The sequence below is a fragment of the Triplophysa rosa genome, linkage group LG21 (assembly GCF_024868665.1).
Source record: "Triplophysa rosa linkage group LG21, Trosa_1v2, whole genome shotgun sequence".
NCBI lineage: Eukaryota > Metazoa > Chordata > Actinopteri > Cypriniformes > Nemacheilidae > Triplophysa > Triplophysa rosa.
This window is the reverse complement of record NC_079910.1, coordinates 14,607,859-14,718,521: the sequence shown is the minus strand read 5'-3', so window position 1 is coordinate 14,718,521 and position 110,663 is coordinate 14,607,859. Positions and strand designations below refer to the sequence as shown.

At 39.0% G+C, this 110,663-nt stretch overlaps 9 protein-coding genes across 10 annotated transcripts in view; 3 read left to right on the top strand and 6 right to left on the bottom strand.

Annotated features, from left to right (window-relative positions):
• Positions 1-2,331: 2,331 nt before the first annotated feature.
• Positions 2,332-6,565, bottom strand: LOC130571881 (aquaporin-4). Its single transcript, XM_057363177.1, has 6 exons — positions 6,454-6,565; positions 5,629-5,823; positions 5,202-5,363; positions 4,465-4,629; positions 4,034-4,114; positions 2,332-3,877 (listed from the first exon to the last, which is right to left on the bottom strand). Exons 1-6 carry the CDS (start codon positions 6,466-6,468, stop codon positions 3,662-3,664), a joined length of 834 nt encoding a protein of 277 aa, XP_057219160.1. The 5' UTR covers positions 6,469-6,565; the 3' UTR covers positions 2,332-3,661.
• A 3,564-nt stretch (positions 6,566-10,129) lies between these two features.
• Positions 10,130-40,889, bottom strand: baz2a (bromodomain adjacent to zinc finger domain, 2A). Of its 2 annotated transcripts, XM_057363124.1 has the most exons (30): positions 40,698-40,889; positions 38,400-38,529; positions 37,470-38,255; positions 32,633-34,135; positions 32,104-32,337; positions 31,621-32,016; positions 30,834-30,894; positions 30,445-30,553; positions 30,165-30,272; positions 27,599-27,818; positions 27,438-27,505; positions 27,268-27,333; positions 26,046-26,399; positions 25,121-25,375; positions 24,769-24,983; positions 24,608-24,682; positions 24,359-24,530; positions 22,655-22,717; positions 22,418-22,562; positions 21,648-22,291; positions 19,204-19,405; positions 18,933-19,088; positions 18,690-18,850; positions 17,285-17,350; positions 15,466-15,752; positions 15,214-15,349; positions 12,717-12,863; positions 12,382-12,599; positions 12,144-12,287; positions 10,130-11,981 (listed from the first exon to the last, which is right to left on the bottom strand). In XM_057363124.1, exons 2-30 carry the CDS (start codon positions 38,527-38,529, stop codon positions 11,822-11,824), a joined length of 7,281 nt encoding a protein of 2,426 aa, XP_057219107.1. In that variant the 5' UTR covers positions 40,698-40,889; the 3' UTR covers positions 10,130-11,821. The 2 variants fall into 2 exon arrangements, with proteins under 2 accessions (XP_057219107.1, XP_057219108.1); XM_057363125.1 differs by lacking the exon at positions 17,285-17,350.
• A 3,021-nt stretch (positions 40,890-43,910) lies between these two features.
• On the bottom strand, positions 43,911-47,940 carry ptges3b (prostaglandin E synthase 3b (cytosolic)). The gene is made up of 8 exons (XM_057363195.1): positions 47,770-47,940; positions 46,619-46,732; positions 46,466-46,535; positions 46,269-46,367; positions 45,174-45,263; positions 44,917-44,973; positions 44,774-44,798; positions 43,911-44,354 (listed from the first exon to the last, which is right to left on the bottom strand). Coding segments are annotated over exons 1-8 (477 nt in total). The 5' UTR covers positions 47,772-47,940; the 3' UTR covers positions 43,911-44,334.
• Positions 47,941-48,561: 621 nt separating this feature from the next.
• Positions 48,562-60,740, top strand: p4htma (prolyl 4-hydroxylase, transmembrane a). Its single transcript, XM_057363151.1, has 9 exons — positions 48,562-49,405; positions 49,649-49,730; positions 57,296-57,474; positions 57,855-57,945; positions 58,440-58,605; positions 59,044-59,229; positions 59,319-59,409; positions 59,575-59,680; positions 59,772-60,740. The coding sequence occupies exons 1-9, from the start codon at positions 49,043-49,045 to the stop codon at positions 59,966-59,968; spliced, it is 1,461 nt and encodes a 486-aa protein (XP_057219134.1). The 5' UTR covers positions 48,562-49,042; the 3' UTR covers positions 59,969-60,740.
• On the bottom strand, positions 50,634-55,898 carry LOC130571879 (secreted frizzled-related protein 5). The gene is made up of 4 exons (XM_057363174.1): positions 54,589-55,898; positions 53,597-53,775; positions 53,410-53,499; positions 50,634-53,297 (listed from the first exon to the last, which is right to left on the bottom strand). Exons 1-4 carry the CDS (start codon positions 54,885-54,887, stop codon positions 52,978-52,980), a joined length of 888 nt encoding a protein of 295 aa, XP_057219157.1. The 5' UTR covers positions 54,888-55,898; the 3' UTR covers positions 50,634-52,977.
• Positions 60,741-61,768: 1,028 nt separating the features above from the next.
• On the top strand, positions 61,769-76,473 carry si:ch211-117c9.5 (sodium- and chloride-dependent creatine transporter 1). The gene is made up of 14 exons (XM_057363143.1): positions 61,769-62,192; positions 62,939-63,208; positions 66,769-66,900; positions 67,097-67,376; positions 67,457-67,589; positions 69,932-70,066; positions 70,145-70,248; positions 70,856-70,980; positions 71,194-71,306; positions 73,166-73,306; positions 73,421-73,523; positions 73,921-74,021; positions 75,499-75,669; positions 75,794-76,473. Exons 1-14 carry the CDS (start codon positions 62,168-62,170, stop codon positions 75,920-75,922), a joined length of 1,962 nt encoding a protein of 653 aa, XP_057219126.1. The 5' UTR covers positions 61,769-62,167; the 3' UTR covers positions 75,923-76,473.
• A 2,962-nt stretch (positions 76,474-79,435) lies between these two features.
• si:ch211-117c9.2 (solute carrier family 26 member 6) lies at positions 79,436-88,113 on the bottom strand. Its single transcript, XM_057363140.1, has 19 exons — positions 87,974-88,113; positions 87,373-87,512; positions 87,046-87,156; positions 86,787-86,959; positions 85,834-85,998; positions 85,480-85,632; positions 85,317-85,399; positions 84,584-84,731; positions 84,321-84,434; positions 84,157-84,234; positions 83,947-84,042; positions 83,760-83,866; positions 83,428-83,497; positions 82,363-82,455; positions 82,141-82,230; positions 80,163-80,408; positions 79,904-79,958; positions 79,636-79,778; positions 79,436-79,539 (listed from the first exon to the last, which is right to left on the bottom strand). Exons 1-19 carry the CDS (start codon positions 88,111-88,113, stop codon positions 79,513-79,515), a joined length of 2,232 nt encoding a protein of 743 aa, XP_057219123.1. The 3' UTR covers positions 79,436-79,512.
• Positions 88,114-99,070: 10,957 nt separating this feature from the next.
• On the top strand, positions 99,071-107,499 carry nucks1b (nuclear casein kinase and cyclin-dependent kinase substrate 1b). Its single transcript, XM_057363175.1, has 8 exons — positions 99,071-99,447; positions 100,676-100,725; positions 101,012-101,054; positions 101,297-101,325; positions 101,415-101,546; positions 101,813-101,983; positions 105,756-105,899; positions 106,011-107,499. Exons 1-8 carry the CDS (start codon positions 99,431-99,433, stop codon positions 106,304-106,306), a joined length of 882 nt encoding a protein of 293 aa, XP_057219158.1. The 5' UTR covers positions 99,071-99,430; the 3' UTR covers positions 106,307-107,499.
• Positions 107,500-108,769: 1,270 nt separating this feature from the next.
• Positions 108,770-110,663, bottom strand: part of mfsd4ab (major facilitator superfamily domain containing 4Ab) — a 5,579-nt gene continuing 3,685 nt past the window's right edge. The window contains exons 7-10 of the mRNA XM_057319795.1: positions 110,522-110,663; positions 109,280-109,350; positions 109,095-109,212; positions 108,770-108,882 (exon numbers count right to left, since the gene is read on the bottom strand). The exon at positions 110,522-110,663 is cut by the window's right edge and continues 6 nt beyond it. Coding sequence (XP_057175778.1) covers positions 108,770-108,882; positions 109,095-109,212; positions 109,280-109,350; positions 110,522-110,663 — 444 coding nt within the window. The remainder of the gene's footprint in view (positions 108,883-109,094; positions 109,213-109,279; positions 109,351-110,521) is intronic.

Below are 110,663 nucleotides of genomic sequence, written 5' to 3'. Positions count from 1 at the left end.
ATTTCTAAATGGATCTTGAATAAAATAGTGCTTGAGTATATGTTGAAGTTGCAGATTAAGGATTTGTATCAAAATTAAACTGCAGTTCAGCGTTTAGACATGTAGAGTGGATGTATTTCACTAAATTAGACAGAGTAGTGGATGCTGACATGAGCACACACACTAACACACACGCACACACACATCTTCAGAATAACATCACACACCATATGCATCCATCCCTGTGGCTCAAGGTGTTCAGATACATAAATAAAAATCCCTAACCACAGAAAATACATCACAGTAAAAACATATTTGTGACCCTGGACAACAAAACCAGTCTTATGGGTCAATTTTTCGAAATTGAGATTTTTACATAATCTGAAAGCTGAATAAATAAACTTTCTATTGATATATGAGTTGTTAAAATAGGACAATATCTGGCTGAGATAAAAACTCAGGAATCTGAGAGGGCAAAAAAAATCAAAATATTGAGAAAATTGCCTTAGAAGTTGTTAATCAGGGGCACTGTGGCAGACCCTCCACTCACAAAAATAAAGTTTTTATATATTTAAGGTAGGAAATTTACAAAATATCTTAATGGAACATGATCTTTACTTAATATCCTAATGATTTTCGGCATAAAAGAAAAATCGATAATTTTGACCCACACAATGTATTTTTGTCTTTTACTAAAGATGTTCCCGTGCTACTTAAGACTGGTTTTGTGATCCAGGGTCACATTTTATCTGACTTCAACCTGTTGCGTGGCCTGTGGGGTTTGCTTTTAGTTTATTTTTATGTTTACATTTAAAGATGTGTTTCTGGCAAAAGCTTAAGATCTGGACAATTTGTGTGTTATGACATTTTCAATCAAAACTTGAAATGTTCATTTTCAGAGGATGTATTTATGATATCGAATCATCTGTTTATATTTTCCTAAACCCCTGTTGATAGAGTCCAGACATCAGAAAAATATCAGTACAATTTTTCTGTTTTAAAAGTGAGTAACATTCATGCGTTGTAGGATTTCTGTGAATTAAAATGGACAAACCAGAAAAGCAATAATACCCTACAAATAGAGCAGAAATGGCTCTTCATAGAACATAAAATAATTATTTTTCATCTGCCCATTTATGAGGAATATGAATCACCTACATGACTATAGAAAACTATGCTTTGTGACTTCACATGGGTATTTAAACCATGACCAAATATTGACATACAGTACGTGCTATCAATATGGTGAATGGATATCAGTATTTGCATGGAATTACCCACCAGAATGCAATTATGACAGTTTTTTCAGGTTATCACATACTGTAGTTTGTAAAAACAGGCAAAAGCCATTTTTACAGTAATGCACTAGGGATGAAAAAGAAAAAGAAATGTGAAGCTATTTTTTTAAGTACTGACATTAATTCTTCCATATTTATTAATCAAATAATGTTTTTTAGCTTTTAGTGAGTAGACACTATTTACAATAACATTTGCATGAGCCTTTTCTTTACTGTAAAAAGCTTCATTCACTTGCTGAATGATTTTGTGGATTGAATGAATCTTAACTTTGTAACTATTGACAATTATAAATAGTTTCATTATTTCTTGTAATGTAAAGTGAGTGAGTATGTTTCTGGGTGCCTCTGGTCTGTTCAGGACAGAAGTGATTAGACAGAGGTTTGTATTGTGCGAGTGTGGAGGGGCCGGGGCCGATAAAGCCCTCAACAATCCCTCTGTTAGTGTAGCTGATGGTGAATAAGGACGGCTGATGTCATCAGTTTTACTCCCTCACTAGAATACACACACCATTTACACCAAACAAAACAAAATGCTGGCTGGCACTGTTTGAATATTCTTCATTGTTGAAGTTCATATGTGTGAGCGTGTGTAATATTGGAGCTATGGAGTATGTGGATAACAGGGTTTACTACTAATGTTGAAGTATTAAATAATGGAAAATTATAAATAAAAAACAGACACCTTGTTCCTTTCTGAAACTGGTACAATGCTTTTTGTATGTCTGACAAATTTAATAAAAATATATAAAATACAAAATCTTCTCTTTACATCCTCAACAATTTGTCAATGTTCAAGCAGATAGTGTAAAATATAATATTATGTGATAGCGCTCAACGTGCTTCCTGTATGAACAGTAGACAAACACTTATATTTAATATACTATTTTATTATTTGCTTAAAATATTAATTGCAAGTATTTTGCACAGTCTAGTATGAGTGTAGAGTGTAGTATGAGCAAAGCTGTGTGCGACCTGCATGAAAATCCCAAACGTGCAATAATATTACATTAGTTAACTTGCGAGTAAAGACTTTTGTTATTTACTCAAAAAGAATTGAAATAAGGTATAGTGATACTATTATACCAGCTTTGCAGATATACATAACACTTCAAAAGCATTAAACACTTTAAACTAAAGTTGATATATTGGTATGAAATCCATCCAAAAATCAGATTCTTTGCTTTAGATAGAATCGCTTAAATATTATTGGACCAAAATAACAAGCTTAAGCCACATAGGCAAAGATTTGGCACTTTTAAAACTACCCCTATGAAAGCTGAAGTTTATCAGCAAATGCAGCATTATATTCATAGATAGCTCAAGACAATACTAAGTGAAAGTGTACATCTTCTGATCCACCAAAAAAACGGTGTATTAAATAAACCCTGAAAACAGCTTTTAAAGAATATTTACACAAATATGACAGTAATAGAGATGTTATATTCTGGGAGCTGGAGAGTCATAACAGAACAGAACTTGATTTAAAATCATGAGACATTTTCATTTTCTTCACAATATAGTCTATTTCAAAACACATTCAAACAACAACTATTTAAACTACAGAAAGAAAGTCTGTGCAGTGAATGAATCTGTGAATAGGTTAATTTACAAGAACTATCCAAATAAACAAATTCACTGAAATGACTTAACGCTATACAGTATATGAGGGAGATGACTTTCTGAGAAATTGATTTTGGACGTTTTCAAAGTTCTGTGGATTTTGTCACACTATATCACCTGTTGATGTGCCAAAAATATATAATATTATGAAAACAGCCACTGTCACGCAACTAAAATATGATAGAAGGGTCGCTTTTAAGTTAATCAACTAATCTTAAGTTAGTCATGCTAAAACCCAGCTCACAGTCAAAAGTAAACAGTGTAAATTACACTGTAAAAAACATGAATATTTCGCAAAATATCTTTTTTCCCTGTAAAGTGACATCTGTTTCCTCTGTTTTACTTGTAAATTTGCGGTGTTTTTCTGTAATTTAACGGTTTATGACTACATTTCAAAAATAGACTAAAAAATCCCCTTAAAAAACCAGATATTTTCTGGCAGCTGGGGCGCCAGAAATATACCGTAAAATAACAGTTTTTTCTCGTAATTACGTTTTCCCTGCTTTTCATTTGCAGTCTTTTTCTGTTATTTGACGTATTTCAAAAATACGTGAAACATCTGTAAATAAAACAGTAAAAATCTGTAAAACTACGTTTTTTTACAGTGAACTCTTCCAGCATAAATTATAGACAGTGTGAAGGATGGAACTAAGTAACCCAGGATTACAAGTTTGGTCCAATGTGGTTCTATGCACTAATCTTACACAAGTTGGTGGTCAACAAACATTTACATTTGTGTGTGCTGGTCTCAGTTTAAGTTTAGTTTAGCTGTGCTCAAGTTTGTTGTTTTGTTTGTTTCTCATGGCACTTTGTGTGACAGTGGACAGGGAAGATCGTGATACGCTTGCTGTCTCCACAATGTCAATGTCTTTACATGTGAGACAAGCCACCAACTTCTGTCTGGATGCACTGGGGGCAAATATGAACTCGTGAGACAGTCCAGCCAGAACTGCACCTAATATTGGTCCAATCCAGTAAACCTAAAGAATGAAATGGCATCAGTGTTTCAGGTACAGCTTCGGTATAACATAAAAGCTTACTTTTAAAATTAAATCCCTCTTATTATTGGTGTTCTAGTTATGGAATATGGGCATCTGGACATGTAAAATACAAATTGTCCCACAAAACACACTTACCCAGTGGTGTTCCCAGTATCCCAGTATTATAGCTGGACCGAGAGACCGAGCCGGGTTCAAGCTAGCACCAGAGAATCTACCCTAAACACACAGGCCCAATACTTAGTGTGAACATATATAAAACACTTGTAATGAAATACTTATGTAATTAACAATATATCATTAAAACATATTATTAGTGTAGTAACAGTGCACACACGAAACATGGACAAGTAACAGGTTTTTTGTTTTTATTCATTTTTCATTGTTGTTTTTAAAACATAAGGGTGAATAAATGACAGAATTTTCATTTTAGGGTGAACTATCCCTTTAAGTTGGTGGTTTCTATCCAGAATAAGCTACAAAGTTGGCTAAACTTATTTGCCATGTTTCACCAAACAATCTAAACACAGACACATTAAACATAAGGACACACATTTGTACAAACTTACAGCAATGAAGATGGCAGTGGTTACAGCGAACCCAATGCCCAAGTTTCCCGGTTCACTGCCTTCTCTCCTGCGTTGATCTTCCACTGAGAATACTGTAAAACCCAAGAGAAATGTGGCCAGCATCTCCATCCCAAGAGCTTGTCCTGCATTCATGTCTACTGGGACCTACAGACATGAGTCAATGGAATTTCATCAGGATTGATGTCATACAATGATGAAACATCTATTTAAACCACCAAAACTGTATAATTTTCAGGTAGGTCAAAATAGCAGCATTTTACACCAAGTATAAAAGTGAATGAAATTCATATAACTGCTGTCCACTGTAAAAAAAAACATAATTGAACAGATTTCTTTTAATTTTCCACATAAAGTGTAAAAAATAACGGAATTGTTTTTTACAGATTTTTTATATTTTTTAATTACTGTCAATTACAGAAAAGACTTTACAAGAAAAACGGGGAAACCGTGTATTTTACAGGAACATTTTCTATTTTATGTCAGAAAACTTTATTTCCCAGAATGCTCTATTGGACTATTTCTATTGGACTATTTCTCTTCAAAAGAGAGTGAAGAAACATGACACAAACTTTTAGATTGGAGAACTTCAGAACACATAAGAATTTTATGTTTTCTTGGTCAGTTTTGTTGTATCAAAGAAATTCTTTTGTTTTGTGACTTTGTTGAGTTGTTTTGTGACTTTGTTTAGTTGTTTTGTGGAATTGTTAATGGCAGACCTTGTTAATGTAGTTTTGTGCTGTGGACTTCAGGGGCAGGCAGACATAAAGCAGACCAGTTGCCAGTATTCCACCCAAACACTGAGCAACCATATAAACCAGAGCCCTGAACACATCCACCTTCCGTGTCGCCATAAGGGCCACAGTCACAGCAGGATTCACCTAAAACAAGAGCATAGCGTGACTTAAACTGACCAAATACACTGCGAAAAATAAAAAATAATTCTTACGTGGTATTATGCAAATATCCAGAAAGTATTTTAAAGATAAATTTACTTGAGAACAAAAATGACTTAAGTATTGTTTTTCTTTTAAATATCAAAATTAAGTGTTTCATAGGTATCAGACCTTAGTATTGTTAACCCCACTTACACAAAACTACAGGAACAAAGAATTTCATCTTCAAATAGATCACAGTTCTTTATACCTGTGCCCCACTGATTTCACCAAAGCAATATCCCAGAACCACAGTTGCCATACCAGCAGCCAGTGCTGGGTAAATGGGCCCTGGGGAGACCCCGTCCTGCCCCGGGACTAAAGAACCCAACACAGCCGACACAAAGACCAGAGAACCCAGGATCTCTGCCAGAATCCCCTGCCAAAACTGACGGCTCCTCAGCTCCTATGTTAACAGAGGAGTTAAACGGACAATAATAAAAACAACAATAAATCATTTAGAATCATTTAAGATACTATTAATAGTCATCACTCGATTTATATTATATAGTATGACACACTGCCACCACTACAATAAGTAACCAGCAAAAATAATGCATTTACCTGCATTACAGCAATGTCTTTTTAATACAAATTATTCCAAAATTATCACCCATTCACTCTTTTTAAGGTCAAAATGTTTCAACTCTCTAAAACGTCTCTAAACTCTAAATTCAAACTGACAATATTTTATACAACATATAAATATGGTCAGAGATAAAAATAACAGAAATACTTCAGTTTATTTGGCATTAAAAAATTTCAAATCAAGCTCAAAAAGCATTTGTAACCATTTGTCAAACTATACATCTCCAAAACATTACGTCTTTTCTAAAATCGGATGATTTACTGATGATCAGAAAACAAACATCATTGATTATACGTTGAATCAACGTTGAAAATAACCAATTTAACATGGATTCAACATTAAAACAATTCTATTTGCTAAATGTCCCCACATACAACATGCCAACCATAATGAAATGAATATCAACATATCCTCACTAATTAATAATTGGGTAATATTCATTCTTACCTCTTTTATTGCCATTCCAGGTGGTATGATGTTTATCAATCCGTCAATCAATGTGTACGTCTAACTTGATGTTAGTGTGTCAGCGTGTGTTTGTGTGTGTTTAAGGGACTTGGGTTGGGATGGAAGAGTGTCTTCTGTCAGAAAGAGGATAATTAATTACAGTGGAGGACACTGCAGGAGGCCGGACACAAAGGGATCACCCCCCCTCCCATCCTCAGTAAATGCTTATTAGAGAGATCACACGCTGATAAACCTCCACAGCAGGTCGTTGTGAGGTACCCATGCAGCGTGTATCATAAACATCAAGTTCATCTGAACACGTGAAGCGTCTAATAGCAACCCATGGCTTACAAGCAACAGGTCCATCAACTGCAACAAGGGTTTAGGAGATTTTGGAAATGCTGGCAGATCATATTGGGGGATTTATGATTAAGGTTTTTTCGATTTCTGTTGTTACAAGTGTTTCCGTGACAACGTCTTTAATCAAAAGACCATAGACGGAAAACACAGCACACGTGCATGAATTATAGCACCGTTTCTCTCCTTTCATCATCCTGCCTGTGAAGTACTGTAATCATTTCCATGGTGACAGCCCTTTTGGCCTGATTCAGTTGCCATGACAGCTGCTAGACACTCTTTTAAGTGGCCTGTTTTAGATGAGCTAAACATACAATAGGGGCCTTCTCTTGGCCTTTATACCAAACATGAATTCTAGTACTCCAGCAAATCTTTAATTACATCTAATAAATGGGAGGTGTGCATATATAGACTGATTTTGCAAAAGCTAGCATCTTATGATAGAAAAAACAAGAACAATTATAATCAGTATTCACAATAGTGTTTATGTTATAGTGTTATGAATAGAAATACTGTATGCCCAGGCGTGGCCAAAAATGGTTTTGTCGTGTCGCGCTGCATCCAGTGTGGACAAAATCTCAATATTTATAGGTTCTAATGGGTTCTATTGTCTTTTGTTGTGTCGCACCACGCCGGGTGTAGACAGGGTGTCAGAGAGCCGATTCTTTCTATAGCAAACTACGCAAATTGCGTAGGGCCCCTGCACTATCAGGGGGCCTCCTTGAGTACCGAATCAAAAACACTATAATGTAAACAAGACGCGGACTCAACTTTCTTCCTTCGGAGTGTTCTGTTAGAAACTTTATAGGAATCAGTTGGAAATTTCCTTTTTAATACTTAATTTATTTAATTACTGTGACATACTCGGACATCATGCAGTGCGCGCAGGTGATGACATGCGCATAATGTGATGATGCGTCTTATGGCTTCAAAACGAAGCTATCCGCATGTTGCAGAAAAAACGGCAACAACGTGAAGCAAAAGAACAAGAACTAGAAGGCATGTGTTTTTGTACTATTTTAAAGTCTTATATAGTTTTGTCAACTTATGCAAGTACATATTTACAAAACAGTTGTTTGACTGTGGACGTTCAATAGTCGTGAATTTAAGGACAGTCTCCAAAGTTACGTACACATTAATATTCTAACTTCAATAGCATACAGGGAATGACAAAACCAGCTGTACAATGTTCATGTGAGTCTCAGCTATAATGCACACCACATTATTTCGTTTGCCCATGATAATATGTAATTTTTGCGTCATCGCATTTAGAGAATAATTGATATATTTTGTTTTCGAATGCTTAGCTTTCTTGAGTAAGCTATATTTATCATGTTTTATTTTTGTTAATCACTCAGCTTTCTTGAGCAAACTATATTTATCATGTTTTATTTTTGTTAATCACTCATTTGATTACTAAAAAGTTAGATGGTTCCAGAGCCATGTGTTACTTTAGGTAAAGGATTATTTACATGTGAATCAAAATGTGAATTTAATTTATACTTAATTGTTAGTTAAAGGTTGTTTGTCTTCCAGTTTTAATTTGTTCAAGTGTGTTAATTGATTTATCGTTTTATATCTTATAGTTTACAGTTATGCTCATCTAATTTGAACTATTACGACGGGCCCCTCACAAAGGTTTGCATAGGGCCCCCAGATGTCTAGGATCGGCACTGTGTCAGACAGTACTATAGAATCCTAGAAAACATGATACATTTTTATAAAATAATGATAGAATAAAAATATAGTGTTATTACCATTGAGAACATTAAAAATATCCTGAAAGGGAAACTTTAAAATAAAAAATAGCTTACTTTCGGGGACAGACATCTACACACACAACATGAAATTTACGTATGATTCTTGGTGTCATTACCAATTTATTCACTAATGATTAAAATTCATATATAATCATTAAACATTTGCATAGTTGTACTGGAGTATAAACTGAAGCTCAGCTTTAAGAAAAATGAAAGGTGGTTTGGCAAGCAATGACGCACAACACACGTGCTAAGCTTACTCAGTCGAGGCCCAGAAGAATGACGTTGTTTAGCAATAGCTGTGATGAAATCTGCTTTGTTTACAGCAGATTGGCAGTTCCATAAACCAATGGGAAATGTAATTGAGGTAGTTGTGGATGCTGAAAGAGTGCGCAGATTATTAGCATTAGTATTGCGTGGCCTTCTACGTGACACCAGTGAATTACGAGTTGCAGTGACAGTAGGGATTTTAAAACACATAGTCAAAAGCGGGGAATAAGAAATATACAAGACAAATAACAAGAAGAGAATAAATAGAAGGGCAAAAAGTTAATACTGAAGTGCGATACTCAAGTGCCTTGTCGGTGTCCTTGCTCGGTGGAGTCGCGCAGGAGAGTATTAACAAATATTAATATATGGTAAAATCGTAGTCAATGCATTCTTTATTTTCAACAAGCCGTTTGCTTTTCATTTTTGTATATTCCAATTAATTTCATTTTTCTTAATTTCTATATTTTTTCTTTGTATTACGAGGTGAAATATGACCACAACATGTCCTCAATAGGTTTCTTCAGATTCAACCATGATCAGTGGTTTGGATTATGGATTATATGTATTTGGCCGAGTCTGTCTGTCAACAGGTCAGATTAAAAAGTTATTTTCTATGACGTTGCCTCTATAAGGTCATGGGAGCACATGTGCGCCCCTCCTGTAATCCACCCTGTGCTGGTGGTTTGTTGAGATGTGATCCTCTCTTTTGTGGATCTAAACCCAGTGTAGGCCAGTGAGGGGAGGCAGACTTGACAGTGTAGAGACCTGACCCAGAATGCTGACACCAACATTACACACAGAGTCACATACACGCAGTGTCCAGAACCATGGAAAGTGCATCATACACTGTATCAAACTGCCAGCTAGGTTACTTAGCTGACTATTGCATTGGTAAATTGAAATGTGCATGTGCACAAACATGAAAAAATTAAAAAGGAACCACAGCATCCATCCTGTCTAGAGTAAAGAGCGGGTACAGCTGGAGCAGACAGCAGAATCTCACCGTGTCATGTGCTGCAGACACGCTCTAGCCACCCGCTGTTTGTGTGCCGTCATACTGTACAACCCCCAAACACCTGCCTGACTCACACTTTGAATGAATAACAACACAACATTCAATGTTCTTTTAGCACAAACCATGAAAACGATAGCATTAACCAAGTGTATAAATGTGAAATGTCATTGATAGTCAAAAACACAGCACATTCATGGTGCAGAAACGGCACCATAGTCACGCATAACAATACAGTTGAAAACATGTCATTAAAAGGACACAAGAAAAGTTTTGTATACTAGATGTGGTTTTATTTCCGCTTACAGTACATTCTACAGATGCACGTGTTTTACATTACTTTGAAACAACATGGCCGTTTAACGCCTCTTAAAAACGATATATTGGTCCTAAAAATATAGAAAGGAACAAATTTAAAGTCACAAAAACTGTACATTATTAAAAATTCACTAAACGCCACATTTGGTTGAATTTTTCTAGAACAGCTTACCGTTTTGTCGTCTTTAAAAACAAAACAAGTCCCTTTTGTCTGTTGAGGAACACAAAGTGAATGAACTTGAGAGTTTGTGTATGAAGACAATGATAAATGAATGTGAATAGTGCGTTCTACGGCGGTCAGTGCTATAATATCCTGCTTCCATGACTAACGTTGTCTATGAAGTTGTAAGGGGAAAATGAAAACGTTAAAAGCTGCTACTTAAAACTTTTTTTTTCAATCGTGTTTGGTTTACATTTTTTAAAACCACTTACTGGCCAACTCAACTTTATTGTAATGAGAATGACACGCCTCTTCTATCGAAAAAACAGTTAATATCGCAAGACAAAAATAAATGTCCTTTTTAAAGGAGTTGGTCCAGGTTTTATACATACCACACAGACACACACCAGCACCAACACATAAAACAGTCTACACATCTTAAAACGGAAATGATTTCAGTAAGCCATGTCAAAGAATCCTCATTTTGTGAAAGCAGAGAGCAAATTATATCCAGTCACACTAAATAGAAAGTGAAGTATACCTTACATCTACACTGATGTACCAAATGTACAAACAAATCATTTCACCAAAATCAATGCCATCTAGATTGTCCCCCCCCCAAAGGACAATAGTCACACACTGAAAAGTGATATCCAGCTAGCGGAGCTTAAAAACTGGTGGCCAAATGTTCTTGCATTGTAGCGGTTATAAGATTTTGCGGTGGTCATTACATAAGATTCTACTATGGCAAAACATTGATTTATTTCTGGGTTTGGGAGGCTTAACAGGACAAGAAAGCAAAAATAAACCAGTAAATGACTGCAGATACGACCAATATTCAACAAGCAAAAAAGTAAATGGAGTTACTTGTAGTACGTCTTACTGGCCATTTCATGAGTCACCTATACATCTTTCTATCACGTGGTCTGTACAGTTGACTACAGGCTATTGCTATTAAATAATCCCAACTAGTTTTTTTCTGTCATTAAGTGTATATATAGTATATAATAAAAAATATACTGAGGAAATTGCTTCTAGTCTTAAAAGCACGTTACGTTACAATTCAATCAAGGGGACACAGGTGGTCCACAACCTATACAACACGGAGAAGGCGGCTTTGAATAAAGAGTAAATGTGTCAAAAATATCCTGATAGAGGTGTGCCAATCCCTTCGATTGCACGTGTGACATCAAGTGTAAAACAATCAAAGTTCTGAACACGTACTTTAGCCCCAAAGGAGCGACAGATGAAATTTTGGATGTGAAGTTTATACTTCATAATACCAGGTGGTAGATTTTTTTAACCTTAGGGTCCGTGTGGGGGGACAAAAACAGATACTTGTAAAACAAACAGAACCAAACTATACACATATCTACACACGTATGCATACAGAGGACCGGAGAGCTCTCCAGAAAGAGTTTTTAGTAGTAATGAGCATCAAAGGGGCATGGCATCTCAATGCTTTCTCCCGTGCAGCAGATGGCAGAATCTTTATTTGTCTTTGTTCTCGTAAAACTCCGCCCAGCGGCTCTCGAAGAAGCATCGCATGGAGTGGCCGGCCTTGCCGACCTCTGATGTGTCCTCGTTGAAAAGCTCGCAGTTGCTGAATACAAGCTGAGCATCAGCGGCAAACTCCTCACAGCTGCAATACCTGCGGCGCAAAATTAAACAAAAATGTCCATGCCAATGTTTACAGTTGATATCAAATCCATTATTGTGACTAGCTTGGGTAAAAGAGATTAGCTGTAGTTTCTGTACTGCTTAGCAATAAAAGTAGCAAATGAATAGTTATATTAGCCTCAAGCTCTCTTACCCTCCCTGTAGAAGTCTTTCCCTCATAGTGAGGAAATCCATGGGGCTTTTGATGATGCGTCGGTAGCCAGGCACCAGACGGGGGTTGACAGGCTCCAGGAAAGGCCAGGAATCCGAGTGAGCTTCCATTTCCATCAGAATGATCCTAGTGCACATCAAACACAATATTCAGGTTTTCAGACGGATGTTATAATGTGAAACCAAGTGTGAAAGACGTGATAGCTGGAGTTCAGACTCACTCGCAGTAAGTGAGGTCAGGCTGGTTTCTTGTGGTCATCCGTCTGCGTTTGGAAGGGGAGATGCTTGTCCCACTTGAGGAAGCAGCATTGTCCTTTTGCCGTGTGGTCATGCCCCGTTTGTAGCCGTCATCCTCGTCTGAACTGTCCTCCGCAAGACGTCGTTTCCGCATCTTTGACCTCTGACGCGCTGAACGTGATCGTGGCTCATCTCCGGTTTGCTGGAAAATAATGTTACGATTTTATCACATTCACACCACAAACTTATGAAATGGGCAGCAAAACACAAACCTGATTTAGTTTCACATTAAACCTTAAAAAAATAGTCATGGCATTACCTTGGCAACGCAGGTGGGACAGAACCAATCGCCTTCTGGCACCTGCATGACCTTTGGTCTTAAGCAGAACATGTGACAGCCACGATCACAGCCATCACACAAGAGTAGGTATTCGTCATCATCACCTTTACGACACACCTGACACGTCTGTGCACATACAGAGCACAAATTCATTGCATTTCCTGTCCTCTTTTGATTGGCATGATATATCGGCTCTGATCATTGGCTGTTTTTAAACTATCAGCGATAGCCAATAATGTGAAAAATTGCTTTTATCAACCGATACCGATTATTGGCCGATATATCGGTGCGTCTCTAATAATAACAATAATTGCATAAAATAATACTTCAAAACGCAAATATGCCATTAAATGATAAACACTTGGGCCCAGTTTCACAGACAAGGCTTAGCTTAAGCCAGGACTATGCCTTAGGGCTGCTCGATTATGACAAAAAACATAATCACGATTATTTTGGCCAATATTGAGATCCCGATTATTTAACACGATTACTCATTAACTTTTAAAACAACATAGAAAATAAATAACTTTGCTTTTAAACTGTGAATTCAATTGAAAAATAAATGTAAAGAAATAGCACAGCTGAACCACTGTAAAAGAAGGGGGTGCGCTGTGGATTTATACCACGAGAAAAGAGAGGATCCTTGCAAAATGGAATGTGGCACAATAATCGTTTTACCTCGATTATTTTGTTTTTGTAATTGTTGAAGCCAAAATTGACGATTACAATTAATTTTCGATTAATTGCACAGCCCTACTATGCCTTAGTTAAATTAGGATATTTAAGTCGCTTTTATTAAAATGCCTTTCATAAAACCATAACTGGTGTGCATCTTGAGACAAAACAATGGCACTGACATATTTTAAGATATGACAGGGCAATTTATTTTCAGTAAAGACAGCTCCGGGTAAAGAGAATTGTTTCTAAACACATTATAGTTGTTAGAAATGTATTGCTGAAACACATTACAAAGACTCTAAAGTATGTAGTACTGAATTGTGGAGTTAAACCGTTGAACAGTTTCTCTTTAGATTCTCTTTTCAGGATTTTTTGGGCGGGGCTAAACAGGGGACCGATGAAACAATGGAGCATCCGAGCATGCATGGCCCCTCCCCTATCACTAGAGCGCCTAGCATCAGGTGTCTGCTCAATCATGAGCTCAGGGTTGTAAGCTTTTCGCACACGCTTTCAGGCTCTCACTCTGCCCAACTAAACCAATCGCATGCCAAATAACAGATAATCCACCCGGCTGGTTCGCTATCAGCAATCTCAGCATCTACCTTATCAGCTCAAGAGAGAACCACTACAAATAGACAAAGCTGTCTGTGCGAAATATAGTCAGAGCGCGGAGCGAGTTTTTATCCAAAGGCTGGAGCGATCGCTCTGTCTAGGCACCTATCTTTAGCGAAGTGGCGTGGAGAGCCACTTCTGGGACGTCTGGTGTACACACAAGCATAGACTAGAATGACCGCGATAAGTTCCGGTAGCCACGTCGGAGCCGTAACGTGCCGCAGATGCATGCGGTGTAAACGAGGGGTTAGTGCTTCGGTTGAAAATGGCAGGTGTTAGGCATGCAGAGGAATTTTTAATTTGAGCGAGCGTGGAGCGGGATGAAATTGTAGGTGAGCGGGGAGCGGAATTGAGCGGAGCGGTCTGGTGCGACTGAGTGGTAGAAGTGAACACCCACGTGACCGGGGAGCGGAAATTCTCACCGCTCAGCTCCGCTCACATGCTCTGCGAGGAACATAATTGGTCAAGAAGACTCTAGCTCGAAGGAATAAAATGGCAGCGAAACACCCGTTGTAGCATAGTTTTGTATAAATGTACGTTTAATTTTCACTTTCAATAACTTTTGATTACATTTCTAGCGAGAAATTAGTATTGTAGTTGTTAAATATGTGATTGGTTATAGCAAAAACGCTCTCTGTTTATAATTCAAATAGACTTCTGTTACGCTGCCTATGAAGCCTGTCTCTCTAAGCTGCCTCCGTGCACAAATGCTGTATTTGAATATTGCCGGCTGCTATTTGTAACCACAACGCGCTCTGGGTTTGGGCTAATACCGGGCCCAGAGCCTTCTCCCCGGACAGCACGCCAAAATATGCATACCTTTTTAACCAGCTCGTGAATGATCTATTGATGAATATCGCGCGTGTTTGAATTCAAATCCTCCCATAAAACGTATTCACATAATTCACATATAGCCTACTGGGGACTCAAGTTGAGCGATTCGAGTGGGCGTGGCTTCAGCGCCAACAGCGGACACGCCCCCAGCGTTTGAGAGTCCTGCTTATTTTTCCAAGATTTTGATAACTTATTTATTTACTTGAATGTTTTTCTCCATTCAAATTTGGATGGGTGGTTAACTACACACTTTTCTGTTGTGTGACAAACTCAGAACACATTCAAACTTCAATGTCACTTTACTTGGACTTTAACATATGCCCAATGGGCATATTTGAATGTGTGTGCTCACCACTTTGATGACAGATCTCTCCCAGGCTACGGCTTTCTCTAGCTGCATCAGACAGAGAGAGAGCTGAGACGCGCTGCGGCACCGATCCAGAGCCTGTCGCCACGTCCTCATCCTTGGCGTGATCTCACTCTCCAAACTAGAAACACAAAGATGTCTAAACTGTTGCAATGGTCCAAGCCTGGTCCATGATAAACTGAAACTTAGACTCACTGGGACTACATTTGGAAGAATCACTTCCTAATAAAGACCCACCTAACAGCATCTAAGGGTACTTCCTCGCCTCCCGGTGGAGGGGTCAGGGGAGCAAGACGGATCACCTCTGCCAGATTCCACAGCGGCTCCTTTAAATACCGCCGCTCAATGTTGCGCTCCAGGTTAGTCAATCGGAAAACAGCCTGGTCCAGGGGGTTGTTGGGAACTCGCAGAAGATCAGACCAATCCTTTTTAGTCCTGACCATCCAGTCGTCCCTGGGGTCCACCTCGTGTTCGTAATACTGCAGGTCCTCCCGCGTGGAGTCCGGTTCAGGAGGGGTGAAGATCTGAAAGGACAAGAGGCATCAGTCAAGCAGGATACAGAGAAAAACTCATAGGAGAAAAATCAATGGAGGGCGAACGGCAAATGATAAACAAGCAAGCATAAAAGAATGTGAAAAAATTGCTGACAAAAAGTGATGAATAATTATTTATACTACACCTGCTTTGCATAATGGTATTACAATAGCGCTGCGTTAAATTCATAGTCTTTTGTCTGTTGTGATAGAAATATGAAATATTTCTACATATATAAATAAACAATTTTTACGTAACCTGACTTCATGTTTCGAGAAGGAGCATATCGTCGGTGTCATACCTCCTATGTCCAAATTTGGTCAATTTCATATTTTTTCACAAATCGATGCTATTGGTCAGTCCCCACGTGGGTCTGTTATTTTTACAAATTATTAACCAATCTAAAGTGTTGAAAATAGCTTGAGAGCAAATCTCTTAACTCCATTGGACACTTCAACTGTCTGTGAAGTCTCGTAACTCCAACTCTTCTTCACTCCGCGGGAGCTTCTCGGCATTACATCTCCTGATTCAAAGTTTTTTAGACAATATGAGTGAAAATAGTTAGGTTAGATACATTTGAGTAGGTCTGTTTTGTTAAAAATCGATAGCTGTAATGCTTCGGTGCAGAAGGAAGTCCGTGAGCCACGAAGGTAAGTTTGCGAGCAGATTCGGCTAATTTCCACCTATTAGACAGCCTAGTCAGCTCATCGTTTTTTGTATTACATCACTTATAGTTCTTAAACCTTTAAAATAGAGTTTACGAAGATGTATGCAAACACAGTCGTTAGCTTTGGTTAACAATTGAAGCCTTTTCTCTTGTCAAGAGGCTCAACGCGACCGCCGACTTCATTTGCGTGCAGATTAATTTCCGCCTATATTAGACAGCCTGTTTAACGTTTTATTTTGGTATTGCATCACTCATAGCTCTAACGTTTAAAATAGAGTTTAGGAAGATGTATGTAACCACAATCATTAGCTTTCATTAGCTCTTAAAGCCTCGTCTCTTGTCAAAAGGCTCAACGCGACCGCAGACTTTGATGAACACTGCTGGCAGCAGCGAAGTCTGTGTCCGTACCATTCTTATCAATGACAGCGTAATCTCGTATCTCGTATCTCCCAAGTTATAAACCTTGTATCTCCGATTAAACATGGTTTTGGGGAAATGTTGTGTTAATGTTGGCCCACAACAGTATATGATAACAATATAAGGTATAATACCAACTTTAACGATACAATGTTTAATAACTCAAAAAATATGCAGTTTTTTTAACTTCCTGAAAAAAAATGGTTTTGGAGATACGAGGATTCCGCCCGACAGCAACGATATGTACATTTTGAAAGTAATATGGGAACGTAATGGAAATGTAAGTTTGATGTCATTTGACTTAAATACGCAAAGTAACCTGCAATTTTCTGTTTCAAACAAAAGTGATTTTAGTCATTAATTATTGTTTTTACGTCACTTGTAATTCTTGTAGTTTATATTTAGTATTATTAATGTGCACTAGAGTGTGTGAGCTACCTGAAACTGAGAACTTGAAGATTCCTGTCCAGTCTCTGTTTCACTCTCCATGTTGGGAGTGCCCATCTAGAAATAATGTGGACATGGTGATATGGAGAGCAGTGCTGGGGAAGCTACTTTCAATCTTGCCAAATTCTTATTTGAACAAGGTCAATGAGTTAAGCTACCCTTAAGAAAAAGAGTTTCTTATATTACAAATGTATAATAGCACTACTGAATGTAATTGGTGACTAATTTTTGTAAATGTGTATTATTCATTACTTTCCAAAACTAGTTAGTATGGTATTTAATTATTTGAAGTAAAAGCAGAATTTAACAACAAAAAATATGCTAAGACCATTAAAAAAATAAATATAAAATGAATTGACTGACACTGATGAATGCAATATTCATGTTGTTACCCTTGGGAAAATTAACCATAGTTTTATTATATAAAATAACCTGTTTGATGATTTATTACTATTTGTATGACCACAGTAAAAGAACAAATATCACTGTTGAACTTTGGTTACTATAGCGAGACCATAGTAAATTTGAGGTTTTCCCAAAAATAAAAACCAAAACTATGGTTACTATAATTTATCCATGGTTAATTTTCGTAAAGTTACTACAAACAAATGCATGTAAAAGAAACAAATTCAAAAAAGCCATGCTGGAACACTTAAACTGATAGTTCACCCAAAAATGAAAATTCTGTTCATCCTCTTTTTATTCCGAACAAACAGGAAGAAAGACGACTGCAGAAGAAAGACTTTCTTCAGCAGAACACAAAAGATGATATTTTGAAGAATGTTGGTAACCAAACAAAACGGTGGTACCCATTGACTATCAATGGTTATCAACATTCCTCAAAATATCTTCTTTTGTGTTCTGCAGAAGAAAGACAATCATACATGTTTGGAATGACAAGAGTATGAGTAAATGATGACAGAACTGTCATTTTTGGGTGAAATATCCCTTAAGTATTCATACGATGAAAAGATGAATAGCTTCTTAAATCTCTACACAAACACTATGATTGAAACAAATCAAACTTCTCAATACAAGTTTTATCAGAGCACTTTTCTAAAATTTGTGAGACTAGTCAACACAGACAAAAACAGTGGCATAGCTTTTTCACACCACTGGCAAAAAAAATAACTAATTTTGAAAAATCTACACTACTAAAGATGAAGTCTGTATCATTACTGAGTGTAGTTAGACTATTAGTGAGTGTGTTTGTACTATATGGATCTCTGTAGCTGTCAAACTAAAACAGCAATAGCACCACCTTGTGGTTATCAATGTTTACATCATTCTTATGTTACTACACTGTCCTCATGTTGTAGCAGTTGTCTAAGTTTTAATGTTAGGTTAAAACTTTAACCTAAACGTTTTCCTCAGATCTGTCTCATGCATTTCTTACCTTGAGCTGTAGATCCGCACCTACTACCCTCAGCTCCAAGTCTTCCACCCACTGCAGAACACTGATGTCTATCTGCAGGGCTCTATCCTGCTCATTCCACTTCTGTTTAGACGCCTCCAACAGTGCGTCAACCTCCACCACCGTCATCTCGAAGATGGGATCTAAGAAGCAAAACATGAGGAATGCAATAAATCTGCACTAAAGACACACACACTGACTACTGTCACTGTCGCTGTCCCTCACCAGTCACGGATCGCGTGCAGACCTCAGCAAGATACTCCATGTGTTTGGTGAGGTGTTTGTGAAGAACCTTCTCACGAATACCTCGTGGGTGGAGGGCGCTGAGGATGGCTGTAAGCTCTTCTGGTTCTCTGATCCACCACCAGCCCTTCACCATCTCTGCAGAACACAAAGGCGTTTAGCTTATATCAAAATACAACGAAACAATAAAAGAAAAATACAATTTTGAAAAAACGTTTTTGTAGAGATTGTGTGACTCTACTATGGCACTCACCTAATGGAATAGGCTTCACCACCAGCTGAGTGAAATACTTCTGCTCAACGTCCTGGAAGAGATTGGATGGTGGTCTGCCCCGCCTCTTTGCGATGCTGGACCGAGAGTGTACCCGTGACGGGCCGCTGCCCCTTCTGCGCCTCCTCCCGGCCCTGGGAGCTGGAGTGGAGCAAACCTGAGGAGGAGGAACTGCCGTCTGCAACTGTGACGGAGAGAAGCCATCCGAATAAGAATATTGTATCGAAAATGGTTTGACATTTCTTATACATTTATATAATCCACATGCATTCTAATGTTACTATCCAAGATTTCTTCCTGTCTATCACCATTTTGATCAAGTTTAAATCATAAATGCAATTAAAATATGTGTCAATGCACACTTAAATGCACATTATTCATTTCATTTGAACATAAATGAGTTCTGCATTTATTTGTTAAAAATTAGAACAGTAGTCAATAACAAAAGATATGTCAGAATAAAAGCTGACATTAAATCAATTGACAACAATGACTACAATATTTGTGTTGATACCCCTATGAAAAATTAAAGCTACAGTTTGTAAAATCTGCCGCTAGAGGGCGCAAAATCAAAACAACAACAATGGCGTAGCTTGATGACGCTGTGAAGGAGCGTGGAATGATGGGATCTGTTGTCTTCAACTCCACCGCTGATGGCCATCAATCAGACGGGAACGAGAAATCATGTTAGCGGATGAGGTAAAGTTTTATAATTGTTGCGAATAATTGTGGTCCATAAATAAGTGACTGTTCGAAACAAGCTAGTGGCTTGCTAGAGGCTAGACGCTACTTCCGCATTTGTCCACGACACTGTTGTCATGCGGTTTCTACGTCAGTAAAGGCGGTAAACAAAGGGGAACGCAGTTATGACGCCATTGACAGGCGACTGCACAGCCCCGTGTCACTGTTTAGAATGGCGAAGTAGTTGGAAACATTTGAGATATTGTAAGTACTCAGCTGAACAAAATATATGTGACCCTGGACAACAAAACCAGTCTTATGGGTCAGTTTTTCGAAATTGAGATTTTTACATAATCTGAAAGCTGAATAAATAAACTTTCTATAGATATATGAGTTGTTAGAATAGGATATAATATCTGGCTGAGATACAACCGTTTAAAACTCAGGAATCTGAGAGTGCAAATAAATCAAAATATTGAGAAAATTGCCTTTGAAGTTGTTAATCAGGGGCACTGTGGCAGACCATCCACTCACAAGAATAAAGTTTTTATATATTTAAGGCAGGAAATTTACAAAATATCTTCATGGAACATGATCTTTACTTAATACCCTAATGATTTTTGGCATAAAAGAAAAATCGATAATTTTGACCCACACAATGTATTTTTGTCTTTTACTAAAAATGTTCCCGTGCTACTTAAGACTGGTTTTGTGATCCAGGGTCACATATAACACTGGCCTAGTGGTTTTTGGATATTTTACTGCAAAATTGTTACAAACTGCACCTTTACCTATAGCTTTATTATAATATTATTTTGCCAGATTGATTGCCATTGGGATCCCTTGAAATGAAAGGATCAAGATCCTTCTTGATTGAAATTCAAGATCCCTTGAATATTTTTTAAAGCAGTAAAAAGTACAAAATAAATAAAGCAGTCACACCAACAGGATTAAACAGCCACAGAAAAACATAGAGAGATCATTTTAAAATCACCTTTTTATTTATAGGTATGTCTATAGGTAAATTTATAATTTTTGTTTCATTCTGTGAACTACTAATAATATTTCTCTCAAATTTCAAGTAAAAAGATTGTTTCTATTTGCATTATTTCTATTGTGTCTATTTGCATTTATTTGCAGAAAATGAAAACTGGAGAAACAGGTCAAAATAACAGAAAAGATGCGCTCTATTTTTTTACAGTAATATTTGTATACTAAGAAAAGGTCAAAAATCGTTTTTTTATGCGATAACCTGGATTTTATTCATAGTTTTCACTCTGTCAGTCTTTCACATTGCTGTTGGATGACTGTCACTACTGAGGTTTGATTTAGTTAAATACATCTAGAAATGATTAAACAAAAATGTTTGAATGTTCTCTTAATTTTTCCACGATGGCTTTACATCTTGCAGTTTTTGGTATTGTGATATATCGTGTCAATATATTATACCAGCAGTTCGCCATAGTCTAATTTGTACTGACATGGTTTCAAAACGAACCGAAAATCTTTTATATTTCTCATATACGACGTTGTTCAGGCAAATTGTCTTCTATTGACAGTCAACACACGCAGGGACACGCAAAAACACTGTTGTTAAAACTTTGTCACTATATTTAATGACTTTTCCAACCCCCTTAGAGACTTTTGTTAAGAATAAACGTATAGTGACAAATCTAGCCACTTTCTGAATCACCCTTAGCTTTCATTCAGTGGGAAAATGTGTCATTCGGATTCAAGGTACTGACCTGTGTTGACAGAGGCTGAGGTGGAGGTTCAGCAGAATCGAGGGGGGCTGGAGTGTCTTCAGCAGGGGCTGATGGAGTCGTCAAGTTGTTTTCACACGGTTGGGAGAGAGAAGTCTCATCACATGGCTCCTTAGGCAACAGATTGAACCACTGGCCTGCTTTCTCTGCCTGCTCTCTAATACTGTCCTCCGGCTGGCTGTTGTCGTCACCTTGCCCAGCTCCAGATGCTGTGACTGGTGCACTATTGGCCGCTGGGTCCTGTGGTTGGTCGACAAAGGCCTGGAAGGCGGGCTGTGCGAGATCCTGAATGGAGGAGTTAAGGCCCAAGTCTTCACCTCCGGATCTGCTGCTACGGCGACGACGACGGTTTTTAGCTGTTCGGAGGTGGAGCTCAACTTCGGGTTTGATCTTCCGTGGACGGCCACGTCCTCGTGGGCTGCTCATGAGGGATGCTTGACCAGGCAGAAGATCCACGTCTGATGGGGAAAGCTGGGATGCTGGAGGAGAACACGGAAGTGATGTCTGAGGTGTACTGAGAACAGGACAAAGAGGAGGCTCAACTTTAACCTCCGCTTTTACTGGAGACCCGACTTCTTTCTTCACCGGAGAGATGGGTTCATCGCTGACCAAAACATCACCCGAGGCTGCATACAAATAAATAATTGTATGTTAATGTAGAAAGTCAAAGAAAAAAACTTCAAGTAAAAGATCACAGAAAGCAAAGAATGATGGAAGTAAAAAAGGTGGAATAAATAATACAGGATACACACCCAAAATATCCTCAGCTCCTTCCACGATCAAACATCCCATATAAGGCAGCAGCAAATACCTGCGGCGGTACCGATCCTGCCCGAGAGACACTGCCCGCATGGAATGAGATGACTGGAATAGCTTCTTGCGGAAAAACTCCTGACGCTGAGAAAAATTAAATATTGTCATGTGTAATTACAGTTTAAGCAGCACATGCCACAGATTCGGTTTCAAATGAAGATTTGGGAGAAACATACCTTGGTCAGTTTATCAATCTGACGCTCAAGTTCTGCAACACTGCAATTATTAGGACTCTCAATCTATGAGGGAAACAGAGATGTTGTGCTTAAGTGAAAGTGAAGTGAAAGTGACCTATTTGTCAGGTATGGTGACCCATACCTGAAATGTGACCTCTGCATTTAACCCATGCAGAGAGTAGTGAACACACGCACAGCAAGTCGTAAACACACATACACCCGGAGCAGTGGGCAGATATCACTGCAGTGCCCGGTAAGTATAGGGTAAGGTGCCTTGCTCAAGGGCACATCAGTCGTTACCCGCCGGCCTGAGAATCGAACCGGCAACCTTCTGGTCACGAGTCCAACTCTCTAACCATTAGGCCATGACTGCCCCAAGATCAAAGAATCATTTAGTTGAACCATTCAGTTAAATCATACAGCCGTCTCGAACTTTTGAAACATTTAGTAGACCCAACATAAATCAGTTAAATCCATTGAATGATTCAACTTGAGTGAGCTACATGATTTAATTAACCCAAGTTGAATCAACTGAACCATTTATGTTCACTCAAGTTGAATCAGTTGAACCACTTAGTTTACTCAAGTTGAATCGGTTAATTTTTTTGTCGATTTAAGTGAAATCGACTGAACCATTTGGTTGACTTCAGTTGAATCATTCAGTCGACTCGAGTCAACTAAATGGTTCAAATGGTTTTTAGCTGAAGTTTAATCAATTTAATCATTCATTTACCTCAAGTTGAATCATACAGCCAACTCTAAACTTTTGAATCATTTGGTCAACGATAAATCATTTAAGTGACTCAAGTTGAATCAATCAATGGTTTCAACTGACTTATTTTAAGTTGGTTCAGTCGATTCATCTTGTGTTGATTAAATCATTAAGTTGACTCTATTTGAATCATTTATTGGATTTAACTGATTTATTTGATCAACCCAAGTTAAATCGACTAAACCATTAAAGTTACTCAAGTTGAATCAGTTGCATTATTCACTAGATTCAAGTTGAATCTGTTGAATTACTGAGTCGACTCAAGTCAACTAAATGGTTCAATTGGTTCAACTTAAGTCAACTAAATGGTTTGGTCGTTTTAGCTTAAGTTGAATCAATTCTCCCTGCGTTCCAACTGGGATATATCGCCCTCCGAAGGGCCCTTCGGAGTGACAACAATCATCGCCGCCATACTGAAGGGTCGTTCCAAACCGAAGTGCTCATAACTGGCCACTTCAAAGGGCACTTCAGAATGAAGGATTTCGAAGGGTACAACTGATGGTCACTTCGGGCTCCCATGATTCTTTGCACAGATTCTTTGCGTGGTCACGTCTCCTTATGGGCACGGGATGATGATGCAGAAGGGCACTTCATGAAAGAGTTGTTTGTTCCCCTACACCCTTTAACCCTTCAAAGCTCTCACTCCGGAGGGTAAACCATTCGAAGGGCTTAGGGCATAGGGATGAGCCCTTCGAAGTGGAACACAGGGTCAATCACTCAGTCACCTCTAATGGAATCAGTTCAACAATTTAGTTGACTTAAGTTGAATCATTCAGTCGATTCAAGTTGAATCGGTTGAATTACTCAGTCGACACAAGTTGAAACGATTGAAGTTTACTCTACTTGAATCAGTTGAATCTTTTAGTTGTCTCATTGGGAAAATGCTGAATTGTTCACAGGATTATTAGAAAGCTGCGTTTAAGCGACTGTACCTCACTGCTTTTGGGTTCCTCCTTGGGTTTGCGTCGGCTACCTCTCTCCAACACGCTGCTCTCCTCGATGTTCTCCTCCTCAGCCATGCCCACACGGGCACTGCGGCGTCGGTCTTCGAAGCACAGCTCCTCCTCTGGGCGGCCTGTCTTACGCACTAGTGCCGCCTTCAGCCTACGTGAACACACAAACAAATATAAAATTTTGCCAACCAATGAAAAGTCCTCCGGTATGTGTTGAGGCAAACTTACTTGCGCAGTTTGCCTTCAATAATCCACTTGTTTTTTCTGTAGGTTGCCATATTCTCCAACGTGTTGTCAATTTCCCTGCAAAAACATAGGAAAAAATGACTTTCATAGGTAAAAACTTTAATTAGGTTCTTATGGATCATCATATTTCTGTTCTTGCTGACCTGGTGATGCAGTTGCTGCCGTTGAGTTCCTCCACCAGGAAGGCCAGTATGGAGGCTTTGACATCAGCTTTAAGGGTCTGGAAGCTCTTTGTTCGCAGACTGTTACACACCTCCAACTCAAAGCCGTGAGCTTCAAGAAAGACCCGCAGAACCTCAGACACGGTGCTGTGACTCAGCTCCAAATCCACCAGTTTTTCTCCGAGGATCTTCACAGACTGAGAGAGAGTGAGAGAGAAATAAAACAAAGAGAATTCATTAATCACTGAATATATGTGAATGCTATGCTGTTTTAACATTGCTTTAATCCTGTTTTAATAAATATACTGATATTGAACTCAAATAAAAGAAAAACCTGGTAATTTGAGGGTAGTCCAGGATCGTGCAGTGCCGCCTCCATCAGTTTAATAAGCAGATCCAGGAGTTGGCCCTGGCTTTTCTCTAGGCCGAGAAGACCCTCCTGCAGGGTGCTCAGACTGGGAATATCCTTGGGCACCTGTAATCCCAGGAATTTTCCATAACCGTGGAGGAACTCAACTACCCTCAAACAGTTGGAGAAAGCCGAACCGGAAAGCACCAGTCCTGGTATGCGTGACAATGCTGGGAGAGGCTACAGAGGGACACAAGTGAGAACACAAAGAATGTGAAATAAATAACACTCCAGCGATGACCTTAACACTTAATTGTTTTCAGTGCTGTCAAATCGATTAATCACAATTTCGATTCCAAAATAAAAGTTTGATTTATGTAATATACGTGATTGTGGCATTTAAATTCCTAAATAATACATTTATATGTAAATTTAAAAAAAAAAAAGAGTAATATATATTGTGTGTATATTTATACAATACATACAGTATGAATAAACATACCACACTCACAAATATTATTTTAACAAAAACATTTACTTTGGAATAGATTATTCACGATTAATTGATTTGACAGCACTAATTATTTTACAATTGCTAACATATGACCTCAACTGTCAAAGAGTTTAAACCAACAAATCGTGTTGGAGAGAGAGAGAGAGAGAGAGAGAGAGAGAGAGAATACAACAGATAAAAAACAATACAACGAACACATGAGACGACAAACAAAAGAAATAAAGTGCTAAAAATAAACAAACAAACAAAACAAAAAATAACAAACCATCAAACACAAAAATAGAAATAAAAAGAGAACAAATGAACAAACAAACAAACACTGCAAAAAAAGAAAAGAAAGAAAAAAGAACAAAAGAATAAACAAACAAACTAAAGAAAGGAAGAAAGAAGTCTCACCGTGTGGTCAGGCAGACACATGTCCTCTGCAGGCTTCTTCATCTCTTCTAAGATCATCTGCTGTCTCTTCCTCTCCTCCGCGCGTCTCTGAGCTTGTGCTCTTCTCTCTGCCTGTCTCTTAGCTGCGAGCGCTGCCTGCGCTTCAGCCTCTGCCTGTGCCTGAGCTTTGGCTAGAGCTTTGGCTTTGCAGCGGGCGCTTGCCACACTCTTTATAGGACTGGCCTTCTGCAGATCCACGGCTTCTGCCTCTAGTACTGGAATCTTCCTCCTGCGGCCAGGCTTCCTGGGCGTCACTTGAGGGCTCTCTTTATCAAAAGTCTGCCCTTCATCGTTCTGCTCGTTGGCTTTCTCCAGCTGATAACATGAAAACACAGACAAACATCAGAAAACTGAGTTTAGGCAACAACACTACAAACAACGGTTATTGTGCAAAGTATAATGGATATGTGACTTAATATGACTTATCAAAAGTGGTATGAGAATATCCGAGTTGCCAGCCCTTTAAAGCCAGCAAATTTCCAATATTCTTCTAGACATTTGTGATTATTGTACAAGGTTTTCCAATCATATTTGAAACAATGAAAGTCAAGGGAGACTTTTAGAATGTTGTCCACTAACCTGCTGCCTAATATGTGACCCTGGACCACAAAACCAGTCATAAGTAGCACGGGTATACTTGTAGCAATGGCCAACAATACATTTGGGTCAAAATGATCAATTTTGGATATTAAGTAAAGAGTAAAATGTACATTTCCTACCATAAATATATCAAAACTTTATGCAGCAAAATCGCTGAAACACGCCTACAAACTTTACTTGCTGCTGCCCCGCTCTTTGGGAATTACAATTCTTCTTAGCATGGATGGACAACTTTAAAGGCGATTTTCTCAATGTTTTGATTTTTTGCATCCTCAGATTTCAGATTTTCAAATAGTTGTATCTCTGCCAAATATTGTCTCATCCAAACAAACCATACATCAATGAAAAGCTTTCAAATGATCATTTCGAAAAATTGACCCTTATGACTAGTTTTGTGGTCCGAGGTCCCATATCTAAATTTTTGTTAATAAAAAGTTTTTAAAATTTGTATTGTTGTATAAATTATTCTTTGAAGATTTTGTTAAAGTTTAAGACTATTTCAGTCCTGGAAATACATTTTCAGGTTCCTTCTAACCACAGCAACCCTATGTGTCAACACAGAGTTCTTAAATAGGTCTCTTACTTTGGCTTTTCTTTTCTCCTGTCTGAGCTTCCTGTTCTTTGCATCCTCCTTTCTTTTCATTCTTGCCTGCATGAGAAAAACAAAATCTCAGTTTAATAAATGTAGATTTTTGAGATCAAAACAGATGAAATAATAAGGACCGTTGTTTAGTCACTAAAACGATTGTGCACCTTTCTCTTCATCTTCTTCTTGATCTTAACCAGCTTCTCTTTTTCTTCCCCTGTAAGATCCTCTGCAACTGAAGATTACATTTATGTAAAGACAACGACATGACGTGTTCATACTTCAGATTAACAACTCCATAATGTGGATCAAACCCATTCACACTCACCCTTTGCCTCAAGCTTCTTCAACAGCCTGGCATCCACTTTGCTCAGCAGATCCTCCATCTTGGCCTTGGGAGGTCTACCTGGGCGTCTTCCTTGGCCTCTGGCTTTACGAACCCGGGAACGAGGCTCTTTGTCTGGATTTGGAGGACGACCGCGTCTACCTGTTATTGCCATGATCATGGAGGGCACTTCCTCATTGGCAAGGAGGAACCATTTCATACCCTGTAAACAATAACGTAATAAGAAAAAAAGTGATGTAGCTTCACAAACTAGCGTGTATGAGACAACGATTAAAATTGAGCATATTTAGCTAAATTTAAATCAAAACAAACCCATAAGAGAGCTAAATTCAAATATGGTGACGATATGTCAATAACTTGAAACCTCCTTGGTACTCGCATGTTTCATGACTAGCTAGGGATGTAACGATTCGCTGTGAGCCGGTTGAAAATCTGGACTTAATATTAAAATCGATTATAATATGTGACGATTCAAGTCGGTTGAGATATTAAAGATGAGATAACACGCAGTTACTGCAAATCTCATATTAATCTTAAGTACCTATACAGTAGTAGGCATGTGCCGGTATCAAATTTCCATGCTGCAATTAATTGATTAAGGTTTCGTCGCGGTAAGCGGCATTAACGCAGTATTCAATTCTATGAGAAATGCAGGTTGAAAATATAAACGAACTTCAGTGTTTTCCTTTTAATAACAACTTTATTTTAAATAATAAAGAGAACCTCAAACATTTAAATATAAATAAAACAACACACAGTAATGATGTATAAAGTGAGTTTGCAAACTGCAAAAGAACAACTTTTGTTAACTGCTTTTAAATATACTTATGTCTGTACAACGCTAGTACTACAATTCATGTTATTATTATTATTATTATTGTTTGAATAACAAGCCAAGCCAGTGTGTTAACTATTATAGCAAGCTAAACATTTATAAACAGCAAATTCACTCGCACTTTGTGACAGTGTATGACTTTATTGCGTTCCATCAACGTATAATTAAAATAATTATTCTGCCACACTGTCAAATTTCATTACTCTACTTACTTTTAACCCAAAATATTTCCAAACCTCAGACTTCACCCTTTTAGAAGGGGGATAAATCGTCGGCAGCGTTCCTCCTTCCGCCATGCTTCCTCTCCGTGTGGTACTGTTTACATCAGAGTGCGCACGCGTCTTTTGCTCAGCAGCGCACACACACACACACACACACACACGTAGGCATCTCCACATGGCGAACGGGATTGTTTAGATCAGAGTGCGCATTCCTACGCAGCATAAACGCAGTGTACTTTTATCCGGTTGATGAAAAATAAACAAATATGCGTTCTAAAAATCAAAATGCTGATCTATATATTTTCGCGGTATTTGAAAGTGCCCGCGATAACAACATCGCGCGAATCCATTACCGCGGTTAATCGCATTACCGAATATCGGCACATGTCTATACAGTAGTATTGCATACTTTGTTTCTTCGAAGAGTATTTCGTTTGATCAAATTTATAAAAGAGATATACAGCTGTACGATTATTTCCAGAAAAAGACGAGCTGCTGGAGCGTGCAGGGGGGACGGAACTACAGCACGAGCACACAATACATCATCGCATTATCCTTCGTGTTGTTTACATTATGCACGTTTGCTCTTTCGCTCGGTGGATGACGTGCGTGCTTTTCCAGGAGAATGGCCAATAAAAGGAATAGTTACCCCATCTTTAAATGAATCGCTATACATGTTTTGAACAGCAGGTGCCGCTGTGTTTACTGCAAACTTGGAAAACGTTAATATGCTGCTATTTCTAAAAAAATCCAATTTAGGAAAAGCACAGATAACGTCTTAGTATGTTTATATTAAAGAGAATATTTGCATTGTTCATTTTTTATTTGATTTGGAATTTGTTTTAAAATTTCAATTTAGTTTTGTTACTTGACAAAATATATATTTATTTTACAAAGAAATGTGCAGCATTTGAAAAATTATAATAGGGCACTTGTTCATATGTAATTTGAAAGAATGAATGAGGCATTTATATAGCGCTTTATTGTGTATTGCTCTACACCCAAAGCGCTTTACAATCATATGTGTCATAATTTGTCTCAATCGTATCGTGAGATCAGTATCGTGAATCGTTACATCCCTATGACTAGCTATTATGTTGTTGCGCGTGATTAAAAAAAGTATTAAAACATTTTTGAAGGTATCGACATGTAGCCATATTTGAATTCAATGTTGATGAGTTAATATCAATAAATAATCCCCCAAATATATCTTTTTCTCTCACAAATGTATTGTTTCGCTTAAGACATTTATTAACCCATTCAAATCATTTCATTGACTTAAATCATGAATGTATGTGCTTTTTGAGCTTCAATATTGTGAGTACCACATAAAGATAACATGGTTGGATTTTACTATAAAATTATTATTTTGAGTTGAGCGCAGAAAAAGGAAGCACACAATGACACAAATTTCCATCTTTGGATGAACTACTCTTTAAAGATCTTAAAAACCCCTCATGTCTGTAGCACATGTAGATCTCTGAATACAAACCTCAGGCGTTTCCCGCTCTTCATAAAAATCTCCCACTGGCATGCGCGGACTAAAGCTGAAATGCTCTCTTGAAACCCCTTGGAGATTATCCTGATGCTTCTTCAGATACTGGAGAATGTGTTCCAAAACACAGTCAAAATGAAAACAGAGCAACAGTCCAACTATTGATAAAATAGTTTGATAAAATATTGATAAAAACATCTGGCTTTAATGGTTAACTCTTTCCAAAGTAAAACCAAGTTAGTGATTTAAAAATGTGAGGAAATATAACATGTCGTACCTTGATGATCTCTGGAAATTGCTTCATCCTTCGACCACAGGGGCTGTAATACCACGTCTCCCCTTTCAGGCGGTCCTCAACTCTCCGGACCCGAATCTCTCGCCGCCAGCTAGAAAATGCATAACACTAAAATTATGAAACAATCAATAAAACGATCAATGTAACTGGGTCAAGTTTGTCTAGCTATGTAGCATGTCTAAACATTGGCAAAAACTGGTAGTACAACGAAATCTCTTCTGAGCGTGAGCTCTACTTGCTACAGTCTATCACTCTTTCAATTTTCTTTTCTGTTTTCAAGTTATTTTGGAGCATTTTTTGGCTTTATTTTTAAAAGTAGTAGAAACAGGACCAGGAGTCAAACTCCGACACCTGGTCAAACTACTACTCACCCATGCTGCAGAGGAAACTGGACTTGCTCCTCAGTTGCAACCCTACGCCTCGGGGTGTCACCTAAAACAAGAAAAAATTTAAATGCATTTTATGAAAGGTACAGTTTGTAAAATCCGCCGCTAGAGGGCGCACATTCAAAACAGATACGTTCAAAACAACGTGTAGCATGGAATAATGGGAACTGTCATCTTCAACTCCACCACTACTAAAACAATCAGATTTGAAATCACATTTATTGATTGATGTAAAGTGATAAAATTGTATAAATGTTGCGTTTGACGACATGATTTTATTTCATTACAATGAATTGTACGCAATTCATAAAATTAATTTATTACTATTTAGTCAGATGATCCAAAAACGATTACTGCTTGTTCGGTAAATCTATACATGACAATATATACGTGACACTTTGTCAATGAGACTGTGTTGTCAAACTGTCAAAAGGTCTGGAGAAAGCGCAACGGCTTACACGAATCACGTGAGGCACCTCAGCCAATCACATAACAGCCTCTAGTCTCCTTTCCTGCATTCCACCGGCTTTCCATCTAGTGACTTTGGTAACGCGGATAGGACGCCATTGACAGGCGACTGTCAGACATGGCCCCGTGTCACTGGTTAAAATGGCGATTTATAAATAGTTGGAAACATTTGAGATATTGTAAGTGCTCAACTGAACAAAATATATAACACTGGCCTAGTGGTTATTGGATATTTTACTGCAAAAATGTAAAACTGTAACCAAGTATAAGAAGAACACATTTTGAGAAAGTTACATGTAGATACCTGCTGTGGAGCTGTTTGCATCATCATTACCATCGTCATCTTGAGTCTTTGCTTTCGCAACCTCGTTTTTGACTGGTTTGGAAGATTTTGCCTCTTTGTCGCCTTCTTTCACCTTTCGCTTTCTGATCTTCTTGGGTTTAACAAGGGGACTCCCGTCATTGGGCATGCTCAGATTATGGACAAAGTTCATTGGATCATTTGGAAGGTAAGGCAGAGCATTTGAAGGACTTGACATATCAACAGGTACAATCTCCAGTTCCTTAGCCTCTTTGGAAAGCTTTCTCTTCTTTGTTGCAGTTGGTGGCTTCTCCTCATTTTTCTTTCTCCGTCTGACCTTTTCTTCTTTTGGAGCATCAGGGGTCAACTTCCGCTTTTTGGTCCTGGAATCAGGAGAGCCTGTTGAAAAAGAATCAAGAGTCAATTGAGACACTGTTGAACCTTTGGAAACAAACAGCCAACAAGAAGAGTAAACAGTGCTTTTACCTTCACCAACAGCAGCAGCAGCGGAGGTCCGGGGGTTTTTAGGCTTTCGGGGCTTTTTTATTGGAATGGTGATCAGGGCTTCAGATGGGGGTGAATGTGTGGTCGCCCCTTCAACAGAACCACTGACAACTGCTTGAAGTGCCATCACTGTCATTGCAGAGAGTGCTGATCTTCTCTCACCTACAGATATGTCAGGAGCATCAGGTCCATTTCGTTTGCCAGGAATCTTTTCATCTATGGGGACGAAAACACAATGTAGTTCCACTATGGAGATTGAAAACTGGGGTAGTTCACCCCAAAATGAAAATTCTCTCATCATTTAGTCTTGTTATTTAAAACCTGTGTCTTTCTTCTGCAGAACACAAAAGAAGATATTTTGAAGAAAGTTGGGAACCAAACAACACTGAACCGCATTGGCTACCATGTATGGATAAAACCACTGACACATTTCTGAAAATGTATTCTTTTGGTTCCACAGAACAAATGAGTCATGGTTCGATATGGTTCAACTACACATTAAGAATCTCACCTTTGATACTCTGGGCAGAGACATTTACAGATGCAGAGAGCAGGGAAGAGTTATTTTGGGAGCTTTCGTTGAAAGAGTCGTCCAACAGAGACGTGGTGTTTCTGAGGGAGGTTTCCTCGCTGGAACAAGTCGAGGTCATGGAGCTGTTCAAGTTTTCTTCCACATAAGAAGTTTCATCAGTCATGGATCCTTCGGTAAACGTTGATGGATCTTCAGGCTGGGCAAGGCTAAAAGAATCATCGAAAGTGTCCATCATAGAACTGACCCCCTCAGCTCTTGAGCTTTCCAGGTAGCTTGACTCGGCCAAGGACGGGTAGTCTACTGACGTGTCAGTGCCAAAAGTATCATCGAAAGTGTCACTCTCTCCTTTCACTGGTGTGGTCTGACCCTTTATGTTATGACGGTCCTTTTTGACAAGTGGACTAGAGTCTTTTTTTGGAACGATATATGCCGGTTCAAGATTCCTACCGTGAGCCTCGTTGTTGGGTTCCTGTTTGCTTACTACTCCAGGTATGCTCTGGGAGTCACAGACCTCATGCTTACTAAGAGTTTCCAGACTGGTCTGGTGATCTGCTTCCACTCGTACTTTGTGAGAAGAAACGTCTGCATTTGCTGAGGCGTCCACGTAATGAGCTGTAGACCCGGTGAGGGAATCAGACACCTTTGGAGCAGGAGAAACACTGGGAGGTGCTGTAGGTGCCCGAGGAAAGGAGCTAACAGTGGGAGGAGGTGCAGTCACAGCCGAAGCAGATGACAGAAGCACAGAGTGTGCAGAGAGATTGATGTTATTGGCATCAGATGCTGGAGTCGAGGAAGCAGCAGGATGTTTAGGACTTTGACCTGTAAGAGGTGATGCTTCTTGGGGTCGTTTGAGAGGTACCAGTCTGGGCGGAGTGGTGACAACAGATAAATATCGAGGTGATGGAGAGACTGGACTTTTTGACCTCTGGGCCTCTTCCAGAGGTAAAGGAACTGTTTGAAGAGGCACATGCACCGTCGTGGGGTGCGTTAATGTCACAGAATGACTTTGAGAAACGGCAGTTGGAGCTCTTGACGTCTTGGGAGAACACGATAAGGGAATTGTGTCACCAGCTGGTGATGGCGCAGAGAATCCAACAGGTCTTTCGCCTTGGACCATCCGAGGCTGCGATGAGACGGGAGAGGGTGGAGAAGGTGTGGACAAAGCAGAAAATTCTGAATGTAAAGGAGATTGTGATTGCTGGCCTTGAACGGGGACTGACAGGGTTGATGTTTTCCGAGGCAGACTAGCCAGTGGCAGATGACGTCCAGAGACACGAGGGGGACTGAGTTCCTGCAGGGCAGCTCCCATTTCCTGACGTTGTTTTGCAGGTTGCTCCAGGTCCTGGCTGTAGTCAGCAGAAGAAACCGAGCTGGGGGACTTGACGGAAAAACCCTCTGTTTCGAGCAACCGTTTGGATATAGAGGCTCTATCAACGCCATTGAAGCCTTTATCAACTTCTTTCAAGGACTCGCTCATGCGCGCTAGAAACCAAGAACAAAACATACAATAGTTATTAGTTTGAGACAAGAACATTACAAAATAATGTGTAAAACAAACATTAGCCTCAAACACACAGCAAATATGAGTTGTTTGACCAATCTGACTTAAAGATGTTTGTGGTATAAATTAGGGCTGAAACGATTCCTCAAGCTACTCGAGTAATTCGAATACAAAAAAATCATCTTTCAATCATCAATCAGCTTTGTTTAATCCATCTAACTATAGTACACACGGAGCACTGCGTTTCCCCACAGACAGTTATTACTAACCCACAGCCAGCTAAACTCTATTCATATTACAGGGCTCTCAAGTCTTCACCGTGAGACACACGCATTTTATTCTGTTCACACGCTCACACGTATTTCTCATTCTGATAAATAAGTGATAGCTTATTGAAATGGTGAACTGCTATTTTACTTAGTTTTAGTCTATTTTGCGAGTAAAACTTGTTTTCCGGCTGCATTGCGTCCATCAAACTAGATGCGGACTAGTGGATGCCGAATCCTGTTATTTACACATGCCATCTGGCTGTTCTGCGTGTCTGAGTGAATGAACTGCACTGTTTAACATGCTACACGTGTGATGCTCATGAATTTGTCTGCGTCTGCGCTGAATGAGGACATGAACTTCACCTCCAGAGTTGCGCTGAGAGTTTATTTCACAAACATTTTATTGTTTGAGTGAAGAAACAGACATACTAAAAAATAAGCGTCTTCAGACAACCTGCCAAAATAAAAGTCCGGTTAACTCAGTATTTTATGTGGACAAATATATTACTATTTAATAGTTAAAAAAAAAAAGAAACTAAAACTAATTAATATAAACTAAATGCATCATGCATAAGCTGAAGTTAGTTGTTTACCTTTGAAATTATTCTTTCTATTTTTATTCATGTTTCTTATTTATACATCTGTATTATATTGCATTTTGAATGTAATATGGCAATGTAATGTATTAAATGGGTTAACTTTTCACAGATATTAATGTATGCAATTTCAGCAATAAAAATTGTATTTATTCTAAAAAGGAAAAAAAATAGTTGTTCATTTTAAGAGACCTGTCTTATTTTCTCTTGTATATTTAGTATTGCTCTTTAATAAAGAAAAAGTACTTATCCGAATACCCGATTAATTGATGGAAAATCAGTAGAATACTCGATTACTAAAATAATCGATAGCTGCAGCCCTAGTGTAAATAACAAAAGGAATGAAAATATAAACCTTTGGTTTAAAACACATCAATACATCAATAGTTACATTTTAAAACATTTTTGGTTATTCCACATTCAGCATGTTTATAAAATCCATGGCCAAGCACACTAATTTTTGCCCGAATAATGTTAATAAGTAAAACATATTTTCACATATAATATATAAAAAAATGTTCATGCTTTTTTCCATGTTTTACTCTGTGACTATGTGGGCGGAACAAAGAACTGGGGCAAGACATCGCCTCTTATAGGGAGAGTACAACCACAAAAAAATTAAAATTGTGTCATGAATTACTCACCCTCAAGTTGTTCTAAATCTGTGTACATTTCTCTGTTCTGATGAACACAGAGAAATATATTTGTACGAATGCTTGTAACCAAACAGTTCTTGGACCCCATTGACTACCATAGTATGAAAAATTACAATGGTAGTCAAAAGTGCCCAGAACTGTTTGCTTTCCTACGTTCTTCAAAATGTCTTTTGTGTTCAACAGAACAACAAAAATTATACAGTAATTTTTCCTACAATTTAATCAAACAACAATTACCTTTGAGAAAACAAGTATGACTGAAAAGCAGTCTTACCAATGGTACTTTAAAGTATCATGCATAACAGCACTCAGGAAGTGAATAGACTAATTGTTCTGCCATTATATTACTGAGAAAATACATAATAGTTGCATTCTTACGCCACAGGATTTGTGAACCAGTGTAACATTTTTCAAACCGTGCAGACACATGTAGCAAAGATTTTTACTTTTTTTAAACACCATGCCAGCTTCTTAGGCTATGTTTATGACAAATGCCAGATTTATTAATCTAAAAATAGTATTACATATGATTATGTTATTGATTTTTTTTCTAACCTTAAAATCTTAAAATGCATCCACCAAATCAAGTGTTAAAGCATCACAGACTAGCAAATTAAGTTTAATAGACAGTGAATGCTGACGCAATAAGTTTTAGAGAATTATCTACTGACAGTAAAAATCAGTCCTGAATGGACAATTTTAGAATTTCACTACTGGGTTATCGCGGCTAAAAGAATTCACCATAAGGATATTACAGTGAAATCTATTAAAATGCTTTTTAAAAGCATCTAAGGAATGCTATCGGTTAAATCTATCTATATTTTGTATTTTCTCTTTTTTGGTCAATAAACCACAATCAAAATACCAGTAAAAGAAAGCAGAGAGAGAGAGAGAGAGAAAGAGAGTTTGTTGTGACTCTTCAAGCTAAATGTTAAATAGGGGCTAAATTATTTTGAAATCACATGTGTAACACTAGCTATGTTTCCATCTAAAGTTGTGAATTTAAATTATCCGCAAAACTGGAATATTGCATAAAACATTTGTGGTTAAGGCAACAAGTTGGTAGTAATTTCCTGATAATTTGACACCAAATAACACTGAGAAAGTTGGAAGTTGCAGGTAGGGTTGTTTTCCTATATAATAAACTACATTAGCCTCAGAGTGCAGAGGCAAACTGCAATACGCAGTCTTGTCATTTTACCTGCGCAGGAGGATACCAGTAGTTTGGGAACGCAGACAATTTTGGGAGGTAGTTATACAGAACCACTTCGATGACAAACTTTGGCTGAGGTCATTGGTCATTTTTGAATGACTAAGTCAACTTTTCAGGTGCTATGTTATGACATCGGAGGCAAAGTCATGTGACTTTTTTAATGTGCACAGACGATTTTATACAGTAAATGTATTTAATGGTGGTTTATGCGCATTTCTTCCTATTAAATAAACAATTCATCTTACTTAGTTGAGCGCATTCGGGTTTTTTTGCGCATTTTCAGAATTGATGCTCATCTTTGTGTTTCCATCCATCATATTTTTTATGCGATATTCCAAAATGCACATTAAAATTGGTGAATGGAAACATAGCTATTGATAAAATATCAATAATCAATCATTTTAAATACCACGTTAATAACAATACTGGTATATTGCAACTCTCCTAGTGTAAATGACATGATCCCTGCAATTCCCTTTAATTTTCTATTACGTAACAGTGACTGTACAAGGACTATAACATTTTTTATTTTAAATAGAGAATTGCGAGTTTGCAACATTTGCAACATGGTGGTAGCTCACCTTGCATCTCTCTGCTCTTGGGTGATCCGCTCTCAGGCATCGAGGAAGGGGACCTCATTGGGACTTGCGTGTGATGGGGACTACTGCTGCCTCCACTGCTCACGTGATGTTGCTGGGGGCTGCCGCGTGGAGGTGTAAAACTCTGTGCGCTGGGTGGTATCATCTGGGTCTGGGGTTGAGACTGAGTCTGGGACTGCTGTGATGGATGCTGGTAATAGGGCATTCCATTAGGCATCAAGCCATAATGTTGCTGCTGCGGCGGTGACTGCTGCTGGTGTTGTGATGGATGATGGTGTGAGCGGTGTTGGAGATGATGCGCTGCTGCAGGCTGGTGCGGCATGCCTGGAGGCTGCTGGTGATGCTGGGAGGACGCAATACCAGAAAGCCCCTGGTTTGGATATGCTCCATACATGCTGTGAGAGTCGTAACCCATGGGCACTGAAGACCCCCCCTGCCCAGGATTACCCCTCGCCCAGTACTGTGACCCGGGGGGCTGCCGTGAAGGTCCGATACTGCCATTGACCTGGTACGGCCCATGGCTCTGGAAGTGGTGTTGAGGCTGTTGTGGTTGTATCACCCCCTGGGAGCCTGGTTTCTGGGGCATGCTGTGGGAAGGGCCCATAGCTGGGTTGTACTGAGACTGACCCCACAAGTAGTCATATCCCATGCCACCCGGGAGGTGATGGTTGCTCAAATGAGGGTACGAGGAAGAGGGAAGGTGGGCGCCAGATTGGCCACTCCCACCTGCAGTAGTGATGCCATTCACATTCATATCGCCATTCAGGTCTGAACAGAATCATTATAAGTGGAAAAGAGAACATTACATTTATGGATTTATAGGCATCACATAGTGCATGTAAAGAAACTGATCTGAGAAAAACAGGATAGTCTCTGGATTTAATTTATGCTTCATAGACGATAAATGCTTACTTTTCCCTTGCTGGGGGAAGCTCATGGAGGACCCGTTAGTATAGAGAGAATCTCCTGAGGAATGCTTCAGTCCTGAGTTAGCGGACACAGATGAGTGAGGCCCATAGTTAAAATGGTTATTTGCATCCATCTGTTGGAAACAAGAAAAAGAGTCAAAGAATTGCGTCAAGGGAGACGTGTGTAACTTCTACAATTGAAATATGCCGTTGAACAAAACACTGGCAAAGTTGGTTTAAGCTTCTCTACTAGGTCTGCAAAGCAACATTTTGCTCAATTTACGACATCATTTGGGGTACAACTGTCCTGTTTGTGCAAATAATGGAAGATGTGGGAGCATTTGGGGAAGTTTAAAACAACTCCGTGGTATTGTTTATTATTTTATTGCCTTTGTCTTAACAACATGAGAATATAAAAATGTGACAGGAAAAGCTGGGGTGATGAGAGCGGCAGGAATGTGATCAGGTCATGATGCAGACGGGACTCGAACCTGCGGTCCAAAATGCGTATGTTGTGTACACTTAGCCTACGTTACCCCACAGCACCACGGCTCTGACTGCCAACGCAGTTCATTGCATTTTTAATGGCCTTCTCGAATCTTATACGATTCAAAATTATACAACTGTAAATGTGGGATATAGAAACCCTAAGTATACATAAAACTATACTTAGTGTTGTTAACACACCAGTGTGGCAAAGTGCCTAAAAAACGGTGGCTGTTTCAAACCCTGTCATGTCATCTACATATACATGCCATCTACATTTTACCGTTATAGAGGCGATTCTAACGTTTCTGTCGTATTTTTCGCTACTGGTACGCACCGAACGCACGCAATTGATGCATAAAAAATGCTGACCAGGTAACGATAGGCTCACGCTGCTAACTAGGTTTTGAAGCAGCCACCGAACACCGCTGTGGCCGACATCACAAATATTGCTCTTCACATCTCTCCATAAAATGTCGCAGATAAAGCCGATGAGATGCCCGAGCAATCGCGTTAAATAACACATCACACAGAGATACAATGCTGATCACCTGTCCCAGGCAGCTATTAAAACGTTTAACGTGGAAATAAAGTCAGTCTGAACATTTATATTAAAAGTTGACTAAAATAAACCGATGTAACGTAGATTTAAAAATTAGCTTCGCATCCGCAATAATAATTTTATGCGTGCCCATCATTAGCCTCGAAGCTACGAGTAAACACTTCTTACAGTTGTTGAATTTCATTCAGAAATACCGATGTAATATACACACATCACTTCAAAGTCACACAGAATGCTAAAAGTAACATTTAAGTGACGAAAAGATAAAATATGTGGTTCAGGAACGTATAGAGTGATGAGGGAATCTGTTAGCACGAAGGCTATCCCACTGCACATGACCATGCGCTACTTCTGGATCTCACGCCGCACACAAATATAAACGTACAATTTATTAAACTTCCCAAACACTGAAATAACACGACTGAGTCAGTCTGCTAAAGTCATCTCTGTCTATGCTTCTACCTTCTCTTTGATATAATTTCAGCCTCACATCCCCATATATTAATGTAATAAGCAAAACATACGACTCAGATGCGGCCAAACAACCGACACAAAAACGAAAACAAAAAGGACCCAGCTTGAAGACAACACGCGAATTATGTAAAAATATGATGAAAACCAAATATAAAAGGTGAACAATTTGTTGGTGTTAATGAAAAAAATTATACAGCTACACACACTTATAAAATGATATTTTAATATGAAGTTCGATTAAAGTGGTTGGTTTAACGTTAGATCAGAAGGGACGATGCCGTGAAAAACTGAGGCCTGCGATTCCGCAACGCAACGATTAATCGCAACATTTTATGAAATTTAAAATTATATTCGGTGATAAACATTTATGTAAATTCATATTTGTATTGTTGTGTTGTATTTGAGTAAACACAAATTATTCCTCAATGAGCATGATGTAATGAAAACAGCGGGTCCTATTTACATAGCCATGAATTTCTGTGTTATTTAATTAATTAAAGACGTTAAAGCGTATGTATAAACAGGCTGATTTTATGAACATAAGAACTCGAGGGTTTGTGCTCTAACGTTATACGACATAAGTTCATCGTGTCTCCACAAAGCACATCTGCGTCCTGTAATGTCTTGGGATGTGGATCATCTCTTTTCTGAAGGTCGTTCTTTTGCAAATTAATTCGGGTTTTTTTCGATAAAGGCAATAGTAATGAGAACGAGGCAGCATCACCCACACAAACACTCTCAAAAGTTTCCCCCGTATAAATGATAATAAAACTGCCCAACCTTGATATCTGCCGATCACACAAGAGACAGCGCCTCTGGCCCCCCGGCAGACGACCAATATGGATGAAGAAGGTATATGCGATGTAAATAATAAACGGGTAAATCGCTAACCTTTGGGTTTCACAATTGCAAACATGGCTGGTAATGTTTGAGCTCAGCCATGATCACAGAGGGAAAAAGAGAGAAAGCCGAAAAGAGGAAGTGAGTGACGGCCAAGCGGTCGTTGGCTCCTTGGTCTTAGCGCCGACCCAGTTTACGTCTGCTACAATGAGATACATACTGTAGTCATTCTTGTACAGTGCTTTTTTCACAACACATACTGCTTAATAGCTTTAAAACCCCCACTGTCAGATTCAGACTGAGGTGGTGAATCACACATGAAAAAGACTTTCTTTCTTCAAATTAAGACATTTTAAAATAAAAAAATATTGGCCACTTAAAGTCCCAACTTATTGAAGCTTCAAAAAGCACATACATTTATCATAAAAACCATCTTTAAAGTAACCCAAAGTAGGTTCACAAATGTCTGGCAAAACAATGTGTGAGAGAAAACATTGCATTTTTAAGTTGTGTTTATTAAAATTCAAATAAAATTCTGAACAAAGTTGTGCCTACAAAAGTAAATATGTGTCATGGCAAAACTCAGAGTCCAATATTATAATTATGTTTTAAGATGATGCTAGAATGATTATACATGAGTAAGTTCTAGCATGAAGCTGGCATGCATGTGCAACACGATCTCACCATCCAACTTGGCAATACCACAACCACTCCTTCCAAAACAGCCAGGAACCTCAGAGTCATATTTGATGAACAGCTGTCCTTCATTGCAAAGACAACGCGGTCATGCCGATATGCCTTATTCAACATTAGAAAGGTTAGACCCATCTCACTAAGCATGTGGCACTACTCCTTGTCCAACCCCTAGTAATCTCAAAGTTGGACTACTGTGATGATCTCCTTGCTGGTCTTCCTGCAAAGGCTATCAAACCACTCCAGCTGGTTCAGAACGCAGCAGCACGCCTCGTCTTCCAACTGCCCAAAAGGGCTCATGTGACACCCCTTTCCATCTCTCTCCACTGGCTACCGGTTGAAGCCCGTATCAGATTCAAGTCACTAATGCTTGCCTACAGGACTATCACTAGATCTGCACCGGCATACTTTCACAGCCTCCTACACTACTATTATTATTACTATTAGTATTGACTTCTCACAAGGGCAGTAAATCGCTTTCCCGCTCATTCTCCTTCACAACTCCTTCCTGGAGGAACATTCTTCCTAACTCAGTCCGGTCAACCACATCTCTCACAACATTCAAAAAACTACTTAAAACCCATCTCTTCTGTGAATACTTGACAGACAAATGAAAAAAAACCTCTCTCTTTCTCTTAACAGGTATTGGTCTGACTTTTGTTGAAACTATAGTAACTTTGTATTAGCACCTATTGTATTATTGCTCCTGAATGACATATCGCTTATTGCTCCCTGAACTCTCTGTAAGTGGCTTAATAAAAGCATCTGCTAAATGACTAAATGTAAATGATTGATAAGTTCAAATCTTATTGGTTGTAGTTGTTATTTAATGTTTTGTATTAAAGTCGGCATGATACGTAAGTAGGTTGTCTTTTTTTCCGTATCGTGACCTAAAGAGCAAGGCCAGTCAACTGGTGGCCCGCGGGCCAAATGCGGCCCGTCAATCATCTTTACCTGGCCCGCCTTAACATTTCAAATAAGACTTTAAGAACGGTGTGCTTTAAATGCACGTCCTCCTGAGATATGGGATTACTTTTGTGTCTTTTTTATTAAATAAAAAATTCTGTGTTTGAGAGTAAAACTAATTATTTTGTAATTAAAAAATAAAAGATTGCAAAACTTTATGGAGATGCAGATTTCATTTTCCAACAGGACTTGGCACCTGCACACATTGCCAAAGCTACCAGTACCTGGTTTAAGGACCATGGTACCCCTGTTCTTAATTGGCCAGCAAACTCGCCTGACCTTAACCCCATAGAAAATCTATGGGGTATTGTGAAGAGGAAGATGCGATATGCCAGACCCAACAATGCAGAAGAGCTGAAGGCCACTATCAGAGCAACCTGGGCTCTCATAACACCTGAGCAGTGCCACAGACTGATCCACTCCATGCCACGCCGCATTGCTGCAGTAATTCAGGCAAAAGGAGCCCCAACTAAGTATTGAGTGCTGTACATGCTCATACTTTTCATGTTCATACTTATCAGTTGGCCAAGATTTCTAAAAATCTTTTCTTTGTATTGGTCTTAAGTAATATTCTAATTTTCTGAGATACTGAATTTGGGATTTTCATTAGTTGTCAGTTATAATCATCAAATTAAAAGAAAGAAACATTTGAAATGTATCAGTCTGTGTGTAATGAATGAATATAATATACAAGTTTCACTTTTTGAATGGAATTAGTGAAATAAATCAACCTTTTGATGATATTCTAATTATATGACCAGCACCTATATAATAGCTATATATAAAGCATCCATACATTAGAAAATTATAAAGGGTGACAATTTAAGCTGTTTGTGTAGCTCTCTTGTATTAAACAAAAAATAAATTGTTTTTGTTACATATACTATTTTAAGCAAAAAGATTTGTCAAACTATTTTTACCACCTGACTGCTTAACAGAGAAGATGAAAAGGCAAGCATTAAGCAGTTTATTAGAAATGTGTAGACAAAACCAAAAGCCTTAAAAACATTAATAGGATTCAACCAGCAAGGTGCACATACAGTATACAAATAGCCCTGTCTAATATAGTTGCCCTACTATTTTTTTTTAAATAGTGCAAGATTTTTGGACTGGATCACAAGCATACAAAACCCATCTCAGTCTTTTACACAGATACAATAAAATATTCTTATGATGCAAATTAAATTGTAAAAAGATGAGAGGGCTTTGTAAAACCGGATGGTTACTGAAGTGAGCCAACGCAGTTGACTATATAGACCACCACATGTGATACTATCTAGGCCCATCTATATTCAACTAGTTTAGTCGGATTAAGGTGATGCCAAAGAGATGAGCCATGTAGACCTACACAGGCCAAAGAAATTGATAATAACTGGTATTCACATTTTCTGAAATCATCAAATTTTTCCATGTTTTAATCACAAGATCATAAACTACACTCATTTTACAAGACAAAACTTTCATTACCATTCCAAGATCGGAAAGAGAAAAATAATGGTTTTACTTTTTATTTTAATTACAATGCCTTACAATAAAAAAGGAACTTTTCATCACATCTATTGCTTATCAGTTGAAAAATACAAATACAGTGCAGATTTTCAGAACAGTTTAGGTATACTTGACGTTTGTAGTACAACAGATTAAAATTAAACAAACAAACAAAAAAGCCAGGACTGTTCATCAGGAGAGGGACAAAGAAGCTCTGTACAGCAATATGCATATTAACTCCCAGCGGAAGGATGTCAACCTTCTGGAGTGCAGCCACTGAGTGGACAGAGGTGATGTTTATGAATCCACTGGTCTCGTACGTAGACTACTGCTTTGCTCTTTTTAAGATCATGTACCATTTATGTGACAGCTTCCTCTTTTCATTTTATTTCCCTCCCCTTGTCTGTCTATCCACAAGGTACCAGTCCCTTTATTCTAAATCAGGCATTTCTGAAAGAGAAACAAACAAATAAACATGCATTACTGGAATGTTCATAAATGGAATAAAAATAACGTATACAGCTAAAGTCCAAATGTTTCACGAAATAAGTTCAGTTCTTTTTTCTTACATATAAAATTTATGAAATATCGTTCAATGTTAACAGCTACATTAGTTCTGTTTCACGACTTGACAGCTATTTTAAGATCTTGCACAGTTCCAGCTACCGTGTTACAATGTTTAATCAACAATCTAAAAATATACAGTTTTCAGTTCATGTCACTAAAACTAAGAAAAACACTTTATACATTAAAATTTTGTAGAGAGAAATCTATTAAACGCGTGTGGCATATGTGTAACTTCTGACAAACGTTGGGTAAATTACTTCCAATGTCTCCCTACGGCTTAATATGAAAAGAGAAAAACTTACTCTCATCATCACTATCTACCGATTCCTAAAATGAAAGGAAAAATGAATTGTCATTGCCATAAGACCTAAACAGTGTTAAGTTTGAGAAGGATGACATTATGTAGCCCAAGTTAATAAATAAATTTAGAAGCTATAAATCTTACATCATCTGCTCCATCTAGGTCAGGTAAGTCATCCTCTCCTCCCATGTTGTTCATCATCTAAAAGCAACAAAGCAAATCATATTGATTAAAGACATACTCTATTCACACACTTCCATAAATACTATAAAAGGGAGTTATTTTTTAAATCACACACAAACACCGGAGATTACAAAATACACACAAATGCCATTAATTTTCACTTTTTTGCTGTGTTTTTCCAAGTCATTGGTAAGTTATACATTAAAAAATGAACTTACATCTGAAAAGCGATCATTGTTGGACAAATCTTCATCAGATTCATCCTCCCAGTCTTTCCAGTTGTTGAAGTCAACACTAAGCCAGTTAAGCTGCATATAAAACCACATGAGACAAATGGAACATCACCACTGTTTAACACTAGTACCAAATTTATGGTATAATTTTTAAAATCTAGCACTTTGAAACTCATTTTCAGACCCCAAAACGCTTTGTTGTGTAAACGTTGAAAACGGCCCTAAATCCTTTGCAGGGTTTTTCCTGCATAGAGAAATTGGAGGCGGCCGCCTCCGTCAAATGTCGTGCAGCCTCAGGCTCTCGCCAAAATTATATTGTGAGTCTTCACAAGAAATGCTGCATGCATTTAACAGACTGTCATTTGTAACTGCAGTTGCGACATTACGCCACAGTGGAGGCGCTGTTTCGTTATCAGCACACTGAGGCGCTAAAAAGAGTTGCAGAACAAGAGCCAGCCTGTGTTTCACGGCTGTTTGTTTTGCATCCAAGTACGTTTAATTTCTTGAAATTTATTAAATTAACATGACGTACATCATTGTAATGTCTTTAGCTGTGCAGTTGGATCGTTGAATCAGCGTATACTGTACACAGCGAGTTCGTCAGTATGAACGCACATTGCGTTCAGAACGACTCGCACACGAATGACTCATTTAAACCGATTCATTTAAACTATTGAACTTTTCAGTCACTAGCAAATATAAGAGATCCTTGAATCATTTAAAGTGAACCACAGAGAATGCAAAATGTGAATGAGCTTTGCTCATTTAGAAAGACTGGTTAATTCAGTTGGCTATTGTGGGCTGAAAAGTTAGTTGAAATGATAAAAAAGCTTTATTTGATTAAAAAAACATTTCTGTTTGGTTGAATAAAAGTCATGTTTTATATAACTTAATAATTGTCATTTTTATCTAATTTTATTAGAACGTTTAATATGTCAAACTCAAAGTCACTTTGGTTAAGCCACTTAAAGATATGGCAGGCCTACGTGTGTGTGTACAAGATCAGGATGGCACCACCTAAGCCTCATTTTGAGCCAGAAAAAACCCTGCTTTGTATAAACTCATCCTGATCTTACTTACTTTTGCTTTCTCTTTTGTTAACCTGGGCCATGATTTCCCTGACTCTGCTTTCCGTAAAAAACACAAGACTGACCGGTCGGTCCGCCTGTGTTTGGACCCCTGAGGACAGGAAATAAAATTTAAGACAAAAGATTGACATTGTGCATCCCACTAAGGCTCATTTGAAACCAAATATCGTAGCTGTGTGCTAAACTTACCTCTTGATCAATAGCATCAAAGAGGTCAATTTCATTTGAGTGCTTAGTATTATCAGTTCCACTGAGACAACTGAAAAGAGAGAAGACATATTCAGCTCAACCACAAAACATTTAAACAAGATTTACATGCAGTTAAATTGTTGTACAACATACCTGAAACCAAATTTTGATTTTTCAAAGTTTACTTTAACATCCTTGCTGTCCTCCACCAGGAACTCGATGAAGACACAGTCCCGTCTGTCGTACCACTTAGCGGTTGCCGGCTGCCTGATGAGTTAAATATTTGACTTTTATTTGTGTTTAAATGTAAAAACAGAATTCCCCCAACATACAAATATCAGGGGAGGTAAAGGAAAATGTCTCCACATCAGACAAGGTAGATCCACAAAGAGCAGGTGGCATAGACATCTGTGACACACCACCTTTTAACGGCCCTTGTCTAAATCAAAGTGTATATTCCCCCTGTACTAAAAATCTATAAAAAAAAAAATATCGTTACCTAAACTTGTTTAATGAGGAAGGATTAAGTTAGTAAACACTTTACTGTGGAATTTCGTAATTACAGATGATTACTGTTGTGAAAGCATATGGGCACAAGCAGTTCTAATACGCTACTATGATCACGTGATGTTTTAATATAATCCCAGTCAGAAAAACGTGTGGCCATTGAAAGTAAATCAAACCTCGCTCTAAAAAAACCCAGAACGGTCAGATTCGTGGTAAGAGTTTTACACAAAACGCATTTTGTATTGTAGTGTGGCTACTGGATAAGTGTCATTGTACATCGATTCATTCATTCTTTGCTGTATGTTTGGCCCTGCTGCACGTGCAGCGCGCGCCCAAGTTCACAACAAATTCAAAACCATACACGAGCTGTTAGTCTCAATCACATTTAACTTTTACGTTAATAATATTAACTGTTATTAACAACTTTTCCCCCGACGTGTCTGTGATTATTAACGGACGTAAAGCGGCAAATGGGCGAAATATGCTAATACCGGTGAACAGGCTAGCTACGAGGCACTTTACAATACAATTTGACACATTTCAGCAAATATGACATATTTCTGAACTCAGATCATTGACATTTAGCGTTTACTAACCATGCAGAGGATTTAAATTAGTTAGTTTTTCTATTAGTTTTACGATTATCAAGAGTGAATGAGACGTGCAAAAATAGCTTGTGTCGGCTAGCAAAAAGCTTCCCGGTCAACTCTCCCTCTATTTAATAGTCATTTCGCTACCAAGTTGTATTTCTCTGCATTCAAATAATCATGATTTCAGCAAACTCCCCCCAAACTTACATGACTTTCGTTGACGTGGACGTGGACGCGAGCGAAGATATTTCTGGTATATTCTCCCGGGTTCTGCTTGCTTTGCTCTGTGTCACCCGGAGTACGCGTGGGCGGGACTTCAGGCCACGCCTCCAGCGCGCGTTGAACCTTTCTAGAGCTTCCGCTCGTCCCAGTAGGTCTCGCGGCAGATAAAATAAAACAACAGTACCCCTTCATTATGTTGAAATATGTTATTTTTATAATACAGCACCAAGAATGTGTTATTGAGTTGTTATTTCCTCGTTAAAAATACACTTTCATACTCTCATTAATGTTTAAATGTTTTTGCACTTCTTACCCTTGGTATTTTTTATAGTAACATTGTAGTAACCATTTTTGGCAGATTTATTATCAATTGTATTACCAAGGTTTATACTATAAACACCACTACAAACACAAATAAAACTATTGGATACCATATTCATTTCGGTTTAACAATACATGAATATAAGTAAATAAATAAATAAATAGACTTAATTGTTTTGAATTTTCGTAAGGATATGTCATTTCAAGCATTCTTTTAAGTCACAAATTTGTTACATTTTCTCATTGGTAAAATGCGTACTAACCTTAAAAAATTGATAAGAAATTATAATTAAGTAATTATTTTCACACAACAAACTTTGACCTTTTTAATGATAATTTCCCTTTTATCTAGATTGTCGAAGTTTGTAAACACATTTTTATAAAAAGTCACATTTCGAAGCGAAGTGCAAAAATCAACCAAAATATCGTGCTTTTACTTTGAAAGAATCAGCTGAACAAGCTCGTCGAGATCGCCGTCGACTGCTTCGTGTTGCTAGTAGGGCGAATGACAGATTATTATAAACGTTGTTGTTTTTCTCCTTTGCTTATCGACATGTCACTTTCATAAAAGGAATCGTACTTTACAGTTTTTCGTAGATCACGACGTCTCTTAGATTTATGTTTGGTTTGGTCGTTGTTGTGAGTCAGTTGACATTGCCCTAACGTTACATATTTTTCGCCGGATCAGCCTGAATCAACACACGATAGACCTGCATTTTGTATAAGTGATCACTATTTGCATCCGAATCGCCATGTGCGCTTATTTTCTTGTATAATAGTTATTATCATCGTGAGTGTTGTTCTCTATGATGCCCGTGAGCAGCTGTCAGCACAGGTAACCTCTGCTGCTGCTGGCTGTAGACCTGGAACTGATCTCTGATCTTATGAAATGAGAGAGTAAATAAATAGGAGAGTCGCGAGTTAGCAGTTGTCTGCGATGGATAAGTATAAGGAAAATTTGTATGAGATCGGGGGTCAGACATCAGATTATTTCCCCCCTCCTCCACCTCCTCGTCTAGTTGCTCGGGAGCGAATAAACATACAGAAGAGCAGCGTCTGCTCCAGGGCTTACTTCTTGGTGGTGATGGCATTCTTCCACATCTATATAATAAATATCATAGCTTTGCTTTTGTATGTGCACTACAATACCGGATCTGGGGAGACCTCTGGTGTAGAGCAAGATGTACCCATTGTGAAGAGCACTAGTGTCCCCAGATCCGTAGCTCCTGATCACCAAAGCACATCACCAAACACGAGCCCTGAAAACTCTTTCTTTCTGCCCCGTTTGGAGGGGATTAGGGTATGATCACTGTCACTTTCATCATGTGTGTTCATATGTTTACTCTCCTCATTACTTTTAAATGTCTTTCCAGAAATTGTAATTCTTTCACCATGTATTTATCCTCATTACTATTTGATACTTCTGTGTGCTGTTTAGAAATAAAGATTACTAATGCATGTTAATAAGAACAAAAAAGCCACCTGTTTTGTAGAATGATTGATGTAAAAGTCTCATCAATTGCATTCTATATTGTTTTCTCAGGTTGGTCATGTGCAGAGAGTTTCTCTTGTTCCTGACCGAACCCATAACATGCGTACCCTCAGTTTGAAGCCACTGCTGTTTGGTGAGTTTCTCATTGCCCTTTTGGAAGATTGTTTTATTCATAACACAAAGCTGGTGTAAAAGAACACCTATACAAGTATTTTGGGGGATGTAAAGTTGGTGTGTCGCTCATTACTGTTAGGTAGTGACTGTTCGTTTGCAGCACGAAATGGACACATGGACTCCATCTTCAAAAACATTCGTAATGGTTTATTATCTTATGATGCAAAAATATATAGAACATAGGGGTGTGAGATATTGACAAAAATATTTCTAGATATTTTCTGGGATTTTACGAAAACGATAAGCAGGCGATATTTTGCATCCTATAGTCTTATGTTGTACTAGCTTCATCTTACATGATACCAGGACATTCATTGTTGATATTATTAATAGAGAATGAGAACGATTTTCTCATCAAATCCTGTCATCATTCATTCATTCTCATGTCAACCTTTGACTATTACTTGTGCAGAATTTAAAAGAAAGATTTGTTAAAGAACAATGTTAACACTAGGGCTGTTAGACTCTGAATTTTTTGGAGTTGATTCCAATTCCTGGTTTGAGAATCGAAAGAATCGATTCCAAGAATGCTGCTGTTTTCGATTCCTGCTCAATTCCCTGTTTTACTACAGATTTTTATTTGCTATTAAAAATGTACACATTTTTAATGCAATACAATTTTCTGAGCTGTCATTTTTTACATTTATTAATTGTTTATTGTTTCTATAACAAAAACCTTAACCAAATATGTCGATCTTGTCCTACAATTCCAATGTATCATTAATAATTTCATTTATAATCTTTCTCAGTTTTTTATTTACTAGCTTTTTCTTTCAAAATAAAGCACAGGTCAAATTACTATGAACTATTTTTAAAGTTATTTAGCAGTGAACACAAAAATACTTGGGGAATATAAATAGACAGATCGATAATCAGTAAATTGGTTCACACTTCAGTATAGGGGTCAATTCTCGTTATTAACAAATCATTAACTACAACTTTTTCCCCAATAAACTCTTAATTTGATGCTTATTAATAGTTAGTAAGGTAGTTGTTAGGTTTAGGTATTGGGTAGGATTAGGGATGTAGAGTATGGTCATGCAGAATATGTGCTTTATAAGTGCTAATAAACAGCCAATATGCCAATAATAGGCATTCTCATAACAACTAGTTAATAGTGAGAATTGCCCCCTATACTGAAGTGTTACTGTAAATTGTATTAAAAATATGTAAGAATACTGTGCATTCTGTAAGTGTAAATGACAGACATATCTCCACAGATCAGGTACTAAGTAGCTCTATTTCTCTTTACTTACTAATAGACACACACACGTTTTTTGATATTGCTCTTTCTAATCTTCTCATTTAATGTTAAATGTTAAATTTAATGACAGGTGTTGAAAAAGTTCTGTCCAGCTTTAACAGCTTAGACGTCCAAGTAAATATGTTGTGAGACTGTGCTTTATATACATGTAATTCTCTTCACGCACATACTGAACTCATCGGTAGAGAAGACGGTCTGTTTACAGTCCGTCTGAAAAGACAAATGTACTTATGATTTGGTAAATGTCTGGATACATGTAATTATTTCATAATTACATAGTTCAACCATTTTTGGATGAACTATCCCTTTACATGGAATCATTCAAGTAGAAACACAACACATCACTGGTGTACGGTGAACTGTGCAGCATACAAGCAAGAAGCACCCTGGAATAGAAAAGTAGCCTACCAAAAGCAAACTTGTGTGGGATGCTTATGTTTTAGATTAAGTTGTATTGCTCTTTTCTTTATAACTGTTTTTAAACAAAGTCGAACTGTCGCAATTTTCGTCATCAGAAGGGTCCCAAATTTTGAGACCGCGTGGAAGAAACACATACAACAGCGCATACGCGAGAAAATGTTAAGAGCCCACTAGGTGGCAATACACACACGGAAAGTTTGCGGTGTGCAGTTGTCAAAGAAGACCGACACAAAAGCAACACGCCGAAGCGGAGGAGCCAAAACACTACAACAAAGAGTTTGAGTACAATGGAGAACAAATTCAACGAGCGTTTGTGTGAGGAGATTCAAAAATATCTGCATTTATATAATTCAAGTTTAAGAGAGTATAGAGATGTGTTCAGGGCAGCTAATTGTTATCTCTGGCTGTGTCTCATTTCGTAAGGCTGCGTCCTCCAGAGGTCTCATTCGAAGGCTGCTACGTCATCGAGACTGTCTCATTTCATAAAATCAGGTAGGACTCTCCCGAGGCACCCTTCGAATGCGACCTTCTTCGACAGGAATTCGGAGGATACATGAGCTGTATCCTTCGTTGCTAGAGATAACCCACAATTCTTTGCGTCGGCCAACGTCTGTTATTTGAATAAACGGCAACAGCTGCACATTCAATCAAATATGTGGTGTTTAAATGTGAACAGTTTACAGTTTGTGTCACGTTTTTTTTATTTTAGCAGGCAGTAAATAGGTTTACAAGTGTTTCGTTTTTTTTTAAGTTTTGAAACAGTAAGGCAAAGATTGTATATTTGTTTAGGGTAGAAAGTAACCTACTTTTTACCTTTTAAATCATGTAGAAATCATTTTAATGAATTTGACAGGTGTGCGAGTGCAACGTGTTGTCATTGCAACGTGGTACTTCCTGTTTCCTTTTCTGCCAGTATGTCCTACTAAGGACGTCTCGTTTAATTCTAAGTTGAGAATCCTCCGTATACCGCTTCCTTTAGAGGATGATACCTCTGGAGGACACAAGGACGCAGCCTTACGAAACGAGACGCAGCTTCTGTCGTCTGCAATGGTGGAGCCACACTTCATCTATCATTAATTTGCAGTGGGCCTGTGAATAACGCAGCTCAGTGCTGCCCTCTGACGATCTGGTGGAGTATACATACACATTTGTACTGCGCATGTGTCGAACTCGTCCGTATCCGAGCATATCCGAGATCGATTATGCGCAGGAAGCTGTGCGGGCGCATTTGTACACGAGACGGACACGGACGCAGAAAGTCAAGTATACCCGCGCCTTTAATTACTAACCGCGATGTGAATGTGCACGCGCAGTGCTTGACTAAAGTATTTGTGAAGACTAAGTGATGTTTTAGTGGAGCTTAAAAAATGCGTGATATACTCAATAATATGATTTTGCACATCGTTAAAACAAGATTCGCGATATTATCGCACACGATATATCTCGGACACCCCTAATAGAACAGGTATTTTCTATTATTTACAAAGCTCAGCACACATTTTGACCTCCACAAAATTCGCACTTATCCTCTACACCGGTGGCTTTTCCATTTGCGGGCGGCCTGGTTGATGTAACGCTGGCGTTTCCCCCAGCTAAAGGCTTTGGTGACCACCAGTCTCCTGCCAATCACATTGCCCGTCAACAGGAAGGTTCCCCCATGAGGATGGTGGCGGGTCAGGTTGCCCACACAGGTGGCGTCTCTCTCCAGCCATAGAGTCAGACGACTCCTCATTTCCCCACCCAGCAGTGGACCATGCTTCAGAACTTCAACCCGAGAACCCAGTGAGAACATGGTCAGGACAGAGCTGCTGGAGTTCAGTTTAGATAAACGCACCTTGACCACTATAAGAGAAATGAGAAGACCATGGTTAGTAAAAAAAAGAAAACATTTAGTTTGCATCGCTGATGAAACAAACACCAGACGTTTTGATCTATGGAAACTGAACGTTCTTACCAAAGTTGCTTTTGCAGAAAAGATCCAGCATGTCTTTGGATGATGTAGCTTCCTCTAACTCACAGTCTGTGCAGCTAGCACGTGGCACCACTAAAAGAGATGAAAACATCAGAAAAAAAAACGTCCAGATTATGTGTGATCTAAAATAGCTCACATGTGAATGGTGTAAATAGAAACCGTTGTTTACCTCTTCCTTCATTGTTGGTGCCATTTTGCATACTCGCAACTGAAGAAATGCACATCAGATGATCTTTGGGAAACTGGTCACATTGGAGGATTCTAGGCCAGGGGTAACCATAGCAACTCATGATGGGGGCACAGCTGTCCCGTACTGACTCACACAAACTTCTACATGGTGAAATGATCCTGGGGGGACAAAGAGAGTTTTTGCGTTTATGTTTGCGTTATTACCAGATGCTTTCATCCAACATACAGTGCATTCAAGATGTAGGTGTTGCAATTCCAAAACAGGCACCAATGAAAATAAGAGACCACTCCACGTTTGCCTTTAATCAGCATTTCTACACATATTATGGCCATTTCATTCTAGTATCTGTTGAATTCCAAACCTCAGGAAGGACATGAACTCACCCAACTGCAATGTGACAGAATGCCAAGATGCATGACAACTAAAAATAAAATCAGGTTATTCCATCAAATATTACTTTTTCTGAATATAACTTTTCATGAATACATTTAAAATCATGGATATTTTGTTGTTTTAAAATGAATATGAACTTGTTTTCTTTGCCGCGTTCACGTTGCCTCTTTTTTGTTATTTTGACAATTTCGTGAAAATAAATGCAAACAAAAAACAAGATGTCAGTAGTTCACAGAATGAAACAAAAATAATAATTTCACCTCAAAACATACCTATAAATGGTAAATGTTGGAGTGTCTCTTAATTTTCCAGAGCTGTATGTAAAACACTAAACTCACCAAAGCAAAGAACATTGAAATCAAGTGTTAGTTTTGTTAAGAAAGTCACAGAAACAGCTTATTGTTGTCTTTGGAGCTAACTTTACAGCACAATCCTGTAAATCAAGAAAGCCACAAATTCAGTGTGTCCAAACTGACTGAAAGTGTGCATACTCAAGCCTCAGTATCATCACTTAGCATCACTGGTCATTGTACCTGCAAACCAAAGAGACTGTGTGTCCACTGTCAAAGCCGTCTTACCTCTCAAGGCACACGGGAGCGAAGAGCGAGCAGAGGAAGATGCGGGCGTGCGGGTGGCACTCTCGGGCGAGGAGCGGCAGCCAGCTGGTGCTCTGCTGGACAGTTTCTGCTGGCGATTCGTGTCCCAGCAAGTTGGGCATCCTCATGGTGTTGTAGCCCAGACCCTGGCACAGAGCCATGTTGGTAGGGATAGGCACACAACGAGAAGAGCCCGTGAGGGGATCCCAGTGTCCATTGGGCAGGGCACCGATGCCCGGGCCAAGCATGAGCAGCAGTAGAGCGGGCACAGGAAGGGTCATAGTCCAAAATGATTGCTGAGGATGGATGAGCTGAAGAGTCGGTGTAAGGTACAGTGTAGTGCAGTAGGTCAGTAATGGGTGTCTTTATACTCCATTGTCTGTGCCCCAACTGGGAAAGGGCGGGTCTTCGCAGGACGTGAGATTGGATTGGTTAGGGAGAGTTTGCGTATGCGTGACCGGTTCTTTCTTTTTTCTGTAGATGCTAAATGGTGATAGATAGATAGATAGATAGATAGATAGATAGATAGATAGATAGATAGATAGATAGATAGATAGATAGATAGATAGATAGATAGATAGATAGATAGATAGATAGATAGATAGATAGATAGATAGATAGATAGATAGATAGATAGATAGATAGATAGATCGATCACTTTACATGACACTCAAAGTGTAAAGTTGATTGGCTGTGACAGAGGTGTGTGAAAGGAAGTGAATAAGTGTGAGAGTCCTGGTGTGCCGTCTGTGCGTGTGTGATGCTCAAGAGTTATTCTTCCCCTGCTGGGAGCACTACACATTGTCTAACCCCAAAATGGCCCTCACTTCCTCTCCACTTCATTCCCAGGACCCCCTTTTCCCCTTGGCCAAACCATGCGAAGATAACGTGCATGCATATCTGTGCACATATATTAAAACGTCATCTGCATTTGAATGACAGAACAATAACAGTGATTGATAACTCTGAAACCTGTATACAGAAATGTAAGTCATTCAGTACTCTCCCCCATCCCAGAGACAATGGCCCCCACCAGAACACATTATGGGACAGTCTCATTAACACTCTCAATGGACCAGGCAATACCATGGGACCCAAATGAGGGGGATGGGCAGAATTCATCATATATTTAGAAATGAATGGCACTTGTTTAAAATCACTTCTGATTCATTTAGACATGTTTCCCTTACTTAAAGTTTCAATATACTCTATAAAATGTATTTGAAAACAGACGTATATTGTATAAATGTAATTGCATTAAAGGTATAGTTTACCCAAAAATGAAAACTCTGTCGTCAATTACTCCCCCTCTTGTAATTTCAAACCTGTATGACTTTCTTGTGCATAACACAAAACAAGATATTTTGAAGAATGTTGGTAAGAGAACAACAGTGATACCTGTTGACTTGCATTGGTTTTGTGTGTATACAATATAAGTCAATGGGTACGCCCATGTTCGGTTACCAACATTCTTCAAAATATCTTCTTTTGTGTTCTGCAGAAAAAAGAAAGCCATACAGGTTTGAAATGACAAGAGAGTGAATAAATGATGACAGAATTTTCCCTTTCGGGTCACTTTAAAGCTGCAATGTTTTCGTTAAAAATGAACAAAATCTGTTAGTAAGAAAGTACATAAAAATCTGTGATGATTTATGAGTTTAGCTGTTGTGTACTATTTTGTAGGAAACGTCAGTTTGACATCATTTGACTTTAACCCAGGTAAAGGTGTGTAAAGTAACCTGCAATTGTACTGTATGTGTCGAAAAGAGTTGGCGATATAGATGCTAAAATCACGGCTTGCAGCTTTAAATAATAACATCAAAACAAGTGTGATTTTGAAAAATGTGGTTTAGGACCTTTTCAGACATTTGAAGAAACAGTTCTGCTTCGACACCTTGAGAGAAACTGATTATACAGCATACACTTATAAATCAATTGCAATTGCAAACAGCTAAGAAAAGTCACATTTTTTTTCTTGTTGTTTTTTTTTTCATTTTATATTCACATTGACATGGAAATGATGGTTCTCACCAAATGAGAATTGATTACATTAACAGCCATTTGCGGTGAACTCCAGCGGTGGCAGGTCTGTTGATTAGCCCTTCATAGTGTGACTGTGATCCTTTAATCTCAGTCTAATCTCATAATGTTCTCACTCGTTGACATTCTCTGTCTGCCTTTCACTCTTGCAGACACTTAGCGCTACAATAGATCAAACAGAAGTACTCTGAAATCATGTCAGCTTTTAAGACCCTCTTAACACATTGTTAAAAACTGTGCTGGAATCCTCACTTGATACCCAGGAACTGTTAAGCAGATCTCAGTGCGAATATACATAGAAATCTTATCTTTTCATTTTTTTTATTACTACATCGCATTATTCAATATACAGTTAGTCCAGCAACAAGGTAAATTTGTGGTTCCTGTAGTTTCCTACAAATAGAATAGTTAATCTATGGTTACTGCAGTATACCCTTGACTGTTAAAAAGTTATTGTTTTTATTCTTGGCAATAAAAACAAACTACAAACTATACCTGTACAAAGTACAAACTATACCTGCCACCGTAAATTGTTTATTTTATCACTGGTTCTGAAGACTACTGTCTGTTTTTTGTTAGGCAAATCTGAAAAATCGGACTTTTTTGAACACAGCATGTCGGTTGATGTGTGCATGTTTGTGTATTTCAGAGATCCCGGGGTTCCTGAGCGTGGAGGAGAGCAATGTGGTGATGCAGCTGGCCCAGCTGAAGGGTCTGACCCACAGCTCGCTCCTCACAGTTCCCGATGGTCAAGAGGAACAACTCACCCAAGATGAGCTCTTCGGTCTGCTAGATCTCAACCAGGATGGTCTCCTGCAAAGGGAGGAGGTCAGTCCCACAGAGAACCATGCATTCTACATGTTCTATTGCAATGATAATGTTGACGCATTACCTCATGTCATTGAAAACCTGTATGCGAGTCTTGAATTCCGTGGAGCAAAAAGAAGATATTTTGAGAAATGTCTCAGTGGTTTTGTGTTCATACACTGGAAGTCAGTGGGGGTCAATGTTGTTTGGTTACCAACGTTCTTCAAAATATCTGCTTTTGTGTTCTGCAGAAGAAAGAAAGTCATACGAGTTTGAAATGACATGAGGGTAAGAGTAAATAAACGAATCTTCATTTATTCTTTGTTTGTCAGCAATACAGTTAAAGAGACAATAATAAAGTGAATATTCCCAGAATTAAAAGCATCTGTGTACTGCCACAGATTCTGAGTCTCTCTCACTCGACCGATGGATCTTGGCTGAGCTCATACAATTTACGGAAAATCCACACCGGGCTTGAGACCAGCCCTTCTGGTAAGTAAAGTGCTTGTGCGTGAACACGGCACGCAGTGTTTTCTCACCCCTTCCGGATGGATCCTATTGTCACTCATTAAAATCTCATTAATATGAGGGTTACATACAGAGGATGCGAGGTAGAGCCCCCTCTTCCGGTGCCCCTGCTTTATTGTCCGGATAGCTTCCCGCTGGGGTTCGGTTCCGGAGGGGAAAGATTGAACATCCACTGACCCGTGATTAATAGAGAAGATGAGATATGCTATTGTTATTCTCACCTTGTTCATTGTAATGATGCAAATATTTTACTAGAAGTGTTTTTTTATAGCAAGTCGGACTATTATTGTCACTCAGGCGTAATAGTAATTGACTTGAGCAGGAAGCAACCACTCAGCATACAAATTGATGCATGTACAATAAAGTGCATTTCTTCTGCATGTATTTCTGACGATCTGATATTGTTGCTGCATGGCCATATCGGATTTTACACAGGCTCTTTTTTGACGTGTCTGCAGGAGTTTTGTCGCTGCAGGAGTTTAAGCGTGTCAGTGGTGGAGTGTTTCAGTATGGCAGGGCAGGCCAAGGGTTGGACGGCCACACCAAGGTCAGGCAGAAAAGCACCAACACGAGACTGTACCTAGGTGAAGGCACACACCACCTGCTGAAGAGCATTAGAAACAGGTAATGTAAGCTAATAGCGTTCAAAACGTAGGGATGGTAATTGAAAGGTTGTTGGTTTGAGCTCAAGTTTGAGGCATTTAAAGGGATATTTCACCTTAAAATGATTTTTATTATTTATTATTTCATAATTAATTCACCCTCATGTCATTCCAATCTCATATGACTTTCATTCTTTTGCGGAACACAAATTGGCTCCCATTGACTTCCATTGTATGGACACAGAACCACTGAGACATTCCTCAAAATATCTTCTTTTGTGCTCCACAGAAGAAAAAGTCATATACAGGTTTTGAACGGCATGAGGGTGAATAAATCACGACAGAATGTTTATTTGTGGGTGAACTGTCGGTTACTGAATGGAGATCCTCCTTGGTTAAATCTACTGCACATTAGTTTACAGATAAATCGGCAAAATTTGTTTGGTTACGTCTTTTCCAGGGTGACCCGCATAATACGACTGCCGTCCTCATTGGTTGATCTCAGCGAGCCGATGGAAGTGGTCCGTTTTGAGCAGGGCGGGTTCAGCCACGCCCATCATGACAGCAGCCCCGCCAACCCAAACAGCAGCTGTGCTCATACACACCTGGCGGCAAATAACTCTGCCTCCAACCAGGTCGCATGCAGGTACATTTTTGTAAATAATTACAAAATTACTACGTCACTAAAAGCGTGTAGTGTGATTCATCATCAATAGCGGTTGTGTGTCTTCATAGATATGTAACAGTCTTGCTGTTTCTCAACTCGGTGGATGGAGGCGGAGAGACCAGCTTTCCTGTGGCTGACAACAGGACGTACGAGGAGGAGGTGAGCCATGTCCTGTTGCTATGGAAACAGAGGGAGGTGAGCCCTGTTCCCGTAGCAACCACGCAGCATCAGGAAAAGGGTCTTGATGGTTTATGCACTTAAACGTTATTAAAGTGTTTTGTAGCTTTGCTTGGAATTGTATGTGTGTATGTGTGTGGATTTCAGGTGTTGGGTGATCTCTCTCAGCAGTACTGTGACAAAGGCAATCTGAAGGTCAAACCTGTGGCTGGCACCGCCCTGCTGTGGTACAACCACCTCTCCGATGGCAATGGTGACGGTCAACCCTTCATCATGTTCCTTCTTTATCTAGAATAACATATGGACCTGGAATAACACGGTCATTCTCTGTTTATATCCGTCAGGTTGGGTTGGGGAGTTGGATGAATTCTCTCTCCACGGTGATTGTTCGGTCACCCGGGGCTTCAAATGGATGGCAAGCGTGTGGGTGAACATCGACCCTGATCAGCGATGTCAGGAGCGCTACCAGCGGATGGTCTTATGGCATCCAGATGGGCAAATCAAAAGCTCGGAGCATGACAACCTCCACCAAGATCTCTGAATCAGCCATCGAGTTAGAAGTTTTCATTAGGCAAGACCTCATGGCCAGCCTTAGCTGGTTCAGTACATTTGTAGTTGCATTTACTTTTAGGGATTAAGCGGACGCTTTTATCCAAAGCGACTTAAAATAGTGAGCAGAACAATAAAGCGATTCATCGTAAGGAGGCAATAATACAATATTAGACCATACCTGTTGAGGGAGAAAAGTTTTTTCTTTAAGGGAAAGGCATTAAAGATGTTCCTGTCAGATATTCACAGAAAATATTTTTAGCTGTTTTTTTTAATGTTGTGAGGGATGCGGCCGACCAAACTGAATTTGTAAGAGATACTTCTGATAGCATCACCTTTATATTGCTTGTGTTACATATCATGTAATATTCATGACTTGAACAGGGAAGTTGCTCTTTCAATAACATTTAAACATTTACTGATTAAATTTACTGGTATGCACAAGTTTGAGCTATTTATACACTATTTATGAAAAACTTTATTTATTCAATGTTGCATATTTATTGAAGTCATTATTTATTTGACATTTTGCTATTTATCAAATTATTTATTATTATTATATGTGGTACATTTAAGTACGTTCAAATAGGTGGTATATTATGTAGTCACAATGTGTGTCAATCTCAGGTTATGCACAGATTGTCTTTTCATTGTAATGACGTTTTTGAAGAATTTTTCATACAGTCATATAAGGTGATAATTTATTCAAAATAAGAAATAAATTCATAGCTATTGAATACGTTTTGTGGTGTTTTTTTGTTATTTGGTACATTTTCTGTATGGATTTCGATATGTTCCAAGTTACCATGACTCGCACTTGCAAGCGTCTTCCACAAGAGGGCGCTATAGCAGTTTAAATGGTCAATAATAAACGTTTCTTCTAATGTAATGTTTTACAAGCAAAACACTTTTGTCCATGTTATAAAAGCATGTAACTCTAGAGAAAAAAAATATTAAAACAATTGCTTGCTTAACAGCTTGCAATATATCAAATGCTTAAAATGCTAAAGATAATCAAAATATTTTAGACTACTGTATATTTCTTGCATGGACGTCAGAAGCATGTGTATTTTTAGAGTGTATAAACGAAATTCATTCACCAACAGCTTCAATGGTTTAGTGAATAAAACGCGTGACATTTAATTTTGACACTTTTGCGATGCAGGTTCGAATCCACCTTTCACTTGTCTATTGTCTTGTTATTTTCACATCACATATTAAATCATGCAGGCATTTATTTTGAACAAATGAAGAAACTATTTAAAAAATGCCTTACAGGTGTTTAATAATAAAGTGTATGGTAAGGTAAGGGGAAGTAGTGAGGTCTTTAATGTCGACATATGCCAATATTGGCAATTATAATTGTTTCACATAACAATCTCATCTGCCCAAGCCAGATGTATAAATATTGCAAGATGAATCATATTTGTTACGTTATCAGTGAATAATTAAAAGAATGTACCATGTTACGTAGTCGCAGTTCATTGCACTAGTCAAAAAAGTCATATACCGAATTTAAATCAAATTCGGATAAAGAAATTATGACAGCATTTTCATTTTGGGTGTATTGCCCCTTTAAGATACAAGCGAGCATCAAAGAAAATAAAAATACAATAATAAACAAAAACTAAACGCATCTGTGGTAGTACGTTTGTGTGTGACATCATGTTGCATTTAGACCGGAGTAGCGCTTAGCAGTCATCCAATCACAGAGTAGCGCACAGTCTTTGGCCAATCACAGAGCAGCGCACGTTCTTTGACCAATGACAGAGCCGCGTCGAGCGCAAGCCGCTGAGAGCGGAGCGCTGACGATTACATCCACCGAGCCCGGCGCAGCATCTCACACCTGCTTTTCCAATAAATCACTGGAGCAAAACGGCGGATTCCTCAAGACTCACTATTCTTCTCGTTTAACCAACACCCATGCGATTCTTCAGGCTTACCTTCAAGTGCTTCGTCGACTGCTTTTGAGACCCTCATATTTCTCCGTCTGTCTTTGACGCACTTGAATTATTACAATTTAGAGTTTAATCTTATCAACCTGCTGTCGACGATACATTTCATACTATAAAACAGACAACAACTCCAGAGAACCGCGAAATATAAACATTTAACCAAACGCGAAAAACCGTTATTTGCGAATTGACAGGCGCGCGCACGCGCGCGCGCGGCGCTCCTGCTGGCCAGCGGCATGTCGCCCGAAGATCACTTCACCAGTAAGAATGACTTTATTCGTGTGTTTGCTGAAGTATTGAAATAGATCAACAACATTTTAGTGCATGTTTTTTAACACAGATCTCCAATCTAACCCTATAAACACTATGCTATATGTGTTTTCATGTAAAACTCACTGGTAAAACTGTAAAATTCTGTTTCTTATACTCTCTCACATAACCTGCTCTCCTGTAATCCGCTCCAGTCTGGATTAAACTGCTCTGACATGCATTAAAATGCCACCGATGTCATGGGAACAAATTAACCAGTTTGCATTCAGTTTTGTAGGCTAATTGAGTTTGTACCCTACAAAGCAGACCAAACGTCTGAATCCACTAGTGAGTTTATCTTATTTCAAACATGACATTAACAATATTTGACATTGTTCTAAACAGCATCATATCGCTTCTTCTCTGTTTTTTTCTAAATTTAAAAGATAAAATCCAAATTGTTTGCATAAAGTCTTGCAGAAAGCAATTCACATGTGGTCGCATGGAGCCTAGAAACAATTTCATGTGAATCCCATGTGTAAAACACACAAAATGAATGCGGTTTAAAGTACATATTATAAGACATCTTATTGCAGTCAAAAAATATTAAAGACAAGATTGTCGTGTGTGTGACGATTCTGACGAAGCACAAATATAGTGGTAACAGACCAGTAGTGAGTGCAGGATTGCATAGTGTCAGCTCTCATCAGCACCTTATCATAAGTAATAAAACAAGATTTCTCTCTGTCTTCCTTAAGGTGATGAAGGATCGTGTCAAGATGATTCTCAAGAGGAAGCAGAAGTCGGCCGCCCTCTGGTGTCAGAGGCAGAGGTGTCAAACACACAGGCGGGTGAGCCGAGTGTCTGCTCGGCTCTGGTGGATGCAGGCGATCCCACCGCAGAACTGGGCCATTCAGATCGACAAACATGGAGCAGGCAGATGGACTTTATCATGTCCTGTGTGGGATTTGCTGTTGGCCTCGGAAACGTCTGGAGATTTCCATATCTCTGTTATAAGAACGGAGGAGGTGAAATACACATGCACAATTATATATTCTAGAATTCGATCCCCACACCCGATATATTGCCATGGGCCTCAACTTTTTAAAAACAAGAGAGGCTGTCGGTTGCGAGAAATTTTTACCACCGTTTACCCCAAGAACTTTAGCTCTGACAACTCGAATAGAATCAAGTGTGCCTAAGATAAGTCAGAAGGTCAGAATGTAGCCAGAAAAAAGATTTTAAAGAAAGGAAACTGACTGTAATGTTCATGACCTGAGTTGATCAAAGGTTAAAGAAGTGATACTCTGTGTTTTGTTCGCCACTCCCTCTCAACTTCTATTATAACTGTAACCGTTTCCGCAGCTCTTCTGACGCATGTCAGTGATGATTAAGGGTACTTACGGTTATCTGCTCTTTTGTTTTCGTTTCTGGGTCGATATACATGTCATTCAGGCAGTCTCAGAGTCATGCGCATTTCTAATCTTCAAAACAGCAGCAGTTGTGTCTGAGGCCTTGATGTTAAATAGTTAGATTTGTTTTTAAAAAACACGATTGACCAAAGTCTTATTTGCACCCTCTTGAACCTGACTAAGTCTCTTATGATGGGATATACACACCGAATGACCCAGGGGCGTCGCACCCGTGGGGGATGTGGGTGTTACACTTTTCCCGGTGAGAGGGTTCAACACCCGCACTTTTCCTGCAGTTTTTCCGTAGTTTTGCACAAATCGCTCCTCCGTTTCTCTGGCCGCTCTGTGTCTGCGCTCGCTCGCTCCGGCTGCTTCCTCTCCCGTCCCTCTCAAACATGACACCTTTGAGTTGAGTGTGACCGGCTGATGATTGGCTGTTCTGCCTTAAGTCCCGCCTCTCTTGGTGTGTTAGATTTATCGGTCAGCTCGTGCTGAGGAGGCGGGAACTTATGATTATGGTTATTTACATCTCCCTTTTCCAGGTACTTTGAATGAGTGTTTATGCCTTCGAGGTTTTTAAATAAGCTTGACATGTGTTTGGGAAGATGTTCTGTTTATGTTTTGTTGACATGTCGAGTGTTTCCTGTATTATATTTCGTTTTTTAGACTAACGCTAATTGCTAATTGGGATATTGTTCAGCAGCTATAGCTAAATTCGGTTATGTATGTGGCATGCAATGTATAAAGTAACTGTGATGAAGAAGGCAGGGAATTGACGAGGAGGAGGGACACATTGTCATTGTTAAGCAGTGTATTTATGGGTTTATTGCCAGTGCAATTGATTTTGATATTTTGAGCATTGTTTGTTGATTAGCTGAATACTTTTGTGGATACTTAACGTTACCTGTTGTGTTTGATTGTACCTGTTGAGGAGAAAAAAGTGAGAAATGATGTCATTGTTTGCATGCCTGTTGAAGAACTATGAAAGAAAAGTGTATATTATTTTAATGTTTAAAAACAGTAAATTGTTACATTATTTATACCACCAGAGAAAAAGCTTTGTGTGGGCGTTTTTTTTATATCTCCCCTTTTCAAGGCGCAAGTAAGCAACATTTAGCAGTCTCAGTCCTGTCAGACCCATGTCACTATCAAGCTTACCACCGAGTTTGTTTTTATACTTTTCTAGTATCACTCATTTAAATGGGAAGCTTTTTATATCTTGTATGTTATACCTTTTGTACCCTTCTGTCATTGTATTCATCGTTTTTATTGTTAACAAACAAACCACATCCATCCCCCGCACTTTTGAAAGGCTTGCTACGCCCCTGGACCTACAGTGGCTTGCAAAAGTATTCATCCCCCTTCATTTTATTCACATTTTGTTATGCTGCTGCCTTATCTTAAACTACTTTAAATGATTATTTTTTACATTAATCTACACTCCATGCACAATAATGACAAAACAAAAACATGATTTTTGACAGCTTTGCAAATTTATTAAAAATAAAAACAAAAATAAGTACATTGCATAAGTATTCACACCCTTTTCTGGGACACTTGAAATTTAGCTCAGAAGCATTAGTTTTGCTTGTTGATGTTTATACACTTGGAGTGGAGTTAACCTGTGCCAAATTCAATTGAATAAGTATGATTTGGAGCGGCACATACCGCTCTATAAAGGGTGCAACAGCTGAAAATGCATATCAAAGTAAAAACCAAGACATGAGGTCAAAAGAACTGCCAGTAGAGCTCTGAGACAGGATTGTATCAAGGCACAGATCTGGGGAAGACTTCTGAAAACAATCTGCTGTATTGAAGGTTCACAGAAGCATGTAGCCTCCATTTATCCTCAATGAAAGAGGTTTGGAACCACCAGATCTCTTACTTGAGCTGACCTCCTGTCCAAACTGAGCCATCGATGGAGAAGGGTCTTGGTTAGGGCGGTGACCAAGAAGCTGATGATTACTCTGGTTGAGCTCCATGATCATATATGGAGATGGGAGAAACTTACAGAAGGACAAACATCACTGCAACACTCCACCAATCTGGGCCAGACTCAAGCCTTTGCTCAGTGAAGACACATGGAAACTTGAAATATGCAAAAACATACTTCAACAAATCTTTCAAACTGTCAGAAACGAGATATTCTGGTCTGATGAATCTCAGATTCATGCATCATGTCTGGAGAAAAACAAGCACTGCTCAACACCTGTACAATACCGTCTTAACAGTAAAGTGTAGTGGAAATAGCATCATGATGTGGGGGTGTTTTTCAGCTTCAGGGACTGTACACAAAATACGGAGATAATGATGATGGAAACCTAGCCCAGAACATTCAGAACCTCGGACAGGGCAGAAGGTTCATTCTCCAACATGACAATGATCCTAAGCACACAACTAAAACAATGCAAGAGTGGCTTATGGACAACTCTGTCTATGTCCTTGAGTGGCCCAGCTAGTGCTTGAACCCAACTGAACATCTCTGTAGAAACCTGAAAATGTCTGTCTACTGATGATCTCAGATGTGACTACTTGACTACAGATGTGTAAAGCTTTTCACATCATACCCCAAAAGATTTGAGTCTGTAAAGGCGCTATAACCATTTTCTGAGTTGAGGGTATGAATACTTATGCAATGTACTTATTTTTGTTTTTTATTTTTAATAAATTTGCAAAGCTGTCAAAAATCAGTTTTTTGTTTTGTCATTATTGTGCATGGAGTGTAGATTAATGTAAAAAAATAATCATTTAAAGTAGTTTAAGATAAGGCAGCAGCATAACAAAATGTGAATAAAATGAAGGGGGATGAATACTTTTGCAAGCCACTGTATCTGGTTTATCCAGTTCATCATGACGGCCTTAGTTTATTTATAGTGTTTTGTTTTATTATTCGTAGTTAATGTGAAAACGTTTTTCTAATTTCTGAAAATAACTGGTTTATTGAACATAACAGAGGTCCCTCTCTGGCTCATGGTGGCTGCCATATTGAAATGCCATGACTACTTGAAGACTACTAACGTTTTTGGTGACTAGTGTTTTATAATACAAATAAATGAAACATTAAATCGGCACGGCAAAAAGTGCACATTTTGAATCGCATATTTAGAGAGCTTCAGTGCCAGTCAAATATTGTTCCCACGTGTTGTGTTCTATCTGAGTGTTCTTGTGTGTTTCAGGTGTGTTTCTAATCCCCTACATTCTGATGGTGTTTTTCGGAGGCATTCCAGTATTCTTCCTTGAAATCGCACTGGGTCAGTTCATGAAAAAGGGTGGGGTCGCCACATGGAACATCGCTCCTCTTTTTAAAGGTGGAGTATTTTTAGCAGTTCGATTTATTTTTAAACACCCCATCCGGCAGGTAAAACGGATCAATGCGTGGTCCCGCCAACAATAATGTTGAATTATTAATGGAAAAACAGAATATTGATCTGTCTGGCTTTTATAAAGCAGATATATTGTGTATTGGTTTAGGATGAGGATATATCATGTGTTTTTCTCATGCAGGGCTTGGTCTAGCATCAATGGTGATTGTGTTCTTCTGCAACACCTACTACATCATGGTTCTGGTATGGGGCCTGTACTTTTTGCTGCACTCTTTCACTTCTCCTCTGCCGTGGGCCTCGTGTGGACAGGAGTGGAACACAGTCAACTGTACCACCAACTTCAGTCGCGTGTGTGTCAATCAGTCGATGCCCTTATACCCTCTCAATGTGTCCTCCGTCAACACCAGCGCCAACTGCCTGGAGCCTACGGGCCTGATATCATCTGTCATGGAATTTTGGGAGTAAGTGTGTCACAAAATTCATTTGCACACAATGTTAGTTCTATTCAAATGATGTAATGAGACATTTCTTCACCTGTCAGGCGTAAAGTGCTCCGTCTGTCTGGCGGTTTGGATGAAGTGGGTGACATCAGCGGTCACATGGTGTTGTGCCTGCTTGTTACATGGGTCATCGTGTACTTCTGCATCTGGAAGGGTGTGAAGTCCACTGGCAAGGTACAAGCATGCGTAGAATTCATTCATAATCTTGTTTTTCTCTAGGCTACGGTCAGGGTTTGAGTCAGTCTACTGTATAGTTTTTGTATAACAACAAAAGTCCTATAGCCAGGTAAACGTGTGTGTTTTTTTCTAGAATAATACAATTTAATTTGCATAAAGACCAAATTGACATTGTTTTGTTTATCTGCACTAGGGTAAAGCTTCAAAATACCTGCAATGGCGCTCTATTAAAAAAATGGTATCGTAGTATCGTAAGTCATGTTGCATATGCGCATTAACATTCATTTGAACACTTGCATCTGCCTTTTTGCTGTGTTAATCAGTTTTTCACCGACTCTGACGAGATAATGATTCAGTGAGTCATTCGTCAAGACGATCGTTCTTGAATACATCAGTTGAATGATTCACTGACTTGAAAAATTGCCGCCACCTACTGGCCGTTTTAGTTTCACAATTAAAGTAAGTCTAACATTTCCTTTTATAAACATTGCTGTATAAATGGAATGTGTCACACATTTGAATTAGTTCCCATGTGAAAAATGTTCTACTGTACTTTAGTATTTACTATAGTAAACTTTACTAAAATTCCTTTTGAGTCTTACCATAGTAAATATTAAAGTCCCTGTGAAATTTAAAATTACAATTCCTATTTTTTGTATGAAATATTACAGCACTGAAAAAAAGGAAACTTTGGATCAACTTAAAAAAATGACGTCAACTTGTTACAAGCAATTGTATTCGTTTTCCTCAGATTATATGTATGGCTCGGTTCAAATCAAAATGTATACATTTCAACAAACCACCATTACTGTGATCAGTGTTTGCTTTATTTGGGCTCTTGACGCTTATATTTTAATGATAAGTTTTCATTGTCTGTTGTGATTGTGTGTTAAAATACATTTGTTGAGGCAATGAAAACTAAGATCATTGGGATCAAGTGATTGGTGACTGTAATCATTGTGTGGTTATTGAAATAATTGCTAAGGAGTGTGTTATTAATGTATGAATATTGTGTGATCATACAGGGTGAGATTTAAACAGTGGTACTAAAACACAATATGAACAAATAGAAAACACTCAAAAAATTGTTAAATTGCTGACTTAATTAGATATCAAGAATCAGTGTATGAAACTCAACAATGGTGACAATCAACAAAAGAACGCTTCATGCTGCATTGCATGCTGGGTAATATCATAGTACAAAACTCATTCATGACTCCCAGCATGCATTGCAGTTGATCTGTTTATCTGAATTAGTTTGATGATTGTCACCATTGTATGATGACTGTGGATGTCAAAGTGTGCCAAGACAATTGTCTGTTTATTTTATTACAGTATCTTTGCGTTTGTGAACCAGGACATTCCAATCAGTCGTAAAAGATCAAACTGCACATTATTTTATTTAATTATTATTTATTTATTCTCATCTTTATCAAAGATTGATGGACAAAAACTTAACTTTAAAGCTTCTCTTCTTTTCTTATTAGTGCACAAGTGTTCTTATTGAAACACTATTGTAAACACTTAAAGAGAAAAGAGATTTAATTTAAACAAAGTCAGGGATCAAAAGCCCAACTAAAGCAAACACTGATCACAATAATGGTGGTTTGTTGAAATGTATAAATTTGGATTTAAATAAATATATATAATAAATATAATTTGAGAAAAACTAATAAAATTGCTTGTAACAAGTTGACGTAATTTTTTTAAGTTGATCCAAAGTCTCACTTTTTTCAGTGAGTGTTTATTGTCAATATCTTACCAATGTGGGTCATTCTCTTTTTAAAAATCATGTGCCCTGGTAATCTTCAGTCAAAATCTGAAAATGCACTTCCGCCCTGTAGTGACCTTCTATCTTAAATGACGTAAATTAAACGGCTTGGGCAGAGCATCTGTTAACTCCTCCCCTTCAACTGTCAGTCTGCTGCCAGTTCTATTTCAAAATGCAACGGCTGTTTTTATACATCCAATCAATTCGCAGTGAAAAACACAAGCCGCACCCACATTTTTTTTCTCATTCGAAATTCCATTTCACACGGCAATGCGTCAGAATACGGAAGTAAAAACGATTGCTACAATTTATCCAGTTACTAATAGTTAATACTACAAAATGTTGTAGTGTACAGTATAAAACAGTTAACTATAGTAAATACAAAATGTTTCATTTAGATCTGACTGTGTGTTAAAGAAATTTAGTCTATTTTGTAGATTTCAATTATGAACTTGGCACAGTATCATGATACTACTTGGCGTCGTGATACTTCAGCTGGTATAGTATTGTTAGGTATGTTTATGGTACTGTGACAACCCTAATCTACACAAATAAAACGTGTGTGCAGGTTGTGTATTTCACAGCTCTGTTTCCATACCTGGTCCTGGTGGTCTTGTTTGTTCATGGCGTCTCATTGCCAGGAGCTCTTAATGGTATTATTTACTACCTGAAACCAGACTGGAGCAAACTGTCACATCCACAGGTCAGAAGTTATTTACATGTTCAAAGCAATAACAGAGATGAGACGGTGATGTAATTATAGTGGTCATGATGTTGACAGGTATGGATCGACGCTGCCACACAGATTTTCTTTTCGTACGCTATTGGTCTGGGGGCTCTCACGGCGCTCGGGAGCTATAACCGCTTCAACAACAACTGTTACCAGTAAATGTTACTTACATTATTACTTACAATGTTACTTAGTTAATTATATAAGCAGCATAACGATTGACATGAATTTTAGAATAGCTTTGTCTATAATGTGTCCCTTTTTGATTTATTGAGCTGGCTAAAAGTTTGTGCGGGTTGTCCCAGCATGTTTTTTAATTTTTCTATGTAACCACCACCAAAACCTGACATTTTGTACAAATACAATGTTAGCAATTTCAGTGTCACAAATGTGCTTCTTTTATTATTGACTATCTTAGATCATTTGTATTCGTTTTACATATAGTGTTTTACTTTGATATCAATCCTAAAAGGTGTTTTTTCCATGTTTAAATCCCTTATTTGTACATAGTCTTAGACTTTTCACCCCCTCTGAGTGCTGAATGTACAGTTTTGTATACATGTTTTAGCCTGTATATGGAAACAGTACTGAAACAATGGCCTTCCTGCCCAAAAATGTATTGTCCATACGATCCTGCAGCATCCCAGCGGGACCGGAGTGCGTGTATATTCGCATGCCTGTGCTCAGATCAGAGACCAGAAGTTGAGTGAGTTCACGTCCACCCAGTTTAACCCTGTTTGTGATTTTTCTCTTTCACTGTAGAGATGCATTCATTCTGGCTCTTATAAATAGCTGCACAAGCTTCTTCGCAGGGTTCGTCGTCTTCTCAGTTCTGGGGTTTATGGCAGCAGAACAGGGAGTTGACATCAGTAATGTGGCAGAAAGTGGTGAGACATCTGCTTGTATCATCAATATGCCCTGACTGTTACTTTGTCCTTTATTGGACTGAAAAAGTATAGCACTAAAAATATAGCACTGTAATGACTTTTTTGATATGATACTATGGTATTATTTGGAAATTACTTGGAGCACTATAGTGCATGAATATGGTATTCATTCAGTACATGGATACAGTATATTTTGAATATGTTCTCTTTCAGGTCCTGGTTTAACATTTATTGCCTATCCAAAAGCAGTGTCGCTCATGCCGTTAGCTCCGTTCTGGGCGGTACTCTTCTTCCTCATGCTGCTGGTGCTGGGATTGGACAGTCAGGTGAGGGCCATTTATTGCCTTTATGAAGGACCGATTTGAACATTTTTGCTACAGGTTTCAGTAGGATAGCAACCGAACTGATTCAATTGTTACAATACGTTATTAAAATAAAGCTCAAAGAAAGTACTCAAAAACAATGTTTGTGATAAAAAACAAAAATCTTGATTTTAAATCAAGGTTAGGGTCAATGAGCTGTCCTTGTTGCTACATATTTCTTGGTTAGATTACTGGCTTTTATTTAAACAAGATAAGTTGTTTTGGAATATCACCCTTACAAAAAAGAAGTTTATTTAAGTGTGCTTTTACTAGTGTAGTTCTTTTAAACTAAAATTAAGAAACTGCCCCACTGAAAAGAAAGCCTAAGCCTGGTTTTAGCTGGTCAGGCTGGAACCCACCAGCTAAAACATGGTAAACACCAGCTTGACCAGGCTGGAAAACCAGCTTTTCAAGTTTGATCAGCTTTGCCAGGCTGAGTGGACCAGCCTAAACTAGCTACTTTCATCTTAAACCAGCTAAGACCAGCAAACCAGCTTGACCAGGCTGGACAAGTTTCAGCTGGATTTAGGTGGGTTCCCGCCTGACCAGGTAAAACTTGCTTGACCAGCTAAAGAGTGGTCAAAACCCCTCTAAAACCAGCCTGTTTACCAGCTAAAATCAGGCTGGGAGACCAACTTAAACCAGCCAACGAGCTTAGGCTGGTTTAAGCTGTTTTTTAGTAGGGATTTGTTTGTACTTCTCAGAAATATACATGAAATTGCACTAAATATACTTGACTTATATACTAACAGAAATATATACTTCAAATCTGCTAAAAGAACCATTCAAGATATATTTCATGTACACAGTTGTACAGTATACTTAAAGTGTAAACAAACTGTAAAAATGACGATCACTTTAGAAAAAATATATACGTAAGTGTAAAAACTACTAAACTAGTAGTTTACTGAGCGTATACTTCAAAGTGTACTTTCATAAATTAAAATAATGTGCTGTACAGTATTGAACTAGTTAACTATAAGTATACCCATAAGTTCACTTGTAGTTGCAGTACAAATTAAAAACATAGTTGCAAACTAGTTGTGTACTTGGTTGTGTACTTGTTGTTTACTACTGTTACTTAAAAGTATAGTTTTATAAAGTAAAGTGGTTCAATTTAGTCAATTTAGTGGTTGAGCAAGTAGTATTGAATTAGTACACTTACAAGTACACTACTAGTACTTACAAATATGACTTTATTTAAGTGTATTTAAAAATCAACTTGAATTTGTAAATGCAGCCTCGGAAAAAATTAAGACCATTTCAAAATTATTTTCAGTTTTTCTGAATTTACTATTTATAGGTATGTGTTTATGTAAAATGATTTTTGTTTCATTCTGTGAACTACAAACAATATTTCTCCCAAACTTCAAATAAAAATATTGTTTTTAAAACAAAAATGAAAACTGGAGAAACAGGTCAAAATAATAGAAAAGATGCTCTGTGTTTTTTCAGACCTCAAATACTGCAAAGAAAACAAGTTCATATTCACTTTTAAGCAATACAGTAATATTTGTACATGTATTTAGGAAAAATGCAAAAATATTTTTTATATGATAACTTGGATTTTTATCCCAGATTTCATGTGTCTTGTCAGTCTTTCACATTGCTGTTGGGTGACTTTGTCACTCCTGAGGTTTGATTTTGTTGAAATTCAACAGACACTGGACTGGAATGGCCACAATACATCTAGAAATGCTGATGAAATGAAAATTTGGAATGGTCTGTTAATTTTTTTCTGCGGCTGTACATATTTTACTTTTGGAAATTGCCTTAAATAAAAAAGTAGTTAAGTATTTCTGATATCTCTTTCATTGTCTCAGTTTGTAGGTGTTGAAGGTTTTATCACCGGAATTATGGACATGCTGCCCCCCAAATCCTTCCTCGGATCTCTGCGTCGGGAAATCATTGTGGCGATATGCTGCTTCACCTGTTTCATTATTGATTTTTCCATGCTAACAGAGGTATGACTGAGTCGAACAGCAATGAGATATCAGATCTATCAAATAATACAATGGATCAGATTCTCTGGGTCTTTTTGACTACTACATTCTCTCTGTGTGTCTCTCTCTCTGTAGGGAGGGATGTATGTGTTTCAGTTGTTTGATTATTACTCTGCCAGTGGAATTACTTTGCTCTGGCAAGCCTTCTGGGAGTGTGTGGTGGTGGCCTGGGTATATGGTAAAAATCTGTAATCACGCCCACACATAGACTGCTATTTTGCCAAAAAGGATGTGTTTTTTAGGATCAACATCTTTTGTTGGTCGTGCAACAGCATTCCAATGAAACAAACATTGCCTTAACACTTTCTCTAGATAAATGCATAGACCAGCAAGAAAATAGAAGGGCTTATTGCTCTAGTGGAGATTTAATTAAACCCTTTTTCTTCTAAAACAGCAGCTCTAAGTACTTAAACCCAAGATTAACCCTAAACCTGATCCAAATGCCTGACTGGAATGTTATTCCAGGACCAATAGGAATGTTGATCCGGTAACACGTCCTGCTGAAATAAATCACTCTAAAAATGCAAACACACACATGTAGTCTGTCGGTTATTCTCTGACTGTGCTTTTGTCAGGTGCCGACCGCTTTATGGACGACGTGGCCCGTATGATCCGCTATCGGCCTCTGCCGTATATGAAGTGGTGCTGGTCTTACATCACACCTGCAGTGTGCATAGTGAGTTTTTAATGCACTGGGCCGCGTTTCCTGAAACCTTCTTATCGCTACGTCGTTCTTAAGTTGTACCTTATCGTTAATATGTGTTTCCCGAAACGTTCTTAGTTAAGTATACCTTCTGTACGTCATACGTTCGGAAGGTTGGTCTGGAGCTACCTTATCACTGTTGACAGCTCACTCCACATTTACATCGAAGTCCATACAAATAAAATTCTAATGTTAAATACACCAGTATTTTGATGTGTCTTCATGCAAAGAATATAATTGTCACACTGATGGTTGTTAGCTTTTTAATTCTACTATCTAAAGGTGCATCAGCTGGCAAACCAAAGAATTTAGAGTACAGGTATATTTAAAGAGAAAGATTGTGGTAGGAAGTTGCGATACAGCGAATATTTTTGCTAAATCAAATACGGCGCCATCCGCGGAGCAATTTAGTGTATGTGCATTTAATCAGTGAAAACCATGGCTACAATTTATGCTGCAGGTATAATTATAGAAAATAAAAGTTTACCTGCCTCGGCAGCAAATTCACCAGCTATTAGATCTTGTTGGTCTAACTCAAGACAAACCCAACGGAGCAGCCCCTAAATTCAGGTGTCTTTCCTGCTAGCTGTTGATTATATGTTCCGCATTCTGCGCTTTTATTGAGTAAATAAAGACACTATAGCAACATATATTATGGTAATATAAACCAGGGGTTCCCAATAATGAAAGGTATCTCATGGCACACTATTAAACGAGAAAACAGGGAAAAAACACACATTCATAACTTTTTATTTTTCTTGTCATGAATGAATACATTTAATTGCAATATCAAAATACCTCATTTTAGGGCTGCACAATTATGGCACACTTGTTTATATTATTCCTCTTGATATTGTAAACGCGCCACTTGCGCATCCAGTGTGCAAGCACAATAAACGTGTGAACTATACAAGTCTAATTCAAGTGGCTTTGCGTGATTCTCCTTATGACCCAAAGTTTGAGAACCTTTGATATAAATGACCATACTGCCAGTTAGTGTAGCGTGTTGAGACATTTGGGCATGAGATTGCGGGTTTCGCACACTCATTTCACTATTAAACCAAATCCATGGTTGGATTTAGTTTGTCATTTGTTTTTATCCTATGAGTCCTAATAAATGCAACCTCAACTATTTCTAAAGTGCTTATTTTATAAAGAACGCCGCAATCTCACATAAAGCAGTCCCTGTATAGAGTGAATAATTGATTGTCGAGCGATCGATATCCATTGATTCAGCACCACCGCCATGGACAGCACCTCCTAAGTAACCTCCTAAGGTATAGTTCGGGAAACACACGTAGAAAATGTATACCTGTAGTTAAGATATACCTTTAGAGTCTTCGTAGCACGCTAAGAGACAACGTTATCGGGAAACGCAGCCCATATCTATTCAAGATGATTCGGTTTGGTGATACAATGCATGAAAAAGGTGACTGATGTTTTTCCACAGGGTGTTTTCTTGTTTCACGTGATCAACTACAAGCCATTAGTGTATAATTCTGTGTACGTGTACCCGTGGTGGGGTGAGATGCTGGGCTGGTTTCTCGCACTCTCATCGATGCTCTGTATACCTCTCACCGTCCTCTTCAAACTTCTGCACTGCAAAGGATCTCTTATGGAGGTGGGACGCCATAAATTGTGTGTTTTCTGATATTTTTAACTGAAGAATGTGCTAGACTAATAAAATGTAGTCAAATGGTCGTATACAGTGTTTGTGTGTTTTGAGTGGCATTTGTATCTCTCAGCGTTGGCAGCACCAGACCACACCCATCTGGGGGAGACATCACCTCGAATTCCTTCCACCTGAGAACGAAGCCAGATTTCTACCAAAGCCAGAAGAAAATAAAACCATACTATTTGAAAGTGTCATTTAGTACCCCCACAAACACATGTTCCCCATTGCAAAACATTCAGATACAACTGATTTACATCCCAGAAAGCAAAACCACACACACGCAGAAGTAAAGTACAAGTAAATGACTTGATTACACGGACAAGAATCCTTGAACTCCAATTTATCCTACAACATCCATATGCCATTAGCCTACACCGTGTTATACAGAACTTAACCTCAGTCTAGCACATCAGAGTCTGTGCATATCAACTAATGTAATGCTGATTCCATCTCCATCCTCAATGTATTCATAAAGGCCGGTAAATTCTCTCACAGGCTTGTGTGCAACAAACAGTATATATAACAGTGTCAACTAATCTGATTCATTTTGTGTGTTCAGTGTTACGTGTTTGTGTATGCCCTACATCATAAGCACTTGAGATCTCACAGTGTTGTGCAAAAATGATTAAAACAACTTTCAGAACCAAATGATTTGGTGTACCTTTATAATGTTTCATTAGAAAAACTGCATCATATCATATGTGACCCTGGACAACAAAACCAGTCTTAAGTAGCACGGGAACATTTTTAGTAATCGGCAAAAATACATGGTATGCATGGGTAAAAATTAACGATTTTTCTTTTTGCCAAAAACCATTAGGATATTAAGTAAAGATCATGTTCCATGAAGATATTTTATAAATTTCCTACTGTATATGTATAAAAACTTCATTTTTGTGAGTGGATGGCCTGCTACAGTGCCTCAGATTAACAACTTCAAAGGCAATTTTCTCAGTATTTTGATTTTTTTGCACCCTCAGATTCCAGCATTGTAAATAGTTGTTGTTCCGCCAGATAGTGTCCTATCCTAACAAACCATATGTGACCCTGGACAACAAAACCAGTCTTATGGGTCAATTTTTCGAAATTGAGATTTTTACATAATCTGAAAGCTGAATAAATAAACTTTCTATAGATGTATGAGTTGAAGTTTTTATATATTTAAGGTAGGAAATTTACAAAATATCTTCATGGAACATGATCTTTACTTAATATCCTAATGATTTTTGGCATAAAAGAAAAATCGATAATTTTGACCCACACAATGTATTTTTGTCTTTTACTAAAAAGACAATGTGATCCAGTTTTGTGATCCAGGGTCACATATATCAATAGAAAGCTTATTTCTTCAGCTTTCAGATGATGTAAAAATCTCTAAAAATTGACCCTTAAGACTGGTTTTGTCGTCCAGGGTCACATATATAACATCATTGGGTCAAATTCAATATTGGGAAATATGGAAATAATCGAAAGTTTAAGCAATTGACAAAGTAAACTGAATACATATCTGTTGAAATGTAAGCTTTATTTATAGGCAGTGTTTATGTTTTTATGTATTCTTTATTTTAAAAGTTTGGAAATTCATTCGGTTGTTTGAGAAACACACATTTTATCTTTTAAGTTGAATGCAACATTGCACTCAAATTGTTAAGTCATGTGCTTTGTACTTTATATTTTCCCACAAGCTATTTTCTGCAAATGACTGAGGGTTTTCCATCATTGTGCAAAAGTGATGTCGGTTGTGATGGAAACACAGGGTCCTCACAGGCACAACGTAACAAAGCGTAGAATGTCCACCTGATCTCACGGGAATTCCTAACGTCAGTTATGTTGCTCTCTATGGGCGGGAATCAGAAAGCACCCGGACCTCTTCAACTATCTTAATTTGTATTCAGATAATGAACGAATGACTTAGGGTTGTCAAACGACTTCAGGGTGAGTAATTCATGGCAGAAATTTCGTTTTTCGGCGGAGTTCCCCTTTAAATGATATACATGAGTAATGTATATACAGTATGAGTAGGCTGCTGCATACATAACGTGACAGGCTATAATATAGGATGGCATGAGGATAAGTAATTTATAAAATAATTTTCGTTTTTGGGTGTAGTATTCTTTTATTTACTATATTTTTTAATAAATCTGTCAGACATACAAAAAGTATTGTATCCATTTCAGAAAGGACCAAGGTTGTCTGTTAAAAGGGTGAAGTATTCTTTTAACTGTTGTTAAAAGTTTCCTGCATTAAGAGGTCGTGACCAGCAGATGTCAGTCTATCCTCTGGCCCCACCCTCTCTCTCTCACTCTAATGGGCGGGAGTCAAAAAACTCCTGAATCTTAATTTGCGTTCCAAAGATGAACGGATGTCCTAGGATTGTTCCTACATCAAACAACTTTTGATGGAAATTTTAGGGCTAGGGTTTTCCTTTTCCTTTAAGTAATCTAAATGCCTCCAGCTAGTTAATGAATGTTACATTTGTGAAAGAACATTTGTGAGATGATACATTTTTATACTTTTTTTTTTTTTGAGCAATGAGATTTGAATTCAGCTAAACATGCTTAAAAATGAATAAAAATGTGACTCAGAATGTATATTTTTATGTGTTTCAGGGTGACTTTATCATTAAAGCTGAGAGATCGCGACCCTGCAGAGAACAAGCGGTTTTAGAGAATGGGTGGATCTACTTCTGCCTTTCATATAAATTCCTTAGCCTAAATCCATGCTGTGATAAGTAACGGTGCACCCAAATCTCCAAACATATTACACCAAGAAACAAAACACCACATTTATGAGAGCCGTGTTTCAAAACCACTGGATATGGTGGGAAATAATTTTGGTCAGGTTATATACAAGCGCACAAGAAACACTGAAATGTGTGGGTTGTGAGTGCTGGAATTTCATGTGGTCTGGACTGGGAAACTTGTTTTGTGCAGGCTTTAACAAAAAAGTGAGAGATTAAAACAGGACCAGCCAAGACATTAACTTTCTGATGTGTTGTGCCACAATATAATGTTTTGAAAAAAAAAAGAAAAAAATCATTTTCAATAGTGGACAGCATAACCAGCCACTAGACTGGGAAAAACCCACAACCAGCATAAACCAGTGGATATTGATTCAAGCCAACACTCTTAAGAAACAGGTTTTTTGACAGGCTGTATGAATCCATGAAGAAAATCTTCGTAGTGGAAAAAGGTTCTACGGGCTATAAAAGGTAAAAAAAAAGAAATGGTTCTTTTAGGAACCTTCGACTTAAAGAGTCTTTGGGCATTAAAGGCATTTAGTCCATATTTTTAGCAGATGACAAAAAATGTTTAAATAAAGCTGATGCGATCAACAGATGGCAGTGATGCAGTTTGAAAAACATGGTAATGCTTTAATAAACTGTAGTTCTGCATGCAGGTTCAAGTTTCAAGTTTATTTGTCATAGCCTTGTACAGATGTCAGTGACATTGAAATGCTTTTGTGAGGGCATAGGCAGTCTACAGAAATACAAGAATAAAAAATATATATATATAAAGAAATATACAGTATAATGAGTAAAAACTAGTTGAAATAAAAATATTAGATTTTTTATCATCTGTTTGAAACGATTTTTAAGGCTCACAACATTGTTTTGCGAAAATCATTCACAGATAGGTTAGCCTAAATGCAAAGACTTTTAAAACGAAAAGACATGAATAATAATGCTATATCATGTAGTTTTATTTGTATTCTTGCAACTTACACACAGTTTTACCAGTATTGCATCCATCTGCATTATGGGGTTTTGCAGGTCCTGACATCTGCTGTTCACAACCGGGTGATGCAGGGCATGTCCTGTATCCAGAGCAACAGCTCAAGTTAATGTGATAAGAAAGTAAAGAAATGACAGAGAAACTGTTGGGATCTTTTGTGGGATGATGACAGCCTCACCTGTGAAAACTCAGAGCTGGCCAGATCTCTCTTAGACTTTGACAGACAGTAAAGCACAGCATCGTGGATGGATGGGAAAAGTTGACTTTTGGTGACCGAGCCTGAGAAAAATCCCCCTCGCTCCAACTGCTCTGCTACACACACTGAACACGCGCACACACACACACCGACAATTACAAGCATGCTTACTGTATTTGTTTGAAGATTCTGATAACTCTCTCTGTGGTTGTGGTTCATTTTTGAGTTGCGTGTCTTTAAATTTACCCACCTTGACATCCAGCAAGGTAAACAGTGACATCTACTTCTGCAAAATCCCGAAATATCTAGAAATGGTCCGACACAACAGAATTTTAGTTTAGTGATTATTTCTATTTCACCTCTAAGCATCAGTGATGATCTCAACTGAAATACATGTTTAGGTCATAATATAAAGTATTTTTGAATGTATATTTTTGAGAGGGAAGGGCAGCTGAGCTTGCTGTATTTGAATGTTTATGCTAGATGTAATTTCCCTTTTAGTCTCTTACATTTGTCAGTGTGTTCAGGGTGACAGTGTCGATAAAACTGACAGCAGTGAAGTCCAGGATGATGGAGTGTTTTTCTGCATTTTCAGAGTCCTGCTCAGACTGAAAGCCCCAGTTTATGTTACTGTGGGTTACTGTTGCTATCCCGTTGTCATTGATAATGCGTTCACAGTCAGTTCCGTGGCGACGGTCGCTTACATTCTTCAAAGAGACCATCATTTTGTTTGCTAACTCTCTCAGGATGCCACTCTAGAAAAACAAATATTATATTTAGTGAGTGACAGACCATTAACTAACAGCATTAACTGCAAAAGCACTCAATTTTGTCTTTTAGTCTTTAGTTTCCTATATGTGAAAACTCTGTCAACGTCAAAAGTCTAAAGAATTTTTTTTTAAATCTGTTTTTTTATTTCAACATAAGTTTTTAAAGGGGTCATATGGCGTGAAGATGTGTTTTTCTGTGTCTTTGGTGTGTTGTTATAAGTTGTCCATGCATGTTTTAAAATGGCAAAAATGAAAGTGTCGGAACAAAAGATGCATTCTATCTAAAAGCGAATGCTCACACAGACGTGTCTGAAACGCCTCGTGTAACCACACCACGGCGAATGTACGTCACTTCGTAACATGATTTGACTTAAGAACGCCCAAATCTATACGCAAGTAAGTTGGGCGTTCTTGTAAATCTCATTGTATCGTCGTCACCGCCGCAGCCATGTCGTGGAGACGCTGTGTGTTTCGTTGCGAAAAGAAAGACTCTTTGTTTGCCCTGCCAAAAGATGAGACAACTAAAAACGAATGGTTACATTTTATTTACAAAACTGGTCCAGAACAGTACAATCCGAATATTCAAGTGTGTGCAGCACATTTCACAGATGATTGCTTCATGAACCTGGGAGAGATCAAGGCCGGCTGTGCACGAAATCTTTGGTTAAAAGGTGGGGCCATTCCAAGCATTAAAACTTCTTAAGGACAGTCTGGCGCTTCAGAGTCGCAGCCTGTAAGTATATTTTCATTGTAAAAGACTTTGTTACGGACTAACGCGTGTTGAGTTTGTCTGTTTTTGTGATCTGCAAATGCAGACACGCACGCAACGTGAAAAAGACAACATAAGTCCTAATAATCAGTAATTATGTTCCAACTAGAGGCAACAAATGTTGTGTTTATAATGGGGTTTATTGTCTTTGTTGAGTCGCGACGAGACGTGGCTTAACACTGGTTGATCACTAACGGCAAAACGTCGTATATAAAAGGTAAAACAGTTAGCTATAGTTTTTAACTATTTAACATCATATATTTTTTAAAAACCTCACCAATCCTTTACATCCTGCTCAAGTCGCGCTGGCAAAGTTGATGTATCGGCTTGATCATCTTCATTTTCCGTATCAGATTCGGGCTCGAATTGATATAAGGAAAGTACCAATGACATTTTATCACCTGTCAGCACAATTGCTTTGGAACCTGATGTTCCAAATATGGTAAGAGGCGTTACATTTCTGTCACACGCTTGCAGTATTCGACCAATCACTAGGCACCGGTTAACTGGCCAATCATAGCACACCTCGCTTTTCAGAGAGAGGCGGGGCAAAGAGGAGATACAAACATGCAGAGTATATGGAAAATACAGTGTTTTTTAACCTTAAATCGTGTATACACATTGCATTACATCTAAAACAAACCATAATATTCGTTTTAGCCCTGTCATTTGACCCCTTTAAATTTAAACAAAAATACAAACAAAAGAAAGAAATATTTTTTTTAACGTAAATTCAACTAAAGCTACAACTAAACTAAAATACACTTTTTATAACCCGATAACTAAACTATAATAAAATGAACAACACACTTTTTAGTATAGGCTATTTTAAAAAGTTTTAGGGATAGTTCATGGGGGCCAATGCTGTTTGGTTTCCAACATTTTTCTAAATTTGTGTCCTGCTGGAAAAGAAAATAGAACAATCTCAGAACAGTTTCTCCTTCTCACTTGTTTATCTTCTTTCTTCGTTTGCCTCTTTTTCTCCTCCTCCTCTTTCATCCTTTTCAGCTTGCGCAGCTTTGGAACATTGATTTCACTCTAGACAAAAAGAAAGACAGAAAGAACGAGTGAAGGTTGTGTGTTATTTTATTTTCTCTGCTGAATTCCCTGTGGATTTTTTAAGTCCATTGTCACGTGTTAAATTCTTCTTGTGTGTTTGTGTATATGTACCTTCTCCAGTAGGGCTTCTTGATAGAGTTCAGCATTAGCATAGTAGATCGTAGCAGAGGAACGGAAAATGGTGATACCTGAGATTTCTTTGGCCTGTTCATAAACACAGACATGATTATTTAAAGGGATAGTTCACATAAAAATGCAAATTCTGTCACCATTTACTCACCCTCAGATTGTTCCAAACCTTTATAAATGCCTTTGTTCTGCTAAACACAAAGGAAGATATTTGGAAGAATGTCAGTAACCAAACAGATCTCATCATTTACTGCCATAGTAGGGAAAATAAATACTATCGGGGTCAATGGGCGATGAGATCTGCTCGGTTACTGACATTCTTCCAAATATGTTCCTTTGTGTTCAGCAGAACAAAGAAATTAATACAGGATTGGAACAATCTGAGGGTGAGTAAATGATGACAAAAAAAAAATGTTTTAGGTGAACCATCCTTTTAAGTTCAGTTTATACACTAAAGAATTGTCGAAAAAAAGTAAAATTGTACATAATGCATTAAAAGCCATGCAAATAAAATATTTTTGTAGTAACCGTAAATAGATGAGACTTTAACCTTCTGAACACAACAGTCAACAAACAGTAAAAAATTAGATAAAAGTTTGGAGAAATACTGTTAGTATTGTGTTTTTTAGTGTGTGTAGATTTACATTTTGTAATATTTTATAATTTACAAATGAAAGTCTTACCTCCTGTATGCGCCAGAATGGCTATGTCTTTTATTTTGTAAACGTCACTTCCTGTCTCTGGTGTAGGTGTATTTAATTGCCATTTTGGGTGTTGGATAGTAAAGAAGTGAGTAGAGTGGACGCTCACTTTCTGTTGACCGTGACATAGTCACAGTAACATCGTAACGTGACATTACATTTAAGTCATAATTTAGCGTGTAAGTGAAGTTATTATATATATATTTTTCTGTTTTTATTGTTTTCATCATCATCTTGTACAACTACTCAACCAGCAATAAATCTCTTCATGTTTTTTGACTATGGAACACATCAGCATTTAAATCAATCTACTTAGCCTCTAAGCGGCTAAATGCGGTCGCTATACCTCCTTATATGAGTCTGTCTCTAAGTAGAGCTCTGTGCCTGGCACCCTACCAAGTAAAGAATACCGTGGACTAGACAGAAAGAAAGAAAAATAGTTAGACTCATGACATAACAAGTTTTTATCTTCTCTTTTATCTTCATAAGCACATAAATAAGCCTACACGCACGCACGCACACACACACGCACGCACACACGCACGCACGCACGCACGCACACACACGCGCACACACACACACACACGCACACACGCACACACGCGCACACGCGCACACGCACACACGCACACACGCACGCACGCACGCACACACACACACACACACACACACACTCACCACTGGGTCCTGAAGATCACAGTGAGAAGACTGAAGCTAATAGACGCCACAAGACCCAGATCCAGATTCAAAAGTATAGTGCAGAAAAACGTCACAAGCCACACCAGCTATCAGAAGACACAGAGAAAGAGTCATGACACAGTTTCATACACAACACAGACATCTCCATTACATGACCAGATCTCACCAGATCCACTCTGTTTCTTCTCCACAGGGCAGGAATATCACGACACTGCATGAACATTCCTTTCAGATTCACAAACACTATGGTGGACAGCACAGCCTGATGACCAGCACACAAAAACCAACATACTAATCAACTGAGGGTGGACGATTAAGATTAACTCGGCATTTAAATAAAACATGAATGGATTTGTAAATGATAAAGATGACCTACTTTGGGTAGCTCCTCAAAAAGTGGGCCAAGCTTCAAAACAGTAATGAGTACAATAATAGCAGATATCACACTAGCGATCTGTAAAGGCACAATTGTGTATTCATAAACAAGTGTTTACATAAATTTACGTGTGTTCAATGTTTTTGATTGTTCCAGTTTATTACCTGTGTTTTCCCCCCAGTGCTCTCCTGGACAAGACTGCGAGACATGGAGGAGGTGACAGAGTAACACTGAAAGAATCCACCAATGGTGTTACTGAGCCCCAATGCTACCAATTCCTGCAGAGAAAAATTAAAATGTATTTAGAAATTGTAAAAGCAAACTTTAACTTACATATTTAACAAGTTTCCAAAAATGTTTGAGATGGTGGTGTGCCAGTGTCTTTTTTCTATATATTCTGAGGTTAGTACAGCATATGTGTGTGTACCTGATTGCTGTCTACTTTATATCCGTGTTTGAGAGCAAAAGTCTTTCCCAGAGAAATGTTAATGGCATATCCCACCACAGCTACAGCAAACGCGTCCCCAACAATCGAGGAAAATAAAGACATCTCTGGGACGGTGGGCGGCGACAGTCTGGAAGGAGGTCAGAGGTTATAGATCCAAACCACCATAAATGTATATTCTCATGCCAATGAAATAAAAGACGCTCACTGGACCATTTAGCGTTGGCTTTTAAAGGGATAGTTCACCCCAAAATTAAAATTCTTTCATCGTTTTTTCGTCCTCGTGTCATTTTAAATCTGTATGACTTTCTTCTGCAGAACATAAAAGAAGATATTTTGAAGAATGTCGGTAACCGAAAAACATTGGCCCTTATTGACTTCCACTGAATGGGCAACCACCTTCTTTTGTGTTCCACAGAAGAAAGAATCATATGCAGGTTTTGATAGACATGATGGTGAATAAATGATGACAGAATTGTAACATTTAGGTGAACTAGTTTTCATCGAATTAGAGCAAAAGTCATTTTGCCTTACTGGCTCTTGTGTGACTGTGACCAAGTCAAAGAATTGCAATGCTTGAGATGCAATTAATGCTGAAAATGCTTTGACGTATGTAAGGAGATTAGTGCTTTACTGTTTGTTAAATTGAGAGCTTTAGAAATCACAATAAATCCAAATTATCGATTATAATGTATTATGAAACACACACACTTACCCATTTGGAATCTCTCCTACCACATCAACACCATTAACATCTCTGAGATCAATATAATGTGAAACAAGAGTCACTGAAATAATCTGTAAATATACACACAGACATTAACAGCATCTCTCTCACTCTCTCTTATCCTGTTTAATAATGGTACAGTAACACTTACCACCATAAGCTCTATTGGTATAGGGAGAGGTAGTCTGTGACTGTAGCAGGAGTTGATCTCTTTGACAATGATCAGAACTGTGAGAGACACCAGACTGACCACCAGAGTAGGAACATGAGTCTGGGGCAATAAACTGCCCAGGTCCAAAAGAGTCTACAAAATAATGAAAACATGAATAAATATATTTATATAAATATATAAACATAATTTTTATAGAACTAAATGAATTCTGAATTTAAAACGAAAGCTCAGTTATGACATAGAAATGTCTCAGTTTATGCTCTTAGTATTTAACCCAATAGATATAAAAAACAATAAGATCAAGCACATAAATTGCATGCAGTGAGTACACACATAAAGCAGCTGCAGGGGTCCAGTGAATCGTCGAGGAGACAGTCCAAACATGTATTTAAGCTGAGAGATGATCACATGTGTGGCTGCACCTGTCGTGTAGCCCCGAACTAGTGGCTCCGAGAGATAGGTCACCACAAACCCGAACCGAATGAGACCCAACAAAATCTGTTAAATAAGATTTTGATTAAGAGGTTTTTATCGTCCATTTTTATTGTCCATCCATCCATTATCTATCCATCTATTATCCATCTCAATCCATCCGTTCATCCTTTCATCCATTTATTATCCATCCATCTATTATCCATCTCAATCCATCCATTCATCCACCCTTTCATCCATCCGTTCATTATCCATCCATCCATCCGTTCATTATCCATCCATCCATCCGTTCATTATCCATCCGTTCATTATCCATCCATCCATCCATCCATCCATCCATCCATCCATCCGTTCATTATCCATCCGTTCATTATCCATCCATCCATCCATCCATCTATTATCCATGTCTATCCATCCGTTCATTATCCATCGATTCCATCCATCCATCTATTATCCATCTCTATCCATCCGTTCATCCATCAATCCATCCTTCCTTCAATCCATCCATCCATCTATTATCCATCCGTTCATTATCCATGCATCCATGTATTATCCATCCATTCATTATCCATCCATCCATCCATCCATCCATCCATCCATCCATCCATCCATCCATCCATCCATCCATCCATCCATCCATCCATCCATCCATCCATCCATTATCCATCTCTATCCATCTGTTCATCCATCCATTCATCCATCCATCCATCTATTATCCATCTCTATCTATCCGTTCATCCATTATCCATCCATCCATCCTTTCCTTCATTTGTTCATTCATTCGTTCATCTATCCATCAACCGACCATCCATCCATCCACCCACCCCTATCCACCCCATCTCCATCCATCTCACCTGAAAGATGCCACACAGTAATGTCGTAGCTGCGGCCACTTTTACCCGTAGCTCATCTCTTGATTCTGTATCCACAATGACTGATCCGTTTGTCCCATTGATAATGAAGTAATCATCAGGTGCCAGTCGCTCTGAGACGCTTCCGATCATGATGCTGATTACAGCAAAGGTTCCTTTAAAAATACAGCACAGTGTGATACTATTATGCAGTATATACATTTTTTTACATTGGATACATATTTATCCCTCTGTCTCTTACCTATTGAGATGTGTCTAGAGGTGCCAAAGATGAAGTAAACCAGTACGGGATAGAAGGAGGTGTACAGACCGAAGACAGGTGGAACAGAGGCCAGAAGAGCATACGCCATGCCTGAATATAAACCACACACACAAGCTTCTAATACATCACATAATTTATATTAAAAAGTTAAGATACAAAGGTAATTGTATCAATAATATTTTTAGCATTTTATCCCCTTATTAACGCTTTTTATGAGGACAACCCAGGGTTTTGTGAGTTTCTGTGATTCTTCCCGTGTTATTCGGTCTTATGTGTAGTTTCTTTTTGTGCTTGTTGTAAACTGACCCTGAGGCAGGTGCATGATTCCCACACTGACACCCGAAACCAGGTCACCGAGAGCATTTTCCTGAATGGAATAACAGGGAATCCAGGAGAGAACGGGAATCCAAGTCAGAATCCAAATCCAAACGCGTCCCACTGAGCACCTGGAGCAGAAAGAATGAAGAGTTTATAGGATATCATAATGAAGAAAGAGAACAAACACAATACATAAATCATCCTTTAACGCACACTGTATTTCCACCAATTATATGTTGTTATGAAATGCAATGACGATGATGATCGTCCGTGCGTTGGTTTTATAAACAACAGTATTTTTAATCCAGACATTTGTGTTTCTCTCTCTGCTGTTAGGCAAGCTCACATGTCACATTTCATCAGTCTTGCTTTTAAACTAAAGAGGTTTTACCAATGACTGGGATATTTAAGATAAGAAAACATTTTATAGATTTTTTATACCTAAGAGTAACACTCCAACTTATTATACGAAGAAGTGACATGAAATTGAAAAAATCATCTGGCAATCAAAAAAGAACAATGCAAACATTTATCACACAAGTTCATTTAAACAGATTTGACATTTATGTAAAAACCAACCACATCTTACCTTACCGAGTCACGGATCTTCTCCTTTAAAGAGGGCCCTTGTATTTCACTCTGCCATCCAGCTACTTCATCCAGGTTAGTTTTATCCAGAATTATCCTCTCCACGCTGAATTTTGCTGCAGAAGGCTCAGAGACACCCATACCTACCTTATTCATGTGCATGATATGATCCTTTCAACATAGATTGGGGGGTCCCAATCCTCAAACCCCACAGGGGGTAACGTATGGACTGAGTTCTCAGATTTTCACCGGGAATAATGACTCTATCTTTGGCTTTCTGAGATTAGCTGTCAGACATGTGGACTCATCTAAAGCATTCTGAAGAGCAGTTTAGTTTGAATCAAAACCTGATGAATTATTTCCAGAAAAATGTCATGGATGTCTTATCTGTGGTCACAGGTCCATCCCCCAACACACCTCCCTCTGTACCCACAGCAGACCCATAAACATGTGCGTGCCAAATGGATCATGCATCTGCAAATGAACTCATGACACTTGACTAACTCATACAAACACAGACGTAGAGCATTTCGCTTTAACTATGCTGACATCAACTTTTTGGCACAAACACAATTTGTTATCTTGATTTTTTTCGTTGTGCTAGACAAATGATATGAATGACACCTTAAATTATCGAAAGATATGAATGTCATGGCTAAAGTCCTTGCTTTGTCTTAAATTTAAATTATACAGTAGTTAACATTGGGCAGACTATTCTTTTGTGTTACTTAATTTTGTTTCTTAATCAAAAACAACTTGCACTGACATATCTTAAAATACATCATTGTGATTATTTTGTCTCAAGATGCACACTGTAAAGATACTGTAAAGTATGTTTTTAAAAATGTTTTTAAATATCCTAATTTTTAAGATAATCCCTGTCCGGGAAACCGCCCCTTAGTATCCTGTTTGTTAAAATATTAAGTAAATATTACTTAAAAGTAAACAAAATAAGATTACGTTGAAAAAAAAACATACTTACTTCACATTGAAATATAGTATTTTTTACAACATACTGTAGATGGTCAAGACAAGAGACAAGAGACTGGTGGTCTCTGAATAGCACAGTTACTGCTCAATAAGTGAAATAACTCACTTCCAGGGGTGGACTGGCCATCTGGCGTACCGGACGTTTTCCCGGTGGGCCGCTAACGTATGGGGCCAGAACGGACGCATTGGTCGCTCAGACGGACGTATTATAAATGCGAATGCACGCAATGTGAATGCAAAAGACGTATGCATGCCACCCTCCCCGGTCGAACGGCACCCCCATTTATTTATTAACATGGCAAAATAGAAGAACTTTTTACATTTACATTTATTCATTTGGCAGACGCTTTTATCCAAAGCGACTTACAAGTAGGAGAGCATATAAACATTTTGTCAACAAGCTAAACAGTACCGCTCGTTTACAAGGCCATATAGGAGGATTAAAGCTGGAGTAAGCAAGGGAGAAATTAACTAAAATGATTCTTTAATAAAAAGCGAGTTAGTGGTGGTTAAATGTGTGCTATCAAAAATATATATCTGTGAATGTGGTCTGGCTTAATGTTTTCTGGGCATTGAATACAATGAATATTGAATTGAATACAATATTGATATATTATAGAATTTTTAAAAAAAGGTTCAGCATTTTACACTATTCAATAATATGTATATAATATATAGCCAACGTACTGTATATCATATATATGTATATAATTATATTACATTATATAATACTTCTAATATTAATATAATATGTTGTGTAATGTTAAATATTGCATTGAATACAATAAGTGCAAACTGTTACAGTTAGAAAAAGAAAACATTCACAATTTGTGCAACTTAAGTACAAAAGCTGTACCTTTTGACTTGCTGCCAAACTAACAGGTAACATTTTTGATTTTTTTACATTGAGTCCCTAAAACAATAATTTACATAAGGGGTACATCAACACTTCCTATTATCTGTTAACCTCTAACATTCATCGTCCGATGGTTAAAATGTAATGAAAATGGACAAATAGATTACTTTAAATAACTTCATGAAATGTAAGTGTTCATTGTGCCGCTATCACTGGTAATATAATACTGTATAAAATGTAACAAGCTGTAAAAGAGGCAGACCAATAACATCATAATACTTTTATAACAGTCACGATGAAATATTCTTTCTTTATATGTAAGCAGTATATTTATTGCTCTTGTTCTGCAATGGTCATTACATTTATTATATAACTCACAGAACATTGACTTTCAGTCCATTGTGTTCTTATGTAATGTCATTGGATTCATTGCATTGTATGTTATTAAATTATTATTGTATTATATTATTACAATATTTCAGGGAGTTATTCCATTATACAGGTTGGTTTTATACACAGTTTATGTAATGCACAGTGGTTTGTGTCTCAGTAAAGATCCACCGAGGAATTTTTAGGAGCCGTTTATATTTTGCATATACTTGTTGTTACGCCAGAAGGACAGGAGTCAAATGCAGGGTCACAAAAATATGCTTCTATTAACAGAACTGCAGAATCTCACAAATAGTAATCAAACAGACTAGTAATCAAATAGGGAACAGGGCTCGAGCGCTCGGCCGGGGAGTAACAAGGGAAAGTTTCGAGAGTCTGGGTGGGGTCCGTAGGACCGATCTCACGGGGAGAGTCATGAGAGGTTCCGTAGCACACCCCCTGAGGGGGGGAGCTGGTAATTCCGCTGGAACAACCCCGAAGGGAGAATCTGGTAAATCCGCTTGAACAACCCCGGAGGGGTTGACACAAAATGGGACTTCAGTGAGTCAAAGGCTACCTGAGCGTCTCGATTCCACCTGAAGGGTTCCTTGGTGGAGGTCAATGCGGTAAGGGGCATGGCCGTTTGGCCGAAATTCCTGATGAATCGCTGATAAAAGTTGGCGAAACCCAAGAAGCACTGCAGGGCCTTATGAGAGTCAGGGGTGGGCCACTCGGCGACAGCCTTAATCTTAGCAGGGTCTGCCTTGATTCCCCTAGAGGAAATTATATGGCCAAGGAACGTAACCGACTCGGCATGGAATTCGCACTTCTCCGCCTTGACAAATACGTAGCTGATTCTCGAGCAGACGTGTGCGCCTGGAGAGAGGGGGGAAAAATTTGTATGTCATCCAAGTACACAAAGACAAATATATTAATCATGTCACCCAGAACGCTATTGACAAGATTGATTAGACCAAAAGGAAGAACCAGGTATTCGAAGTGTCCCGTGGGGGTGTTAAATGCTGTCTTCCACTCGTCTCCTTCCCTGATGCGGACAAGGTGATAGGCATTACGGAGGTCTAGCTTATTGAAGACCCGGGCTCCCTGCAAGAGTTCAAAGGCTGAAGACATAAGAGGTAGGGGATACCTGTTCTTAATAGTGATGTCATTCAGCCCTCAATAGTCAATACAGGGTCGCAGGGAGCCGTCCTTCTTCTGAACGAAGAAGAACCCCGCACCAGCCGGGGAGGAAGAACGACGAATGAGTCCGGCTAGGAGTGATTCTTGAATGTACTGCTCCATTGCCTCTCTTTCAGGACCAGACAGGGAATACAGGCGACCCTTGGGCGGAGAAGTGCCCGGGAGGAGGTTAATGGCACAGTCGAAGGAGCGGTGCGGAGGAAGCGAGGTGGCCCGGGACCTGCTGAATACCATGCTGAGATCGCGGTACTCCACCGGAACGCCAGTGAGGTCAGAGGGTTGCACCTGCGGAGCACAAAACACAGAAACAGGAGAAGAGGCATGACCCAAACAAGACACATGACAAGACTGGCTCCAGGAAAGAAAATAACTGTTCCTCCAGTCCACGTGAGGATTGTGCTGTACGAACCATGGATGTCCTAGAATGATACAGCTTTTAGGGGAATCAATGATGTACAGCACAATGTCTTCACAGTGGTTACCAGACAGGAGCAGACTTACACTGGGAGTGACGTGAGTGATGGTTGTGAGGAGATTGCCCGCCAGCGACCAGGCCTCAATAGGTTCAACAAGAGGAACCGCCGGGATCTTCCATTCCTGGGCCGTGGTGGTGTCAATAAAGTTGCCCTCGGCCCCTGAGTTGAGTAAGGCGTGGCCGGTATGGGTGATACCCTGGAAGAGCAGCTTGAAGGGTAACTGAGCTTGTCCAAGAGGAGAGATTGAGCAAAGCGTGGCGCCCACCAGGACTCTCCGTCTTACCGGTGGGCACGATCTTTTAAAGCACACTGGAGAGCGAAGTGACCCGCCTTCCCGCAGTACAGGCAGAGACCCTGAGCCATACGGAGTTGCTTCTGCTGAGGGGTGAGGCGGAGTCGACCCAGTTACATGGGCTTGGAACCGGAATCAGCAGCCAAGGGAGTCTCATTGGAAGACAAGGGCTGAGGTCGCCAGGCAAGATTGGGGGAGCGGCGTTGTTGACGTCGCACGAGTCGGCTCTCCACCCGAAGAGCGAGACTGATGAGTGCCTCAAGTTCGTTAGGCAGATCTAGAGCAGCCAGCTCATCAGCAATGGTGTAGTTAAGGCCCTCCAGGAAGCGTGCGCGCACTGCACTAGCGTTCCAGTCGCATGCCGCCGCCAGTGTCTTGAGACGGATGGCGTAGTCCGTGATTGAGCCCTCCCTCTGCGTAATACGGGACAAAAGAGCGGCGGCTTCATCCCCCTGAACCGAGCTTTCAAAAAGCCTTGCCATCTCCGTGCGAAACTCCTCAAAAGTGGAGCAGAAGGAAGCCCTGGCATTCCATACGGCTATTCCCCAATCACGAGCTCGACCGGAGAGGAGGGTCAACACATATGCCACCTTCGAGGTCTCCGAGGCGTAGCGGTGGGGCTGGAGAGTGAAGACCAAGGCACATTGGGATAAAAAGGCCTGGCAAGAATCTGGATCACCGTCATATACCGGGGGGTTATTTGCATGAGGTTCGGGCTCACGACGGTCGGTTGTGGCGGCAGCCAGTCTTAGCTCGTCGAGTCGGGTCGCAAGCTCCGTTATCTGAGCGTTGATTGCCCCCACCTCCTGGACGGTGGTGCTGAGCTGGGTAGCCTGCTGTCCCAGCAGGACCCCCTGTTGGACGACAGCGGTGCGGAGAGGATCTGGTCCTGCTGACTCCATTCTGGTTCAGTCCGTTCTGTTACGCCAGAAGGACGGGAGTCAAATGCAGGGACACAAAAATATGCTTTTATTAACAGAACTTCAGAATCTCACAAATAGTAATCAAACAGACCAGTAATCAAATAGGGAACAGGGCTCGAGCGCTCGGCCGGGGAAGTAACAAGGGAAAGTTTCGAGAGTCTGGGTGGGGTCCGTAGGACCGATCTCACGGGGAGAGTCACGAGAGGTTCCGTAGCACACCCCTGAGGGGGGGAGCTGGTAAATCCGCTGGAACAACCCCGGAGGGAGAATCTGTTAAATCTGCTTGAACAACCCCGGAGGGAGAATCTGTTAAATCCGCTTGAACAACGCCGGAGGGAGAGTCTGGTAAATCCGCTTGAACAACCCCGGAGGGAGAGGTAAGATTCCAAACGAACGACCTCACCGGAAGAGTTGGATCCACCAGGGAGAACTCCTTCGGCCGTCAAACAGCAAAGGAACCAAGGTCGCCGGTGCAATGATCTGCTCAAATCCAAGGTAAATTATGTGTGTTTTAATGAATACATTGTAATCGGCTAAAGCGCATGCGCAGGGTTTACATAGGGAAAACCAATGAGGGATGATTACCAAGGGCACGTTAGGGAAATGAAACACTAATGGGACAATGACGGGGAAACAAGGGGGCGAGCCAAGGCACGCAGCAGGAGAAGATGTGGCCACACATAACACAACAAGCACAAAATAAATGGTACTGTCACGACCCTGTCCACAGAACTAGAAAACGTTGTGTCGACAAAATGGGGTTTGACTTGAGAACCTATCATCTTCTGACTAACTTTGAAAAGGCCAATGAAATTGGCAATGCATTCATTACCTTTTGTGCTGAGGAGCCTGAGTGCATCTCTCGACTGCTGCAGCGGGCGGCAAGCGTTGTGGCATGAAGGACACAACGTCTCGTTCCCTCCATCAGGGAACAGAGATTACAGATGTAACCGAGACTTTCCCTTTCTGTCGGTCTCTCGACGTTGTGTCGACAGAATGGGGTCCTATTGAAAACGCCACGGCGCTGTGCCGTGTCACAATCTCTAGCGAAGCGACGCTGACTGCCCTGGGCATGACGTGAGCGCTAGCCCGAAATTGTAACTGTCCAGTGGAGAGATAGGGGGTCCCAGAGCTTTGGAAAAGGTGGGAAGCCCCTGCCACCGGCCGTCATGGGTGGAGGCCTTGTTTCTCTAATGGCGAGAAGCCGCCCGGCACCGTAAGGGCCACTGGGGAAGCACTATTTCCTCACTGAGGAAATGTGATACGGAGACCACTTCCTGCCGTAGGGAGGAGTTTAGTGGAGACACCAACATGGTCTCACCGACAGGGAGAACTCATGGGAGGAATGTGCGGACTGAAGGGAGTACCGCGAGGTGGAGGTCCACCTAGGGGAGGTCATGGGTTACCAAGGTGGGAACCAGACCATGAGGATACATCAGACTGAACCACCCTGCTGGGGGGGGTTAATTCATGTGGAGCACTAGGTCCAGTTAGAGCTATGCGCTAGATAACTAGATAACTGCTCCGCCCAGCCCGGCCCCCGTAAGTGCTTAGTGATGGATGGAATACCTATTCTTCGCCTGGTGGGGGAAGAAGGGAGAGGGAATAGCACACTGACCCACCTAGGAGGGGGAGAAGGCGCTTTCGCAGGCGTACGCCCTACCGTCCACCGGTCTCACCTGTTGGTCCATGCAAGACTCGGGCTGACACCGGTTCCACGCAGAGGCTGTAGAACCTCGCGAAGGTATTGGGCGTAGCCCAACCCGCAGCTCTGCAGATGTCTGCCAGAGAGGCACCCTGGGCCAGTGCCCACGAGGAGGCTACACCCCGGGTGGAGTGTGCCCTCACTGCCAGCGGGCACGGGCAATCTTGGGACCGGTACGCTGTGGTGACGGCGTCCACGATCCAGTGTGCCAATCTCTGTTTGGAGACAGCCCTCCCCTTTTGCTGACCTCCAAAACAGACAAAGAGCTGCTCAGAGCTCCTGAAGCTCTGCTTGTGGTCCAAGTAGAGGCACAGCGCGCATGCTGGACACAACACGGATGGGGTTGGGTCTTACTCCCCGGTGGGGAGCGCCTGCAAGTTCACCACCTGGTCCCAAAAGGGAGTGGTGGGAACTCTGGGCACGTAGCCGGGCCGGGGTCTCAGGATAACGTGAGAGTCTCCAGGCCCGAATTCTAGGCAATCCGTGGACACGCAGAATGCTTGAAGGTCCCCTACCCTCTTGATGGAGGCGAGCGCCAGCAGGAGAGCCGTCTTCATCGTAAGATGAGAAAGAGCGGCTTCTCTCAGGGGCTCGAAAGGGGGCCTCTGGAGGCCCCATCAAGGTCCCAAGAGGGTACGGAGCGTGGACGAGGCAGATTCAGCCTTCTCGTGCCCCTTAAGTTACTCTCAAGTCTCTCTTACAGGAAGGACAGCACGTTTCCGATCGAGCAACTCTGCGGTTCTTCTCCTCGAGAAGAGCACCAGCACGAGAAGAGGCACCACTTAAAGGCTTACAGCCGCCTAGTGGCAGGGGCCCTAGCCTGAGTGATGGTCTCAACCACCGCAGGGGGTAGGCCACTCAGGATCTCCTCGTCCCGTTCAGGAGCCAGACATGGAGGTTCCAGAGGTCACAACGTGCCCTTCCCCTGCGAAAGAAGGTGCTTCATCAGGGGAATCGGCCAGGGGGGAGTTGTCATCAGAAGCATTAGCTCCGAGAACCAAGTCCGGTTGGGCCAGTAGGGCGCAACTAGTAGCACTTGATGCTCCACTTCCCTGACCTTGTACAGGACCTGTGCAATGAGGCTCACTGGGGGGAAGGCATACTTCTGTTTGTCCCGCGGCCAGCTGTGCGCTAGGGCATCCATGCCGAGGGGAGCCTCAGACAGAGAGTACCATAGCGGGCAATGGGTGGTGTCCAGGGAGGCGAACAGGTCTACCTGTGCCTGCCCGAACGGCACCCAAACGAGCTAGACTGCGCGGGGGTGGAGTCGCCACTCTCCGCGAGGTGTCGACTGACGAGAGAGCACATCGGCTGTCTGGTTCAGGTCGCCCGGGATGTGTGTGGCTCGCAGGGACTTCCGATGAGTCCACCGATGAGTCATCTTGCGCCCCCGCTCTCGCAGATTCCAGGGGTATTCTTTCTCTTGTGTTTTTTGTAGCCATAGATGGGTGGACCCATTACGCTTATGGTAATGGCTCCTGCCGACATGGGTAGCTAGCCCATGTCTGCCCCGGTGGGGTCTAGTCCCTCTTTATATCAGTCTCTCCAGGCTGTCACCAGGTCTTTCCCTGGTTGTAAGCTGCCCTTTCACAGCAGTCACTGGTTTTAACCAGATTATTCAGATTCGCTTAATATGACTAGTTGTTATAATCCCACTATTTCAGCACAGTTGAATTGCCCAATAGAACATTTCCCACGCCTTATGCAGTAATTTAACAGTTTAATGTTTTTTGTCTTTCAGTCTTTATTCGTTTAAGTGTGTTAATTGATATATTCTTTTTTATTTCTTATAGTTTACAGTTATGTTTATATCTCATTTGAACTACTTAGACAAGGGCCCTTCACAAAGGTTTGCTTAGGGCCCCCAAATATCTAGGATCGGCACTGGTGTTGCCAAAATCTTTTCTCCCTCTATGCTATCTATTCAAGATTGAGGCTTGTGCTCTTCATGAGACAGACTTCAGACTGAGAGATGTCACAAGCAACAGTTTTATGTATCTCTGACCTAACAAACCTGAGATTGAGGGGAGTATTTGGAAAAATGTTAGCAACTGACATTGCTGGGAGATCGTTAACTACCACAGATGGAAAATGAGATATTTTAAAGAAGCAAATAGTTTTAGGGCACCTTTGACTAGCATTTTAATTTGTCCTACTATGGTAGCCAATGATGTCCCAGAAATGTCAGTTGCTAACATTTTTCCAAATAGCTTTCTTTGTGTTCAGCAGAACTATACAGGTTTGGAACAACAGTATAATATATATTTTATACTGTATAATTTAAAAGATTGTTTCATGTGTATATTCTGTTTACATTGTTTGTGTACTTTGTGTCATGTGTATGTTTAGTATATTATTGTATTTACACCGTCTGGAGTACAGACCAAAGAGTTTCTTCCAGTACAACACAATAAAAGTGATTTGATGAAGCTTTCAGATTTGGGGATTTCAACGCCCTCTGCTGGTGTGACAGTGTATTTTCCTTCACTACTTTTGGTTACACTTTATTTTACATTGCCCATGTTACAGTGTAATTACACATTTAAGTACTGAGTAATAATTAACTACATGTACTTACTATAGGGTCAGGGTTAGGATTAGGGTGTGGTTTAGGGGTAGTTACTTGTAATTATGCACTTATTTTGTTACACAGACACATTCTAGCTTCCAGATAAACTATTGATCCCTATTTCATTGCATGAAAACGTTATGGTTGTAATTTAATCGGTTGGTGTTGTGCTGGTGGGTTATGGTTTGGTGTTATGGTTAAGGGTTGCAAAGGGCTGATGACCCAGAAACGTGAGAATTACTAAGAACTCTATTCTATCTTCATTGTGACTTTCAGCATAGCTCCTTCTGGAAAGTAAGGCTGTGTAACACTCTAAATAAACGAATCTGCTTAATACCAAATAATTACATAATGTATTACAACCTCACAGTCTCAGCTCATAATATTACACGGGACAGTATGACTTCTGTACCAACCAATACAAATTTACTGGTTTGGCCTAAGTAATAAACTATATTTTATTTGGGATAGAGCCTTTTTTCATTTACATACTTTTCTTCATTAAATTTATATTCTTCATTATTACTACGTATATGATTTATTACTATATTAGATCTTTAGCTTCTTCATTCCCTGTTTTTAAAGTTATGCTTAATTCTCACCTCCTAGATCGATTTTCAATGACTAAATAAGTGTCTGTTGTCTATGATGTTATCATTATTATTTATTAATTATTGTCTTATAATTTAATTATTTTGAATTGTTGTTTATTATGCTAAGCAATATGGTCAACTTAAGTGCTATATAAATGGGAAAAATCTACAAACATTGCTTTTACACAATACAACCAGCAAAACCACTGAAAGCTCAAAGACACCACCTGAAAACCAGTTGTACATCTAAATATGGGTGTTTTTTCCTATATCAGGGCACTATTATCTGTACATGCATTTTGTATCCTGACCCCTCTAACCAATTTCAACTAGGGCTGCACGATTATGACAAAAAACATAATCACGATTATTTTGGCCAATAATGAGATCCCGATTATTTAACACGATTACTCATTAACTTTTAAAACAACATAGAAAATAAATAACTTTGCTTTTAAACTGTGAATTCAATTGAAAAATAAATGTAAAGAAATAGCACAGCTGAACCACTGTAAAAGAAGGGGGTGCGCTGTGGATTTATACCACGAGAAAGAGATGATCCTTGCAAAATGGAATGTGGCACAATAATCGTTTTACCTCGATTATTTTGTTTTAGTAATTGTTGAAGCCAAAATTGATTAAATTTTCGATTAATTGCACAGCCCTAATTTCAACACAGTTCAACTAGTCTGTGTTTGTGCTTTAGCACTTATAGCTGTGCAAATAACCTGCAGGAAAAAAATAAAGGCATGAAACACCTGTTGCATCCAAGGATAGCAAATAACACTTTAAACAACTCATTTTTATTTTTTTACCCACCTTCAAAAGAGGATAACCACCTCTTTATGGGCACCTCTTCATTTTGTCAAGTGACCTTAACAACCTTTTTAACTTTATTAGGCCTATTACAATGATGAAATACAACCAGTGTCTCAATTCATCAATGTAAATCGCATGTTAATAACAACAACAACAACGACATCTGACTAAATGGGATTTTAAAAATGAATAAAATAAAAGAATCTAATCAACAGAATAACCATTGCTCTGAGTAGTAAAGGATTGTTGCCGAGTGTGGTCATCCAATCCTGACTTGCGATCATCTTGCGTTGAGACTCCCATCCCACTTTTACTCATAAAAAGAATCCTGGCTGCTCGCAGGCCAGGCAGTAGCTAATGAGTTAGCTACTATATTCGACGACAGGCTTAACCAGGTCAGTCCGGCCTGTAGTCGTTTTAACATTTCTCCATTTCATAGCGACACAGAACAACCGTGCGTGCGAGTAGATGCTCTAGATCGCACGTATTTGCGCGTTTTTAGTGCAGTTTGCATCGCATCGTGGTATAGTTTCTCGTAGCTCCGCGCTACAGAAAGTGCTTTTCGGAAACGGCAGAAGTCACCTGGATTCAGCTGCAAAAGCCAGCCGACCGCAACAAATCCTCCGATCTCCAAATAAAGGTTATAGCTTGAAAACCATTTGCAGAATGGCAAGGCCTTCTAGGTAAGTGCGTTTGCTTGCTTACAGTAAGTGTATGTTCGCACATGATGCGATATGTATGAGTGCGTCTCCATGTTTGCTAACTGGCTAACCCGCATTTTCTGCAAGCCAGTTCTACTGCGTTTACGTAGCCGCGCCAAAAACACCCAAAACCTAAACACGAAAACTTTTACCTTTTAATAAATGTACATATTTATTTGCGTTAATATAATGACCATACGGGTCTCTACACCTCGAGACGGACCTAAGCTAACCACAAGCGGTCAGCATTAAGTAAAAAAGCGGGATAGTAGTTTACGATGCTGGGCTAATTAATGTTATACAAAACAACCAGCGAGCCATCATGCAAGAAACACGATTCCCTTCATGGTCTTTGCACGACTGATTTAAAACTTGGCTTAAACGGTTAATGTATATTAACAAGGTGTTGTTGAGAGAAAAGTTTCACGTGTTGTCCGCACGGAACACAGCGCGAGAACTCCCCCCAGCGCAATGCGCGCCATTACTTTACACTCACGACTTGAGTCATTTCTGGAAACTTGTGCTCGTGATTAATGGACTTTTATGTCTGCTTTTTGATCAGGAAGTAAAAAACGTTAGGTATCCAAAATGTTTACGTTTCATGATAAATACACTACATTTTAATTTGAGTCTTTCTGGATTTAACCCAAAAGCTCAAACCAAGTTGAGCAACAGCCTATTTATAAAAGGGATTCGTTGCGTGTAATTTATGGATTGAAGAGACTGGGCTTTGAATATAATCTGACCTGCAGGGCCTGGAGTTCAATGCCCTGTCTGCTGGCTGACTCCAGATCAGTCCCTCCACACAGCGCTGCTGCTGTTGGCATGGCAATGAACCGCTCCAACATGGCACCTATGTCTCCTCTGCCCCCTGTACCAACCACAGCAGCTTAACATGCATGAGACTTTGTTGCCACAGGAAGAATAAATAGATAGAAATACAAAAATACAACATCTGCTGCCATTTAAAAATGATTTTACTTTTAAATTCAGAAGATTGTTTGGTTTTCATATTTTATGATTTCCTTTATAATATAATATATAAAACAGTATATTTTAAAACAAGTATTCTCTATTATGATGTGTTAAAGTTCAGACTTTTTCAGCCTATTTGAGCTGTAATTACATCATCTTAAATCATGTAATAACTGATTTATAGATGTATTTTGAACGTGTTTACTAATGGGTAATGTATGTTCAATGTGCACAGGAATAAAAGGGTTGTTGACTACGCACAGTTCCAAGAGTCTGATGATGCAGGTGAGCTCTCCTAATGAAAACATCCACATTTTATCCCTTCAAAATGATACTAAATACATGAAACTGGAGCTCAGTTGATAAAGAATTATGTGAACAGTGTAGAGATCATGGGTTTGATTCCAGGGAGCACCTATACTGATAAAATGTACCTTAAATGCATTGCAAATCACTGTGTATAAAAGCATATACTAAATACATAAATATATATGATACTAAGTTGTATGTGCTGGGAAAATGTGGTGTTTATCGTGACTGTCATGATTTTAATTGGAATTGTTTTATGCAGATGAGGACTACGGAAGAGAATCCGAGCGACCTGAGAAACGCAGGTAACCCTTTCTGAATTACTGTAATACTATTAGATGGTAACTTTGTAAGATGTTAATAAAATCTCTTTTAAACAGTGCACGTTATTGGAGTTAAAGTGATATTTCAGTTTGAACACTTCTGTCATGTTCCCATGTGTTTCTTTTGGAACATTTAATGAACTTGCGTAGGTTTTGCATTTAATGAACTATATAGATATCAACCTTTTATTTTATTTCATATTCCTCTACCTTTTCCTGTATAGTGACGATTCTCGAGTCAAGGACCACAAGAGTAAGTCAGGTTCATTTTTGTCATTATTCCACCTTTATAGTTTATTGTTGAAAATTCTGACCAAATGCTTTTCCATCGTCATATTCCAGAAGACTTGAGTGACGATGACAATGACTATGGAGAGGATGAGGAAGATGATGATGATGCTGGTGACAGTGATTTTGATGCTAAAGAGGCCAGCAGGGGGAGGCAGGCGACAACTAAACGGAAAAGGCCAGCAGGTACTACCAATATAATCGCTACTTGTCTGCTTCATTACACACTTGTGACAGCTTAGCTTGCTTTTATTGACTTTTTTAAGCACTTTTTTGTTTGTTCATACGACATACGACATATGAATATGTCATAAGTTTTATAAAAAAGACACCAAAACTATGAAATAACACAAACATGGAAGTGTTGTTTTTACATGTGTGTGTTTTTGATCTATGCCAATGCGCACACACACCTTCAGCTTGTGGTAACCGTGCATGTCTTTGACACACAGATGATAGTGATGATGACGTTAAGGTTGTGAAGAAGAAGGGCCGGCAGGTGCGTCAGGCCGCCACTAAAGCTGCATCCAAACAGAGGGAGATTCTTCTTGGTGATGGAGGAAGTGAGGATGAGGAGGGGAAGGAAGAGGAGGAGGAAGATGACAGTGATGCTTACACCGGAGGTACAGCCGTTATGATATCATAAAGTGAAAATAAAGCAATGCCTATTTATGAAGTATGAATGTGTTCTAGGGCTGGGCGATATATATCACGATTCACACTAATTATACATGTCTAAATCGATTCTGAAACCGGTTCTGTGTTTTATGCACAGCTCTTCTGTGAACTACGGCTCTTTCATCAGTAGGAATTACTAATCGATCTAAAATCACTACGAGATTGAGTCGTTTATAACGTGCATTTGAAAAAGCAACACTCGTCAAACATCATCATTATACATATTAAGGCTGAACGATTAATCGAAATCGAATCGCAATCGCGATGTGAGACGTTGCGATTTGCTAATCGCAAGAGGCTGCGATGTGGAAGCGATGTGAAAAATAGCAAACGCGTCTGTTCCAAGCCCGCTTTGAGTGGCATTCTTGCTAACCAACTGAGTGAGCGAACCTCCGTTATGCCTAATCAGCACTGCCCTAGCCAACTGCGTAAACGTCCGTCATTAAAAAAACAAACAAACACAAGGCAGGAGAGAGTGTGTGTTATTATGGCATCTGCAGAGTCAGATCGATCATATTAGGCAAATAAATATTAAAGAACCGTCCAATTCATAAGACCGCACACACAGCCTGTGTCATACTCGCATGTCTCTGCCCCGCGTTGCGCGTCTCCCGCATCTCGCGGACGAGCCGTTTAAACTTGACGCGCACACACAGCCTGTTTCATACTCGCGCGTCTCCCGCATCTCGCGGACGAGTCGTTTAAACTTGACGCGCACACACAGCCTGTTTCGTAATGACGTTTATAGCACTTGAGTCCGGCTCCACACGGGCATCTGGCAATATGGACGAGGCTTGACGCACGCGCGCACCCTGTGTCAACTCACGCCTATCTCCGCGTTTCAAACAAATGTAAATTCTATCTAACAGTTTTGCTAATTTCACTTGGATGAAATTAAACATTCAGCACATTTTCTACTTTTTTTTTAAAAATCCCACATACTTAAAAAATAATAAATCAGCCTATGTAACTATGTCTATGTCACTAATAGTGTACACTGGTATTTGGATTCTATTGGTGTGATGTAATCGGAAAGTTGGGAACCAATTGAACAACAGTAAGCCCTATTTGAATAATGCCCTAAACACACTACAAAAATGAATTTTGTAATGGTTTTAATAGAAACATTTTTTTTGTTTTCTTTCAGCAGGGTAACTATACCCATACTGTGCTCCACACAACAATATTGAGCTGAAGCTTGAATTAGAAAAGTTAAAATCGCAAATCAAATCGCAATCGCAATGTCTGTCAAAAATATCGCAATTAGATATTTTCCCCAAATCGCACAGCCCTAATACATATACTTTATTATCATGAAAAAACCTGAAAAGGTTTGAAGAACAGCGATAGAATAGCACCATTGGCATTTCCTGGAACTGTGTGTGTGTGTGTAGCTGCGTCTGAATTCGCTCACTTGTTCAATCATTCACTATTCCCTATTTAGTGAATGCTAAATAGTCCACTATATGGGGTAGAAGTGAATGAAAATGAGTGAACAATTTCGGACACTGACGTAATAAATCCTGCGTCTGACAATACTGTCGCGGACATTCATCATAACGCTTATATTACACCTGTGTGGCTTTATGGATTGTTTTGTAAAATGGTAAAGTTCATTTTTACATAATTTGTAACGTTTATTGTATTCGTTTTTAATAAAGAGAACAAAACAAATGTTTACCACGTTTATTTACTATTACATTTAAAAAATTACTTAATATTTTTAAAATACAACACTGCTTTATATAACATTCATTTAATCTGTTTATTCTCGAAAGTAGAAAATAACTGTCAACAAGAACAAAAACAAGTGTATAAACGTACATTCATGGCATTAACGATCACTCTCCAGCTGATTCCAATCAGACGGTTGATTCGCGTTGTATCATGGGAAATATGAGTGAGCGAGTACATCGAATGTACACTCAAAATCAGAATGCATTGTGGGTAAAAAGTAGTGAACAAATGTAGGGAATGAGTTTTTTACTCAGAATTCGGACAATACTACAAAATGGCAGACACCCGAAATAGTGCACTATATAGGAGATAGGGGGCGAATTCAGACACAGCTTGTGTGTAGCTGTGTCTCGTTTCGTAAGGCTGTGTCCTTGTGTCCTCCAGAGGTATCATCCTCTAAAGGAAGCGGTATACGGAGGATTCTCAACTTAGAATTAAACGAGATGTCCTTCGTAGGACATATTGGCAGAAAAGGAAACAGGAAGTACCACGTTGCTATGACAACACGTTGCACTCGCATACCTGTCAAATTAATTAAAATGATTTCTACATGATTTAAAAGGTAAAAAGTAGGTTACTTTGTACCCTAAGCAATGCCAAAAGAGTTAAACAAATATACAATCTTTGCCTTACTGTTTCAAAACGTTTAAAAATCACTAAACACTTGTAAACCTATTTACTGCTAAGATTAAAAAAACGTGACACAAACTGTAAACTGTTCACATTTAAACACCACATATTTGATTGAATGTTCAGCTGTTGCTGTTTATTCAAATAACAGACGTTGGCCGACGCAAAGAATTGTGGGTTATCTCTAGCAACGAAGGATACAGCTCATGTATCCTCCGAATTCCTGTCGAAGAAGGTCGCATTCGAAGGGTGCCTCGGGAGAGTCCTACCTGATTTTATGAAAAGAGACAGTCTCGATGACGTAGCAGCCTTCGAATGAGACCTCTGGAGGACGCAGCCTTACGAAATGAGACACAGCTTGTGTGTGTGTGTGTGTGTGTGTGTGTGTGTGTAAATCGTTCTTCTTCTGTCCCATATTCAGAGTTTTTGCGTGAGAGCGCCCTCTGGCTTTTGGATGTTGCGGCATTTAACCGTGATTCATTGAGGAAACTGTACAAGAATTGCACAATATATCGTCCCAGCCCTAATGTGTTTGAAGTTATAACCTTTTATAATATTTAATTGGCTGTTGTTTTAATGCATTAACTTAGTACTCTTGTGTTTTTATTCAATTTACACATTTAATTGTGTACTCCTGAAATGCAGAGCAGGGTGACAGGGTTCTCGACACGTTTTTAAAAGTTTGATTTTTAACTTGTTGGTGTTGAACAAGTTCGTATGGTGCAAGAGGTTGAAAAAACATTACGACGCAATGACTTCAAAGACAAGTCTGACTCATGTGCATAGACCAACAATTAAAAATTAGCACAGGCAGAATGCACGAACACGTACCAGGTGATCAGACCTTAAAGGGATGGTTCACCCAAAAACGAAAATTCTGTCTTCATTTACGCACCCTCAGGTTGTTCCAAACCTGTATAAATTTATTTGCTTGGTTAAACACAAAGGTAGATATTTGGAAGAATTTAAGTAACAGATCTCTTCCCTTATTTACTGCCGTAGTAGGGAAAATAAATACTATGGGAGTCAATGGGGGATGAGATCTGTTTGGTTACTGATATTCTTCCAAATATCTTCCTTTGTCTAGCAGAACAAAGAAATTTATGTAGTTTTGGAACAATCTGAGGGTGAGTAAATAATGACAGAATTTTCATTTTTGAGTGAACTATCCCTTTAAGTCTAACTCAGATTGACCAACTAGATTGACCAACTCGATTGCTGTGTTCAATGATACGAAAACAAAAGCAATATATTGACTTCAAATATTCAATGGTTTACTAATATGTAGTTATTTCTGACAAAATTGTATTAATTTGACACTAAAGCAATATTTGGCTTTTCTGCCTATAGAGGACTCAGGCAGTGATGAGGACTTCATGATGGATGATGACGATGATGACAGCGACTACGGGCGACCCAAACGGAGGATCTCAAAAGTGAGCAGGAGAAGCAAAGACTCAAAGAAGTCACCTAAACCCAAGATAAGGGCTTCAGGTACCCATAATCTCACCATCAGATCATGAAAGAAAACACAACTATTGCCCTTGATACTTTTATTTTAATAATAACCATGTGTCACCCTCAACTGGTTTCCTTTATTCCCAGCAACCCGAGGGCCTAAGAAGAAGAGAGGAAAACGGCAGACGAAGGGGCGGAGAGTTGTGAAGAAGGCATCACCTAAAGAAGAAGACGAAGATATCGAGAGCAACAAAGAGGAGGAAGAAGATGAGGGCCACGAGAGGAAAGGATCTCCTGCCCCCAAGAAGACGCAGGACGACGACAGTGGCGCTGAAGGGGAGGAAAACAATGACAACGGAGAAAAGGAAGAGAAGGAAAATGAGAAGGAAAAAGAGGAAAAGGACGATGTTTCTGAGGAAGAGGCTCCGTCAGGTGAAGATTGAGGTCTTACCTGATGGTGAATTTGTCTATCTTTCTGTTTTTCTGAATGAGGAGCAGTAGAATTTATTTCCCATAATACTCAAAGAGTGTTTTGGATGTTTGTTAATGTCTCTCAGCGTGTAAATACCATATCTCAAAGAAATCTGTAAAGTATCTTCAGACTGATCCTAAAAACTGATGATTTGGCCTAATCCCAAACATGGGATTTTCTTCACTCTAAATGCGGTATTTCATATGAATATTTATCAATGTTTCAATTATAGCTTTGCAATCTTTTTGCTAAAATCGTTTTGTTACAGTTGTCCTTCAGTGTATAACAAAGAAGGAAGACTGTGGAATTGGCCCCCAAAACAATATATAGATAATACTGTAGGCTTTCTATGCTTCACGATAAAGGGCACCTTACATTTTTAAGTTTGCATTTGAGAGAATCATTCCCGAATAAACCCCTTTGAATTGCTTTAATGCACATGATCTCAGCCACGTTTACAGGTAAATAACACGCAAGATTATAGTGCACATATGCTTGTTATCATGACCTGCACTGGATACTCGTGGCTGAAGTTGAGTCGCGCGATTTCCTCCAGTACGTCTGCATTGCTTCATACTGTAAGTTGCCTAGCTGTAGTATGCTACTTTCTCCCACTTTTCGTGCAGTTAATTCTTGATTCAGTCTAGTAAAACTGCTTTTTCCGTCTGAGCATTTGAACTAAAATGACTTTTCTATGGTTGTATTGAACCTCTTTCATGGGTGGAATGCTTTCATGTACATGGTGCGTCATCTTCAGGCGATGTACAGCAGTGGGCGGAGTCTCAGCCAGATGGGCGGGACTCTCTCTTTTAACGATGTAAGCTTTGAGAGTGAGTGATATGTCTGAACTGAGCTAGTGGAAACCTTATTATTGACCTCTGTGATGCTTCATGTGTGCTTTTTTAAGAATATTTTGATGCTTATAGATGCCTTTTTAAATGAGCGGTCTCTTTAGCCATTAGAATGGTAAAATGACCTGAATCAAGCACACACCATTCATAGCTGTCTCTGCTTCATTTCACTATTTTTATCGCTTGTATCGCCATCCTAATCTGTAGCCTTTCAATCTATATCATAATTTATCCCAAATAAATGTTTGTTTTAATTACGCTATTCTGATTTTTGTAAAATTTGTTTTACAAGGAAAAAATAAAATGTATCTTTAAAGAATTTGAGTAGTTGGTGTGCTGTTATTCAGTTTGTTTATAAAGCATTGAAATAGTTTACCCTAAAAAAGTTAAATTCTGTCATAATTTTCTCATCCTTTTGTCGTTTCAAACCTGAATGACTTTCTTTCACAGAACACAAAAGAAGATAGTTTGAAGATTGTTGGTAACCGAACAGCGACGGTACCCATTGACTTGGTTTTGTGTCTATAGAAGTGAATTGGTAATGGGTACCGTCGCTGTTCAGTTGCCAACTTTATTCAAAATATCTTCTTTTGTGTTCTGCAGAAGAAAGTCATACAGGTCTGAAATGACAAGAGGGTGAGTAGATGGTGCAAAAATATTTTTTGGGGGGTGAACTATCTCTTTAATGTATCCATTTGTTAGTGTAATGGAAATTACGTGATCTTCAAGTCTTTTTCCAGATTATGGGTTTGACATCCGGATGTTTTTTATTAAGTAAAGGATTATTTTTTTCAAAAATCACACTATGCAGTTAAAGGAATTTAAGAAGTCTACAATAATACATTTAGTCGGTTATACTTTAGATCTTTGTGGGATTATAAAGGATAAAAGTATAAATAAATCTTTTTAGAATAGGTCAAGTATGCTATACTAAATACATTTATTACAAAGTGTTGAAAAGATATAAAGCACAATGTGATGTGTGTCTTCAAAAATGGATGACCAAGAGTTACAAGTTTTTCCATAAAATTCTTATTTTAAATTTGTGACTGCTGTAGATCACACTAACCCCGACCTTCTAGTTTATGAAACTCATTATGTTAACGAAATGAACACTTGTATTGAGCAAGGGATGTTCTAGGAACTTCTAGGAATTCCCTTAGATTGGTGAATGATTCATCTAGACGTGTGGAGATTAATCTGTTGTTTAATTTGGTGAATGATTCTCTGTGTTGATGGGTGAAGTACAAAACAAGTTTATTTATATTTAATTGCTGTGTTCAGAATTACTCCATCCTTCAATTACTTAAACATTTATTTGTTCATTTTTCTGTTTCAGTTGCATTCAATCACATGACCAGTATTTGAAATAATGAGTCAAGACTGCTGGTGAGAATCTGTAAAACAAATAAAAACACCAGATAATACCAAACCTAACAGAAACGCACAAAAGCTTATTGCACCATAATGAATGTTTTTCAAGTTTTACATGAACATGATAACAAAATCATTAATTAATTATTAATTAATGTTTACAGTGGAGGAGTGCAGTGTTTCCAGCAGGTTGTGACCCATAAAGGGTCTCATCTGGAGTCACATTTGAGTTGTGTTATAATAATTTTCTGTCCTGCTTTCTCTGGAGCAGGTAGAGTGAGTGGTGGGGGGTCTTCAACCATACCGGCTTTTTTAGATGTTCCTGGAAGGTGAACATATTGAATCAGAATATTGTATTTACATCCTGTTGTATGTACTGCCATGCACAGAGTCTTGCATGTAAGAATTTCACCGCCGGTACACTTGTGTACACGATGCGTAACAATAAAGAGATTTGATTCGATTAGATAACGTATCCTATTTAGGCTGAAAGTATTTCTGTCGCTTTAAGTATTGTGCAATCTAACATTTTACCTGTGAGTTTTCTGTGGATGTGGTTACATAAAACCAAGAACAAGAGGAAGATGAGGGCAAGACAGCCGAGAAGCATGCCACATACCAGGAAACTGTAACTGCCTTTAGCCTGAATCAGCTGGAAGACATTTACTTGCTTAGTAAAAATTCTCAGGTTTAAAAAAATAACAACTTTAAGTACTTACCGATCCAACCAACACCTGCATAGTCATCTCACCCATTTGAGCAGTGGCCACCAAGACTGAAGTTGCGCATCCTGAAAAGTGCAGAAACAAAGATTTTGTATGTTTGTTCATGTGTGTGTGTGTGCGCTGGGACCAAGGGTGGCCCCAAAATGATTGTAAAACCTTCTTTGTCCAATACCAACTCCTCCCGAAAAAATATTAATAAAATTAATAATTGTTACTGTCCTGACCATCCTAGAACACATGCTAGCCAATTTGTGCAGCTCAACAAACATAACTACAAAACTGTGTTAGATTTAGGGATAGGGGATAGCAAATAGCTGTATGAAAACAATAGACATCAGTTAGAAGTCTTTACAACAATTGAAAAACAAACTTGAGTGTATGCACAGTGTGGACAAAAAAAACGAGTATACAGCACTGAAGTGTTTAAAGCTAACTTGAAGTGAAGACATTTAAAGTGATCCTCAATATAGCCTACTTGAAAACCCTGGAAGTCATGTCAAATCTAATAATGTCAACAGGTTTCTGTGAGAATAAGAGAATATCACTTTCTTAGAGGGCAAATAGCACTTTCTTAGTATGAAAAGATATCTTTACTAATAAAACCTAAGTTGTGTGTGTGTGTGTTTTATATATGTAGGGACTATGTAAAACATGTCCCTGCTGTCCAGCAGTCCCCACAATGGAAATTTACTTGTGAACATATCAAATGATGCTTATTTTAAAAAAGAAAATCCAAAAAGGTTTGTCTGAGGATTTGATTTTGGGGAATATACCGTTTGTACAATATTAAAATCATTGTGTCTGTGAAAATTACCCACAATGTATGAGTGGGGGGGACTAAATGTACCCACAAATTAATTTTCGACGTTGTAGGAACATTTTGTGGTACACATAAGAAAAACAGCTTATGAATGTAAATGATGTTTGTTTGAAAAGATGACTAATAATTGAAAATAATAAAAAAACAAGATATTTTTTATTATTTGGGTATTATTTTTATAATTAATAAAAATGTTCCAGTTAATGTCAAGCTCTAAAATATTTTGGGGTAGAAATTTTTATGTTTATGTGAGTGGGACGAGGATCTTTGAATATTTTTGAATACAATGGGGGGCCTTTGCGTCAAAAAGGCTGAGAACCCCTGGGACACAATATACAGTTTGCACAGTATAAAAATCATTGGTCTATGAAAAGTTCTCAAAGAACATGGAAACCTGACATGTGTGTGCAATTTACCTGTATAGTTCAGGATGTCCTCAGTATAAGCCAGTAAGCAGGGAAAAACGCTGCTGAGGAAAAGCCCAAGCAAGCTTGTACCCACAAACAGAAACACACTGTTTGTGTAGAAGACCAACAATAGCAGCAATATTACATTCAC

Coding starts and splice junctions, on each gene's coding strand:
- LOC130571881 (XM_057363177.1), bottom strand. Junction 4,630..5,201: donor CACAAAACTACATTAACAAG/GTCTGCCATTAA, acceptor TCATGTCTGTAG/GTCCCAGTAGACATGAATGC. Junction 3,878..4,033: donor GATACTGGGAACACCACTGG/GTAAGTGTGTTT, acceptor TTCATTCTTTAG/GTTTACTGGATTGGACCAAT.
- baz2a (XM_057363124.1), bottom strand. CDS start 38,529: ATGGATGCAAATAACCATTTTAACTATGGGCCTCACTCATCTGTGTCC. Junction 30,554..30,833: donor CAGTTTCCTCTGCAGCATGG/GTGAGTAGTAGT, acceptor TGCATTTTCTAG/CTGGCGGCGAGAGATTCGGG. Junction 22,563..22,654: donor AGATTGATAAACTGACCAAG/GTATGTTTCTCC, acceptor AATTTTTCTCAG/CGTCAGGAGTTTTTCCGCAA.
- ptges3b (XM_057363195.1), bottom strand. Junction 44,974..45,173: donor ACAATGATCGCTTTTCAGAT/GTAAGTTCATTT, acceptor TGTTGCTTTTAG/ATGATGAACAACATGGGAGG. Junction 44,355..44,773: donor GGTAGATAGTGATGATGAGA/GTAAGTTTTTCT, acceptor TTTCTCTTTCAG/AAATGCCTGATTTAGAATAA.
- p4htma (XM_057363151.1), top strand. CDS start 49,043: ATGGATAAGTATAAGGAAAATTTGTATGAGATCGGGGGTCAGACATCA. Junction 49,406..49,648: donor CCCGTTTGGAGGGGATTAGG/GTATGATCACTG, acceptor TTGTTTTCTCAG/GTTGGTCATGTGCAGAGAGT. Junction 57,475..57,854: donor GTCTCCTGCAAAGGGAGGAG/GTCAGTCCCACA, acceptor GTACTGCCACAG/ATTCTGAGTCTCTCTCACTC.
- LOC130571879 (XM_057363174.1), bottom strand. CDS start 54,887: ATGACCCTTCCTGTGCCCGCTCTACTGCTGCTCATGCTTGGCCCGGGC. Junction 53,500..53,596: donor CACCAACAATGAAGGAAGAG/GTAAACAACGGT, acceptor CATCTCTTTTAG/TGGTGCCACGTGCTAGCTGC. Junction 53,298..53,409: donor TTTCTGCAAAAGCAACTTTG/GTAAGAACGTTC, acceptor TTTCTCTTATAG/TGGTCAAGGTGCGTTTATCT.
- si:ch211-117c9.5 (XM_057363143.1), top strand. CDS start 62,168: ATGTCGCCCGAAGATCACTTCACCA. Junction 66,901..67,096: donor CATCGCTCCTCTTTTTAAAG/GTGGAGTATTTT, acceptor TTTCTCATGCAG/GGCTTGGTCTAGCATCAATG. Junction 74,022..75,498: donor TCACACCTGCAGTGTGCATA/GTGAGTTTTTAA, acceptor GTTTTTCCACAG/GGTGTTTTCTTGTTTCACGT.
- si:ch211-117c9.2 (XM_057363140.1), bottom strand. CDS start 88,113: ATGGGTGTCTCTGAGCCTTCTGCAGCAAAATTCAGCGTGGAGAGGATA. Junction 87,157..87,372: donor AATCATGCACCTGCCTCAGG/GTCAGTTTACAA, acceptor GTTTATATTCAG/GCATGGCGTATGCTCTTCTG. Junction 84,235..84,320: donor GCACTGGGGGGAAAACACAG/GTAATAAACTGG, acceptor GTGCCTTTACAG/ATCGCTAGTGTGATATCTGC.
- nucks1b (XM_057363175.1), top strand. Junction 101,055..101,296: donor GAGCGACCTGAGAAACGCAG/GTAACCCTTTCT, acceptor TTTCCTGTATAG/TGACGATTCTCGAGTCAAGG. Junction 101,326..101,414: donor TCGAGTCAAGGACCACAAGA/GTAAGTCAGGTT, acceptor GTCATATTCCAG/AAGACTTGAGTGACGATGAC.